Genomic DNA, 144,179 nt, shown 5'->3' with positions numbered 1-144,179 from the left:
AATGTACCTACTGGAGAATAATCTTTAATTAAACAAGCAAAATTATAAAATGAAAGTTATTACGTCGCCATACAGTAGACCTACAGTTCACGAAGGTTTTATTTTATGTGTAACATCTTAGCTCTCTGCATTATTGGTAAGAGTCGCACAGAACGGAAATGTGTAACCACGGTGCTGCCGTCTGTGGCCGATGGCGCGTACCAAAGTTCACAAAGCCAAAGTGAAACTTTGAAGTTTTAATTGTTTAGTGAATTGTAACAAGATTGGGAATATTTTAATCAAATTATTTGTCGAAAAATCAGGTCCAAAGCAAAGGTTAAGTTGGTTTTTTCCCCCTTCAAGTCTTTTTTCGCTTTTATCGGAAAGGTTTCACTGTATGCTAAAACAACGTAAGATAAGAGTCCAGAAATTCAGTTAAAAACACAATTTTGGTATATTTATCACGCTCGTGTCTGAGTTTTGTGTTATAGGTGTGTTTTCAACATGAGAACACATGAATCTGCTCGTTACCGAATTAGATGTTACACATCTTTGTCGTTTACTTAAACACTTGCTCATAATTATTATTTTTTGTTGTGAATACGTCTTTAAAATTACTTCCATAATGGAAGGCAATTCAAAAAACGAATGATAACAAAATCGGGGGATACAGTTTGGTGTTGCAGCTACATATCTATCATCTCCACCCAAAATTTAATTACACCACTGGATAGCTAAAGGATCAAATAATTCGTTACACTAAGTGAGGACTGTGACGCATCGCGCGCGGTGGAGGGGGAAGCGCCGCCATTTTGAGGTCATTTTGCTGAGTTTCGAGATGTCCATTTAGTAACACTGTTGACTCTGAGAAGCTACGACGTTCGTTTGAGCTTCAATCGTCAGCTCTCGTCAAAATCTATAAATTGCACATATAAAACATTATTGTAAAATAGTTACAGTGAATATATATGGTGTTAAAATAAAAGAAAATAGCGTATTTTATATTTTGTATAGAAAATATTACCTGTTACGTACACGTATTCACGTGTCCATGAAACAGCCACACCCCATTATTATTATTATTTTTTTTACACAGTACCCACCGCTTAGCCTGAAATCACTAGGCCTAAAACGATTCAGCTTAATTTTACGCTAGTGACTTGAGAACCCTCTGGGTGGAATTAAATAAGTTCTACCGCATGAATGGTTTGTGGTTTCCTCTCGAAAGGCTAGACCTCTTTCTTTTCTTTTCTTTTCTTTTCTTGTAGGCGTAGCGATTTCTCGCGGTTATCCGGGGGGAAAAATAACTGTAATTGGAGGCCAACTGTAGTTGCAGAGATACGAAAATGTCAGTCATTTACTCTAGCGTTACGATTTGACGCAAAATAATACCCTGGAATCACGAACTACTTTAATTAGGCCTGAAATTTCTAGGGAAGGTGACCGCTGTTTCCGCCAAAAAAAAAAAAAGATAAAAATGGTAAGGGGTTTTTTTTTGGGGGGGGGGGGGTGGGGGGTGGGGTTTGCATCTGCGGTCTCCAAGCCAAGGTCCGCGGGCCCCTTATGAGTAATTTCCCTGAACGGAACGGAAGTCGCACGGAACGGAAATGTGTGACCACGGCGCTGCCCTCTGTGGCGGATGGCGCGAACCAAAGTTCACAAAGACAAAGGGAAACTTTCAAGTGAAAACTGTTTAATGGATTTCAACAAGACGGGCAGTATTTTAATAAAATTTCTTGTCGAAAATCAGGTCCAAAGCCGGGGTGAAGTATTTTTTTCGAGTATTTTTTTTCTTTTTTCTTTTATCGAAATCGATTAATTATATAGTTTGAAATTTCATTCTGCAATTCGAATGATTAGATAGTCGTCTTTGATGCTCCTGCAGCGAATTCTAGCGGCGGTTCCGGAATTTTTTTTTTTTTTTGTAAATGTAACAAAAAATATTTATGTGAACGAACATATATTTTTATATTTATATGGAATCAAATGCACAACTACAAAATAGCTTCTTACCCGGTCCCAATACCGTCAATAGTTAAAGTTATTTGTAAATCGTACCCTGAATAGCTTTCCAGTAATAACTCCGCCCGTTAATAAGCATAATAGAACACAAACAACTTAAAAAGAATAACCGACATCAAAATACACAACAGTAACATGGTTCACTAAAAACAAAAAGTATTTTTTTATACATCAAATTAATACTTGAAGTATTTCCCCCCCTTTTATTGTAATTAGATACTTATTGTTTATTTAGTAATTATTAATTGTTTTATAATTTTGAAGTTGGTGCCAAGTATACAAATCCACTTTCGGCACAGCTTACAGACATATGAAAATTTGGAAGTAGGCCTACCTATTTATTAGGGAAATATTTTGGCAACTTCTATACAATTCTGGATCATTATTAAGAACTTAGTGTACATAACATATTTATGTTCTCCAATATCACAAAATGATCGAATAAATATTTGCTCATTTTCCATGCAGTGAAAATATTACGAATATTTCTTACACGGTTTATCCAGCATTGAATAGCTTAAAACGAATTTCATATTATGTATATCCCAAAAAAGGTAAAAAAATTTTTTATGTTTTTGACCTTCAAACACAATTTTTCATTACTTGCCATAATAACATGATGGTATTGCACCAAAGATTAATATAATATTAAGATGTTTTAAAATAAATTCATTCGAATTTGTTACTAAGAAAGTTTTGAATATTTTTTTTTAATTTCAACCCCTGTGTTAACGGTAATAATTCGTTAAATCAATATTGTTTCAGCCAAAGTTTTAGATGAAGTTTAGGCCTTACATAATAAATTATAACGGATATGATAGTATCTATATTAAAAAAAAGTGTTGATTACGATTGCTTACACACCTTGTTATTACCAACCTTGCAGTAATGGTTGATTAGATAATAATTTATTTTAACAGTAGTTTTATACAATCTTTAGAAAGTTACACAAAAATACGAATGGATTCGATAGCGTACTTGGTTGGGACGTTGTATTTAGTTTCTTATTTCACCCCGAGGTTTTTTCAACCCCTTGAAACAATGACGTTTCTTGGCTTCTGGGTTGTAGCCGCATTCAAAGCGAATAAATATCACCGACGTTTCGGCCAACGTTGCATCTGGGTAGTGTTACCTACCCTTATTATCAAAAATTGTTTCAGACAAAAGTATTAAATAAGAATTTTAAGATGTACAAACAATTAGAACGGATGCGATAGTGTGCCTACTAAGGGAGTTACAATTTTTTTTTTCGTTCAACCCCTATTTATTCCACCCCTTGCAGTCATGGTAGGTCGTGTAAAAAAAAAATTTTCTGACAAAAGCTGTAGACAATATTTGTTTGGTTTACAAACAATTAGAACAGATTTAATTGTGTGCATATTAAGGAAGTTATGAGTTTTTTTGTCTTTCAACCCCTGTTATTTTCCACCCCTTGCAGTAATGGTTGGCCATATAAAAAATTATTTCTTATGAAAGTTTTATATAGTATTTGTAGATTTTACAATAAAAAGGAATGGGGTTTAGGCCTATAGTGTACAAGATACGGATTTTATGAATTTCTTTTTAATATCCGTTCCCTTTTTTTCTAAACCTTTGCAGCAATGGTTCGTCTTATTAAAAATTGTTTAACTCAGAAGTTTTGAATAAAAATTATAATATGTGCAAATACTTTGAATGAATTCGAAGGTGTGTCTATACGAACAGAGTTATGATTTTTTTTTGTTCTCCAACCCTCGTTTTTTCCACCCCTTGCAGCTATGGTTGGTCGTATCAAAAATGTTTTAGACAAAAGTTTTTTGGTATTACTGCTAAGAGTTATAATATGTTCAAAAGATGTGTTATTCATCATATCATGGGAGTTATAGCGATTTTCATGTTTTTAAAAAACCCTCCATTTCTACCCCATTGGTCGGATATTGCCCATTAACGATATCGACCGAGATTTTCCATGTTTATATTTTATGTATTAGTTTAAAAGTGATTTGTGAAAAATTACGACAGTTACCGTTTCCAGAAAAATGTGATACATATAAATATATATCAACTTATTAGTCATCGGTGGGTTTAGGGTCTATTGGCCATAAAACGAAAAACGATACTATAAGACTTTTCCGGAATTTTCACAATGGTAACGGCTATACTAGGTAGTATTTCCTCAAAATCTAAGTATCTAAAAAAATATATATATATATCCCTTTCTGCACAGCTTACAGCGTACGTAGATTTTACTTATTTATTCTGGAAATATTTTGGAAACTTCTACAAACTTCTTGAACATTTTTATAACTTAATGTACATTACATATTTATGTTCTACAATATTAGATACAACATTATCGATAAAATATTGCTCGTTTTCTATACAGAGAAAATATTACGAATATTTTTAACTCAATGTATTCAGCATTAAATAGTTTAGAACGCATCATTGAATAGCTTCAAACAAATTTCATATTATATGACAACTAAGATAATTAATTAATTGTTTGACCTTTGAATATGTTGCATCCCTTGCACTAATTACGTTCTCGTATAAATTTTGCTTTACACTAAGTTTCAAGATAAAATTAAGATGGTTTCAAATAAATTTGATTCTAAGAAATTTTAATATATATTTTTTTTAAATTTCAACCCATGGTTTATGGTAATAATATTTGTTTCATCAAAAATGTTTCAGCCAAAGTTTTAGATGAAGTTTAGGATTCGTACAATATATTATAACGGATATAGTTTATCTATTAAAAATGATTTTTTTTTACTTTCAAATACCCCTTGCAGTAATGGTCGGGTAAACAAAAATTTATTTTAACTATAGTTTTAGACAATATTTAGACAGTTAAACAAAGATAATAATGGATTCGTTAGTGTACAGGGCAGGGAAGTTTGATTTATTTTCTCCTTCCAACCCCTCATTTTATCAACCCCTTGCAACAGTGGTTCATATTATCAAAAATTGTTTCAGACAAACGTTTTAGATAAAAATTATAACATTTATAAACAATTCCAACGGATTGGACCATGTACTTACTTAAGAAGTCATGTGTTTTGACTTCCAATCCCTTACGAACCCAGTTCTGCCCACATTAACAGGTCGTAACAATCCTTTGCCTCTAATTGAACTTTGGTTCGCGTCATCCACCGCAGATGGCAGCTCCGCCTATTGCACGGGTTTCCGTTTCCACGCGACTTAACGTTCCATTCACGAAAATTAACTCCCACCAAATGCCGTGTACCGACCCCTCCTGAGCAACCCTATACACCATAGATAAGAGAGGGGATAGATGGATATCTTCCATAGAGCAAATATTGACAGTGCTTACAGCGCTCCTGGTGGCTGTACCTCGAACTAAACAAAAAAAAAAAAAAACTACTATGGCGGGCAGTTCAAAATGCACTTTTGTGACTTGCATTCCAACTCCATCAATGAATTTGCTTAACTGTAAGAGCCAATGAGTAATTAAATTTTACAAACAATAAATTCCATTCACCGAGTATACACCATAAATGAATGTCCTGTTTGCAAATTTTAATAAACATTGGCATAAATTGTTAGAAGGAAAGTAACATAAAAAAAAAAAAACATTATGAGTTGAATTTCAAGCCTTAACATTGCATTTTGAACTGCCCACCACATGTGTGCATGTAAATTGTTAGTTGAGATAAAATATTGTAATAACTTTATTAAAACAAAAATAGGTATATATGATACTGGTGACTACAAAAACAAGCATTAAGATTGTACATTTGCAACAGCATAGAGCAAACATATTGCCAAATGTATAAAGCGGCAACTAGACAACTGTATACAATATAATTTATTTATTGGAATGTACATATAACTGGCAAAAAATGTTTCATCATTTATTGACATTGCAGAATAGTAAAACAGTTAGTACCTACACTATAAATGATATGATGTACTGTGCCATAAAAGCACAAATTATATCAAGAAACAGTGATTGTACTGAATTTTAATGTTTTATTTGTTATTTGGATATTGTTGCGCAAATAATGAGTAAAAAAAAATACGTGAGTTCCTACTGTTCATCCTTTTCCCCAGTTTGTTACGTCAGGTCAGTTACATTATAAATACTTTAAAACTAAACAACCGTTAAAATTAATTCATATTATTTTTAATGTCCGCTTAGTTTGAAAGAATGTATAATGTAACTGACCTGACCTAGTCGACCATTTTAATTAATTAGGCATTCACAAACACACGGCAAAATAAAAAATGGCTACGGTGGAATGATTGGACAGGTCTTGTATTGCGAAATAAGAATGGCGATATCTCCTAAAGTATTTGGAATTTCTTATCTCCGCCGGGTTTAATGAAATGAGGAAGTTAAAGAGCATATAATAAAAGTATTTTCGGATTTTTAATTTTTTTTTTCACAAATAACGCCCAACTACATATTTACTGGGAGGGTTTTCGAAAAACAGAAAAATTGCAATAACTCCCATAATATGATGAATATCACATCCGATGAACATATAATAAATTTTAGTGAAAACACAATTCTTTTTTGTCCAAACTAATTTTTTTATACAAACAACCATGATTGCTACGGGTAGAAAAACAGGGTTTCCCGGACCAAAAACATTCATAACTCCCTCATTAGGCAATCTATCAAAACCATTTAATTTTTATTATAATTTTTATCTGAAACTTTTATCATAAACAATTTTTGATAATTCGAAACATTGCAGAAAGGGGTTTAAAAAACTGGGTTTGAATATACATAAAAATTCGTAAGTTCAGAACTATGTAAGATTTTAAATACAATCTTATTTATTGTTAAACATTGAATTATTGTGTACAACTTTCGTCTGAAACAGTTTTTTTATACGACCAAATTTATTGCAAGGGGAGAAAAAAACAGGGGTTCGAAAACAAAAACATTCATAACTCCCTCATTAGGCACACTATCAAAACCGTTCGAACTATCTAAAACTGTTGCATGAAACAGTTTTTGATAATACGAACAATTGCTGAAAGGGGTTAAAAAACCATGCCGACATGAACGAATACATTTGTAGTAACAGAAACAGATAATACTAGGGCATAGCTTGATATTACTAACCTGGCAATAGGAGTGTTGGTACAGAATTGGCGTTAAGCCTCTTCGTCCCTGGGCTGAAGCAATCTGCACTGAAGTGACTGTTGCATATCCTGTAGACTTTGTAAATAATGCTCATTACTAATGAGAGCTAATTTCGGCGAAGCAATCACACGTTTCCAGTGCTGAAATCTTTCCACTTTCACAAACACGAGGAAAAATCTGTGACGGGTTTCAGTCCTGTATTGACAACCCGGGGCACAACAGTATTTCAGTGTAGCACATATTGACATTACGCAAGTACGACAAAAAAAAAAAACAAACTAAATATACTAAACTACACTGTCAACAGGAATAAGCTAAAACTAAACTGTGCACAGTTCATAAGCATTTAAGCGGGAAAAAAAAAATTGTCAAGTCAACGTAAACAAAACAAGACTACTAGCGCTCAGATGCACTCACGTGGGGGTACCTCGAACTAATTACACTTTGGGGAAAAATTAAAAAAGGAGGTGAGTTGGGTGGAAATGATTTTTTTGTTTTTGTTTTTTTTTTTCGCTCGGGGGGGGGGGGGAGTGGGAGTGGGTGGGGGGAGGAGAGAATCCGAAAGCACTCCACTTCTTTGGTCCGGGAGGGGGGGGGGAGGAGATGGGGTGTTGCACGCCTGCTTTGTACCTTCCGCGAGTCGGTTCCTGCGTCGATGAGGAGGGGAAGTTGCGGACCGCGGAAGGGGAGGGTGGTAGTAGGTGGTGGTAGGTGGTAGGAGGTAGGGGGTAGCTGGTAGGGGGTAGGGAGGAGCTGAAGACACCTCGTTAGCGGGTCTGGGACGGACACTCTGCCCCCTCCACCGCGACGCGGTGATCACAAGGCGGTCCCCTGGCGGCCGGGGGTCAAAGCGAAGCCGACAGCCCGCGTGGGAGGGGAGTTGGGGGAGAGGAAGGGGAAGGGGCTCTCTGTTGGGGGTGACGGTGGGTTGTGGGAGGGGCGCAGTGGGGTAGTGCGCGAAGGTGGGTGGGCCAGCACGCGATGCCACGCAGCAACTCGGCCAAGGAGCGGAGCATCAGTGTGATAAACAACGAGCGGGAAAAAACACTCCCCCCGTGTGGCCGCGTCAGGTTAATGTCCAACTCCGAAAAAAAGGGGGGGTTGTCCGTAAAGTCGGTTTACGGACAATAATTTTACGTGATAACGTCATAAGAAAACATTGATGAAAATTTGCATACTTTTAAATTTTATTTACAGTTTTTGTAAATTTAATTTAAATAATTTTTTTTTTAAAATATAATCACGAACAAGTAGTTAAAAAGACCGCCTTAACCTGTTTGATATTTAGAAGATTTTCTCGCACGGTGGTTGGCAGGTTCTTGCACGCTCGGCTCAGGCGGAACGCGACAATGAGTCATGCTTCTTTGTGCGTGCAGCCGGCGTTCATCGATTTATTAGACGTCCTCACGTCAAATTAAAAAATCCTGTTTTGAATCTGATTTTCAACGAGGAATTTTATTTGTTTAAAAAAATTCCGTTGAACGGTTAGTACTGTTCTGCAGATGGCAGCACTGTGGTTTTGCCACACTTGAAATTATTGCGTTCCGTTCACGGGAATCACTCCCGCCAAAAGCCGCGTGAATAGAGAGAGAGAGAGAGAGAGAGAGAGAGAGAGAGAGAGAGTATTTCTGGACCACACACGATCGTCCAGCTCTGCAGGGGAGGTCTGATGAGCTATCGCTCTACAGCCGAGAGAGCGGACTTTACGGGCGTAGCTTCCATGACAGCTTCGGCGCCCGCCTGTCATGTGGGGGGGGGGGGGGGGGGTGAGGGGCAGAAACACGGACCGGCGTTTGGCGTGGGCGGTGGATTAACGGGGTATTCTTTAGGCTCGGACTTGTCGCTCGATCATGCAACACCGCCGCAGGGGTGAACTGCAACCGTACCTGTAGCTGAATTTTTTTTTTGGGGTTCAATATTTTTGTGCTGTCATCATTTGTGGTTTTTTTTTTTATTCTCTCAGTCCATTTTTCTATGTTTTTCTTTGTTTGTAGACCATATTCCAGTTATGGAATATTATGTGGTGTTTATATCCTGTTGACAACAGCAATTTTTTTTTGCTTAATTTGTGTTTTTTTGTCTTTTGGGTATTTTTTTTTTAGTTTTCTTCTACAGAAAAAGTGCTTAGCTATGACGTATGTCCAAAAGCTTATATCTGGTCGTGCAACTGTACCGTCATCGCGGCCACTGCGGACCTAGAGGGTCCGAATGCCGGACCCGGGCATCGAAACAAGGGACCCCCGGGTGGAGTTCCCAGACCACCCACTCACCTCTGGTTGTGAAGATAGATACTAGGTTTTCAACGGTGATGTAAGTAACGGATGTTCGGTGACCTTGAGGTGTGTGTTGTGGGTCGGGCGGTTGCAGTCAGCGACTCGAACCCGTGACTGTGCCGAGGGGCGATTTTCAGGAGCACGGTTGGGAGTATATGTGCGCAAGTGTGATTATGGGTTCGTGGGTTCGAATCCCAGGGTGGAAAAAAAAAAGTTTACAGCGGAGATGTCTGTCCTGCGCTCTCTACTCCGGGTGTGTAGTAGCTTTGAATATATATACTGTATAGAAGTCGCCAGCCCAGGTTAAAATTTCTAATACGGTTTTGAGGTAGTTGGTTAATTCACCGCTGCAATCGCCACCATCTCTAGGGCATCGACTTGTGGTGGTCTCTAGCGGACAAGTGTCGAACTCTTCAAACACCCCTTCCCCCTCCCGTTGAACGACCTTGAGCTGCAGTGAATGATTGATGAGGAGTGCGGGGAATGACAGCGGGCGACAGAGCTGCGCTATAACGTGTAAATAACAACTAAGACGATACAGGGCGTTACGGCAGCGCACTGCAGCGGTGAAGTTCCCAAGCTGCTCATCATACGCTCCTGGAAAACGTAGAGTAAATCCTATCCACTCGCGACTTCTATACAGTATATATATTCAAAGGTAGTAGTGTAGGAAGTTGGCCCTCCTGTAGCCGCAACGCTACGCGAAGCGCGACGTTGTATTGGCCCGGGAAGGGGGGGGGAGGGGGGATATTGCGACGTCGGAAACGTGGTCACGTGCGCAACAGAAGCAAGGCGACCGGGCCTTTTTGAGAACTGGAAGCCTTCTTTTCACAGACGAGAGAGCCAAACGCCCGATCGTGCATCTTCGTTGTTTTTTTTTTTTTTTTTTGGTTCATTGCATATAAATATGGCGGTGTTGATAAAATGATACTAATAGTCAATTAGGTTAGGTTAGCTACATTATAATTACTTTAAAACATTGTGAACGGTTGATTTTGGTAAGGATAGCTACATTAAAGATACGGGGAAAAAAAAGCATGAACTTCGGGGAACTTCGGGTTTTGGCTCTCTCGTCTGTGAAAATAAGGCTTCCCCTTTGATAACGGCTGGTGATTTGTTTACAAACCCCGCCACCGACTGTCCTCACGGAGACGAATTACAGAATAAAACGTAACAGAAAAAAAAAAATTAGCCAGTCATGGGGACTGTCGACAGAAGTGAAAACTTAAAACTTTGTTTTTAAATGTGTAATGTGACATAATTTCTACGTCAAATGTACGTAAGAAAATGATTTTGGTATATTATATCAGTACGATATCAGCATGATATCATTTATTCTTACATCTTTTTTTAGTCACCACAGATGCCAGTGGTATGTAAAAAATTACTTAAAAATTCATAACCTAGCTATGACTTACCAGTGATGTCAGACCTAGATCATGTATTCACGCGGTCAAATTAACTTCACTTACTGCTACTACAGCATGTCGGTGATGCGAACTCACAAGTTTTTACCCATCCAAAAAAGAGTCCAACACGCACATGATACAGTCGAGTATATACAATGTATTAGTGTACGTATGCGTGTACATGTACACAGGCCGCTGAGATTCGCCAGTCTGGCGCAACACGTCACTAGCATGTCGGTGACGCGAACCCATAAGTTTTGCCCCCTACCAAAAATCGCTCAACGCTGCTAAAGAAGTTTTCACTTCAAAAAATCCACGTTAATTTCCTGATATATTTTGACTTGAATACGTCTTTAAAATTTTCTTCCACGGTGTGAGGAAAAAAAAAAAAAAAAACGAATGATAAACAAAAATCGGTGGGTTAAGTTTGGTGTTGCAATAAATAAGTAAGTTGAGATAGTTCCAATTTGTGAATTTTTTTTAAGTTACGATGTTTCCAATTTGTTTATTTCGGCTTTGCGTGTTTCTAAATTACCTACCACAGTTCTAAGTTGTGTGTTTCTTAGTTATGATCGCTCTAACTTATGACAGTTCTAAGTACAGTAAACTCCCTACTATTCGCGCATGCTACGATAGAATACAGCACATAAATAAATCTATATTTTATTACAAGTGAGCCAATTTGAACTCTATTGTGTGCAGTATACAGTAAAACGCCACAGGCCTTCTCGGAACTCAAGCAGTAGGCTGGCATGCGTTGCTATTTTTATCTCTGTCGCACTTTGTTTCTAGTCGTATGGTTGAGCACTTTTATGTTTACATTACTGAAATGTATTGTATGTTAATTATTCAGTAAAAAAAAACTAAAATTTTAGCATTGTTTAAAATTTTTTTCTGTTAATTGTAATTTTTACTGTTCATAAATTTTTAGATTTTTAAGTTGAAATTAATGTTTTCTTTCCCCCTCCCCCCAACATTTTCGGCTATTTTGCTGATTATCCGCGATTTTCACTATCCGCGGTGGCCCTGCCACTTAATTTCGCGGATAATCGGGAGTGTACTGTAGTGTGGTTTCATTCAGGAATTCTGAGTTTTAACTTTTCTAGTTTGTGACTTTCTAAGTTGTGTGTGTGTGTGGGGGGGGGGGGGGGGGCACTTGGGAACCACTGGGACACGCTGTATAAGGCTCAAAGATGCCGCGCTTCCGGGTGGAGTATTGGGGGGGGGGGGGAGGGGGGGAAGAAAATCCACGGGGGATCTCCGAACTGTTATTATTATTATCATCATCATTTTTTTTTCGTGCCTGCCCACCTCCTCTACCGCACAAAGCGTTGCCCGCTGGACTTCTTGTTAAAAGAGAGAAAGAGAACGAATGAATTGGACGAATCCTTCACATTTCCGGCCTCTCTCTAGAACGGTGGAAAGGGAATGAGAAAAAAAAAATCAACACACACATCCCACGCACGCCTGTTCGTTAAGAAGGCGGAAAAAAAAAGGGGGGGGGGGGGAATAGAAACGTCCCTAAAAGTGCCATAAATTTCTGGTTAATTTTCCACTCGACTTCCACGTCTTTTCTTTCTGTTATTTTTTCCCCGATGAGTGAGAGAGTAGGGTAGGGGGACAGGGGGTGATCGGTGCGACCCCCCTAGAAAGGTGGGGACCCCGTGTAAAGTATTCCGGGAACGGGCGCCATAATGGGGTTTACCTTTGTATCCGGGGCACCGTCTCGCACTTTGTTCTCCGCCGCGGAGGAAGAGGGGGATAGAGGGGGGGGGGGGGCCGGCCTAAAGAGGTGTTGCGAAACGCGGGGACGTTCTTTTGTTTCGGTCGAACCCGCGCTCGTTGGACGGCAAGAAACTGCCCCCGGCCGCGCGCCACTCTACCCGTTTCTTGCTCTGAGGAGAACCCAGGTCCACCAATCACCACAGTTCGACGAATGCATCAGTCGTCATCCCCCGCCTTGCCTGACATCTTCCTTGCCGGCGCCGGAAATGATTGCGTAGAAGAAAGGGGTAGCCTAAGATGTACATCAAGTTCTGTCCCTGCCCGAACACGCCCGAATATTCACCTTCGGCCAACCTCGGGTTTATTTTTATATATATTTATATTTCTCTGTTTATTTTAATGTAGCTATACTAACCTAACTAACCCGTACATAGTGTTTTAAAGTGTTTTAGTGTAGCTAACCTAACCGACCAATTTTTTTTTCAGAACCAACAATCATTGAAGTGGTTACTTCGTCAAAAAAAAAACTTTTTTTTTTTCTTTTCGATGTGTAACAACTGAGCTCTCGGTATTCGGCATTTGGCAGGAGTAATTTCGTGAAAGGAACGGAAATGTGTAACCACGGTGCTGCCATCTGTGGCGGATGGCGCGAAATAAATTTTCACGAAGCCAAAAAAGGGAACTTTATAGTATTAACGGTTTAATGAATTTTGACAAGATGGTCTGTATTTAAATAAAATTGTTTGTCGCCGATGAGGTACAAAACCGGGGTTTTAAGTATTGATTCAAGTTTTTCCACTTTTATCGGAGCCGTTTCATTATACAGTTTTTTTTTAAATTTCGTTCTGCGATGGAATGATTCTATAGTCGACGTAGCTGCACCGGCAGCGAATTCTAGCGGCGGGCGTGGAAAATACGTGTGATTTGCGTCCAGAAATTTTTAGTTGAAAACAGAATTTTCGTCATTATTTCAAAGAATCGTACGTTAAATTTCGTGTCCTGAGTTTCGTATCTTAAATAATGTATTCGCAACATTAGAACACATGAATATATACTCGTAACCGAGGTCAGACGAGTACTGAATCACTAGCTCACGATTGTTTTTTTTTTTTTCAATATAACTTTTTAAATGGCATATTTTATTATTTTGTTTTCATTGGGAACAACCTGAGTTTGTACAGGAACTTTAAGTTCCGTCTGCAGCGAAAATAATACCTATTGTTGGAAGCTCAATAACTAGAGAAGGGTTGGCAAGTGGGAAGAGGATGAGTATGAATGAAACGCCGTGATAAACAAAGGGGGGTGGGGGGGGGGGATTTCACAACCTGTAACATCGTCTGGGCGAGGGCTTGGGGCAGACGTGTGATGGCCGTTCTCGTTAACACTTTTTACCTCTTTACTGTCCGCCCCGCGTCTGAACCTTCTATGTACCTCTTCTTCATTCTTCACTTCTCGCGTCAGACAACAGACAGCCTTTACATCACGTCTCATTCTGCTGCATTCCCTCCTTTGCGGCCCCCCCCCCCCCCACTATCCACCACCCCTCCCACCAGTTTTCCACGCTGACTTCCGCACGCGGGCGTAACGACGCTTGTCGAATTGACGTCAAAATCACAAACAACCAAGGGCGCAACAACAGGGGGGGGCAAGGGTATTTTGCCCCCCCTCTGAAACTTTGAAGTGGGGGCAAAAGGGGGCAAAGAAAGAGCTGTGTAATCAATTTTTTGATAATAAAACTGCTTAAATAGCACCATTTTCCACCTTGAAATACAAATTTTCCCGGGGCCGGGGGAGCACCCCCCCACCCCCCGCTTCAATAGGGGGGGATCGATGATACTTTATAAAAAGGTATATTGCCCCCCCTTTGGTAATTTAGTTGTTGCGCCCCTGCAATCAACGACAGTACAGATTTGTTTCCGTTCATTGAATTTTTTTTTGTAAATGGAAGTTTATGTTTTGTGTTGTCCCAGTACCTCCAATAGTTAAAAGTTATTTGACTTGATGTAAGCTTTTGGACATACGCCATTGCTAAGCACATGTATGTCTGTAGAAGACAACTACAAAAAAAAAACACAAATGACAAAAACACAAACTAAGCAAAACATTGTTGTTGTTAGGAAAGAAACATTTCCTGACAACAACAATTTTTTGCTTAATTTGTGTTTTTGTCATTTCCTGACAACAGCAATTTTTTGCTTAATTTGTGTTTTTGTCATTTCCTGACAACAGCAATTTTTTGCTTAATTTGTGTTTTTGTCATTTGTGTTTTTTTGTAGTTTTCTTCTACAGACATACATGTGCTTAGCAATGGCGTTTGTCCAAAAGCTTACATCAAGTCATGCTCTCCCATTGCACAAATCTTTCAAAAATTATAAAAGTTATTTGTAAACCGTTCCCTGAATAGCTTTTCAGTATTAACTGCGCACTTTACTATCAAAATGAAACAAAATCAAGTCCCAATTTTTTTTTATTCTTCGATTATCTTTTCTGTGGTTTTTAAAACAACATTTATGCTTGAATAAAAAATTAATCCAAATATAAAAAAAATCATGCGCTGGTTTTTGGAAGAAATACTCAGTAAATTCAAAAAAAAATTTTTTTCGTACTTTTACAAGGATAGTCATTGGAAACACAGTTGCCAACGAAATCACTTGTAAAAAAATTGCAAGGTAAGGCTTTGTGCTATATGCAATTTTACAAAGCTATGCCTTGTAGTTGTACACGTAATGGGTTTTCCAGGGATTTTCCTTGTAAAAAAGTACAACACATTATTATCTCGAAAAACGTATTTGATGCATGCAAAAATAACCGTAGCCACGTGTGTTACAAAGGTACGATATCATTCTCTGTGGTTTTATAAACTGTTTCTTGGACTGGTTTTCCAAAGGAATCTTTTGTGAATGTACAGAAGAAGAAAAAATTTTTTTCTGCGTACGCAATCACCACGTCCTAAATGCGGTGAGCAGCAGGTACTAATTACCAAGGTCGACAAAGACAAGGCACGGAACTAAATAGCTCCCCTATGGAACCATCATAAATCTACTACAGGATACCCCGTGAGACTTTTTTTTTTCCTTCTACTTACACCACGCGTTAATTTCCGCGGTGGCATACACTGCAAAGAATTTGTTTCACCTTAAAGTCACAGACCAACACTGGTTGAAAAATATTCAGGGATTTAAAGGGTACTTTTAAGATTACTTAAATTACAAGAAATAATTTAATGGATTTTATCCATTTAAAGGCAAGTATTTATGGCAGTCCTAGCATGCACTGAAACCGTGGAATCTTGCGGTACGCAGTTTTTGATTAACCCGATCGTATGTAGTCTTCGACTTCAAACACTTTATTTTTAGTATATCGTTCCTTGAATCAATAAAAAATCATTGGTTTTTTTTAGCGTTTTGGGAAAACCTAGTTTTGTATTGATTTATGGATGAAAACACATATTAAAGCTTAAACCATAACTGTATACAACACGATTCCATGCTTTCGTTACATGCTAGGACTGACATAAAAATTTGCCTTTAAGTTATAAAAACTGTTAAATAAGTACTCGTTTATTAGAAAAAATAATTTTACAAACAATTAAGATTATTGTATTATGAATTTATTTTAAATTATATGTAAAAAGCACGAAATATTAGAATCCATATAATATAATATATTATCCCCTTGAAGTACTAACAAGACATTCAAAATCATTTAAGTCGACTTCAAAAACTTGTTTCGTCTACTTAAAACATATTTTTTAATCTACTTAAAAAACTGGTTTAGTTTACTTCAAAAAAATTGTTTAATCTACTTCAAAAAGACTAAAGTTTAAGCCTAATTTGAAAACTCGTTAAGTAAACTTTAAAAACTTAAGTCTACTTCAAAAACTTTTTTCAGTCTACTTTAAATCTTTGTTAAGTCTACATTAAAAAAAGTTGTTAAGTCTACTTCAAAAACCCCATTCACTTCCCCGTGTGTGTTTACCGTGTTCTCAACGGAACAAAGAACTAGGAAGATCGGAATGTGGCGTAACTTCTATGAGGATCTAGTTTTTTTTTTGAAATACGAAGAACCACGGATGTATTATCCCCTCGCTTGGTGAAGTGTTATCAATTTTATGAATGTATATTTCTGTAACGGGGTCGTTTCCCGGCGACATATTGGTGGTCCGTTTGGGGTTCGGACTTGTACATTTTTTTTGACGTGACAACGTTTAATAAATCGATGAACTCAGGCTGCATGCACGAAAAAGTGTCCCGTTACGCATGTTGTCCCGTTACGCTGTGTCCCGTTACGCACATTGAACGCATGCGCCGCATCTAACTCTCTTCCACTCGATTGGAACAACCATTGATTTGACCTTTTCGAGGCACATTAAACTTGAAACACTCCCATTCGTTTCATACTTTTCCTATCATCGTCCTATCCTTAACAGAATAACACAGATTGGAAGAAGTTAAATAGCAAACATGTATAAAAGTTATAGTTAAAATAATCTCTTCGTTAAAGTAATAAACATATTTGAATTAATGAGTGCAAATAAAAGTAAATTTATCGATTAAATTGTAGATTTCATTTCACTCCTTGTTTGTATCCATACAAAATAGTGATAATTCAATAAAAAGATTCAGTTTTATTCATAAAAGTATGCAATAATTTCATCAATGTTTTGTTATGACGTTGTCACGTTAAACTATCGTCCGTAAACCGAATTTACAGACAACCAATATTTTTTTGTAATTATTTTTATAGGTTCTCATTTATTTAAAGTACTTGTTATTTACGTAAGTTTGTAGTAATATATCTACTTAATAAAAACTCTTCGACACTGACGGACAACACACAGTCTAAACCGGTGGACCTAAAAATTTGAAATTTAGAGAAGGTATTCCTTGAGTGTCCTAGGGGCGGTCCAAGGTGGTGAAAAGGGACGATAAATTTTTTGTATGAAGCGAAAAAACTACTCAATGACACACCCAACACGAATTCTCAGGAACTTCAATACCTACAGACTTGAAATATGGCACGTATGTATATTCCTTTATTTTATACCTAGACATCCGCTAAGTATCAAGTAGATATGTGTCCTGCAGACGTGAAACTCGGCAGAAATGGCGGACTTTGGGCAGGAGGGGGGGTTATAGATCAAAATTTCCTGTCTTCCAAGCATATGTCCTGCAAACTTGACCTTATAAATGTAAAGCCCAGGCAGCTCTGGGTACTTCAGCTAATATATATATATGCGTATGTATATATATACACACACACTAGCATAAACTGGCAAACGTATTGCGAGTGTTATTTATTTACCTTTATACATATGTCTAAAATGGATGCTTTTTATGTAATCTATAATCTATGAAGCGTACTTACTAGCAAAATTCGAAAAAAAAAACAATTATTGATATTGATACGATTCTATTATTTATATTCGTATAAAATGATGATAAATCACATACTTTATTATTCATAATTTTCGTAAATGAAAAAAAAATTCCTTTACTATTTCAAACGCTATACCTATAAACGAACCAACTTAAAATAATTCCAACTAATTCTAATATCTAACGTAACGCAAGTGAATAGATACTTTTTTTTTTTCGAAAAAATTCTCAGTGTTCAAATGTATATGTATACCAATTGTAAAGGCGATCGGTTGAACGGATTAGAAGTTGATGTGCTACAGCGCCATCTAGCGGCGAGTTACAAAAAAAAGTGTATAGCATAAAAACCTTGTCCATAAAAAAAACCTTCGATGTGCCAACTTTCATGGCGGTCGATCAAACGGTGTCGGAGTATATCAGTCTTATATATACCAACATCATATTGTATATACCGGGTAATTATTAAGTCCGTGAAACATTTCAAAAAATCGGTAAAGTTGAAATAGCTAAGAATTATGTAACAAATTATTTACCACGTGAAAGAAAAACTCTGAAAGTTTTTTTTTTCTCACTAGTTATAAATGTTCTGTGTGTCCACCTTGCGTCACACGACACACGTCTAAAATAATGATAGTCCAATTCTGCACATACCCGACCCAGAATATCAGTAGTGATGGTAAGAGAAGCTGCTACGATGCGGTGTCTCAATTCGTCAAGATTCTGTGGTAGAGGTGGAACATAAACACTATTTTAGGTCGAAATAAATATGACAAATTTTGGGAGTAGATTATCTACTTCACTACAGTGTGAAAACTAGTTTGGAAAACTGCCGCAGTGTTGGTCACTAATAGAGCGTTGTTGGGACACACAAGGTGGGGGGAGAGAAGAAAGATAAAATAATGATAAAAAGGGCGCAACTCCGATACATTTTTTTTGTTTGAAATCATATCTTTTGTTAAAAATTATTAATATTATTATTCTGCCTTGAACTACAAGTGTTAACAATTTTTAACAAATGGTTATAGCTCAGTTCACAGGATTAAATCGCAGATTGGAAAATATTTATTGCTCCGCGATTTGTAGTGTCTGATCGACCATCGAGATAAAACATTAATTCATCCTGCTCTCCAGAAATGACGTATGTCTGTTACCCCACCCGCAAAAAAAAAACTGTAACCCCTCCAACCCCATTTGATCGTTTCTCTCTTGAAATATCCTACAGATTTGCGGCCGTTTATCGAGGCGCATCTTTGCTGACTTCGCTGGAAAAGTCCGTGAGTGTACCGTACTTGGATTCTGACGGTGTAGACTATTCATCTCCATTCCACGAAAAATAACAGCTTGTGGCTAAAAGTGTTACCCGCCATTGGAACTACACAGTCTTTAATGGAACCCTGCGTCTGGTGGGCTGCGTATGACACATGTTTCCCGTTGTGCCTGCGTTTGAACCGCCTTCAAATCCTCGGAACATCCAACTTCCCGAGTTTCACTTACTGGGCTCTTTCTGAGAACCTCCTGAGATTTTTTATTTTTCCCGTGCTGAAAAGATGAACTGTTAAGGTTATCTGTAAATGGAACAGAAATATTCACGCTAAAAAATTTACAGGTACATTCGTACATTAACGTAAAAAACAACTGTATTACTAAAAAAAATTGGTTGTCTGTAAAGACGGTTTACGGACGATAGTTTAAAGTGACAACGTCATAACAAAACATTGATGAAATGATTGCATACTTTTATGGATAAAATTGAATCATTTTTATTGAATTATCACTTTTTTGTATGGATACAAAGAAGGAGTGAAATGAAATATACAATTTAATTGATACATTTACTTTTATTTGCACTCATTAATTCAAATATGTTTATTACTTTAACGAAGAGATTATTTTAACTATAACTTTTATACATGTTTGCTATTTAACTTCTTCCAATATGTGTTATTCTGTTAAGGATAGGACGATGATAGGAAAAGTAGGAAACGAATGGGAGTGTTTTAAGTTTAATGTGCCTCGAAAAAGTCAAATCGATGGTTGTTCCAATTGAGTGGAAGAGAGATAGATGCGGAGCAAGCGTACAATGAGCGTAACGGGACACAGCGTAACGGGACAATGTGCGTAACGGGACACTTTTTCGTGCGTGCAACCGGCGTTCATCGATTTATTAGACGTTGTCACGTCAAAAAGAAATCGTGTCCGCGGTAATACTGCATTCGGATTCTTGCCCGGGCATTATTGCTGCTTTGTTACGTCTCAGTGTCTAGAATAGTTAAAGTTATTTGTAAATATCGTTCTCTGTATAGCTTTCCAGTATTAACTGCGCACATAAGAAAGGCAATAAAACCGAAATAAAGAGCAATTTATTGAATATTCGATTGTCTTTTCCATTATTTAAAAAAAAAAAAATAATGCTCAAATGGTACATAAATTCAAATATAAAATTACGCACCAGTTTTTGTAATTTCATACATACAAAAATAACCATAGGCATTTGTTGTAAAAGGTTAAAATATTTTTCGTGGCACCTGGTTTACAAAGGAATCTTTTGTAAAAAGTACAGAATTTTTTTTTTTTTCCCCTGTGTGTAGTTACAACCTCCAGTTAACTACTTCTTGGCTTCTGGGTACAGGACACGTCTCGTGATCGACGTTTCGGCATGTCACGTGGCAGCCATCTTCAAGGGCGGTTGACAACTGGAGGCCAGGTGTCCTGGCACAGTATTCGTACAGGGCCATTCACAGCAGAGTTGCGGGTGGCCATCACCGTTTGTTGGTCTGGCCAATCAGAATGCATGCGCTTTGTAGGTGCAGCAGGCTTGACTGTGGCTTATTCTTGCATGGTGACCGTTTAGAATTAAGGCCAAGCAATGAATTATCTCTGCCCATTTTCTCTGTCTGATATTTTTGGGATGTTTAATATTTTTAATTTTATTATTTCTATGGCTTCTTTGATTTCGGACTTGGACAACTTATCGATGTGCAACATCTCGGCTTTTGGCACTTGATAGACATGATTTCCGTGGAACATGGAACGGAAGTCGCACGGAAACGGAAACGTGTAACCAACGTGCTGCCATCTGTGGCGGATGGCGCGAAACAAAGTTCACAAAGCCAAAGGGAAACTTTAAAGTATCAACCCTTTCGATGAATTTTAACAAGACGGGCCAGTACTCAAATAAAAGACCTTGTCGAAAACCTTTGGGCAAAGTGGATTTCATGTCCTGCTTCATTCGTCAAAATGGACACACACTAGTCGTACAATGGACACACATTGGACTCGCATTCGACAAAATAGACACACCATTGGACACAACTCTCGTCAAAAAGGACACACGCCTCCAACAGTTTATTTTAATTTCATTAATTTAATTTAAATAATTTTATTAAAAAAAACTGTTGGAGGCGTGTGTCCTTTTTGACGAGAGTTGTGTCCAATGGTGTGTCTATTTTGTCGAATGCGAGTCCACTGTGTGTCCATTGTACGACTAGTGTGTGTCCATTTTGACGAATGAAGCAGGACATGAAATCCACTTTGTCCAAGTCCGAAATCAAAGAAGCCATAGAAATAATAAAATTAAAAATATTAAACATCCCAAAAATATCACACAGAGAAAATGGGCAGAGATAATCAATTGCTTGGCCTTAATTCTAAATGGTCACCATATTCCCCATACGTCCTTCCACCCACCACCACTCCACCAAAGTACGCCGCACTCTCGAACGCTGCACTTTTCCGTTACGCCCTGCGGGTCACCGGGCCACGACTCCACCCTGCCGCGGCTATGAAGAAGTTTCACTTCGAACGAAGTTTGCCCGATGCTCGTCGCGTCGCAATACGCCGTTGTTGAAACTCGCTTCAAAATTCAGTCCAACGGGGCCAAGACGACCATCTCCAATGACATAAAAGGGGGGGGGGGGGGGTGTTTGTCCACGCAGTGAAGCAGTACCAGTGAAGACAGACTAAGAACATTACAGGAACTTAGCTACACAAGGTCACAGAGATCTTTCTTTGTTGAAGGATAAATTGCAGGGCCGTATTTTACGCGCAGGCTATCTAGGCTGTAGCCTATGGGCCCGCACCACAAATGGGGGCCCATACCACACGACACGATGTGGATCTTCTTATATTCTTAAAATACGCGTCGACATAGTGTCCAGTTGTTTTGTGTGGAATAATTGCGCCGGACTAAAACTCTTCTGTGGAAAGCTGATATATGAGTTGTGTCAGCATTTAGAAATTTTTGATTATTTTCATTGGTTTTCTTTGGTGTCATTTAATTCCTTAACCTCTAAATACGGTTTGGTTAAATTGTCTAGTTTAATAATAAACTAATTTTTTTTTCAAAATAGAAAATTGATCAAAAATATGAGTTTTGTAGGTCAGTTAAAATAAACTACCCACCCAGACCCAGGCAAGATGCACCCACTCCACTGTTTCACTGGAAGGGGATACTCAATAATCCCCCCTTCCCCTTAGAGAGGGCCCACACCACAGACTCAGCCTAGAGGCCCACAGGCAGTAAATCCGGCCCTGGATGATTGTAATCCTTACGGCGGGATCACACTAAATGCACTTCCTCCCACATTCAGTCCTGCATGCCTCACGAAACAGAAGCAAAAGGAATTGTTGTTTTGCAAGAAGTCTGCATCTAATGCCGGTTTGCAACACACGTTAGCTGTAGGCACGTATTTTCGTACAAACTTGACATACATGTATATATGTACTAACGAAAGCATCAAACAATTGAACCAGTTAAATAAACAAAAAAACAAAACAACAAAAATTTAGAACGTTCAGATTTCTTTTCTCAAGCAAAATCATTACTTAATTTTCTGTGTGTTAACGCTGGATTTTCAAAATGGCTACTGTTCCCTGAGATCTCAGTGCGACAATTTTCTTTTAAAATTCAACTACAGGTACACTCCCGATTATCCGCGAAATTAAGTGGCAGGGCCACCGCGGATAGTGAAAATCGCGGATAATCAGCAAATGAGCCGAAGATGGGAAACAAAAAAGGAAAAACTATTTTCAACTTAAAAATCTAAACATTTATGTACAGTAAAAGTTAATTAACAGTAAAATATTATTTTTGATGCTGAAAATTTTATTATTTTACAGAATAATTAACATAACAGTAATGTAAACATAAAAGTGCTCAACCATACGACTAGAAACAAAGTGCGACAGAGACAAAATAGCAACGCATGCCAGCCTACTGCGTGTGTTCCGAGAAGGCCTGTGGCGTTTTACTGCATAATACTGCACACAATACACTCGTCAGTAGAGTTCAAATTTGCTCACTTGTAATAAAATACAGATTTATATATGTGCTGTATTTTTTTTCGACGCATGCGCGGATAATAGGGAGGTTACTGTACAAAGAAAAAATATATATCCTCGTAGGAAATGATGTATTGGGTGTATTGGACGTCCTTCACAAAAGACTGGCTAAGGTCCTGCCGTCTCCTCCTTCCACACGGAAGGACATGTCCCCTCGTCCTTACGAGTCGTGTGATCACCAGGTGTTCCCAGCCACCGAGAGGTTAATGAATAAAAAAAGAAGGATGTGGAGAGGGGGTGGGAGGGGGAAAGGAGATAACCAGGACTGTAATTCAGAAGCTGATTGCCTTGCCGAAAGGAATGCGTGCCCCTGGGGGCGGAATTCTCCATCCTTCCTGTTCCCAAGGACGCGGCCAGGATTTTGTGAAGCACAACCATTATATCATTTTCATGAGCAAGTTTTCTTTTATAGATGAATTTTAATGATTGTCACACTATAAAATCTCAGGGAATAGTGGACTTTTTAAGATTTTAAGAGACTTTTAATGATTCGATAGTCGACGTAGCTGCTCCGAAAACGAATTCTAGCGGAGGGAGCGGAAAATACGCGTGTCTCGCTTTAAGAAATGTAGTTGAAAACATTAACTCCGTATATTTATCAAGCTCGTATTTATTGACGTGACAACTTCTAATAAATCGATGAACGCCGGCTGCACTCACGAAAAAGTGTCCCTTTACGCACATGGTTCCGTTATGCTGTGTCCCGTTACGCTCATTGTACGCCTGCACCGCACCGACAGAAGTGAAAACTTAAAACTTTGTTTATAAATGTGTAATATGAAATAATTTCTACGTCAAATGTACGTAAGAAAATGAATCTGATTACTAGTATAATTTCAAGTATTTATTCTTTTATTATTAAAATAAGTAGTATCTGTTGGCGAGTGCAGTAATAATAGGTTATGTTAGATATTTGATTACAGTTTATTTATATGAAAACTTGTTCATAATTATATTTAAACTTTATAGCCAAACGCCAGTTTTTAAAATTAATTACAAGTCATCTACGCGTGAACTGTTTTGTCGACTGTTTATAAAGTGAAGTGAAAAGTTAATGTGGTTTTCATTGCTTATTACAACAACAATTTCAGCAATAAAGGTTAACTATTCTTGCATTTTAAAAATCGGATTACTAGTATAGTTACAATTATTTATTATATTATTATTAAAATAAAAATGTTTCAATTTTATTCATAAAAGTATGCAATCAATTCATCAATGTTTTGTTATGACGTTGTCACGTTAAACTATCGTCCGTAAACCGACTTTACAGACAACCAATTTTTTTTATAAAGTTTGCTTTCCAGGCGCTAAAAACCATTTAAATTATTATTGTTTTAATTATTCCTGTTAAGAAGACTTAAATACCAGACCTTAAGAACAGAATTGTACTGTATTAAATTTTCTAATGGTCTCAAAACTTTTGGTGGAACTTATATATTACGAGACGCAAAAAAAAAATATACCATCCTTGCGCCGGTAAAGTATGCAGGTGTCTGAACCTCTCTGGAAATGGGGGTAGTTCTACTTTAAGGAAAACTGGAACTGTGAAAAAATTTTTCGGCGAAATGGTAACACTGATATTTGATCACTGCAAACAAATATCGCAGTAGGTTGATAAAGGAAAGTCTGGCGGCGTGAGTTGCACCTAGCGTTGTAAATATCGTAGTGTTGTCAGTACAATATTTTTAAGTTCATATTTAATTTTAATTGCTATTTTTTATATATGTATAAATTCTAAGCATGAATACACTTTCAGAACTTTGGATTTATACGAAAAATACATAAAAGCATTATTTTCAGTGTATTTTTTTTTTTTGACGTGACAACGTCTAACATTAAAACGTACACAAATTTGAATTTCGCGCGCATGCTTACAGCTCACGCCGCTAGGAGCACTGTAGTAATGTGTCTCTCTTGCCTCGCCCGTGTTAGCAGGCCTGAGTTTCCTGTATTGTCCTCTGCAATATTTGCTACAAATTATTTGTGAACAGCTCTTAGTACCCGTCATTGACATCTAAGATTGAGGTTGTGTAACAAAGCTTCTCATTCATACATAATGATTCTTACAAAGGTAACATACCTAAAAAAAAATCATACACAAGACAGTAGTATAATTTTAAAAAAATATATGATACTAACGAAAAACCAAAATGTTAAAACCTATATCGTAGGCTTTTTTGTCTCTATTATCAATAAATACGTCTTGGCTTTTGTATTGAGACCCCTTCCAATGATGGCGTTACCGAAGTTTCGGCATGCTTTTTAGCAGCCATCTACAAGGGCGATCAAAAAAATCCATCATTTCCACTCATGTGGCTTTTAACTGCAACCTCTTTCCCCTTCCTTTCCCCAGGGGATACAACACAAAAACGTTAACTAACGTCCAATACGTTAAATGCATTAAAATTCAAAACAAAGTGTGTAACAAGCTGCAGAGTGAATAGGGGGACAAAGAATAACAGTGAGCAAAGTTAAGAGCATTCAGAGTGAAATAATCTGTTTTGACTTCTTACTGAATTTATTGACGTGTTTGGTCGTAGAAAAAAATTTTTACACCTGCGTGTACAGAAACCTTAAACCTACAAATACTAATGCTAAACTAGCGACCAAATCTACAGTCTCTGTTAGCTGTATGTTTCGGGTGTGCCACCAATTATTTATCACTATACTTGTGTGTGCGATCGCGTATCTGAACGAATCGTGAAAGAAAAGAAGGTGATGTGAAAGTTTATTGAAGATGGCACCAAAACTTAAAATTATTTGCGCAGATAGGTCCGGGATGCAAACTGAAATAATAGCTCGTAGTAAAACTGCAGTATTAATGCAACAAATATCGAAACAACAAAACAAATTTTCGCAACTGTTCTGGTAGTGCAAACCTAGTGTAGAGAGCCTGTTACTCCCCCCCCCCCACCACACGGCCCATCCCTCCCACTGCAGACACGCAGGTGGCTACCGGAGGGATTACACTGCACGCGCGCGCCGCTCGCAGTCCAGTGCGCGCGGGGCTAGATTACCCTGGGCGCGCACTCCCGCGCACTGCTTGCCTCGTGGTGCAGGCCTAGTGTATGAGAGCCTGTCACTCCCCCCACCCCCCTCCTCCACCCTCCCACTGCAGACACGCAGGTGGCTACCGGAGGGATTACACTGCACGCGCGCGCCGCTCGCAGTCCAAGGCTACGGCCACACGTGCGTGTTTTCACGCTGCTGTTACAGCGTGTTTTCACGCAGCGTGAGATCCTGAGCGACCGATGGCCACACGTGCGTGTTTTCACGCTGAAGCCTAGCGCGTGATTTCACGCAGAATGAATCCGCTACCCGGCCACATGTGAGCGTTGTATTGTGAACTGGCACCCATCTATGCTGTGCAGGCTTGATTATGAATTCACTAGCTGCCCGACCCGGCTTCGCACGGCTATACTAATGGAAAAAATTAAGCCACATCTCCCATTTACAGTAATGGTAAATAAAAAAAAATTCAGTGAAAATTTATTACAATGCTGTATATTGTACCGATGGTTTCCCGACTCGTGCACGCAACGTACAACTGATGTACCCGTACTTCGCTACGGCAGTCTACAGGCAGATCACTCTTGCGCCGCTCATAATACATGCCCCTCCTTGTGGGTACGCCACTGCCGCGCGATGCCCGTTGCCATGGAGACGCAGAAGGCATGAACAATGCATAATCCTGTTCTCATGAAGACAAAGTACCCACTGTTTCCTGGTTTTAACCACCCATGGGATCTAATTTTCGGAAAATGTCATCCTGCGTAACATAAGGAACATTACTGTGAAGTTTCAAGTCTGTAAAATATATATAGGCCTATACTTGAAAAAAGGGCAATTTTTGATATTTAAAGTACCCGCAAAATTTCAACGGTGATGAGGACTGCACTAACAATGAAATAGTCGTTGCCATAGAGACGAATGAAGCATCAACAAAGCAACAGCCATTGCCATGGTGATTTCCTACCAAAAACTGGAAATTTTGATATATTACGCCCCCGAAACTCCCCTGGGGATCGGATTTCCGCAGAATCCGTTCATAGTGAGCGTCTACATCACAAAATGAGTAACTAGGCTAAATTTCAAGTCAATCGGGTGTATAGTTTTAGAGATCTCGTGATGAGTGAGTCAGTGAGTGGTATTTCGCTTTTATATATATATATATATATATATATATATATATATATATATATATATATATATATATATATATATACACACACACACATATACAAGCCCTTGTCAGAATTGTAACGGGAGAGGAAAATTATTGATGGTCCGAAAAATGAAAATTAAGTAAAAATAATAAAAATAATTCTAGTAAAAGAAAAAAAAATTAAACACGGAGAGAGGAAAAAAAACAATATTTTAGGTTTGCGATTTAAATTGATAAAAAGTATTTAAATACTAATTGAACTCTTATTTATGAGGGTACTGATTGCTTCGTTGTTAATATCACACGGGTGTTTTTTACTTGTATGGGAAAATTAAGAATGATAAGGCATCTAGTGCGTGGCAACAATGTTAATAGGCAATAGGAAACAAACTACTAGCGCCTGCGCCATTGTCAACACACACTTCGTACGTGTACTGCATGTTGTATCTAACCCCCTCCAACGCATTTGATTCTAAATCGGACTTTTAGTAAGGATCCCTAATGTTATTGATAATATAATATAGTCTATAGCCTTCCTCGATTTACTATGCAACACTGAAAGAATTTTTCAAATCGGATCAGTGGTTCCTGAGATTAGCGCGTTCAAACAAACAAACAAACTCTTCAGCTTTATAATATTAGTATAGATTAAGCAAGAACGCTGCTGTGGTTTTAAGTGCTGTGCTGTTGTTTCGTAGGCGTCGTCGTCGGCGGAAGCATTCAAGAAAATACTGGGTCCATCCCATATTGAGTGGAACATCAACGAAAGGAAAATTTGTGCTCTTTCATAATAAACTAAAAGAAAATCCAGACAAGTTTTTTGAGTACTTCAGAATGTCCGTTAACTCATTTGAAATACTTTTGTCTATGGTGAAAGAAAATATATCAAAAAGTAACACAGAAATGAGAGAATGTGTTAGTGCTGAAGAATGTGGCGAAAAATGTTTATGAAATAACTAAACACTGTCTCTCTCTCTCTCTCTCTCTCTCTCTCTCTCTCTCTATATATATATATATATATATATATATATATATATATACATATATACATATATACACACACGCGCGCGCGCTTTTGAGTTGACCATGGTTTTAAGGTCTTGGGGTATGAAAAGAAAAACTACATGAACATTTTCCGGAAGTCGTAACATATCGACTACAATGGGTAGTATTTCAGAACAGAACGCGGCGAGAATTCCCGCACGTGTGGCCGGGCATCGACTGAAACGCTGCGTGAAATCACGCCAACGAATTGGCCGCGGTGCATTTTCTTGCGGGCGACCTTGAAGACGCGCCTTTCTGTCCTCTCCCCGGCAGGAATTCACGCTGCGTCTGGCCGGTCTCATTCTCCTTGCTGCGGTTCATATTTCTGGCGTGTTTTCACGCAGAATCTCTGCGTGAAAACACGCTCGTGTGGCCGTAGCCCAACGCGCGCGGGGCTAGATTACCCTGGACGCGCACTCCCGCGCACTGCTTGCCACGACATTGTGTCTCGTGTTGGAGGCGCGCGGAAACGTAACCACAAGTCGCGCTTTTCACACTAGTTCACAAAAAAACTAAAAATGAAGTAGTTGCGCGGGGCTGTGAAAAAAAACTGGCAAAATTGTTCTAGGATAGTTTCCCAGAAGAAAAAAAAAAGGTGCCGCGTGAAACAAAAGTTAATTCAATGCCTCGGTACTAGCGAACTGGAAAGGCAACTTCTTCCATTGGAAAAAAAAAAATGTACCGTCACCATCGATTGAGGTAGAAATACTGGGCGGATCTTACTTTTGGCAGCGGAGGAGTTGCAGCTCGTCGCTCTGGCGGTCTCGCGCAGCCTCTCCGCACCGGATGTTCCGGCGAACGAAGGCGTCGAGCGCCCCACTCTCCGACGTGTGCGCGCACCACCAGGTCTAGAAGCGGACTCTCTCTCCTGTGGCTCCGACGATCAGTTCCACACTCGGGCGCAGCGCATGCGCAGAAATCACCACTCGCTTTCCCCCCTCCCTCCCTCCCTCCCCGAAAAAACTGGGAAGCCTACAACTCACGTAGTTTCGGATTTTTTTTCCTAACCTAACTAAAACTAAGTGTATTTTGGAGGGGTCCGGGTTAGGGAGGGACCTAGGTGCGTCTCAGGCCGAAGCCTATACGCCTAGTCATGCTGGGATTAGCCATGCAGGGAGAGGGTCGCATGCATCGTGTGCTAGGAGGGGATTGGCCAGCCATGGCAGCGATTGGCGCCATGACTAACTCCCCTCACTCTTAAATCTAGACTATAACTAGAGATAGGTTGGGCCCAGGTAAAACCCTGCACAGACACAGGGAAAACCCTGGGCACATTCATGCGGGATGCAAATTGGCATGCATTACGTGTAGGAATTTACAGGAGACAGAGGATGGTCTGGATGAGGTAGTTTCGGTTCCCTGCAAGAATTCCCGAAGATTTCCGAAGTTTTGCGTTTTGGTATCAACGCCACTTCAGCCGCTAAATCAGAAGTTTCCAATGAAAAACAAGCATGTTGTGACTGACCTAACCTAACCTAACTCAACCCTTCGATTTTTTTTTTAATTTCAATTTTTGAGGAGAAATCCGAAGTTGCACGAACGTGGTAGGGAACCGAAACTACGTGAGTTGTAGGCTTCCCAAAAAAAAATACCGGAATCCTAATATGAGTCCCAGCACAGGACAGTGGCGGATCCAGAGGTTCACCTCGGAGGGGGCACTCTAGGATTTCAGAATAGCCAGAGAAAAAAATGTCTTAGAATTACTACATTTGTGTTTAATCCACTCACACTAACACATAACATCCAACCACCAGATTTTATGATTCTACAAGAAATTAATTAATTATATTAAAATATTTTATTGGTTTCAGAAACAATCATTTTTGTCTTCGGCAATATTAATGTAGCAATCGACTGGTTTTTCGGGGGGGGGGGGGGGGGGGGGCACTTACCCCTGGTGCCCCCCCCCCCCCCCCCCCTTGGATCCGCCACTGGCACAGGGTGGCAAACCCAAGCACACATTTCTCGTACACTTGTGGTACGCCGTTCCGGCGTTGGTGGCATCCCTACGGTATTTAATAAAATTATTAAAAAAAACAAAAAAAAAACGGGGTTGTCTGTAAAGTCGTTTTACGGACAATAATTTTACGTGATGACGTCATAAGAAAACATTGATGAAAAAATTGCGTACTTTTTTTAATTTTCAAATATTATTTACAGTTTTTTTGCAAATTTAATTTAAATAATTCGTTTAAATATAATCACGAACAAATTAGTTGAAAAGGCCCGCCTTAACCTGTTTGATATTATAGAAGATTTTTCTCGCACGGTATGGTTGACCGGTTCTTGCACGCTCGGCTCAGGCGGAACGTGACAATTTTTTCGTGCGTGCAGCCGGCGTTCGTCGATTTATAAGACGTTATCACGTCAAAAAAATTATAAAAATATTCCCGTATGCCCAATTATTATAAGAAAATAAAGTAAATTACTAAAAATACAATGTGCCAAAACTGTTAGACCTAGAAGTGAAAATATTAAATTAAAAAAATATATATTTAGTCAAAACACAAATCATGAGTCGTGTCATCCGCCGCAAAACCAGTGGCCAATAATTCGTTAAATGTATAAAAATCAAACAACATATAATATATATATATATATTTAGTTTTCCAGTATGCTTCAATATAATCATTGAAAACAACTGTTTCTTTTATATACAGCGCTGCACGATTTTTCAAGTTCTTGCATTTCAGAGAGACAGCAATAATCTTACGTGTAATCTGTTAGAAAATCCACCGGTGGTTAGGCCAACGGAAAATATTCAAAAAAAAACAAATATACGTACAGGACATTGTCTTATGTCATAATTTGGACGATCTGATTGGTACGATACATTTCGGGGCGTGCCATAATATAAAATTATGGTGAATTTTATGCAAACCATGCATACAATAATTATTGTACTCCTCCCTGTTCCCTGGTTCATGGAGGTATAGTTATATGGAGTGTATGTTATAAATTTGAAACCCCTCAGGTTCATGGAGGTTCATAAGAACCTCACCCGAAGAGTTCCGACGTTCTTCGGAGTTTCCCGTCTGCTCGTGAAAAAAAAAAAACCATATCGTAAGGATTTTTATGTTTTACGGCCATGGCGTATTTTAAAAAACGCTAACCTAACATTTTAGTAACGCTTACCTAAACTAACCTAACCTACTTAAAATTAACCTCACGGGAAAAAAAAATATTAATCTATAATTTATTACACTGACCTAACATAACCTAACTTTTTACTTCGAGAAACTTCGGAACTGTTCGGGTTGTGGTTGTGGCTTTCATCCCCGTGAACTGTAGGCTATCCTGTGCAAAAGGATATATAAGATTAGCTCCATTAAAAATACTTTAAAATATTGTGAAGGACGGTTTCGTTAGGTTAGTACAGCAACATTAAAAATACTGTACAATATTGAAAGTGTTTTTGATTTTAAATGAAGTGTTTTATTTTATGATTTGTCGCAAATTTTTTGGTGTAGATTGGCGGCACTTAAAAACCGCCAAATCTGTAGCTGTAGAGCACTTCGAGAAATTGGAGCACTTGGATATTTTGAAACTTTGGAGCTCTTTGAGCAATTGGAGCTTTGGAGGCAAAAGACTGTTGGAGTCATAGACTGATGGAACAATGACTATTAAACTATGCTGAAGATACTGCTATATCCGATACGATGGCGTGATCAGTATTTTTGTGCGTCAAGCGACCACACGTACTACCAAATAAGGTCCACACCAACTTTGTATGTAAATCGGAAAAAAAAAATTGCTAAAAATGATATGTTAAAATGTTTAACAATCTCCCGTCAGTTACGGGCAAAGGATCTACGAGCCTGCAAAATTCCCAAGTATCTACATCATCTCGAAGTGGGTTAGAATTTGCATGGACAAGTGAGTGAGTGAGTGAGTGAGTGAGTGAGTGAGTGAGTGAGTGAATGAGTCGTATTTGTGGCTGCATATATAATCATACATGTTCAGAGGTTGATTTAATTAAAAATTTTTTTTTACTGAACTAATAAAAGGATGGCGCAATTAAATTTGGAAATCCAATTAGCACATCTAACTTCCGCGTGCGTGTCAAATAAGATGATTCTACCTGCCCAACGAGTATGGAAAAAAAATATTATATTTACATGCTTCTTTTCTGACAGCTGGTTAATCAGGGCCCAGTCACGAAACAGAAAAAAAAGGGTGTTGTCTGTACAGTCGGTTTACGGACGATAATTTTACGTGATAAGTCATAAGAAAACATTGATGAAAAATTGCATACTTTTTAATTTTCAAATATTATTTTACAGTTTTTGCAAATTTAATTCAAATAATTTGTTTAAATATAATCACGAACAATTAGTTATAGAAATAAACTGAAATCAAATCAATGCCAAAAAATTATTAATTTGAAATGACGAAATTGGACAAATAAATTAATTTTTTTTTTAAATGGCTGCTTTTAGAAAGCCCGCCTTAACCTGTTTGATATTATAGAAGATTTTCTCGCACGGTGGTTGGCCGGTTTTTGCACGCTCGGCTCAGGCGGAACGTGACAATGAGTCAAGCTTTTTCGTGCGTGCAGCCGGCGTTCATCGATTTATAAGACGTTATCACGTCAAAACTTACTAACATACATGCGTGCATGATCTGGTGTTCATTCCTTGAAGCCTGGCTTAGATAATTGTGCTACGGAGGTGGTGAAAATAGCACGTACAGTAAAATTCTAACATTGATATGTTGTTAGAAACGTAAGAGGAGCGATTCTTGCATTGGTGTAACTTCGGACACAAGAACGATTTTTCTGTTCAGAAAAAAAAATGTTGTTTGTAAAGTCGGTTTACGGACGATAGTTTTAACGTGACGTCATAACAAAACATTGATGAAATGATTGCATACTTTTATGAATAAAATTGAATCATTTTTATTGAATTATCACTATTTTGTATGGATACAAAGAAGGAGTGAAATGAAATCTACAATTTAATTGATAAATTTACTTTTATTTGCACTCATTAATTCAAATATGTTTATTACTTTAACGAACTGATTATTTTAACTATAACTTTTATACATGTTTGCTATTTAACTTCTTCCAATCTGTGTTATTCTGTTAAGGATAGGACGATGATAGGAAAGGTAGGAAACGAATGGGAGTGTTTCAAGTTTAATGTGCCTCGAAAAAGTCAAATCGATGGTTGTTCCAATCGAGTGGAAAAGAGATAGATGCGGCGCAAGCGTACAATGAGCGCAACGGGACACAGCGCAACGGGACAATGTGCGTTACGGGACACTTTATCGTGCGTGCAGCCGGCGTTCATCGATTTAATTGACGTCACGTCAAAAATGAAACACCAACGTTGAAACCACGTTAAGTTACGTTTTTAAGTAGGTCCACATGGGAGCAAGTTAACAATGCGTACAGGGAAGTCCCCCCAGTGGCGGACATCTAAGGATTTTCAAAGAATTGTTCAGTAAATTTGAACAAGGTGGGCATTATTTCAATAAAATTCCTTGCCAAAAAATAGAGGTGCAAAGTTGGGGTATAGTATTTTTTTTCCGAAGTCTTTTTTTCGCTTTCATCGGAGCAGTTACAATTTACAGTTTAAAATTTCTGTCTGCGAATGGAATGGTTCGATAGTCGATGTAGCTTCTCAGGTAGCGAATTCTAGCGGCGGGTGTGGAAACTATGTGAGATATGCGTCCAGAAATGTGGTTTAAAACACAAATTTGCTTGTTTTATTTGATACGCTCGGCATTATTATGAAGGAATTTATATGTTAAAATTCTGTGTCCGAGGATTCATATTGTAAGTTTATCAGCAACGTGAGAACATGCGAATTGATCGTGACCGAGCATTGTTTATTGACGTGACAAAGTCTAATAAATCGATGAACGCCGGCTGCACGCACGAAAAAGGATGACTCATTGTCTCGTTACGCTCATTGTCCCGTTACGCTCATTGTCCCGTTAAGCTCATTGTACGCTTGCGCCGCATCTATCTCTCTTCCACTCGATTGGAACCACCATCGAATTGACTTTTTCGAGGCACATTTAACTTTAAACACTCCCATTCGTTTCCTACTTTTCCTATCATCGTCCTATCCTTAACAGAATAACACAGATTGGAAGAAGTTAATTAGCTAATATGTATAAAAGTTATAGTTAAAATAATCTGTTCGTTAAAGTAATAAACATATTTGAATTGAGTGCAAATAAAAGTAAATTTATCAATTAAATTGTAGATTTCATTTCACTCCTTCTTTGCATCCATACAAAATAGTGATAATTCAATAAAAATGATTCAATTTTACTCATAAAAGTATGCAATCATTTCATCAATGTTTTGTAATGACGTCACGTTGAACTAGCGTCCGTAAACCGACTTTACAGACAACCAATTTTTTTCTCTCTCTCTGCAAGGTTTTGTTTGTTCGCGTGCGCTGCCTACACTAGGCAGTCTCGGGGCTGTTGGAGATAGCTGGTTTATGTCCCGGCGCGCTCAATTATGAGTCGCGGGACAAGTGTATTTATATCGTACGAAGTAACCGAGCACCTGCGCTGCCCGAGGGCATTTTATCAGCAGAAGGAACGACAGAGAGAGAGAGAGAGAGAGAGAGAGAGAGAGAGAGAGAGAGAGAGAGAGAGAGAGAGAGATGACGTGACTATGCAAGAGAGACAGGCGGTGAGATCGCAGCGATGGTACGAAGTTAGAAGTACAGTAATAATGGTACGCGCGTACCGTAATTATGGCACGTCCGTACCTTTACACAGGTACGAGATATACCATTATAATGGTGAGCCCGAGCACGCTATTACCGAGTCCTTTTTGTGTTCCGTGTACCGCAATGAAGCGTTCGTGGTACGCAAATGCGACATCATTTTGACAAAAAAACAGTTCCTATTTTCAAAATGGCAAAGATTTTGGCCTTTACCGAAGCAGCCTCTTTGAGCAAATTAACCCTTCAATTTTTTGACTTGTAACATCTTAGCTTAGTATACGGCATTTGTGAGGAGTAAATTTCGTGAAAGTAACGAAAGTCGCATGGAACGGAAATGAGTTACCACGGTGCTGCCATCTGTAGTGGATGGCGCAAACCAAATTTCACAAAGCCAAAAGGAAAACTTTAATAGTATTAACTGTTTAACGAATATTAACCAGATGGGCAGGATTTTAAGTAAAATTCCTTGTAAAAAAAATCTGCTCCGAATCCGTGTTTTGAATTTTTTATAGTCTTTTTTTTCCGCTTTTATCGGAGACGTTTATTATATAGTTTAAAATTTCGGTCTCCTAGTCAAATGGTTCAATAATTGACGTAGCTCTGCTCCGACAGCGAATTCTAGCGACGGGTGCGGAAACTACGTGTGATTCGCGTAGAGAAGCCTAAAATGTACATCAAGTTCTGTCCCTGCTCGAACACACCCGAATATTCACCTTCGGCCAACCTCGGGATTTATTTTATTTTTGCGCAGGAAACAAAGCGATTCCTTCATAAGATAGATAAAATACCTCCGCTACAAACTCGCACTGGGTTCGCTTTTACACCGACAGACAAGGCGGCACAAGCCTTCGCGAATACCCTTGAATTAGCCTTTCAACCTAATATCGAACCCTGTGACCCGCAATTTAATGCCGGAATATACAGAGACCTTACAATTAAACTTAATCAGCCTTTAACTTCAAAACCTTACTTAACTCAATCTCAGGAAGTTAAACATGCTATCAGGCGTATGAAACCACGTAAGGCACCGGGAAACGATGGCATTCAGGCAGTAGTCCTTAAGAAACTGCCCGACGAAATTTTGGAATACCTAGCTCAATTAATAAATGGAATACTTAAACTACAGTATTTTCCATTGCAGTGGAAAGAAGCGAATGTGATAGTCTTTCATAAATCCGGAAAAGATAAGACACTGCCCCAAAATTATAGGCCCATTAGTCTGCTGAGTACATTGTCAAAAGTAGCCGAATGCATCATTCTGCAGCGACTAAATGCTCACATTAAAGTAAATAACGTACTGCCGGACGAACAATTTGGTTTTCGCAGCGCGCATTCAACAACTCATCAACTGGTCCGTATGACAGAACATATAATAACTGCGTTCAATCAGAATAGCTATAATCTCGCAGCGTTTTTGGACATAGAAAAAGCCTTTGATAGAGTACTTCATGAAGGCTTAATTTATAAATTATATAAAACTGGCTTCCCCGATTGTTATATTAAATTACTGGCCTCGTATTTAGAAAATCTATCGTTTAGAGTCACGACAGAAGGAGCACAGTCCGATTTAAAAATAATTAAAGCAGGAGTCCCACAAGGCAGAGCCTTGAGCTTAGAGGCTATACCGCGCTAGAAATACCATCGAGCGTCGCACTTATCATCCCGCCTCACTAACACACATACACCCCTGACGAGGCGGGACCCTTAAGGATCGCGGGCTTTCAATGCGGCGCTGCCATTGGTTGAATCTGCTTGGCAGGCGGAAGCCAGCCGCTTCGGAGATACCGGAAGTCAGCGGAAGTTTAACAGTCGAAGCCGCGGGGTTTTTAAAACGAGAACTTTCGAAAGGAGTAGGAAGAGGTGAGAGAACTGGAGGGGGGGGGGGGGAGGGTGTTAAATATAGAATTATTTTCCCCGGGAACCAGTTTGTTTAATTTTTTTTTATGCTTTAATAAATTTTGTGTTGCAGGTTTCGATGCATGTTCTAGTAAGAAATTTTTGAGTTAATTTCAGTTAAAAATTTTTATCAGAAAAGTTTGATTAAAAAAAAAAAAATCGTCAGAACCAAACACAAAATACAAATGAAGAGTTCCGGCAGTGTTTGTGAAACTACGTAGTTTACACGCAACTTATTAATTCCTAATGCAAAACTGTGAAATATGTATTGTGTCTCACACAAAAATCTCTCAACTGTGAACTGCATCCAGGTCATTGCATCGCTCACAGCAGCCAACTTAAAATCCATCGCCTCTAACATTGGCATCTGCAGCTGTACTTTATCGCCTGTAACTGAAGGTTGCAGCTGGGCTTCATCGCTTGGTGTAGATGCATTTAAAAACATAATAAACAATAATTATTATAGTTTTTTTGTCAGCTAAAGTGAGGTACAATATTATAATTACATAATACTACAAATTTTTATTTTATTCTAAACTTAAAAACGTGTGTACTTTGTAACGAATTTCCCGACTGGACATAATTTATTCAGACGTAATTCACAAAAAGCGTGATTTTGCTACTTAAAATGTGAAAACTAGTGATAGAATAAATTTCCTTTGTGATAAAAATTGTTACTAGAATATCTAAGTTAATACAGTTGTTTCGGAAGAAAAGTTTGATTTGCATTCCACTTTGGCCACCAGATATGGGGCTTTTGTAATTCTCGGGGTGAAGGATAGGTACTGGTCTCCAGGCTTCTACGCCCATTCGTATAACGCGCTGTGAAAACAAGCGAGTAAATAAAAATAATAGTGCACAGTGGACACGCAGTGCTGTTGAATGGGAAGCCTAAGATGTCCATCAAGTTCTGTCCCTGCCCGATTACACCCGAACAATTCACCTTCGGCCAACCTCGGGTTTATTTTTATATATTAATATTTCTCTGTTTATTTTAATGCAGCTATACTAAACTAACTAACCGCCCATAGTGTTTTAAAGTGTTTAATGTAGCTAACCTAACCGACCACTTTTAACATTTGAATTCATTTTTCCTGTGCCAAAAATAAAACAAAATCCCGAAGTTGGCCGAAGGTGAATTGTTCGGATGTAATCGGGAATGGCAGAACTTAATGTAGGTACATCTTAGGTCTCCCGCTGTTGAACACTGTGGCAATTTTTCCTATTCACAGTCACTGTCCGAAATATCAGACTTGAGGCGGTCCAGATTCCATCATCCCCCCCCCCCCCCAACCAAGTGGACCACACATCGCCGTGGAACTTGTGGGTTTTCTCGGAGTTCTCCCATTTACCAACCAACCAGTTCTTTTCCGCCGTCAACTCCACGACTTGGTTTAGTTGTTCCATTACCTGTCTCGTAAAGGTCTACGCTAAAACTGAATACAGTAGGCCACAATCTTGAAGACTAGTGCCGAGTTCAGTTTTGTTACATTCTGTCCATAAAATGATGTCCTAGTTATGAATTTCATTAGTATCAACTGTAAGCGTTATATCGTGTCGGTTCAAGGTCACCATTAAAGAGTATCTTAAAACAGCGCTTGCGCGAGTACCGCTTTGTGGTTTTTTCGCTTGCAGCGCCACCCACGCAAAATGGCGACTCCTGGGCGAAATAAGCGGAGGGTGAACCTTTATACTTTATTTGGCTACAGGATGGAGCCCCTCCCCATTGGAATATCTTTGTACGATAGTGGTTCTAACGTCCAAGTCCCTGACCGTTGGATTGGTCGTAATGGTCGAGACGACAGAGCTTCTTTTTCGCTGGCCTTCAAGTTCGTTCAACATAACGCCTCGGGGCTTTATAAAAGAGAAGGCCGCTAAATAATGGTTTGCCAGAGTTAAGAAGACAGAATTGAAGAGGCTATTGATTCCATTTACTCCGGACTTGTTAACCAAAGTGTGGGTAGAATTAAGACTTTAGGTCAGATGTGTGCCGTATAACTAAAAGTTCACATATTGATCATCAGTAAGAAAAACTAAGTTAGTCATAATTCAATTTGATGTATGATTTGTTTAAAAATGTATAATGGATCCAGTAGTTTTTCTCTATTTCCAGGCACCTACGTGAGATTTTTCAAAAAAAAATTTTTTTCGTTACTTGCTCAAAGAATTTAATTAGTTACAGTATTCGAAAACTCCTACGTAATTCCCATTTTCTGAAAAAAATGTTTTAGTGCGTTAAAACAATATGCAACGTCAGCTATTTTGTATTTTACGTACTGCGCAAGGAAAAAGCGAGGTTTATTTCTGCCAAATCGGAAACAAAAGAACATTAAAGCAAGCGCGTTCAGCCATTACTTGCACACTATCAGTCTTTTTTATTAAAAAGTTATGAAGGATTCTCAGTCAAATTTAAGGACTTATAATGGCCTTTATTCAATTAAAAAGAAATCAAGGACTTAAAAGATATTAAGGAGGCGCACGAACCCTGTATGTATATTTAAAAACCTGACCTTGCATTATTTCCCTGACTATATTCCCCGATTTTGCCAGTCGTTTAAAATTACCTGACCCAGTTTTTCTTTTTGCTTAACACCCCTTTAGGCAACCACCTTAGATTGTTAATATTACAACATAAGAAAATGTCTTTAACTGTAATAGTGTTGATAGTTATTCTTAACTTCAGTCTTCACATACTGTTTGTTAATTTTTTGTTGCAACGTTACTACTACAATTAAAAAAAAAGAATATAAAATTATAATAGAAATAAAAAAACCAGAACTTATCATAAAACTGATTTATTTTTCTCCTTCAACATAATACTTTTCTTCTTTAAAAATTCTATACAATTTTATATATACACACTGTACAAAACTTTCTCTTAAAAACTATTTATGACTTGTCTTTTAATGGTACATTTGTAAGGTTTAATTTATACAATATTCACAAACAATAAAAAATAAATATAGAATTATTCCTTAGCCAGGTACATATAATTACATAATAATACAAAGTGACAATGACTGCACATAAAACATGATTAAAAAACATAATACTAAGCGTAAATTTTGATTTTTTGTTTAAATATTAGCAGTACACAGTTATTTCTCACATAAAATTAATTAAAATGGTGCAACAACATTAAAAAACATTAAAAAAACATGTTATATCCAACCGACTTTTTTCATTAAGCTGACTCCGCTCTTACTTCAGCAAATTAAAGTTCTTAACTTTTAAATTGGCATAATTAGTAAGAATACAAAAATAAAGTAATAATACAACGTAAAAATCCTTTAACTGATTCACACTGATAATATTTGAAGAATTTTTCAAAACAGATTTTAAAAATTTATACTTTTTAAATATTTTAACTTTTCACAAAGGTTTTTAAAATCACTTGCACAGGACACATACATCGTGATTATTTTTGGCGTCTTCTGGGCACATTTATGTCGTAAAAAGTTGATTTTACGTTAACTCGGTACAAAAAACGTCATACACCGCCAATGGTTGGGAAGGGCTAACACACACACTAACCCTCATTGAACACGCACAAACCGTGTGCTGTAAAAAAAAGGCAGATGCAACGAACGGAGATTGTGTTTTAAACACGTTGAAATTATTTATAAAAAGTAAAATTTTTCAAAAACCTTAAGTGTGATTTTAGTATCAGGCAACATTACCTTCGTCAAAATTCCACGCGTGAAGCATTTTTTTTGTAAGATAAGTACAGATTGCTACCCAAAAACTAGGTTACATTTAAATCAAATTATTTTTTTTCAGGCAGACCACGTCGTCACTCACATGCAAGGTTGGCCAACGTGACTGGAAGCTTGGGTTGAAACCAACAACACAGATCAGATCAAAGTAGAGATACTTCAAGGACACGGCAACATGCTCGATAGTAATACTTTAACACCGAACCCATACCGGTTTTCTATTCCGAGGAAATTAAAACGCTTTAGCCGGCTGCGTGGGAGCAAAAGCGCACATGTCGTTCGCCAACGCTACATGCTTATCTCCTCGCATCTGCGGGTCCCACGAAATTTTAAGGCCATTAGAATAGGTAATTTTATTATCACTTACGTTTAAAAAAAAAAACTCCCTAAAATGTTATAAATAGCTCATAAATCATAGATAATTTTTTATAGTTTTTGATAAAAAATTTATTGATACTCAAATGAAAAATTTTTACAAAAAGTTTAGGTTCTTGAAAAATCTTTAAACAGAAAAAAAAATTCATACTTTTTGTAGTAATTTTACATGTTTGAAGGTTCGGAAAAATTGAATGTTTTAAAAAAACCTGCTAAAGAATATGTTTTTTTTGTTTAAAATATTTATTAGTTAAAGCTGTGTAAATGAATAGCAGGTCAGAATCTACTAATGGTCTCAAACTTTCAGTGGAGTCCGTACTTTCACAAACTATCAAAAACGGACAACCACTTTTATAAAAAAAATACATAAAAAGAGTTCACTAAGATTTCTTTCTTAAAATAGGAGGATGGAAAACCATTATCTTTCGGCATCTCATTAACAAGTAAATATAAATTATTTAAAAAATCAGTTTATTTTACTTTGTTAAAATAAAAATGTCAGGTTACATGTTGTGATAGTTTCTCTCCTAGGATCAAATGCTGCTGAACTGGACCCCGAAATAATGTTGAGTGTTTTTTTATAACAACTACATAGTTCAATATTTTTTTTTAGCTCACCTGTATGTTTACCCTGGATAAAAATTATAGACTCCTGATAAGTTAATAATGAGTTTCATGGTTTTTTTTCCCTCGCACATTACTTGGATCTGTTTCATTAATTATTCATGAACAGTGGGGAAATTTTCCCACATACCAATCTGGTTAAGCATCGAATTAAGGCTCTTGGGTGGTGAAACGTTACGCTTTTAAAAGATTTACAATTTTTTTTTTTTAATTCTTAAATATAGCCTCTTCTGCTCTACGATCGAAGTACACGAGTCCACACAACACAAAAAAAAAAGATTAAAAAAACGACAGCAGCGCTGTTTTCAGTGAACATTCGAGCTGTAAAGCTGTCTGCTGGTTCTCCCTCCCCACACGGAGTTCACACTAGGTTCCGGAAAGTTCCCAAAGGCTCCCGAAGGTGCCGGAAGATTCCCGAAGGCGCTGGAAGGCTACCGAAGGCGTCGGAAGGCTCCCGAAGGCGCCGGAAGGCTCCCCAAGGCGCTGGAAGGCTACCGAAGACGTCGGAAGACTCCCGAAGGCGCTGGAAGGCTACCGAAGACGTCGGAAGACTCCCGAAGGCGCCGGATAGCTCCCGAAGGCACCGGAAGGCTCCCGAAGACTCCCGAAGGCGCCGGAAGGTTCCCGAAGACTCCCGAAGACACCGGAAGGCTCCCGAAGACTCCCGTGAAGTCGCCGGAAGGCTCCCGAAGACTCCCGAAGGCGCCGGAAGGCTCCCGAAGACTCCCGAAGGCGCCGGAAGGCTCCCGAAGACTCCCGAAGGCGCCGGAAGACTCCCGAAGTCGCCGGAAGGCTCCCGAAGACTCCCGAAGGCTCCCGAAGACTCCCGAAGGCGCCGGAAGACTCCCGAAGGCGCCGGAAGACTCCCGAAGACTCCCAAAGGCGTCGGAAAGCTCCCGAAGGCGCCGGAAGGTTCCCGAAGGTGCCGAAAGGCAGAGAGCTTGCTCCGGGTCGGAACACTACCGACAGCCGCACCCGAGGACGGACATGTCGTTGTAGTTCTTGAGCACCACCTTGTCCGACTCGTCCACGTAGAGCATGGATATGGCCACGAGCTCCGTCGGCACGCAGCACGCCTTGGGCGCCAGGTTGGGGTTCATGGAGTTGACCAGAGTCTGCACGATGGCGTGGTTGGTGGAGTTGAGGTGCTGCGCCAGCGGGAAGGGGCAGTCGCCGTGGCAGAAGTAGGCGTCGTAGCCGGGCGGCGCGACGATCCAGTCGTTCCAGCCCACGTCGGCGAAGTCGACGTAGAGCGGGTGTCGGCGGCAGGCGTCGCGGGAGTGCGGCTTGCGGGACAGCGCCTCTCGTCGCCGGCGCCTCGTCCGGGAGGCGAGGTCCTCGGCGGGGCGGGTCCCGTCGTCGGTGAAGGTCAGCAGCAGGGGCTCCCCGGCCCCTGCCCCTGAGGAGGAGGGGTCCCTGCGCAGGCGCACGCGGGTTTCCTCGGAGGGACGCAAGCCCGTCGCGGCGTCCACCACCTCCACCAGCAGCCCGTGGTTGTCGGCGGGCGACCGCAGCCAGCGCTCGACGGCGGGCAGCACGTCGAGCGAGACGCCGCCCCCAGCCGCCGTCGCCGCCACGTCGACTAGCCGCAGGAGCGGCGCGCGCCTGCCCCGCAGCCCCGGCCGCACGATGTCGTGCACCAGCACGCGCTGCCGCCTCGTCGACGTCGACGTCGACGAAGTCGACGGCGGCAGCCTCAGCTCGGCCGCCTGGAGTCGCTCGCCCCCGGGTATCGCCGCGACGTCGAAGGACAGCCGGAAGCGGTGGCTGGTCGGGAACGCCTCGTCCGCTTTGCTCTCTGTAAACACAGGGGGCGGCGCCCGTTTGAGTACCAGCGTCTTCAGGTACCACCCAGAACACTGACTCCACAACAATCATCTCTCGATGCGCACTACCATGTCACCACTTCACTACTTCAGCAAACAGAACTCTCTCGTACATTCGAGGTGAATTCCTTCGTTAAAAAAATTGGTTGTCTGTAAACTTCTTCCAATCTGTGTTATTCTGTTAAGGATAGGACGATGATAAAAAAAGTAGGAAACGAATGGGAGTGTTTCAAGTTTAATGTGCCTCGAAAAAGTAAAATCGATGGTTGTTCCAATCGAGTGGAAGAGAGATAGATGCGGCGCAAGCGTACAATGGGCGTAACGGGATAATGAGCGTAACGGGACAGTGAGCGTAACGGGACAGTGAGTGTAACGGGACAATGGGTGTAACGGGACAATGAGCGTAACGGGACAATGTGCGTAACAGGACAATGGGCGTAACGGGACAATGTGCGTAACGGGACAATGGGCGTAACGGGACAATGGGTGTTCCGGGACAGTTTTTCGAGCGTGCAGCTGGTGTTCATCGATTTATTAGACGTTGTCACGTCAAAAATTCCGCGAAATTTACTGCAAAGCCACTGAAGAGCCTCTTCAAAGAGCAAATTCTAAATCCCGAGAACACATTTTTATTTTGTCACGTTCTACTAATAATATGATTGAAGGCAATGTTAAATCTGTACTTCATATAATTCAGCTGATTTAGGCTGGTTCTGTGTGTTTTTTGAGTTTTATTTTTTTCATATCTTACTTTGCATTCTTGAATATTTTTTCCCCCATGAGAAACAGGGAAAAACTACAATAGCGTATGTAAAAAAAAAAGTGTTAAAAATCAAATTTCTCCATTGCATGAATCATTTAAAGACTTGAGAGTCTTCCAGTGCTCGCCAGGGATGTAACATACCCGGAATCTTAACGAAACCACCAATAATGAGTCCCATAAGACTAACATTGTCCCAGCTTCCCCCATTTAACGCAACTGACATTCCTTTATGGATATACTGTATTTAAAGACGGGCTTCAACGCAAAATGTCTATACCACATGAACTCATGCTTTACTAAATGCTAAGGGTGACAAAATATTTTGAGTTCATAAAACTAATAAGTATTTGTTCAAAAAAAAAGGTTAAGAACATTTAAATATGGTTGTATTATGCAAAACTACGAAGTATTAGTAGTACAATATTTTTTAGAATATGGCGACGGGATATCCAAGGTCACACTTCGACTCGGTGCTCATAAATGAGCCAAATCCCGGAGAGTTGGGGGATCAAACCCACGACCCACGTCGCATGAGCGTTATTAACCACGTGACCCACCGAAGCAAGGACAGCCTACAATGCACAAGGATGAAGGTCATAGCTGCAACCGAACATTCTCGAAGTAAAAGGTTATGTAAAGTTCGGTCAGTCGCATGCGTGGCATCTCTCTGGTATGTTGCGGACGGTACAGAGAACTCGGCCGGCACGTGGCGGCGTACTGCTCAGGTTTCACCCCGCCATGCTGCAGGGATAGGCGGGTCGCGCCGGTTGGATCACGCCTGCGCATGTCGCCACACACGGCTTGGGGCAGACGACAACATAGCGGGGTTAGGTTTTTTCCGGGAAGGCAAGTTAATTTACCGTAACTAAGATTAAAGGTTGTTACGTTAACGGTATTTAAGATAAAATATTACCGTAAAATAAATAAATCCTGGCAATATAGTAGTGTTTTTCCCACGAGAGATTGGCAAACATCTGAAGCAGTCAACTACATGTAAAATACTGCTTGTCAGCAATTACATTCGCACTACGTGTACAACGGCCATCAATGTTCAAAGGCTGTTTCAATTGGCAACCTGTAAACGTATTCAGAAGAAAAAAATAAAATCATCCGTGCGTGAAAGTTTTTTAAAAGCTTTCACAAAACGAATTTATTAAATAAAACACAAACACGCGAAATTAAATTATTTTCAATGCGCCAGTTTAACCATCACCCGAAATTTTTTTTTTCCGAATCTTGTTTCAATAAAATCGCGCCCGCAACGCGAAAGAAAAAAAATGTAATTGAAAAGTCTGGCACAACATTTCCTGACGTCACATATGTATCGAATGCGACTGGCTAGAACAATGATATTTTTGTTACGTCGCGCTATTGAGATTCCAGTGTTACTTAAAAGACATTTCCACGCACCCAACTGGAACACAATAACCTTGAAGACGAAACAAGTAAGTGTGCGTATTGCAAGCTGGAGGTAATGATGGGCAGACATCTTAAAGACGTCTAAATCACCTGTGTCGAAAACCAGACCTTCCCAGGCAAGGAGATAAAATTCAAGAGCTACCATCAGTGAAATTAACTACGTGCGAACCTCAAAATGGCCGTTACTTTATCAGGATCTTTGGAAGCCACAAGCAGCACTCTTTGGAACGAAATAGAAAAATAATATATTAGAAAATACAGCTACCTTCAAACACAGGCTGAAAAAAAAAATCTTAAAAACCTACTTAGCATGCTCTCACTTCTAGATTTACCGAGAATGAATCCCTGTATGAAACCGGTTTAACAGTGACGTTGTATAAGTTTTTTTTGTTTGGAATATATGAAGTTTAACTTAAGTTGTTTAAACTTTTAGCTAGCGCTTCAGTTTGGTTTCCAGCTTATTACTTTTTTTATCTTACAATTTATATAGTTTAAATAATACAGACTGGGAAAAAAAAAAAAAAACGAGAATAGATAACAAGGACTCTAATCCCGGTGTAAGCAGCTAAAGAAGGATCAGGTTTCTCCATATTGCAATTAAAAATATTTTGATACAGCTTGCGATAAAGTTTCCGTGCTAATTTTTTTGTTTGTTTTCGGTTTGCCATGGCATATGGCTTGGCTTGAGCTACTTGTTTAAGTCAAAAATCATGCTTCCTTTAAGTACAGGCTGAAAAAACATATTTGTAACAACTGCTTACCATGACCACTTCGCCGCTACCCTATTGCTTGAATCTGTGTGTGAATGTGCGAGTGACTGGTTTTAATGTAGCAGCACCTATTTTTTGATACTATTTGCTGTATGTTTAATCACTTTCCTTTTTATGTATGTCTATGCATAATTTTTAATTACTTTAAATTAGTTACCTATAGTTGAATCTTTTGTAATAGTTAATATTTGAACATCAAGTTGAAATTTTTAATTTGTTCTCTTAATATTTAGTCAACATATGCTTATGTCATGCTTAATTTTTAATATTCCACTATTTGATGTAATTGCAGAAAAGCGATTAAGTGTAGGAAAAGGCGTACCGCCTTAACTTCGCCACCAATAAAGACGATAAATAAATAAATAAAATAATAAATTATGAAGCATGGTGCAAGGGATAAAAATAAATATCATCATCTTGGAGCGGAGTGTACGCGCATTTCCAGCCAATGGTGGGAATTCTCCCGAAGAGGCGACAGTGTTCGTAGGAATGCAGAACTGCTACGGGATGCGAACACAAGAGATTGTTAAGATGATGTGAACCTCTTGTTTCGAGGGACATTTCTGTCACATTCCAAAGAGGCTTACGTTTCCCTTCCCCCACTACAACTTCCCCCTCCCCCCCCCCTAAACCAAAACCTTCCGTGCAACGAAAACCAAACACTATGACCAACTTTTACCGCTAACTATCAGTCGCGGCATTTCTCTCGACGATTGTTATTTCCTGTACCAACGAGACGCTACAGTGCCCTTCTATAAATTAGTCTGTCCTCCCTCGATTTATTTATTGCCTAAAGTGGCGAAGTTATCGAACACACAAAATACTTCAAGAAATTGTCTTAAATATATGCCCCCTTTTGCATGTTTGAACCTTATCACCTTACAATTGAAATTATTCACGCAAACTTAGGCTATACTTTTAGACTTTCAAAATGGCGTAGTTACAATAATATTATAAAAACTTTATTAGGACACACTAACATTTAATTAAGCCGATCCCACAGTATGGCAGTGATACCGATCATGAAATGTTATAAAAGTAGCTAGACGGTTACTGTGCATGTTCCAATCAATGTCTCCATGAAACTTATGTTCATTGTTAGTTTACGGTTTAAGGAAAACTAACTTCGTGGATACATCTAGTACATTCAGGGTTACGTCAAGCTTGGAATGCATTACAGTCATTACACTACAAATAGTGTATGCTTCAGTTCGGTCAATTAATTTAGCATACAGACTTTGGTCTAAAGTTAAATATCTTACAATTATTAGGTTAAATATCTTACAATTATTCGGTTAAATATCTTACAAACATTTGGTCTCAATATAGTAAATACCTAAAATTATTATGGCTTAAATTCTTGATTTAAAATAATAAATAATAAAACAATTTTGACTCCAAAATACACTGTAAAAATTTGAAAAGTTTTCCCAAAAGATTTATGAATTATAAACAAAAAATTAAGACGAGGGCTAAACACAAATGATTTAATCAATGTGGTAAAGGTGGTGGTGGTGGAGGTGAAAGTGGTGGTGGTTGGAGGTGAAGGTGGTGGTGGTGGTTGGAGGTGGAGGTGAAGGTGGTGGTGGTTGGAGGTGAAGGTGGTGGTGGTGGTTGGAGGTGAAGGAGGTGGAGGTGGTGGTGGAGGTGAAGGTGGTGCTGGAGGTGAAGGAGGTGGAGGTGGTGCTGGAGGTGAAGGTGGTGGTGGAGGTGAAGGTGGTGGTGGAGGTGAAGGTGGTGGTGGAGGTGAAGGTGGTGGTGGTTGGAGGTGAAGGTGGTGGTGGTTGGAGGTGAAGGTGGTGGTGGTTGGAGGTGAAGGTGGTTGAAGGTGAAGGAGGTGGAGGTGGTGTTTGGAGGTGAAGGTGGTGGAGGTGAAGGTGGTGGTGGTGGAGGTGAAGGTGGTGGTGGAGGTGAAGGTGGTGGTGGTTGGAGGTGAAGGTGGTGGTGGAGGTGAAGGTGGTGGTGGGTGGAGGTGAAGGTGGTGGTGGTTGGAGGTGAAGGTGGTGGTGGAGGTGAAGGTGGTGGTGGAGGTGAAGGTGGTGGTGGTTGGAGGTGAAGGTGGTGGTGGAGGTGAAGGTGGTGGTGGTTGGAGGTGAAGGTGGTGGTGGTTGGAGGTGAAGGTGGTTGAAGGTGAAGGAGGTGGAGGTGGTGTTTGGAGGTGGAGGTGGTGTTTGGAGGTGAAGGTGGTGGAGGTGAAGGTGGTGGTGGTGGTGGAGGTGAAGGTGAAGGTGGTGGTGGTGGTGGTGGTGGAGGTGAAGGTGGTGGTGGTGGAGGTGAAGGTGGTGGTGGTTGGAGGTGAAGGTGGTGGTGGTGGAGGTGAAGGTGGTGGTGGTTGGAGGTGAAGGTGGTGGTGGTTGGAGGTGAAAGTGGTGGTGGTTGGAGGTGAAGGTGGTGGTGGTTGGAGGTGAAGGTGGTGGTGGTGGTTGGAGGTGAAGGTGGTGGTGGTTGGAGGTGAAAGTGGTGGTGGTTGGAGGTGAAGGTGGTGGTGGTTGGAGGTGAAGGTGGTTGGAGGTGAAGGAGGTGGAGGTGGTGGTGGAGGTGAAGGTGGAGGTGGTGGTGGAGGTGAAGGTGGTGGTGGAGGTGAAGGTGGTGGTGGTTGGAGGTGAAGGTGGTGGTGGTTGGAGGTGAAGGTGGTTGAAGGTGAAGGAGGTGGAGGTGGTGTTTGGAGGTGAAGTTTGGAGGTGAAGGTGGTGGTGGTGGAGGTGAAGGTGGTGGTGGTGGAGGTGAAGGTGGTGGTGGAGGTGAAGGTGGTGGTGGTGGAGGTGAAGGTGGTGGTGGAGGTGAAGGTGGTGGTGGTGGTGGAGGTGAAGGTGGTGGTGGTGGTGGAGGTGAAGGTGGTGGTGGTGGAGGTGAAGGTGGTGGTGGTGGTGGAGGTGAAGGTGGTGGTGGTGGTGGAGGTGAAGGTGGTGGTGGTGGTGGTGGTGGTGGAGGTGAAGGTGGTGGTGGTGGTGGTGGAGGTGAAGGTGGTGGTGGTTGGAGGTGAAGGTGGTGGTGGTTGGAGGTGAAGGTGGTGGTGGTTGGAGGTGAAGGTGGTGGTGGTTGGAGGTGAAGGTGGTGGTGGTTGGAGGTGAAGGTGGTGGTGGTTGGAGGTGAAGGAGGTGGTGGTTGGAGGTGAAGGAGGTGGAGGTGGTGTTTGGAGGTGAAGAAGGTGGAGGTGAAGGAGGTGGATGTGGTGAAGGAGGTGGAGGTGGTGGTGGTGGTGGTGGTGGTGGTGGTGGTGGTGGTGGTGGTGGTGGTGGTGGTGGTGGTGAAGATGGTAGAGGTGGTCATGGTAGTAGGCGGCGGCGACGCACCTCGGTGCGTGAAGCTGCGCACGGTGTTGGCGGCGCGCGTGTGGCGGCCCGGCAGGGGCAGCGCCGTGGTGCCCAGCCGCAGGCCGGTCTGGCGGCGGTACAGCTCCAGCATCTCGGGCGGGACCACCACCTTGGAGCGGTCGACGCGCGGCCGCCGCCGCAGCCCCAGCAGCGACAACAGGCTGTCCTCGGCGCCGCCGTCCGCCGAGGCCCGGGGCAGGGCGAGTGTCGCGAGCACGGGGAGGACCATCAGCAGCCCGCGCATTGTCGGTCACACTCCTGCAACCGGCACACGGGCACCCACTGCAGTCGGCAACACACTCCCTCCAACATTGACCACCACGTGGCAACAAACTCCCTCGATCTCATTCACCGCTTCAACCCACATGACAACACGTCCAACATCGACCATCACGTGGCAACACACTCCCTCGATCTCATTCACCGCTTCAACCCACATGACAACACGTCCAACATCGTCAACTACATGACAAACACTTCCTCGAACGTCATTCACTGCTTCAAACCACAAAGCAACAACTCCAGCATCGACCATCACGTGGCATCACACTCCCTCAATGTCTTTCACTGCTTCAAACCACAAGGCAACTCTCCGACATGGACTATCACGTGGCAACACACTTCCTCAAACGTCATTCACTGCTTCAAACCACAAGGCAACACATCAAACATCGATCATTAAATGACAAACACTTCCTCGAAATCATTCACTGCCTTATCCACATGGCAACACTCCAACATCGTCTACTACATGACAAAACACTTCCTCGAAATCATTCACTGCGTTATCCACATGGCAACACTCCAACATCGTCAACTACATGACAAACACTTCCTCGAAATCATTCACTGCGTTATCCACATGGCAACACTCCAACATCGTCTACTACATGACAAAACACTTCCTCGAAATCATTCACTGCGTTATCCACATGGCAACACTCCAACATCGTCAACTACATGACAAACACTTCCTCGAAATCATTCACTGCCTTATCCACATGGAAACACCTCCAACATCGACCATTACATGACAAACACTTCCTCGAACGCCATTCACCGCTTCAAACCACATGACAACACATCCAACATCGACCATCACGTGGCAACACAATTCCTCGATGTCATTCACCGCTTCAAACCACAAGTCAAAAATCCGACATCGACCATCGCGTGGAAACACACATCCTCGAAATCATTCACTGCTTCAACCCACGTGGAAATACCTCCACCGTCAATTACATGTCAAACACTTCCTCGAACGTCATTCACTGCTTTAAACCACAAGGCAACACCTACAACATCGACCAATACACGACAAAACATATCCTCAAACGTCATTCACCACTTTAAAACAACAAAGGAAACACATCCAACGACGTGACTAAACGCCCTCCCTCGATGTCATTCACTGCTTCAACCCACACAACAAAAAATTTCAACATCAATCTATAATGTATCTCTACCACAACTACGTGTTTTAACACACAGGATCATTCACCATGTCACATCCTTTCAAGTAAATTTATTTTCATGGGTATAAAAAAGTCTTCGTAATAATCATAATTTGCACGATTTTTTACAACCATGTTATTTCACTTAGTGAAAACCTGCTGGAAATATTTGTGGCAAAACAACAAATGCAAGGATAGTTAAAATTTAAAAAAACTTGTCAAATAAAACTTTTGACAAAACAAATATAAACTTGGCGTTAGAGACCAAGCCTTGAGTAAAATTAGATATATTTCGTTATAAAAGCTGAACTTTGTGAGACACTAGACAATAGAGTAAATTCTAAATGTTTCTACGCTGACAGAGGCTAGTTTTATCAATAAATAAATTCATTTAATGCGGTAGTTTGCCTAGTTCATAAATTATTCGCGATTACATTTTTTTTTTAATTTCTACGCAATCAAGATTATTAATTCACAATAGCAAACACACAGAATTTTTTTTTAACAAGCAGCTAGCTGTCTGGCTGAGCAAAATACTATTACATTTTCATTAAAGGTAGCGTCACAAACGCCTCTTAAGGCCTTTCACAAAACGCTGCATCAGCGATTCTGTATCTTTGAAATATTTCGTCAGATCGACAAAAATAAATCATTTGAGCGAGTCTTTCAGTTCTCGTCAATGATGTGCAACATCTAACTTCGGTAACGAGAAAGTCATTAAGTGAATAGAAAATACACTTAAAATACCGAACTCGGACCGAAATTTAACTTAGAATTCTTTCAAATAAAGCCGAGCGTCATAAATATACTAAAACTATTTTTTTTTTAACTAAATTTCTGGACGCTAATCACACTTAAGTTTCCGCGCCCGCCGATAGAATTCGTTGCTGGATCATTTACGCCAACTATCAATCATTCCACTTGAAGACAGAAATTTTAAACTCATGTTAATAAAACAACTCCGATGAAAGCGAAAAAGATTTGAAAAAAAAAAAAAAAAAACGAAATCCCGGTTTTGGACCTGATTGTCGACAGGGAAATTATAGTACTGTAAGTCTTGTTAAAATATATTTAACAGTTAATACCAATTAAGCTTCCAATTGGCTTTGTGAAATTTGGTTCTCACCATCCGCCACTGATGGCAGCACCGTGGTTACACATTTCCGTTACATGAAAACTTCCGTTCCATTCGCGAAATTACTCTTATAAAATGCCGTACACACCGCGAGTTAATCGAATATGTTAAAAGATAGAGAATTACTGACATTTTAACATGCACTTCTCAACCATCCTTTCTGCTGAACTGTACTCGAAGGAATTTTTGGAACAGTAGCGATGCATCTTTAGCCAAAAATAACCAAAACGCAGGATAATGTTCCTCGGGTTGTGAAAGTGGTAAAGACAGCGTGAACGACCTTTTTGCTAAGGAATGTTACCACAAACCACACACACCAGATGACGCCGTAGCGATAAAAGAAAGGCAGTTGTAATTTCGCTGCGGCTGAACGTGGGAAGAAGTATATAGGTACTTTTAACGCGGGAAAGATATTTCTAAAATTAAAGATAAAGCGGGATTTTCGATTTGAGAAACTGCCTTTAACCTACTTTAACGGGAACTTTTTTTGGTAAATTATTTAGATTCTTTAATTCGGGTTTTAGTCCAATTTTAAAAATTTATATCAGTATTCAGCTATGGTTGTATATTTATAAATAATTTTATAGATGTTTATTAAAAGGTTTTGAAACTTTGAATACCTACTTTTAAATTGTTGAGAGAATCATGATTCCCCCCCCCCCCCCCCCCCGGGTCAAAAATGTAGTAATAATACCTTTAAAATTGTGTTTATAAAACCGAAATCCACCCAGCATCACATGGAATAAAATTACATTATTGATATGGCATCATAGATAGTTTTGAGTAATGCTTTAACACTGTACGTGTACACTGTTCATAAAATGTACTTAGTCACATTATCTTAATGAAAAGTTATGTAAAATATGAATGGTTCATAAATGTTTTAACTTTAGGGAGAACAGCGTCATCTTGCTCGCAAGTGGCTCAAAGAAACGCCAAATAAAGGACACAGGATAAGAAATCGGTCGTTGCCTATAGAAATCAACAGTCCTGGCATTTTATTGGAGCAATTAAAAAAAAAGACATCGAAAAACGAAAATTAAATTATTGATTCGTGTTTCAAACCACTGTACTCCCGAATATAATATCTCTAAACTGGAGTGTGTGTGTGTATGTGTGCGTGTGTGTGTATATAAATTAAAGATTAGGCGGCTTTTTTTTACATCACACACCGAAAAATATACCGCCACAATGAAATATCAAATTTCAGTTGCTCCCATTTTTTACCCAAGTGATAAGTTACCTTGCAAAACGTTATTTTAGCAGAACCAAATAAAATTGTAATTTGTTAAGTGTTTCTTTTTTTTTCAAGTGCTAAAAAACAACTGTCAAGTTATATTTTAAGGTTATACTAGCTTAATGACCCAGCGTTGCCCGGGCTAAACCACCCTTGGGAGCCGTTTATCGTTAAAAAAAATCATTTCTTAGCGGATGCTTACGTAGCGAAAGGAATTCACGTACCAAATTTAAAGTCTGTAGGTATTATAGCTCCCGAGAATTCGTTGTGAGTGCGTCAGTGAGTGGTATTTCGCTTTTATACATCACTACTGCTATTATACATGCCAAAATGTGCATCTGGATGCCCTCAAATCATGCAGCCACGTAGCACAGGATCAACAGGATTTTTCTATTTTATTTATTTATTTATTTATTATAATTATTTGAGTGCCTACCAACAGTCAGAGCCTTTAACAGGTGGGCACTTAACAAATATTACAAAAAAATAACAACAACCTACACAAAAAACAATAATAACACAACAATAAAATGGGACAACACAAACATAAACACATGACAAAAGACACTTAAAAAAATATAATAACTAAATTTGTCAATTTTAAATTAATTCATTATCAATGAAATAACAATAATACATTATTTACATCAGAAATTATCTTAACTGCAAGAAAATTAAGAATTCAAAATGTCTTTCCTTGAGATTTTTTCCCTTTTGAAAGGGCCTAAATCTTTCAAAATATCATTACAATTATCAGTACACCGTTTTGATGGACCATTTTTTATGTGATCCGTTCGAAAAGGTCGCATTGATCTATGATTGAATGAAGGAACTCGAAGACCAATTTTGTTAAATATTTCAGTGCTGTGATAGGCTAAACATTTATAAAACAATTTATTAAATTATATTATTTTTTGCAAATAGATAGTTTATGGGCCATATAGTGACGTAAGACTACATAAATTTACGACATCCCATCCCTAAGGGAGTGAATACAGTATTATAATAGAAAATAATAAACGGTAGGTCAGCAGACACACAAACAGGGAGAGTGCGTCATTTCCTATATGTCAGTCACACGGTCATATGGTAAGGTATTAACAACTTCCTATCCTTCTACTTGGCGAAACCCATCCGCTTGGTGGTGCTCGAACCAAATGGCGATTTGATAATGTTTTAGTTTAAAACTCGTCAATAGATGGCGCTGCATACCTGCCAACTTTGGCCAGTCCAAAAGCGGGAGGTTTTTGCTAAATATGTATTGTACGGATTAGCGCCAAAAAAAATCGTACAAATATGTAATAACTTTCATTAAATGCTCTTTTACGTTCTCTTTTCAAAACCACCTGCGGAGATTAAAAATTCCAATTACTTTTGGAGATATCGCCGTTCTTATTTTGCAATACAAGCCCTATGTAATCATTCAACAGACGCCATTTTATATTTTGCCGTGTGTGCGTGAATGCATAAATAACAGAAATTTTCCATTAGGTAAGGTTAGTTACATGATAAATACTTCAAAATAAACGGAAATCAAAAATAATATCAATTAATTTTACTTGTATAGTTTTAAGTATTTATAATGTAACTGACCTGACCTAACAAAACGGGACAAAGGTAGATTAGGTCAGGTCAGCTACAGTATAAATACTTTGAAACTGAACGGACATTAAAAATAATAAAAATTAATTTTAATGGTTGTTTAGTTTTAAAGTATTTATAATGTAGCTGACCTGACCTAACAAACCGGGAAAAAGGATGAACAGTAGGAACTCACGTAATTTTCTTTTACGTGATGTAGTCGTTCAACTACGTCGCGAAAAAAAAAAATCATACTTGTAAACAAGCAACAATGGGAACGCGGGAAGCCTACGATTCACTCATCCTTCTGGACATACCCGAATACTCACGTTGGCAAGCCTTCTTTCAACAGACGAGAGGCAAACGCCCGATCGTGCATCTTCGGTTTTTTTTGTTTTGTTTATTGTAAATAAATATGCAACTCATGAAAACTAATGGTCAATTAGGTTATGTTAGCTACATTATAAATACTTGAAAACATTGTGAATGGTTGATTTGGTTAGGATAGCTACATTAAAAATACTGTGAAATCATGTAAACGGTTTCCTAGCGCTGGATAGCTACATATTAAAAAGTTATTGGCCAAGCAACCATAAAATGATTTTACAGTTTTTTTAATGTAGCTATACTTACCTAATATAACCAACCATCCACAATGTTTTAAAGTATTTTTAATTACTTCATGCTAATTTTAAGAAAAGAAGGCTTGCCAACGTGAGTATTCGGGTATGTCCAGAAGGACGTGTGAATCGTAGGCTTCCCGCTGAGGGACGCATCAGTGCACAGCATGAAAATTAAAAAATTCCATATCTCCTAAAGTATTTGGAATTTCTGATCTCCGCCGGGTTTACTGAAAAGAGGAAGTTAAAGAGCACAGAATAAAGGTATTTTCGGATTTTTTAATTTTTTTTTTAAAAAAATCGCCAAAAAATTAATATTAAAAAATTCCATATCTCCAAAAGTAATTGGAATTTTTTATCTCCGCAGGCGGTTCTGAAAAGAGGACGTAGGATAGCATATAATTAAAGTTATTTCATATTTGTACGATGTTTTTTGGCGCTAATCCGTACAATACATATTTACCAGGTTTTTTAGTGGAGTAAATATTTGTTCCCCCCGGGTAATTTTTTTTGTAAATTTTGAAATATTTTTTAAAGAGTAAACTAGCATGATCAGCACAAGCAATGGGCAAATTGTGTTCTAAAATAAAATACGTTAACAAACACTCTGCTTTTGTCACACTATCTTCTTTCCGACTTCTTTCACGAAAAACGTCTAATTTCTGATTTGATGCTATATGCATTTATTGACGGCATGTTTATTCGTATTTATATGCTTCACAATGTCGCCCTTTCCGGCATGCGAGACGGTAAAATCACAACGACACAAAGAACAAAATGCAGCATGTTCACCTTTCCTCGATTGCAAAATGCTCAGAAATTCGTCACTAAATGTCTTCTTGTATACAGCAAGATACTTCCACTGTAGACTTACTTAGCGCCATTTCTATTAAATCACTATTGCGGAGTAGGCCTACAACTAAACAACGCGTACAAAATACTCATCACGTAACTGCTTCCACAAAATAATATTTTTATGAATACACCGTTGAATAAATTCGAAGACTGTACTATAATGTATAATGCTACCTCTACACTTCGTCTGTGAGCACAGACGCGAACAAAGTCGAATTTGTTCAGGGACGAACAAACAATTCACACATAGCCGGCTGACAATCCGAAGCGAATTTGGGCACGAATGAAAACAGTGGTATCATAAACTCATTATTAATCCAGTCCGTCTTTATTTCAAACCAACACCGCCGAAAACACAGTTTACAAAGTTGACAAAACACGCCATCTTGGAAAACAAATGAAACCTTTTTCTGGTTGGCTAACAAACACCAATGACGTACGTATACCAAAACAGCTCCGATAATTAGCGTAAATAAACTACGTTTCTTTCTTAGATGTACGCTTAACCAAGAGTTTTAGCCGACAATTGTGGGCATTTAGGCTATTAAAATAATTACATGTTATGGTACGAACCGTAGTTACTATACGATTGTACGGAAAAATGGTACAAACATTAATTCTATAAATTTATTGCATTAAAAACTTTAAGAGAAACAGAACCAAAAAACGGGAGATTTGAATGACAAATCGGGAGGGCGGGAGAAAGGGTATAAAATCGGGAGTCTCCCGCCTAAAGCGGGAGGGTTGGCAGGTATGGCGCTGCCTTGAATTTGTAACGCGCTTTATCGTTTAGTGAGCGTCCTTTCCTTCACGTCTTCCCTAGGGGGTTACCTTGCCTTCACACAAATAAGCTGAAGATTAACGTCCCAGTTTTGCTGAAGCGTAGGGGAAAAAAAAAAGACGAAAGAAAGCTATCCAAAGAAAGAAATATGGAAGAACGTGGGGGGGGGGGGGGAAGGGGTGTGTCTTCTCTACTGTTGGTTATCATCTAAACCCATCTCGTCTAAAGAGTGCCCCAAGAGGGCTATGGTCAGTTAGCAGGTAGCCCATTACGAAGGGTCCAAGCTGCTATCACCGTGAACAATCCCTCCCCGAACATTTATGCCTGGCAAGCACAGAAAGAAGCACGGCACAAGACATTTATGTCCGATAGCAGTTGACTTCCATGCATTTTGCACACAGGCAAAGCACACAGAATCAAGCTATCAGGATCAAGAATGAGGATACCACAGGAAACTTACTCTAACTGTTCAGTGAATTGTAACCAGATGAGCAGTATTTGAAATAATATTCCTTGTCGAAAATCAGGTCCAAAGTAGGGTTTCGTATTTTTTTGTTGCTATTATGGGAGCCGTTTCATTACAGTTTAAAATTTCGCTATGGAAATCGAATGATTCGATAGTCTGCGTAGCTGCTCCGGCAATTCGCGTCAAGAAATGTAGTTGTAAACACAAATATTCTTATATTTATCATACTCAGATTTATCTTAAAAAATTGGTTGGCTGTAAAGTCGGTTTACGGACGATAGTTTAACGTGACAACGTCATAACAAAACATTGATGAAATGATTGCATACTTTTATGAATAAAATTGAATCGTTTTTATTGAATTATCACTATTTTGTATGGATACAAAGTAGCAGTGAAATGAAATCTACAATTTAATTAATAAATTTACTTTTATTTGCACTCATTAATTCAAATATGTTTATTACTTTAACGAAGAGATTATTTTAACTATGACATTTATACATCTTTGCTATTTAACTTCTTCCAATCTGTGTTACTCTGTTAAGGACAGGACGATGATAGGAAAAGTAGGAAACGAATGGGAGTGTTTCAAGTTTAATGTGCCTCCAAAAAGTAAAATCGATGGTTGTTCCAATCGAGTGGAAGAGATAGATGCGGCGCAAGCGTACAATGAGCGTAACGGGACACTTTTTTCGTGCGTGCAGCCGGCGTTCATCGATTAGACGTTGTCCCGTCAAAAGAAATTCTGTATTGAATAATGTGTCCAAGTTACATATACCTATGTAAGTGTGTGTGTGTGTGTGTATGTAGCAGGAGAATACAGGAATTTGATCGTTACAGAGGTTAGATGTTACCTATGGCGAGTACTGAACAACCATTTTTTTGTCTACTACATCTTCCAATTCGAACATGGGACTGATATTTCAGAACTTCGGAGGTTTAAGTTTTTTCACCGTGGGAAATACTTTCGTGACAACGTTCGTGGCGTGCAGAAAACAGAAGAGTTCTTTGTGAACACAAAAGAAAGAAAAGGAAAAAAAAAACGTGCCACGGTAAGAATGAGAAGAGAAAAAGGACGAATTTTTGACGTAAACGAGTTACAGTCTCGAAAGAACATGGGAAGCGGTCACAACGCTAATTCTTGCCACAAAGATTTTCTTTTCGGAACGGGCAGTTCCAGGCGCAAAGGCGCCTAGGAACCGGTTGGGGGGGGGGACATGGCTGACAAGGAATCCTGTGTTCGAACCCCGCGTAAAGCAATTAGCTTGTACGCCGACGAGAATAAGGGAAAATAAAGACGTAAAAAAAATCACAGAGCATCAGTAAACTCTCAAGTACAAATCTTACACACACTCATGCCATTTTTTTTTTTTACATATATTTCGAAAATTTTATAAGCATTTCATGTATAAACTGAACCTTTAAAATTTAGTTTTTTTTTTTCAAAATGGAATGTCATATAGTTTAAGCTAACGAGTTTTTGTTAATTCCTTCCCAGCAAAAAAAAAAAAATGTTTTCTAACAAACGTTTTCTAACCCCAATGAAAATTTCTTTTCACATCTGGATATACCAATGAAATATCCATCAGATGAAAGAGTTTTAGTAAAAAAAATTACGATTTGTTATGCTTTTTTTTTAAAACAGTAAATTTGCCACTTATTTTACAATTTAAATTTTCAAATTTATTAACTGACTAGAAAACTCAAAACTGCCCGAGAAAAAAAAAATTACGAGCAAATATATTCTAATAGAACTTTTTTTGTTTGTTTCGAAATTTAAGTACATTTCGTTGGTTCAAACAAACAAAAATTCAAATTTTTTGGTGCCTAGCTTTATCATGATACTCAGATTATATTTAATATTATTTTTTGTATTAAATATAATAACTCGACTCAATTTACTCAGTTCTCAAAAGTACTATCGGAAACACAAAAGAAAAACTGAAACCCGAGAGTTAAAAGATTCTCGTGTAGAAACCTGACGTCAAGTTAGTCCGACGTTTAAGTGTATATGTAATACATACAGTACCAACATTATGAAAGTGAAAAATTTCTTCTCTATTCTAAATATACAGATTTATGTTGGAAAATATACCCCCAATTCTTGAGAATTTCAAGTTAATCATATTTGATACCATATATATCTAATTTAACATTTATCTATAGTTACATATTTGTAGTCGTAGCTTTTGCCGATAGGTTATATTTCACACTCACCTGTGTTATTAGCATAGAGCTGTCCGGTATTAGATATTCTCAAGTGTATTTAATAGCAGGCTATCGATGGTCTAATGCCATTCCTGTTCTGACAATACAACAGTGAACTTAATTGTTTACGGTAAATTTTATAAAATAAAAATCATTACTGCATCATAACTGTTCCAGAGAGACAACCTGAAGCGCATAAAATGCACCGAATTTGAAAAAAAAAAATTGTAGGAAATAAATACAAAATTATCCTACCATACCTGGGTTGGGCTGGGTTATTTTCAGTTAGGTTATTACAAACTTTTTAAACAGAATTATAGCTAGGTTTTTAAAAAATGAAAAAAAAAACAACAAATAAATAACATTTTCCCTAGAATTACCACATTATATATATTTGTCACACTGGACATTATTTTAAAGAATTATACGTTATTTTTCGTGTCCGAAGTTCGTCTATTAAAATTATTTGCAACATGAATACGAGACATGAATTTTCTCGTTACAGAGGTTACACGTTTACACATCTCTGGCCAGTACTGAAAAATAATCTGCTCACATTTTTCACTGAATCCAACAGTTTGTAAGCAGAGTGTTTTATACAAATAAATAACTCCTGTTCTGCCATGTCTATAAACAACTTCACGTTAGTGAACAAACATCGTGCGACATTCATGCATTTAATCATTGCAATTAGTTTCAATTAAAGAACACTTATTTCGATATAAATGAGTTCTTTTGATGCTGTTTGTTGTTTTTTTTACTTCATTTTATTTATTTTATTACATTTGGGTACAAATCATTTTATTTCTATTGCATCGAGTGATTTGGTTTGATGTACTAGGTTTCCGACTCATTTCCGTATATGTGGATTTATTTCAGTTCCACTTGCATCGTTTAAGATTATTTCGGTTATTTCACATTAATATGTTCAAGTAGATAACATTTCCACACATTTCAGTCCTTTCCTTTGATTTATTTCGTTACAATTCATGCATTTAATCACAGCCGGTGACATTTTACGACAGCTGTCAAATTCGAGACACAATGTCACGTGACGCAGACGGCCATTTCTTGTCTCAGCATCTCCGATATGTGTTGCGAGATACCGTAATGACATTCGTTGACACAGAGTTGCCCAGCCTGGCGCCGGAAGTGCATCTCGGCGTGTCCGAAGTTTCAACTGTTTTTACTAGAGCTGTAGCAAACAGCATGTATTCGGTACTGAGTAACGGGTGCGCGAACCAGTAACGAGTAACGAAACGTTACACACGGCTGCATTTCGTCACTCGCATTTTTCGTATGTTTCACGCATGCGCGCGCATATTCCATGAATTTACGTAACAAAGAACGATGTTTGTTTATTAAGTAAAGTATAATTTGTAAATTCGTCGTCCAAGTTTTTTACTGTTTATTAAATGTATTGTGTGTGTAGACAATGTTTGAGATTGGAACAGAAACAACGTAAGAAAGTATTTTTTACAAATGAGAAATATGTATGTTTTTGTTCTTATTTTAAAAGAGATGATATAATATAGCCGCTCTAATGAGATTTAATTGTTTCTTGGTGAACAAAAACTGTTAATTATCAAATATTGTTAATTGTTTATATTCTATTTATTATTATTTACGCAACGTCATACTGTACGCGTATGCAATACGACTCGATTCGTTGCTGCAACATAACATAGCATGTTATGCGGTATCAGAAGTAACGAGTAACGTAACGATGCGATAGTAACGAGTATTAATTGTTATAGTAACGAATACATACGGGTACGCTTTTTTTCGTTACTTTTACACCTCTAGTTTTTACCGGAAACTACTCTGAACGTGTTCGTAAGCAGTTACAGCCGAAAAAAAAAATCTTGCCACGCAAGATGCTAACTTTAGTTACAAAACCATTAAACGTAATGGCTCTTATATTTGCGTGCACGTATTAAGGTACCTACCAACTTTCGTTACAAAACCTGCAAATATATGCAAATGTAATGGCCGTCTTACGTTTGCGTGCAAGTAATGACAAGAAGATTTCAATGTTTAACTAGCTAGCACCAGGCATGCGTAATAATGCCTCAATACATTTTTGTAATATTGTTTGAACTATGTAAACATATAAAAATCATATCTCTCTCTAATTATCTTATGTAAAATCATATATCTCTCTAATTATCTTAAGTATATCTATCTACATATATATCTAACCCTGTCTATCTACAGCTCTCTCTATATATATATACTCTATATGCTTATATATAGATATAACTATAGCAATGAAAATATTTAAAAAATATATATTTTTATCTATCTTTTTTACCTGTCACAGGTGTGCCACAGGTGTATATATATAAAAAAAAAACACGCGCGTATCCGAATGCAACGTCGTCAACATTTCCAAGCAATCGGTTTAGAACTTTCCGAGATTTAATATAGCCATGTGTTGTACAAAGTTACAATATCTTGGCAAACTGGGTTCTACAAAGGTGATCTCTTGTAAAAAGTACATACGTAAATATATATATATATTTTTTTTTTTTGTTCTGTGCACGCGCCTTTTAATTCCGCGCTAACCGCGACACATGCAACGAAGCTTTCTGGGAACTCACCGCTGTCATGGCCTGAACGCACCTTCATCCCTCCAGTCGGGTCGCGAGCCACGCGCGTGTTTCTTTCTGTCCGCGCGGCATCACGCACAGACGCACAGAGGCACAGACACAGGCACAGAGTCACAGACACACGCTCTCTTTCCCTTCCCCCCCCCCCCCCCCTTCTACACTGTTCGCAACCGACCGACCAACAGACCGCGCGGGTCGAAAGGAAACTGGTCAAACCCGGGCGCTTTGCACGTGGAACCCGCCGTTCGGTTGTTTTTTTTATTTTTTTATTTTACAAAAAAAAAAAAAGCGCGCGCGTATAGGTGAAGGGTCTGGGACCGGACGGGACAGTGAAGAGGTAGGAGAGAGGGGGGAAGAGTACCCCCGGGAGAAGCTAGAGAAAGAGAAGAGGAGGAGGACCGACTACCCAGTCAAGAGCGGCTCTTGAAAAATCTCTCCCCTCTCCCGCCTTATCACTCCTCCACCAACCCCTCCACCAACTTCTCTTAAACGTCCGTTACCTGACGCTCCGGTTTTCACTCCGCGCGCATCGGACACGTGCGTGCGTGGTCCACCCTACACTCGAATGAGGGAGGGAGGGAGGGAGGGAGGGAGGGAGCACTACAGATTGCCGCTCCAAGGGTGGAGTGTTTAGGGCACTAGCCCCGACGACTAAGGGATGTTTTCCTCCCCCCCAAAGGCTAAGAGCACTCCATTCCGCCAAAGTATTTTTTTCCCCTAACCTAAGTTAAAACTAAGTGTGTAAGGGAGGGGTTTAGGTAGGGAAGACTAAGTGCGTCTCAGGGCAAGCCCTATACGCTCTAAACATGCGGGTTTTTAACCATACAGAAAAGGTCACGTGCATCATGTGCTAGGAGGGGATTGGCCAGCCATGGCAGACGTTTTCGCCATGACTGACTCCCCTCACTCTTAATTCTAGACTAAAACTAGATAAGTTGGGCCCAGGTAAAACCTCCATAGACAGAGGGAAAACCCTGGGCACATACATGCGGGATGCAAATGTCATGCATTAATACAAGCAGGTGGATTACAGGAATAGAAGGATGGTCCTGGAAGAAGAGTGGGGCGTGGTAGAAGTTCTACTATGCAAGGGGTGGGGCACTTGGACTTTTAGTCCGCATTGGTTTGGTCAGGTCTGGTCTTTTGGGGGCGGCTTATGCCGTTTCCCGTCGTGCTGCCAGTTAGCACTCATTGTGGCTGTGTAATATGATCGTGTAGGCCGGGCGGGGAATAGGTATATTTCGTTCCAGCTAAAGAGGCCCTCACACTGGCAAAAATTTCGTTCAATATTTTGCGCAAAATTACTGAACTCATTGTTGTACAACAATATTGAATTGTCTGGACCCCTCACACTACGCAAAAATATTGCGCAATATTTTGTCAGTCCCCCCCCTCACACGGCATTCTCGTGCTAGAAAATATTGACGGGTCCGCAAAACTTTCCTAAACTTTCAGAAAACTTTTGAACACTCCACAAAATATTGAACACCCCTTTTTTTTTTGCGCAATATATTTCCTCACACACACAATATTTTTTGTACAAACACGACACCTTCAAAATATTGAGTAAAATTTTTGCCAGTGTGAAGGCCCCTTAACAAACACGATTCAAAATCCTCAAAAATTTTTCGACGTGAATACGTCTTTAAAATTGCTTCCGTAGTAATTATCTTTCGTTCTCTTCTGTTTTTGGAAAACTATTGTGTTTGTTTCGTCTTTTCGTTTTGCTGTGTTTTTGTCTCGTTTCAACTGTTGTGCTGAATTTTTTTAGGTTCAATATTTTTGTGCTGTCATCATTTGTGGTTTTTTTTCGTTCTTTTAGTCCATTTTTTTTTTCGTTTTTCTTTGTTTGTTGACCATATTCCTGTTATGGAATATTATGTGGTGTTTATATCCTGTTGACAACAGCATTTTTTTTGCTTAATTTGTGTTTTTGTCTTTTGTGTTTTTTGTAGTTTTCTTCTACAGACATACATGTGCTTAGCAATGGCGTATGTCCAAAAGCTTACATCAAGTCATGCTTCCATAGCGGGAGGCAATAAAAAAAACGAATGATGACAAAATCGGGGGATACAGTTTGGTGTTGCAGCTACATATCTATCATATCCATCCTAAATTTAATTACACCACTGGATAGCTAAAGGATCAAAGAATTCGTCACGCTAAGTGAGGACTGTGACGCATCGCGCGCGGTGCAAGGGGAAGCGCCGCCATTTTGAGGACTATTTGCATGCGTTTAGAGATTTCCATTTAGTATAACTTTTGACTCGGAGAAGCTACGACGTTCGTTTGGGTTTCAATCGTCAGCTCTTGTCAAAATATATCGATTGCACATATAAAACATCAGTGTAAAATAGTTACAGTGACCATATACACATCTTTCCTGAAACAGAAGAATGGAAATAGTTGCTATCATAAAACATGGAAACCCGAAGGACTTAGTGTTCAAACATGATTATAACATACATAAAATAGCGTATTTTATATTTTGTATGGAAAATATTGCCTGTTACGTACACGTATTCACGTACAACACACGGCCGTGTCCATTTCACAGCCAATTTTTTTTTAAAATTATGTATGTATCTTTCCCAAAGGCTAACCAAGCCATTATACTTTGATATATTTTTGGTGTTACGACAATTTTTTTTTATAATACTGAAATTTACGTGAAAAACGTTTCTTTCATTAAAAATTACCAAACCATTATACTTTAATATATTTTGGGTGTTACGACAATTTTTTTTATAATACTGAAATTTACGTGCAAAACGTTTCTTTCATTAAAAATAATTGTAGTCTCTGACAAATTTAACGCCAGTTTTGCAACTGCATCGTTCTTTTGTAAGATAGCTCCTTAAGAAATCTTCCTAGAGAAGCTTCTGAGACTAACAATAACCACACACAAACACTCCGCCCCCCCCCCCCCTTTTTTTGGGAATTTTCTTTAACTAAAACAGTGGTTAAATGTAGACTATTCTAGACATGACCAATTTGAACAGGTTTTTCAAGCACTTTAAAAAGATGTAGGTATCTCCCACGCTGAATACAGAAAGCAGACCTGCCAACATTCAAATTTAAAAAATCATGAGGTCCTCGATAAAAATTTTCAGGCCCATAAATACAGGTTATATATAAAAAACAACCAATGTGAATCTTTAAATTTAAGTGACATACCTGTACATATGTTACATGGTCTCTGCTTCAAAATTTATTTCAACAAATTATAGGTTGCAGATTTAAATTTAGTTGAACATAATTTAGCGCTCTCGTGTAGTGATCATGCAGGGCCGCAACTAAAAAAGATGATGTAAAATAACATTCTGCTCGTGTAACACTATTATCACTGTTTACAGCAAAATTAATTTTTTTATTGGAAGCAATACACTTCACGTGTTAGTTGCGTTTTTTTGTAGCGTCATGTTTCACAATGTCTCCTCTTCCACTATGCGAGATGGAAAAATCAGCACGGCACACGCTACAAAACACAAAATTGCTTCCTTTACGTGACTCGAGTATTGATGGAAACTCGTTACTGTAAGCTTTCGTAAAACTTGTTTTGTAACTTTTACAAACAAAATCTTGGGGCCCCAAAAAATCGTGAGGAAACACTATTTTGGCGTGAGGGCGTGAGATGGACCTTAAAATCGTGAGCCTCACACCAAAATCGTGAGAGTTGGCAGGTCTGAGAAAGGAATTGGATGACTGTGACGTCAACTGTAAGTTGTACCAAAAAATGTATAATTTTTTTTGTTAAAGTGTTCAACTTAGTAGTTAATTTAATGGCAGTGAACTTAAAATGGCGATTGAGTGGATAAATACCACTCTAAGTTTGTCTAAGGAATTTTTTTAATCATCCAGCAGGAGGGGCAAATACATTTTTAAGTCTTTTCACTACTTTATTGGTTTTAATAGCAGTTAAGTGATTTTCCTTTAAATTTATTCCAACCTCTCTTGATTTTATCGTCAGTTCACCAATTTTCTCACCGGGAATTTGATAATATTTATTAAACATCTGTTGGATAAATTTTTAGGCGAAACGTAAAATTCAAGATGTCTATCGTGATAAATTTAGATAAAAAACCAACAAAAAAAAAAGACCAAAGATGGCGTCTGCAATAAGAGCCTCAACTTTCCTCGTAGTCCAGTGTGCTCAAGAAATAAGGAAGTGATAGCTTCGAGGTCTCGGTAAGTGGAGAGCCGTTTTCTCAAGGAACTGCTGACTTCCCCCCCTCGCCCAAAAACCTGAACACTCTTACAACCTCGTTTCCACCACATGTCTCTATCCACGAAGGCCTTGTTGTGTGTATGAGCCTAAGGTCGGGTTTAAAAAACTGTGCAAGAACGCAAAAAAAGTTTCAAAAATACCCGTCTAAAAAAGTACGCAAAGACGCAAAAACGCAAAACAAGTATCGGGGAACTTTCAACCCATTGCACTTCAGCCTTCTATATTTGGAAGTAAAGTGTTCCAAAAACTGTTACAAACGTAGATTTCATGTGCGTAGAAAGCTACGATTTGATAATCACACGCCATCTCATTTTTACTTTCTGAACTCTACGCACAGAAAAAGCTTGCGACTCTTTGAAATCTAACTTATGAATTTTAGAAGTTTTCGTGAGAAAAATAAACATAAGCAGCCTGGAGAAAAATTTGATTCCAAGGCCGGTATTACAAGACACAAAAATAAGGATTTAGGTGTTGAACATGCTACACCTGTAACCTAACCGTATTTCTAGTGCACGATAGAACACGGCCAGTCCCTTGTTTTTAGGGAATTTATTTTGGTGTCCTGTCCGTTGCCGTTCTGTTGCCCAAATTCCGCGCATGCGCAGAGCTCACTTTTGAGTTGAATTCGTCCAGATGGCAGACCCGCGTCTGGCGCCATTAACTCGTATATAGTCACTTTCGTGATCGGGGGACGTACCAAGAGTGTTGGTGTGCTGAATGAAACTTTATGATAGCCAAACTATCCTGGAATAATCTGTGTACACTTTATTGGTCATAAGAAATAATAGCAACTTAAAAAAAAAATGTTTGTCTGTAAAGTCGGTTTACGGACGATAGTTTAACGTGACGTCATAACAAAACATTGATGAAATGATTGCATACTTTTATAAATAAAATTGAATCATTTTTATTGAATTATCACTATTTTGTATGGATACAAAGAAGGAGTGAAATGAAATCCACAATTTAATTGATAAATTTACTTTTATTTGCACTTATTAATTCAAATATGTTTATTACTTTAACGAAGAGATTATTTTAACTATAACTTTTATACATGTATGCTATATAACTTCTTCCAATCTGTGTTATTCTGTTAAGGATAGGACGATGATAGGAAAAGTAGTGAAACAAATGGGAGGGAGTGTTTCAAGTTTAATGTGCCTCGAAAAAGTCAAAATCGATGGTTGTTCCAATCGAGTGGAAGAGAGAGAGATGCGGCGCAAGCGTACAATGAGCGTAACGGGACACCACGTAACGGGACACTGTGCGCAACGGGACACTTTTTCGTGCGTGCAGCCGGCGTTCGTCGATTTATTAGACCTTGTCACGTCAAAAGTACTCGAGAAATTTATACAGGCGGTTCTATTTTTGTGCAATGGTGCTGCAATCTAGTATTTTTTTTTGCCGTAACAATTGTATCCATGGCTGTGAAACTTCCACTAGAATGCGTTGAAACCAGTTTGTAGCCTCGCGCAGGGTACAGTTATTTAAATTGTTGCCTATCTGTAACCTTATAGGGATTCTGTTTGGAACATGTTCTGGAATACGGCCCGCAAGTTAGGTTACGGTCGCGTCCTAACAAAGTACTTATTTCCTACCTTACCCGACCGTCTTGGAATACAGTTACAAGTTTTAAGACATGTTACATGTAGCAGAGTATCACCAAAACATTGTCAGAAAATGTTGTACAAGGCTGGGAAATCCTTTTAACTCCCAAACTTGGCTTGGGAAATCACTATGACTGCATAAATGTTAAAAAAATTTAAATTTATGATGTAAATATTGACACGGTTCGCAGTAGCACTAACGTGATATACAAACATTATATATATTTAATGTACTTGTGAGTGGTTAGTTAATGCGATACATTATTTCCATACACTTAACCACATTTGCAAATCATTTACCAATGGAGTAGCTAGCTCTTCAGAGTAAAACAACAACTTATAAACTGAGTCTCCGATAAAATAAGCTATGCGATTGAAACCAAATAAAGCGCTATATAAATGTTGAAAAAACAGAAATTTTACATTATATAATACCTACAACAAAAACCTAATTGACATATCACTAAATGAAGTGTATGGAAGGGCGTTTTCCGTTCAAAACAGAAAAAAAATAGGGGGAGTAGGTTTTTGGAATGCAACTAAATGTTTGAACATAAAAACATTTCATTCATATGTAACTTAAAATCTAAGCATATGCATACAACTGGAATGTTAGCGGTGTAATTTCAGTAGCTGCCAACTAAGGTAAAGGATAGTATCTGTTGCTTTAATACCATTCACTTTGAGGGTGCCTCCCATTTCAGGTCATGATTTAATATTTGCGTTAATGAAAGAGAAACTTGTGAACTTTTTAAAATGGTTCAATCTCCAATTTTCCGTCTGCATAATTAGCTGCCAAGGTTAGATTTGTACTATATTTAAATACATAAAAATACTGAAACTTTTTAAGGTTCAAAGGCAATGGTACTGACTAATGCATTATAAGAGTTATAAATACTTTTTTCTTCTTCACACATTTAAGAATTATTAAATGCCATTTAAAACTAAACAAAAAAATTTCCATTTGATTGTCCTTAATTTGCAGACCATCAATAAACGTTAAAAAATTTAAATTGGGCCAACTAAACCGCGAAAAAAAGTTCGCGATGTAATTTTTTTTTTTTCAATTTCACTGAAAAAAATAAAGTCTACATGTTTACCAAGCGTTCCACTTCGATACAAAATAAATGTCGTAAAAAATGCGGTGCAGTCCATTTACAATGCAGTTTCGTTCACTCTACGGCGGTAGGTAGGTAGTGTACGGGACAGAGAAGGAGGAAAGGGGTATAATCTAGAAGGGAAACTGGGGAAAGAAGTAGGGGGGGGGGAAGGAAGAAGGGGGGGGGGATGCTAGATGGGCAGGCCCACCCACGTGATCTCAGGAGGGAAAAACCCCTCCCCAGACTGCGGGGCGCTACAGCCGCATCCTCCGGGATGCTGGGACGATCTCCGATATCTCGGGCGAAGGCCATTTCTCTCCCCTCCTCCTCTCCAACCAGCTCGTTCGTGGAGATGCTACGCTGTTACAAATCGCAAGTTTTTACCGGGACGTACTCTGGGTCCCTGACTAGGCTCAGTTTACAACTTTTGAGATTTATTTAAAAATTTCCATTACAGAAAGAATTATGAAGGTTGGGTCTCACACGCAATGGTGATATCTTATTTTTACATTTTCTGGTCATTACTATTATTCAAGGGCTATTACAGTAATCTTTTCACGACACCCCCACGGTTTTTATTGTTGTCAGAATTATTTCCAACAGATATTACACTTAATAAAAATGACAGTACAATAAATACTAGTGGTATCGCGTTAAGATTTCAGAAATAACCATTAAAATAATAGTAACGAAAAAAAATATTAAAAAAAAACATCTTGGCATATATGAGCCATTGCACATTATCTATGGTAATTTAGTTTCTCAGCGAGACATACTATAGCAGGTGTTTTCCCAGGCATTATTATGTATGGCTAATTTTGTTGCTTAGCACTACGTAGCATAATGGTATATTCAGAGCGATGTAACTTATATAAAAGGTATATTCAGAGCGATGTAATTTATATAAAAGGTATATTCAGAGCGATGTAACTTATATAAAATTTAACTTAACAGTTTTGAACGTTGTGTCACTTGCACCGCAGAGACACCAAAGACACACCAGAGACCCGACAGAGAGACACACAACAGAGAAACCGAGACACCAGACACACAAGAGACCCAACAGAGACCCAACAGAGACCCAACAGAGACCCAACTGAGACCCAACTGAGAAACAACTGAGAAACAACTGAGAAACAACTGAGAAACAACTGAGAAACAACTGAGAAACAACTGAGAAACAACTGAGAAACAACTGAGAAACAACTGAGAAACAACTGAGAAATCAGAGACACAATAGAGACACAACAGAGACACAACAGAGACACAACAGAGACACAACAGAGACACAACAGAGACACAACAGAGAAACAACAGAGAAACAACAGAGAAACAACAGAGAAACAACTGAGAAATCAGAGACACAATAGAGACACAATAGAGACAATAGAGACACAACAGACACACCAGAGACCCAAAAGAGACCCAAAAGAGAGACACACAACAGAGAGATACACAACAGAGAGACACACAACAGAGAGACACACAACAGAGAAATAACAGACACACTAGAGACACACTAGAGACACACCAGAGACAAACGAGACACACCAGACACACAACAGAGACAAACGAGACACACCAGACACACAACAGACACACACAGACACACCACAGAGACACAACACACACACCAGAGACACAAATGAGACACCTACGAAGTACCCACCAAGCCCCGTCAACTTGGGCCGCACAGTTTACCCACCCCTGTTACGATGGAACGACGGAATGAAGAGTGAGAGGGGGGGGGGAATTGAGATGGAGGCACGCAGTCTACCTCTCATGGACGACCTCTGACCTTCCATCCCTCCCCCTCCCCCCCTTCTTCACGAACCACTCTTCCACAACCTCGTAGCCGCGGGCCCAACAAAAGATTCATCGGTCAAAACATGTATATTATTATTTACTGTTACCTCGAGGAGAGAAAGAGAAAGAAAATAGACAAGAGTCCTCTTACAATACCAGGAAAGCAAGGGTGGGGAACCGCCCGTCTTGATATATATTTTACATTTTTTTTTTTTTTTAAATATATATTTAAGTGTTGATCTGTGCGGATGGGGCGTGCGAACAAGCGAAGGGGGAGCCTTTCAAGAGTCTATTCAATTGCTTGAAAAGATGATAGCAAATTAATAGAAGGAGTTTTTGAAAAGGAGGGGTGAGTCGGGACCAGATCAAAAAAAACCTGCCGGGCTTAAAAAAGGGCCTCGAGACTTTCAAAAGGAAAAAAAAAAAAAACGGGAAAGGGGGGAGTTACAAACAATGAAGGTATTTTCGAGCGCAGCCTAGAGATCTTGTTTTTATTTCCGTCCAAAAAAGAATCTTACACACTGCTTCAGTTTGATTTCACAAGCTGTTTGGGTCCAGACAAAAAAAATGCGTAACATCTAACTTCGGTAACGAGAAAATATGTGTTATGTTGCAAATACACTTAAAATACGAAATTGACACGAAATTTAACGTAATATTTAAAAAAAAAAAAAAAAAGACCGAACATAACATACGCAAATTTTGTTTTAAGCTACAGTCCTTGACGCGAATAACACGTAGTTTCCGAACCCGCCGCTAGAATTCGCTGCCGGAACAGCTACGTCGACTATCGAATCATTCGTTATTGCAGAGAGAAATTTTTAAACTTGAAAAAATACTGAACCCCAACTTTGGACCTTGTTTTTTTTTTTTAAAGTAATTTTATTAAAATGCTATCCATCTTGATTAACATTCACTCTAAACAGTTAAAACTACAATTCTTCCCTTTGGCTTTGTGAACTTCGGTTCCCAACGTTCACCACAAAGGACAACCTTGGCTAAATATTTTTCGTTCCATGCGACATGTTCTAGCCACGAAATCACTCCTACTAAATGTCGTATACCGAGAGGTAAGACATAAATTTAAAAAAACTCAGAGTCAAAAGTTACCCTAAATGGAAATCTCGAAACGCAGCAAAATGACCTCAAAATGGCGGCGCTTCCCCCTCCACCGCGCGCGATGCGTCACAGTCCTCACTTAGCGTGACGAATTATTTTATAGTGCAGCTATCCAGTGGTGAAATTAAATTTAGGATGGAGATGGTAGTTATGTAGCTGCAACACCAAACTGTATCCACCCGAATTTGTTATTCGTTTTTTTTTTAATTGCCTCCCACTTATGGGAGCAATTTTTAAAGACGTATTCACGTCTAAAACTTTATTTCGTGTTTTTAGAAACTGAGTTACGTTACCTGCGCCTAATATGGCTTACCTAAGTTATATTTCACCTAACTCACTGCAGATCACATGACTGACGGACGAACGAGGTGGATGGATCGTCGTCGAGTCAAGCTCATGGCTTTGAATATATATACTGTATAGAAGTCGCCAGCCCAGGTTAAAATTTCTAATACGGTTTTGAGGTAGTTGGTTAATTCACCGCCGCAATCGCCACCATCTCTAGGGCATCGACTTGTGGTGGTCGCAAGCGGACAAGTGTCGAACTCTTCAAACACCCCTTCCCCCTCCCGTTGAACGACGTTGAGCTGCAGTGAATGATGGATGAGGGGTGCGGGGTATGACAGCAGGCGACAGTGCTGCGCTCTAACGTGTAAATAACAACTAAGACGATACAGGGCGTTACGACAGCGCACTGCAGCGGTGAAGTTCCCAAGCTGCTCATCATATGTACGCTTCTGAAAAACGTAGAGTAAATCCTATCCACTCGCGACTTCTATACAGTATATATATTCAAAGCTCATGGGGGAGAAACTCTAATTACCGAGACTGAGACCTAGTTTTTTTTGAAGTAGTTATGGGCCCGTCCGCTAGATAGTAGTTCTCATAATATATTGCTGACATTAACTACATTAATTTATTAGAAGTAATGTTTAAGCTATTATCAGGCAAACAAATCAGTGAAAAATCACTCTATTGAGGTAGCCACTAATTTTGTGGTGTGTAATACAATGAGTTTGTGCACCTCCTACTCTTTTATTTATTACATGACGGTTTATTAAAAAAACAGCATTAAGTATTTTCGCATCGATTAAATTAGTTTTGCGACGTCAAGGAAATAACTTAATATAACCAAAAAAACGCATTAACTAAAAAAAAAATTTTTTATGAGAACCTCTATTCCGATTTTTTATTTGCTGGTAGTTACGGCACCCGCCCAACAGATAGCGACACGTGTCGCGCGAAACGTGGTTTCAGTTTCCACTGTAAGAGCTTTGAATATATATACTGTATAGAAGTCGCCAGCCCAGGTTAAAATTTCTAATACGGTTTTGAGGTAGTTGGTTAATTCACCACCGCAATCGCCACCATCTCTAGGGCATCGACTTGTGGTGGTCCCTAGCGGGCAAGTGTCGAACTCTTCAAACACCCCTTCCCCCTCCTGTTGAACGAACTTGAGCTGCAGTGAATGATATAAGGGGGGTGCGGGGAATGACAGCGGGCGACAGTGCTGCGCCCTAACGGGTAAATAACAACTAAGACGATACAGGGCGTTACGGCAGCGCACTGCAGCGGTGAAGTTCCCAAGCTGCTCATCATACGGTTCTGAAAAACGTAGAGTAAATCCTATCCACTCGCGACTTCTATACAGTATATATATTCAAAGGTAAGAGTCGCACTTGTTTATTTCCCTCCTTGTTCTGTGGTCCAGCTTCAGTGAAAGTGGTCTCGCTGCAACCGGCCAAGAGTGAATGTTCCTTGACTGTAGCCCGGCCTTCAGATGACCATCTAACTCACGCTGAGGTCAAACGGGGCAATGATTTTCGTTTTTATCAAAATTCTGGCCAGTGAACAGGTGCCATTTTAAGACACAGGTATCTTACTTAAAAAGAGGGGGTTGTCTGTAAAGTCGGTTTACGAACGATAGTTTAACGTGACAACGTCATAACAAAACATTGATGAAATTATTGCATACTTTATGAATAAAATTGAATCATTTTTATTTTAATAATAAAAGAATAAATACTTGAAATGATACTAGTTATCGGATTTTTAAAATGCAAGAATAATTAACCTTTATTGCCGAAATTGTTGTTGTAATAAGCAATGAAAACCACATAAACTTTTCACTTCACTTTATAAACAGTCGAGTGGAAGAGAGATAGATGCGGCGCAAGCGTACAATGAGCGCAACGGGACACATCGTAACGGGACAATGTGCGTAATGGGACACTTTCGTGCGTGCAGCCGGCGTTCATCGATTTATTAGACGTCACGTCAAAATAGCAACTGAAAACTTCCAACTTTCTCGGGATAAAAAAAAAATAAAAATTTTATTACAGAACAAATTTGTCTTATCACGTTAGTAAAATAACTCCTAAATTACTATAAAGATACGCATTGCGTAGTAATTGTAGGTATTAAGAAAAAATAATGATGTTCCTAATTTTTAGGTTATACTGCTACAAAGACTCAGTTTTCTTCGTTATTCAAACTATATCTCTATATGAGATTAATATATTTTATACTCACTTTTTATTGCAGAGTAATCGTATACTTAAGATTTAAAAGCGCAATAAGTTATACTAATAGGAACAGATATAGTGTTATCGTTAACACGTCACGTGATCATGTCGATGACGACTTACGTGAATTTACTCCCTATCCGAACCTTCCCGTAGATGTTTTCACTTCGAAAAAAAAAAAAAATAACGACACGAAAACTGTAGCCTGCGCGTTGATCCCGGATGCGTGGAATTTTTGTGGTAAAGTCATCAAATGTGTAATAATTTCAAACGTTACCTGAGATTCCTCCTCCCATTAAAAACTTCTTTTTTTCTTTTTCTTTCCTTCTTTCGAGGAAGAGAGAGACGGGTGAAGGAGCATGCGTTGGAAGAGGTGGAAAGAATTCCGGAGGGGGTGGGTAGGGAGGAGGAGTAGGGAAGAGGTTATAAGGGTAACAGAGTGGTCAGGAGTGGTTTCGGAAGGCAGGTTGGCTGTTGGAAAAGGGTGGTGGTGTGTGGGGTTTTAAGGGGGGGGGGGGGAGGTGGGGGGGAAGATGAGCACACACGCACACCTGTGCGCCGCGCACCTGTGCCGCTATTCAAAAACCCTCATCAACAATTGTTGGTTAGGATGGAGCCGGGGGGGGGGGGGTAAGGGGGTAGAGATGAGAAGCCACCCCCCTCCCCCCCCCCCTTGGTAGCTGCAGGACCTGTTTCCATCATCGAGTTTCATCTTTCTCCCCTCTCCCACTAAACCCGTCTCTTCCCTCCCCCTTTCCTTTTCGATAAGCCCATGTTACGATCCGAAATAAAAACGCACACACGAAAGCCAACCGATGGCAAAAAAGGTAACAAAAGATCGCCCCGCCCCGTGAGACTACGTCGCAAAGAGACGATCAAAATTTATTGTCCCCCTTTTTAAATCCTTCGCAAAACTGATTTCACAACTATTTTCAGGATCATTTCAATTACTTTCTCAAACGTTTTTTTTATTTAGTATCTCAGGGTCAGTTTAAATACAGATTTCGACGTCGGTAAAATTCGACTCGTCAAAACGTAAGTTTGAGATTATGTACACATGGTCTAAATACCTTTATTTTAATGCCGGTTATGCGCCTTTAAACAAAGAGCCATGGAAAACTGGTGGGGAAAACAAAGTTCAACAACCAGCAAAAAACTTAGCGCTGAAGTTACAAGGAATGTCATGGAAGCTTGTCTATTCTTCATAGCAAGTAATTTTTTTTAAGAATTTAAACAAATGATAGCATTAGTTTATAGAGATACGCATTATTTTTGCTAACCAATGTATAAACAGAGCTATTTCACATTTTTTTAAAATTCATTCACTTTATCGAATAAGGCCGGTACTCCAAGAGATAAAAATAAGGATAAAGGTATGCAATATGCTACACCTGTACACTAACAGAATTCCTAGCCCGCAGCAGGAAACGGGGCATCCCTTTATTTAGGAAACGGATTTTGGTGTCTTCTTCGTTGCCGATCTGTTGTCAAAATTCCGTCGCGCTCACAAAATCACTCCACCAAATTCCGTATACAGAGAGCTAAGACTCTAAACATTAACAATCACCTATCTGTCTGTGTCGGTGATGAGTTTTTGTCCTGGCTAGGGATGGAAAAAATATATATTGATATTTTGTTCCAATAATATCGAATTTGAATAAAATATTTTGTTATAGTAAAATAATTTTTGCAGAAAAATAGTAAAAGAATTAAAGCTTGGATAAGTGAAAAATAAATTCTTCCTAGTTTGACAAAACATAGGAATATATTTATACTCTTACCAGCAAGTCAAATACAACTGCGCAATTTTTCAATTTTTTATTATTCATTAGTAGTTTTTCTACTTTTTTAACATCTTAATATGTCTATAACAATAACAATCCATAAATATTACTTTAAAATTAAAAATTAAAATAAGGCAGGAGAAATAATATCGATACACAAATTAAAAAAAAATATATATATTCTCTTTTACTGGAAAGAGCTAAACTTGTATTAGGTAATTCCTTTTTATTAGCTTTGATATGATGCTTAAATGATGATCATTATATTAAGTAAAGCATAGTTAAAACGATCGCATATTGAAATAGAACGATATATCGATATGTTATTTGTATCGATATGTAATTCAAGATATAATTATATCGAAATATCGATATATATTGAAAAGCGTTGAAATGTTATCGCTAGACACTCCCGACCGCTGAACGTTTGTGCTGCCGCAGCGAAGCGGCGTGGTCGCGAATTCGACGCGGAGACTTCAACGCTTGTGTAGCGCAGTAGCCACCTCTACGGGCAGGTCAACGGCGAATGTTGGTAAAAGGGGGGGGGGGGGGGGGGGGGGGGGTCGCACGCGTTCCTATACTACCGCATGTTGAAAAAAACGCACGTGTCGCGAAATGTTTCGGAAGCACTGCGCTCAATAACTCCTAAACTTCTATACAATTTATGACTATTAAAAAAACCTTTGGCAAAAAAAATAGAAAAAAAAAGTGTTGGCATGTAATTATATAATATTATTACGGCTTATTTTATTTTCCATATCTGAACATTTTTTTAATATAAATGTACCTCTGCTAAATTATAATAAGCTGTATATATATATATATATATATATATATATATATATATATATATATAAATTTTTTTTTTAAGTTTGGCCTAAGTTTTTATTATAACATAGTTCAGATAATTTATATAATTTTAGTGTTTAGTTATTTGTCTTGTGATTCATTTTAGTAAGCGTTATTTTAAATCGTGTGTGTGTTTTAAACACGTTTTAACAAGACATATATTATACGTATGACATGGCTATAATGTCAAAGAGTAACATACCTTTGGCAACGCATCAAAAACATTTTCACATACTAATGGTAAATATGAATGTAGTTCAGACCGAACGTCTGGCGAGCTGGTCTCAGCTGTCCGATGGAAACTTCCGTTGCTACGGAACCAAAAAAGTTGTCCACTCGGCGCGGCCCGTTCTGAAAACATTTTAAGTCGTCGAAACTTCGCTGCGGCGTTCATCCACACGGCCGACATATTTCGAACGGGTATAGCATCGAGAAGAATGGCCGCGCCCAACGCCCCGCGGGTGCGCATTCCCTCCCCCTGCACACCCTTCCGTACCCCTTACCAGTCGCTTTACTTGTCACGAGCTATATAGCTCTTGAGACTTCTGACCCGCATTACACCAGAAAAAAAATTGGTTGTCTGTAAAGTCGGTTTACGGACGATGGTTTAACGTGACGTCATATCAAAACATTGATGAAATGATTGCATACTTTTATGAATAAAATTGAATAATTTATATTGAATTATCACTATTTTGTATGGATACAAAGGAGTGAAGAAAAATTACAATTTAATTGATGAATTTACTTTTATTTGCACTCATTATTTTAAATATGTTTATTACTTTAACGAAGAGATTATTTTAACTATATATTTTATAGTTTGTTTGCTGTTTAACTTATTCCAATATGTGTTATTCTGTTAAGGATAGGACGATGATAGGAAAAGTAGGAAACGAATGGGAGTGTTTCAAGTTTAATGTGCCTCGAAAAAGTCAAATCGATGGTTGTTCCAATCGAGTGGAAGAGAGATAGATGCGGCGCAAGCGTACAATGAGCGTAACGGGACACGGCATAACGGGACAATGTGCGTAACGTGATACTTTTTCGTGCGTGCAGCCGGCGTTCATCGATTTATTAGACGTTGTCCCGTCAGAAAAATGGGGTGTGGCTATGTCATGGACACGACCGTGTGTTGTACGTGAATACGTGTACGTAGCAGGTAATATTTTCTATACAAAATATAAAATACGCTATTATTTATTTTAACACCTATATAATCAATTAACTATTCTACACTAATGTTTTATATATGCAATCGTAAGATTTTGAAGAGAGCTGACGATTGAAACCCAAACGAACGTCGTAGCTTCTCCGAGTCAAAAGTTATACTAAATGGAAATCTCGAAACGCATGCAAATTGTCCTCAAAATGGCGGCGCTTCTTCCTTCCACCGCGTGCGATGCGTCACAGTCCCTCACTTAGCGTAACGAATTATTTGACCCTTTAGCTATCCAGTGGTGTAATTAAATTTAGGATGAGGATGGTAGATATGTAGCTGCAACACCAAACTGTATCCCCCCTATTTTAACATTATTTTTCTTTTAATTGCCTCCCACTGTGGAAGCAATTTTAAAGACGTATTCACGTAAAAAAACTAAATAATATTGCAGCACCGTTGTTACACGTTTCCGTTCCAAAAGACTTCCGTTCCACTTACTACCGCTAAATGCCTCATACCGAGAGCTAAGATGTTAAAAAACACACACACACACACACACACACACATTATATATATATATATATATATATATTTATGGCAATCTTCCGTGCTACCATGAATGTGGCACGCTGCTAAAGAAAATATGTCCGACTACACACGGTCTGACAGACGCGAATGTGGCAGTGGGCAGTCTCTCTTCATCTCGGACATTCCAAGTGAAAGCGAGAGAAGTTGGGGGGGGGGGGGGGGGAAGTGTGTTGTTTACGTCGAAAGGCCCGGGCCGGCTTGGCATAGGTTACCTTGGGGTAGTGGGGGGTCCCAGGACCCCTCTGACAAGATAGTTGTGGGGGGGGGGGGGGGGGGGCGGCAGGGTAGAACTAGGAAAAATAAAGACAGCTCAGAACACGAGAAACCACTTTGACCGTCTTCAACCAAAACTGACGATGCGCGCCCCGGAAAGCTTCCTTCACTTCTGCGCGCAGTGAACATTCTACCCACACTTTTCGAAACTACAAATACAGGCCCGTAATACAAAATACCATTTACACAAATTATAATGGGCCTCAGCTATTTGGTCCTGACCTCGAAAGAATAAATAAGCCTTGTGGAGAAAAATGAGAAAAGCATAAATTTAAATCATTATGGCAACTAACGGGAAAAGTTTATTTACTGTACTTACACCATACAAAACAACATTTCAGTATTTTGCTTAAAAAATTAAATACTATCACCTTTACCTTTGAACGTAGCCAATAAAATTAATATTGAGAGACAAGAGTTTTTTGGAATAATTTGGTCACGTTTTTTTTAATGTTTCCAAACTAATTTGTATTACCTGGGAGGGGGGGGGGGGGGGAGAAATTTAATTTTTTTAAAAATATGCGAGATGTATGTATGTTTAAATAAAGAGCATTTTGATAACTATATATTCACTCACGCCCACAATATACTCTCGCACAAGGAAACTGTAACTTACTATAAGCAAACAAATTTTCAAGATTTTTTTTCCTATAAAATAAGTGGTACAGAATGTTTAAAAAAAAAAAACGGCTTTGAATTTATATTTAGTGATAATATTAACATTCTCCACCATGTTTATAAATAGTTGTTTCAATTAATATAGTGTGCCCAGTAATTGTAAATGTTGATGTATCGGGGTATCGATAAGTAAATATCGATAATTGGTATTGGAACCACCCAAGAGTAATTCACTTGATCGTTCTCCAACACGTATAAAAAAGGTTATGTGTGTGTAAATATTCATGTACGTAGCATAGTTTTTTTTTTTTTAAAGTTTAATTAAGGTTGCTGGTCGATTTGTTGAGTTTCTGAAAGTATCAACTTGGGCAAATCTAATTTCCTGTAGACCTACATTTCCTGCAATTAAATTGTTTTTCAAACTCTATTTAATGGAATTTATTTCTGGTCTATGCTATTAACATTTATTTTTCAATATAAGGCAGAATGCTCTCTATACTTTTATTCCCTAATAACAGGAGCAAGCGTGCAAAATGTACAGGCCACATTTTAAAATCATTTTGTAAGAATATTACAATCAGCCATGTAACTTGTCTTAAATTTACCAGTTCTCAATAAACATTATGATTTTATAAATACATTGAAATCAAAGTTCAAGTGTTTTGGGAAAACCTGGTGTTTAATGACTTATTAAAGATACACTATAAATAAATTGTTTCAAGACAGAGTCTACATAGGAACTGTTAATCCACAACTGTACACCACATGATTTTCAGATTATTGTAGGTACAATTAAATATATGTATTTTAAAAAAAATAATAAGACTTGTTTAGTAGAAAAGAAAATATCATGAACAATTTTATATATTTAAATTTTCATTACCAAAAACATAAAATATTAGAAGCAAAATAATGATACTACCTAAACAGAAATAATATTTTCTGTACTTTTACAGAAGAATTCTTTGGAAACCAGCTGCCAACAAATAGTATGCAAGACTACAAGAAAGACTGTAACTCAACAATACTGCTATGGTTACTTTTGCATTTATGAAAGACGTTTTCCGAAATAATGCCGTTTATTTCGTATGAAAATTGCACCGTAATTTTATATTTTAAATTGCTGTTTCATTTAAGCAAAAATACAACATTCAATACATATATGTACTTTTATTTTGTTTTATTGTGCTATTTAAATTAGGGCAGTTGATACAGGATAGCTATTCAGGGAAAGGTTTACTGGAGGTGCTCCGACAACACAGTAGTGTAAATTCCCGGTTAACCCAGTATTACCGCCAACAAAACAAAAAACAAAAATTGAGACAGTGCACTGGCTATTTGGGAATCATGTTGTCACCACTAAGCTACTTCACCGGCCTACGTAAGGCGCGCGAGGGTTTTGATTAACGGCCGCCATCACAAGAGGAGGAAGTTTAATCCAGTGGTTGGCATCCATGTCCACATCCATCACTCCACTTCGCGTCTCTGTCCTACCCCCCACCCCCCTCCTTTTTTTTCCACCACCAGCCTTTTACACTCCCTTTTACTGGTCGTGATAGACCTAAGGTTCAGTGGGTAGAAAACAATCGGACACATCACGTCAGCTAACGAGGAGTGGGGGGGGGGGGGAACCATAAATTCATCCGTCATGACAGCGTGTTTGGAGAAGCACGAATCCAAACCAAGAGCCTTAGGTATATGTTATATTAGTGTTTGAAAGTGTGGTGGCATTATTTTTCAGAACGTCTCCTGCGCCATGGTATAATTTAATGAATTAGACAGCAGTCAAGGAACGGAAATGTGCAACCCACGGTGCTGCCATCTGTGGCGGGTGGCACAGAGCAAAGTTCACAAAGACAAAGGGAAACATATTTTTATTAGTTAATGAATTTTTTTTCAAGATAGGCAGTTTTCAATAACATTCCTGGTCGAAAATCATGATTTTGTTGTTTTTTTTTACCTTCAAGTTTTTTGTTTTTACAGAAGCAGTTTCATTATATAGTTGAAAATTTCGATCTGCTAATCAAATGATTCAATAGTCCATGTAGTTGCTCAGGAAGAGAATTCTAGCGGCTGATGATGAAACTACGTGAGATTCGAATCCAGAAATGTAGTTCAAAATTTAACGTAGAATAACGAGCGTAGTAAATATATACGGAAATTTTGTTTTCGTGCCAGAGTTTCGCATCAGTGTATTAGCAACATGAGATCTCATGAATTTGATCGTTACCGAGGTTAGATGTTACACATCTCTAGCGAGAACTGAAAGACTCACACTTATACTTATACTGCTGAGAGTCCACTTACGTATGAAACTAATATTGTTTTGAAAATTAATAACAAAAATATAATTCATTACCATTGGACCTAAGTGGGGTAATGTGAAGTAATAGCTCCCCAACCCATTTTTCAGATGCATGTTCAAATGCAATGGTGTTAGTTTTGCGATAAAAAAAAACAAATATTTTTTTTATTTGTAAACAAATTTTGGTTCGTTTAATAGATAATGTGAACTCGAGCAGATAGCGTTTTCATGGTTAGAAAAACGGATAAGCTACTTTTCGGCATATTTAAAATTAATCCAACGCGGATTAAGGTTTAGAAAAAAAAAATTGGACGATAGTTTAACGTGACAACGTCATAACAAAACATTGATGAAATTATTGCATATTTTATGAATAAAATTGAATCATTTTTATTGAATTATCACTATTTTGTATGGATACAATGGAAGAGTGAAATGAAATCTACTTTTATTTGCACTCATTAATTCAAATATGTTTATTACTTTAACGAAGAGATTATTTTAACTATAACTTTGATACATGTTTGTTATTTAACTTCTTCCAATCTGTGTTATTCTGTTACGGATAGGATGATGATAGGAAAAGTAGGAAACGAATGGGAGTGTTTCAAGTTTAATGCGCCTCGAAAAAGTCAAATCGATGGTTGTTCCAACCGAGTGGAAGAAGAGATAGATGCGGAGCTAGCGTACAATGAGCGTAACGGGACAATGTGCGTAACGGGACACCTTTTTCGTGCGTGCAGCCGGCGTTCATCGATTTATTAGACGTTGTCACGTCAAAAAACACTACGTTTAACTGCGGACGGTGGGTTTCTCGTAATGCTCCTGGCGAGCGAGTCCATAAGGAAGATTCTTTTTTTTTACGATCCGGTCCTGGCTTTGATACGCGCCGGCGGGGCGCATTGCTCGTAAGAGGGCTGCTGCTACGTCTTAATTAAAACTTTACGGTACGGCAGGATTTCTTTTTTCTTTTCGTCGCGCCACCTGGGCTTTTGAAAAAGGGGAGCGGGGATAGGACGTAACTTAAGACGACACAACCAATAGAACGCGTTTTCCCGCGGAAAACGGGGGGGACCAATGATTCGACTGGCCAAGGCCTCGTTAGCAGGCCGAGTTGAGTACAGTCAGCGCCGCGTAAAATTTCTGGAACGCCGAGTTCCTAAAAAAAGACAGTACCAGATGTTGAAAACATTAACCTACACTGCATGCATTAGAAAAACGTTGGTTGTCTGTAAAGTCGGTTTACGGACGATAGTTTAACGTGACAACGTCATTACAAAACATTGATGAAATAATTGCATACTTGTATGAATAAAATTGAATCATTTTTATTTTAATAATTAAAGAATAAATACTTGAAATTATACTAGTTATCGGATTTTAAAAAATGCAAGAATAATTAACCTTTATTGCCGAAATTGTTGTTGTAATAAGCAATGAAAACCACATTAACTTTTTACTTCACTTTATAAACAGTCGAGTGGAAGAGAGATAAATGCGGAGCAAGCGTACAATGAGCGTAACGGGACACTTTTTCGTGCGTGCCGGCGTTCATCGATTTATTATAAATTGTCACGTCAAAAAAATAATGGGGCTTTACTGTATCATGGACACGGCCGTGTGTTGTACGTGAATATGTGTACGTAAATGCTAATATTTTCTATACAAAATATAAAAAAGGCTATTTTATGTATGTTATAATCATGTTCGAACACTAAGAAGTCCTTCGGGTTTCCACGTTTTGTTTACGATAGCAACTATTTCCGACCGTCGGGTTCAGGGAAATAAATCAAGTAAACAAAAAATTACCGTGTTATAACTTTATTAATTACAGGTCTGTGATACGAAAAGTAAGACGGAAATGACATACAGGATACATTGACATTTCTGGTAAACGTTTAATGAATACAGATATTACCTAACGTTATGCAATCGATAGATTTCGACGAGAGCTGGCGATTGAAACTCAAACGAACGTCGTAGCTTCTCCGAGTCAAAAGTTATACTAAATGTAAATCTCGAAACGCAGCAAAAAATGACCTCAAAATGGCGGTACTTCCCCCTCCGCCGCGAGCGATGCGTCACAGTCTTCAATTAGCGTAACGAATTTTTTGATCCTTTAGCTATCCAGTGGTGTAATTAAATTTTGGATGGAGATGATAGATATGTAGCTGCACCACCAAACTGTATCCACCTGATTTTGTTATCATTCGGTTTTTTTTAATTGCCTCCCACTATGGAAGCAATTTTTTAAGACGTGTTCACGTAAAAAAGAGTAAATAATATTTGAGATGGATTTCCGGTGCTCGCCATGGATGTGAAATATATAAATCTTGGAACGGAGCAAAATCGCGAGTTCTCGTGTTACAAATAAACTTGTGATATGAAACTCGCGACACGAGATTCAACGTGGAAATCTTTATAAAGTGATGCCGAGATGTGATAAATAAACGCAAATGGTGTTTCTAAAACTAAATTTCACGCGTAGTTTTCGCACCCGCCGTTATATTTAGTTGCCGGAGCAGCTACGTCGACTATTGAATCGTTTGATTTGCAGACCGTGAACGGCGAAAGAAAATTTAAAAAATACTAAACCTCGACATTGGACCTGATCTTCGACAAAAAAATTGGTTGTCTGTAAAGTTGGTTTACGGACGATAGTTTAACGTAACAACGTCATAACAAAACATTGATGAAATGATTCAATTTTATTCATAAAAGTATGGAATCATTTTTATTTTAATAATACAAGAATAAATACTTGGAATTATACTAGTAATCAGATTTTTAAAATGCAAGAATAATTAATCTTTATTGCCGAAATTGTTGTTGTAATAAGCAATGAAAACCACATTAACTTTTCACTTCACTTTATAAACAGTCGACGAAACAGTTCACGTGTAGATGACTTGTAATTAATTTTAAAAACTGGCGTTTAGCTGCAAGTTTAAATATAATTATGAACAAGTTTTCATATAAATAAACTGTAATCAAACATATATCAATTATATGAATCACCATAATTTTTAGTCAATTGTAACATAACCTATTATTACTGCACTCGCCGACAGCGTAACGGAACACAGCGTAACGGAAAAATGAGCGTAACAGGACACAGCGTAACGGAACAATGTGCGTAACAGGACACTTTTTCGTGCGTTCAGCCGGCGTTCATCGATTTATTAGACGTTGTCACGTCAAAATATATTAAAAAAGGCCTACAGCTCATATAGTAAAAATTCACTAACAGTTAATGTTTTAAGTTTTCCTTTGGTTTTATTATCTTTGGTTCGTGCCATCAGCCGCAGATGGCAGCACAGTGGTTGCTCACTTCCGTTTCATGCGACTTACATTCACGTAATTTCTCCCACAAAATGCCGTATACCCAGAGATAAGATGTTACACACCAATATTGACATAATGCACACGACCATGCCTGGTTTGAAACCGGTCGGATCTTAAATAAATAATGTCAAAACTCTTTTGCCCAAAGACGCATGCTCTATGTTACTGTTAATTTTCGGTCTCAAGCTTTTTTTTTTAAAAATTTCATTTACTATGTAATCATCTGAGGGCTTTACCTGTACATTCACCACAAAAAGGCGCGCACGCACCATGCAACGGAGTTATTTGAATTTTTGTTAAAATTTTACTGAATTTTGCCGTATTTTTAATGTAATTCCGTGCTATTTCTATTAATTATTTGCACGAAAAATTGTAGTTAGTTTTATTATATTACGGCCAGTGAGTTAACTTCTAACGCGCGTACATAAGTACACGCATTCAATTTTTTTTTTTTTTGCGGAGTTGCTTAGTTTGGACACCCCTAACCCGTTTTATGGTAATCCGGCCCAGAAATTCAATCCGCAGCCGCCGGCGAGAGAGAAAGAGAGAGAGAAGGAGACACGAAAGGAAGAGAGAAAGAAAGATATGGCGGAGGAAAGCGACCAATAAAAAAATAACAAAACTCGTTCTCAACCGCTGCTTTAAATAGTTCCTCCCCCCCACCCCCCTCCCACCATAATCTCGTGCACTACCTTGGAAACATTAGCCAATGGGGGGGGGGGGGGGGGGGGGGGGGAGGTCGCAATACCTGATCGGCCGGTTGCCATTTTGAGTTTCACGTATCGCCAATAATTGGCGCGACAGCCCAGCGGGCTGATTACGAACACCATCGACGACTAGCGTTATTCTTCACGCGGTAACGAAACACGTATCGCATTTGGTGATTACGACCCACCTTGCGATATGCGTTTCGTTATTTTCCACGGTAACGCTAACCTGCGATACGAATCCATGACGTCAGAGGACAAGCAACAATTGAACAATTAATATGTTCGTCGAACAGACTATTTTGTAAGTGAATCATGAATACTTAGTGTTACTGAGAACAAAATAATCTTTTTTAATGCACTAATTTCTTAAATAAAGTATTTAAAGCTTTTTTGCTGCCTTTTTCGTAGAAGTTTAAATTAAAAATGCAGTTAAAGATTTCGCATCGTCATTGTGGCTAACTGCGTCTTGCCATGTAAACATAAACATCGAACGAGAAGCATGTTTAAACTTCAATAGAATGAAAATGAGACCACTCTACAAGTTACAAAATTAAAGGAACAACTAATTACCACGAACCCGTGTCTGTTTTTATTTTACCTATTATTGATATGATATGAAGAATGGAATTTAACAAATATTTAGTCAAGTTTGGTGTGCTTGTGTAAAATCATAACCTTATACTTCAAAGTTATACATATATGTGGTTATTAGCATACCTAATAAAAACAACACTTTTTAACATATTTCCAGCGGTGAGCTTTCTAGTTTATGTAATCTAATCAGTTAAAATTTTATAAATATATTTTAATACTCATGTGCTTTCGTGGATTTTATATACAAGTGTTTTGAAACAATGTTTCCAAGATATTAGTACCATTCGTAAATAAAAATAATTTTGCTAATATTTATATCATAGGTCACTCAAACATTTTTTACTCCCTTCGTACACTTGGTAAAGTTTAATTACAGTAAATTATTTAAATTTGTGGTTTTCTTGATTAGAGTGCACATGCCGCTATTAAAGAGGACACTGTGTTGAATATTTGTGTTCTCAGTTAAAATAAGCCTTAGAGTGGCACTGGTAAAGTTACTGCTGCCCAACAGAAATCATGGTGTGGTTTATTAAGAGCCACAGAGAGTTTGCAGCCAATTTTTCTTCAAATAATGAATGTGAAGCTTGCATGTATCTGTGGATTTAACTGGCAAAGAGGCTTAACAAACGTTTAGGGACATTAAAAACCATTAACATTGGCAAAATATTAGTTTTCTTATTATTTTTTTCTTTAGTGAATATAGCGTTACAATTTTTATGTAAGCAGCAGCCTTCAATTACAATGGAGAAGATATGGGCTACTTTTTGTATTTTCATTTTTTGAAGTCTGTTTTAAACTCTTCAGTGTGTTAGGTTGCATATTCTAAGGATAAAATTAGGCCCATAATGTTTCAATTTAAAAAGATTGACATTTTAAACAGTTATTATGGAACAGTTCTTGAAAATTTTCAGTGTAAGAACAGTATTTTTTTATAATCTGAGGATATGAAAGTTCATTGCTATGTTTTTTTAATTGCTGTTTAATTTAATCTCACCAATGACTTAAACAAGTGAAACTAAGTACTGAGTAATTAGAGTAAGTACTGAGTAAACAAATTTGTTTTCAAGATGGCATTCAAGTTGGTTAATGATCCAACATGTATGTAAATTATTAATATGCTGCAATTATTTTAAAAACTGTCTTGAAATATTTAATAATTTTAATTCTCCGCCCCCCCTTTTCCCATTAAGATAAATTAATAGATTACTTTTTCTCAGCAAGTTTAGAAATTGATGGTTTAAGTAATATGTAAAATAATATTCAGTTTGAACAATTTCTGATGTACATGCATACCAATTATTTAATCCATTTTTTTTTAAATTCAGTAATGGATCAACATGATATATGCTGTAATAAAAAGAGCAGCTTAAGCAATAGCTGCTAAGATAACAGCTGGCAATATTATCCAAGTTATATTTCTGAGCAGCCTTGACCAGAGAATTATCCAAATCTTCGGTACAGCATCATCATTGGGAATGATGTAGATTCTAGAAGGTGGTATTGTCCCTCAACCTCTGGTAGACATTATATTGTGGTAGTCATGCATTTTGTTTATCCTATACTTTTCCAAATATTTATTTGAAAATTAAATATATATTTTTTTCAATACTGGTATGCTTCCAATTTGGTTTGAGATTGGTGTAGTGGGTTTAAAATAAGAGTGGTGAAAATTAAGTAGTTAAGATACCTGAAAGTTGACAGAGATAAATTGGAGGTGTGCTACATTTAAAATGAAACACAAAAAAATGACTTGCATGAACATGGAAGTGTTAATAGTTCATATTAAAAAAAATTAAAATTGAAGTTGTTCTACTCAGAAGTGTATGCAGAATTTTGTTATGAGGGAGGAAGGGGGATGGGGAGGAGGAAAGTGGTATAGAAGCACTTAGCCTGCTGTTGGCTTTATTTTTTTTTGGGGGGGGGGGGAATATAGATTTTTCTTTTAGGATTTTGGGGGAGGCATATATTCCTCTTGCCCCTACATATACCCCTGGTAGGTTCATTATTAAAACAAGACCTCTTACAATCCTTGTGTTTTCATAAGATAGCCAAGAAACCTAAGAGTTTTTTTATGCATATTTGTTATAATAGCCATCAGTCACAATCAGTTACATATTAATTTACTGTATTAGTCTTTTATTTAAGTTAAATTTTACTTAATATAGTTAAATAAGCTGTTCAAAGGCTTCATCACATATTTTAAGAAACATTTGATTTGATCTCTAAATACTATCTCAAAAATTGCTTATTTTAATATTCACACACATCTAAGCACAGATTTAATGGTTATTGGTTATTCTGATGATAAATAGAAAGATAAGAACAGTGAGTGATGATAACAATTCATAAGATGCAGAGTGTTGACTGGGGAGGTGCAAGGAATGGAGCTGTACCAAACTTTATCGCAAGATGAATCATACTAAGTCAATATTTGTTCCTGAATTATCTAACTAAATGCAATGTGTGCCATTTAATTTGTTTGTACTTGTCTCGGTCTCAATAAACATACCTACATTGATTCTAAACTTACAATAATAAAAATTAGTTCAAAATATTTTTTTTATATTCATCCACATGAAACAATGTCTATACTGTATACAAATGGGCTCACTGGCAACAACTAGCAGTTGTACCTGCTGGAACTTGCATTGATAGTCAGCTAGCCTAATGAAATTCTTCCATGTTATATCTTGTTTACACCACAAAAAAAGTAAAGAATGGTTATATACAAGCATTGTGAAATCTTTGACTGGAAAAACCTTGATAATACTTTTAGTCAGCATACTTTATAGAATGTGTGCTTTGTTATTAGCACCTCCTTTATTATAACTGCCTCTATAATACCTAGTGTAACCTATACAATTCATACTGGTAATGATTAATAGTACAATTTAAAAATAATAAAAAAAAAGAGCAGCATTCAAGAAAGATAGCTGGCAGCTGATAAACAACATTCAAGAAAGACAGCTGGCAGCTGATGAGAAGCATTGGGAATATGTGCTTCTGAAATGGTAACAAGCAATTTGATTAAAAATACATCAAATAACTTAAAGAAAAGTTAAAAGGCATGCTGGAAGCATGTGCTAAAATTGCCAATTATGAGAAAATATTGTGTTAAGAAATCATTTTTTGTATCCTTACAGACATGTGCATTGATTTTTTTTATTGGACAGGCTATTAATAGTTAATATTAATAATTGTTTAATTATAACCATCCATGGAAATAATTGAGCTATTAAATAATACACTCTTTGTAAATATTTTTCGTTTAAAACCAAAACAAAGTCTGAAATTGCAAAATTTTTAAATAAAAAACCTGTAAACATGAAGCAGCACATGTATGTATGAGATTTACTTTAAATAACAACCTATCATTAAATGATTCATAGTATCTATTTTTTACACACAAAAAAAAACAATGGTTCAAAAAAGCCACTGCCAACTCTCTCAGGACAATGAGATCATCTGCTGAAACCAGAAAACAAAACGTTAACATGTGTTTAATATAATATCCAAGTTATACTCAAAAGTAACATGGAAATGAGTGAACACTATTTTCATTTCACAATTTCTTTAATAAATGCAACAAACTTGATAACAAAGTATTTATTAAATTGCATAGCTTGTTTCTTCATGTTTCTTCATTTTCTAAGGTTTTCCAACAGCTATGAGGGTGCAATCTGGCAATTCTAAGGGATTTTGATGGTTTCTTAACAATCTTCTCTGCCTTCTCCTCCAGTTCGATATTTAGCAGAAAGGCAGCAAAGGCCATTGTGTAGAACCTGAAATATTTTCAAACATTAACTAAATTAGTGTAATATAGTTTGGTAGGCTACTAATTGTTAACAAGAGGGCCTGATTAATAGAAATAATTTTTAATATGGTATTATTGAGCTAATATTCCTCGATGTAATGCATAACTGCATTCATTTTTCTTTAATTTCTAAAAACAATTTTAACTTTTTGACTTCTTTTCCAACAATTCTCCATGAGTGTGTTGTAATTCTTCAAGCAGTTAAACTAGAAATATGCCATTTTAATAGCTTGTTAGGTTAGGTAAATCAAAAAATTTAATACATGAGAATGATTGGTTGGCTTAAGTAAGCTACATTAAAAATACTGTGTGATTTTGTGAACTGTTTCTTAAGTTATGTTACCAACAAAAATAATAGGTATAAACTGTAGTGTGGTTGGTTAGGTTAGAGTTAGCTGTGTTACAATATATAATTCTTAAAAACTGTTAAAATGAGTTCACAGTATATTTAATATAACTACCATAACCTAATAAACTGTCTACACTACTTTCAAGAACTGTATTTGTAGTTAACCTAATCAAACCAGCCATTCCCACCATTAAGTTTGTTAGATGAATTAAAAATAACAAAAAAATAGTGTGGATCTGTGTGAATGGTTAGTTAAGATAGGTTAGTTACATTAATTGTACTACAAAATATGTGTGGATGGTTGGTTAGGTGAGGTAAGCTTAATTTTCTATTAGTAAAACAATGTTACAGTATTGATAGCCTATGTTAATTATTGGAATCAATGTCTGAAAACTAATAAATAAATTTAAAAAAAAAACATATGGAAAAGTAGCTTTTCACCAGATTTACCTCATTATACAATATTTAAAATGCAGCTAACCTAACCAAATGTAGACATGAATAGATTTGCAGTATTTGAAGTGTAGCTAACCACACATAACCAACAATTAAAACAGTAAACAACTTGAAATATCTCAACAGAAATAAGTATCAAGGTTAATAATAGGAACTCAAAATTACCGTTTTCATAAACGTATTTTTATAATAAAGCCTCGCCTCCCCTACATAAAAGCTCGAAATGTTATTTAATAGAATCATCCTGCTTAAGGAGGGGAATTCCTAAATAAATTATTCATCAAGTTATTTGTTTTATGATCAGCCCCACTTGTTAACAATTACCAATGTTAACACACTTAGGTAATAGAGCCAATATGTAAATGAATGAGCACAAATTAAAAATTTCTTGCACAATTGAACACACAAGGAGGCCGGAAATAGCTTTCTGAAACTAAATAGAGAAATATACCATTTACTGTCTGAAGTCTACAAGCGCACAGATTAAACAAAAATGCATGTTGAGCCGTTCGTAGGCAACGGTTGAGCAAATACCCAAACACAAAATATGCATAAGCAGCCTATTTGAACTATTTATAGCTATGTTATGTTCATGATGTGCGTGTAAATAATATCGCTCTTTAGGTTAGGATTAAGTAATTTGATAAGCTATGACACGGCATTTATTTATTCTTCTTACCTACTTTGATCGTATTTAAACCACTTCATAATTATTCCACACAAACTATGCATTGAAAACAATGATTTCATGGTATAATTAATAAACAGAAATAGCATGTTAAAAATAATGTTCGCGTGTTAAATATACACACGCTAACCTAAAACAATTGTTTTCGTTTAACTTCATCGCTTTACATCGTACTCGACTATATTTAAAACAATAATGTGCGATTATAATGCCGTTTTTAGGACGGGAGGACATTATTTTTAAGAGTAATTATATCACTTACCTCACAATCGCTTCGTATCACCACTTGAAATGCCCGTGATATATAACGTAGCTCCGGTGCGATAAATATCACTTGAAAAGTGTGCTCGTAATCAAAGTTTGCGATATATACCGCCACAACGTCATCAATATTCGAAGTTTAACGAAACACGATGTGTTCGAAATCACGTTGCTGGTTCCTGCGATATTCTTCGCAAACCTTCGTTATTTATCGCAACTTATAACGCAAAGTGTGTGCTCGTAATCAGCCCGCAGGTCTCTCGGAAAATACACCCCCCCCCCCCCCCCCGAACCCACCCCCAATCCTCTGAGTTTCTCTCGGCATCCGAGGCATCCGAGATTCCAGTCACATCCGCCGTGAATCCGTGAATCCGCGAAATATTTTTCATCACTCGGTACACGGCATTTGGCGGGTGTAATTCCCGTCAACGGAACGTGAGGTCAACGGAACGTGAGGTCGCACGGAACGGAAATGTGTAACAGACGGTGCTGCCATCTGTGGCGGATGGCGCGAACCAAAGTTCACAAAGCCCAAGGGAAACTATTGTACTAACTGTTCCGTGGATTTTAAAATTTAGGTCCAAAACCGCGGTTTAGTAATTTTCTTCAAGATTTTTTTTTTTTTTTTTTTTTTTTTTAAGATATAATTGGAGTGGTTTAATTACCTAGTTTAACCTTTAGGTTTGCTTAACAAATTATTTAACAGTCGACGTAGGCGCTCCGTCTGTGATTCGCGTCAAGAAATTTAGTTTTTTAAACAATTTGCGTAAATACATAACGCTCGGCAATATTTTAAAGAATCATACGTTAAATATTTCGTGTCCCGAGTTTCATGTGTGTATTTGCAACGTGAGAACACGCGAATTTGCTTGTTACCGAGGTTATATGTTGCACGTCTCTGACGAGTACTGAAAGACTCGGTCACATACACCCCCCCCCCCCCCCCCCCCCCCTTTTGAAGTGGAGCGTCTTTACAGCCGGCAGGGTCAAGTCAACGTTATGACTTGAGAAAGTAACAAAAATAAATAAAAATTAGTTTTTGTAAAGTCAGTTTACGGACGATACTTTAACGTGACAAAGTCATAACAAAACATTGATGAAATGATTGCATACTTTTATGAATAAAATTGAATTTTTTTTTTTAATATTGAATTATCACTATTTTGTTTGGACACAAAAGGAGTGAAATGAAATCTACAATTTAATTGATAAATTTACTTTTACTTGCACTCATTAATTCAAATATGTTTATTACTTTAACGAAGAGATTATTTTAACTATAACTTTTATACATGTTTGCTATTTAACTTCTTCCAATCTGTGTTATTCTGTTAAGGATAGGACGATGAATAGGAAAAGTAGGAAACGAATGGGAGTGTTTCAAGTTTAATGTGCCTCGAAAAAGGTCAAATCGATGGTTGTTCCGATCGAGTGGAAGAGAGATAGATGCGGCGCAAGCGTACAATGAGCGTAACGGGACAATGTGCGTTACGGGACACTTTTTAGTGCGTGCAGCCGGCGTTCATCGATTTATTAGACGTTGTCACGTCAAAATGCAACGCTCAGGAGTAGGGCGTTCGATGGCGATTAAAGTAGTGTGTGTCTGACGACGGTAAGATCCTTTCGCAAGTTTTTCGTCGCCATGTGTTAGGAAAATATGTGAACCTCCAATGAGTGGTTATATTTTATAGTTCAAGTGGATTATTGAAGTGTGAAGTTTCGCTTCTAAAAGCGCGGCGGCCATGAACCAATTATTTAAAGATACTAAAGTTCTCTTAGCACACAAAAAAAAAAAAATCATCTGAAATCTCTTCCACGAAAGCAATTATTTAAATTAACGGTGGAAAAAAAAATTAAATTTTCTAGGAATCATCTTCATCGTGGCAGCGACTATTTGCAGTTTCCCGGAAACCCTGCAACAACAAGACTTTAATTGACCACGGTCCGCTAGAATGCATGATTTATGCTGGTCACAACGTGACCTCCTTTTGACGACGTCAGATGCATCATCGCCGCTTACTACAGGTCATGAACCACCTCCTCTCTCTCTCTCTATCTCTCTCTCTATCTCTCTCTCTATCTCTCTCTCTATCTCTCTCTCTATCTCTCTCTCTCCCCCCCCCCCCCCCCAATTACTTTTCTAATATAATCCGGACTAATCTTGCGGGCAGCAAAATGGAAATGCACATAAAGGAATGTCCCGGTTATAAATTTATAATGGTATATCATCTATAAGCGTTGTATGTGTGTTGGTTCAAGGTCACGATTAAAGAGCCAACTTCCAACAGCTTTAGATACCTAAGCTCATGCTCAAAGCCAAAGGGAAGCATTGTAGTATAAACTGTTTAATGAATTTTTAGATAAGCAGTATTTTAATAGAATTCCATGTCGGAAATCGGGTACAAAGCCGGGTTTTAGTATCTTTTTTTTTCTTAGTATTTTATCTTTCATCGGGGCTGTCTCATTATATAGTTTAAAATCTCGATCTGCAAGTGGAATGATTCAATAGCCGACGAAAATGCCCCAGCAACGAATTCTAGCTGTGGGTGCGGAAACTACGTGTGATTTCCCGTCAAGATATGTAGTTGAAAAACACCATTTTGGGTACATTTATCTCACTCGAAATTATTTCAAAGAATTCTACGTTAAATTTTCGTGTGGTATTGTAAGTAAGTAAGTATTGTTTTGTATTGTAAGTGTGTTTGCAACATGAGAACAGATAAAGTTTTTTCGTTACCGAGGTTGTTGTTTTCTCGCTTGCAGCGCCACCTGTGCAGAAATAGCAATTAACTAGAGGGCTAACCTGCAAAACTCTATTTGGCAACAAGGTTGGAGACCACCTCCTTTGGAATCTCTTTGTAAGAGACTGGTTGAACGTCGAAGTCCCTGACCAATGGATCGGTCGGGGCATGTGTCGTCTTGCCTAAAGGCGTTTTGCCTAATTTTAGGCAAAATGCCGTTAGGCAAAACGCCGTTAGGAAAATCGCCGATAGGAAAATCGCCGTTAGGCAAAACGCCGTTGGCCAAATATGAGTTATGCAAAACGCCGTTAGGCATAACAGCGTTAGGGAAAACGCCGTTAGGCTAATCGCCATTAGGCAATTCGCCGTTAGGCAAAACGCTTTTTCCTCTTTCAGGCAATTCGACGTTAGGCGAAACGCCTTTAGGCGAAATGACTTTAGGCGAAATGACTTTAGGCGAAATGACTTTAGGCGAAATGACTAGGCGAAATGACTTTAGGCGAAATGACTTTAGGCGAAATAACTTTAGGCGAAATGACTTTAGGCAAATCGCCTGTTACTCGATCGGTTGTAATGGTCGAGACAAGTTCTTTTCTCTGGCCTCCACGTTTACCTGGCAACGCCATGAGATTATTTCCCCCTACTTTTTTTTTTTTTTCCTTATAAAATATCGTGTTTACGATCCGCCGCTACCCAATGATTTGCCAGAGTTGAGACACAGACGTGAAGAGGCTATTTTCTTCCGTCACTACGAATGTGTTAACCAAATGTCTGATCAGTAGTTGTGTTTTCGGATTTAGTTTCCGAACAGTATTTTTGACGTGACAGCGTCTAATAAATCGATGAACGCTGGCTGCACGCACGAAAAAGGTTGACTCATTGTCCCGTTACGCTCATTGTACGCTTGCGCCGTATCTTTCTCTCTTCCACTCGATTGAAACAACCATCGATTTGACTTTTTCGAGGCACATTTAACTTGAAACACTCCCATTCGTTTCCTACTTTTCCTATCATCGCCCTATCCTTAAAAGAATAACACAGATCGGAAGAAGTTAAATAGCAAACATGTATAAAAGTTATAGTTAAAATAATCTCTTCGTTAAAGTAATAAACATATTTGAATTAATGAGTGCAAATAAAAGTAGATTTCATTTCACTCCTCCATTGTATCCATACAAAATAGTGATAATTCAATAAAAAATGATTCATTTTTATTCATAAAAGTATGCAATCATTTCATCAATGTTTTGTTATGACGTTGTCACGTTAAAATATCGTCCGTAAACCGACTTTACAGACAACCATTTTTTTTGGAGACAATGGCTGAAACGCGTGATTTCAGAATATTTAGGTATGAAACTTCCTGTAGAGATTCTTCAGAGCACTCAGGGGACCTGCAATGAAACCATCATAGGTGAGCGAAAACATGTTACATGTTAATAGTAGAAAGGCAGTAGGTAACTGCTCCCTGATGATGGCGACTGCAATGACGACCGAAACATCGGTGAATTATTCGCCCAAGTACACGCCTACAACCCAGAAGCCAAGCTACTTCAGACAATGGCCGTGAAAGCCTTCGAACATTATGTTAATAGTAGGGTGGGGAGAGTTTTTTTTTTTTTTGGTGTGACCATGGGTTCAATGAACACACACCAACTTAATCCTTACGATTGGTGTAAAAACCCTAGATAAAGTGGTTACGAAAACAGCGTATCTCGCTGAGAATCGTGATCATACTTGGGAGGAAAATAAAAGCGTAACGTTGCCATTCTGCGACATCTCGACGATGAACGACTCTAGGAAATACATTCTGGAAACGCCATGTACAATTTATTTTTACATTAATCTTTTTATTTAGAAAAGTCCATAGTCGCAAAGGCCTGTTATCTGTGTATTTCTGTCCGTCGGGAGTTTTTTTTTTTTTTACTAACAAGCTGCGATTCACCAAACTAAACTAAATGGTCACGCGGAAATAAATGTTTGCGTAAAAATAAAGTTGGTTATTAATAATTGGATGATAGTTACTAGGTGTATAAATTTAGCTCAAGATCACGTGCTGAGGGTTATCTAGGGTTATCATTTAACGACTTATCACTCTTTGTACCGTTCGTTTCATAAATGTGCATCTTTCAGTTGGATACCCCCCCTTACCATAAGTACTCTAGATCGTCCGGGTTTTTCGCTGTGTCGATTAGTGAACGTACGATTACATCGATACTCTGAAGTAAATTGTTCCATCTTTTTTATAAAAAAAAAAAACACCAAGTGAACATGTTTTTCAGTACTTTCCAATGACAGACCTGCCAACATTCAAATTAAAAAAATCATGAGGTCCTCGATAAAAACTTTCAGGCCCATAAATACAGGTTAGATATAAAAAACAACAAACGAGAATCTTTAAATTTAAGTGACATACCTGTAGGTACATATGTTACATGGTCTCTGCTTCAAAATTTATTTCAACAAATTATAGGTTGCAGATTTAATTTAGTTGAACATAATTTAGCGCTGTTGTGTAGTGATCATGAAGGGCCGCAACTAAAAAAGATGTAAAATAACATTCTGCTCGTGTAACACTATTATCACTGTTTACAGCAAAATTAATATTTTTATTGGAAGCATACACTTCACGTGTTAGTTGTGTTTTTTTGTAGTGACATGTTTCACAATGTCTCCTCTTCCACTATGCGAGATAGAAAAATCAGCACGGCACACGCTACAAAACGCAAAATTGCTTCCTTTATGTGACTCGAGTATTGATATAAACTCGTTACTGTAAGCTTTCGTAAAACTTGTTTTGTAACTTGTTTTGTAACTTTTACAAACAAAATCTTGGGGCCCCGAAAAATCGTGAGGAAACACTATTTTGGCGTGAGGGCGTGAGATGGACCTTAAAATCGTGAGCCTCACACCAAAATCGTGAGAGTTGGCAGGTCTGCACTACGTACAATGCTTACTATCAAAATTTTACAACTGGGACATTTCTGTATTAGTGGAAATAAGCCTTGTTGAATTTTGGTATGTACTGTTACGTTCGGCTGGGTGACAGGTTTTTTCTTTATGCCGGACGTCGTTGTGTTGGCAACACTGTGGAAGGTCGGTGAGAAAAAATAAAAATGACCACGTGGTTTTTTGGACGCTCGGGTCTTTTGGGCGTACGTGCGTCAGGGCAACTTGTAACAAGCCGGGGGGGGGGGGGCTGCATTTTCTTGGAATGCGTCCCCCAGTTTTCCTCCTACCCCTTCTTTTCACTAACCCCGGCCGCGCCGGGCTTTTATCTGCATTTCGGAGTAACGGTATGGACAAGACGAGAGAAACTGTTGGTTACTTGACCAAGGAGGGGGAGGGGGAAGTCAGTTTACCTGGTAGGTAAAACCGCACGTCCACTTTGGAGCCAGCATTCCTTTCTTCAACTGTCAGCAGCCCGAAGATCACCGGAAACCCCTGTGTCTCTCTTTGTACACCAGAGGCAGCTAATCGGCTCTAGGGGAATGGATACCTTCGGCTACCGCTTTTAGGGGATTTATAGCATTCCCCCCAAGGCACTTGGGACTCGTAGGCAGAGTGTTAGCAAGACGTCACTGCAGATGGGAGTAAATTATCTGGAAGAAAAAAAAAATACAGGCCGAATCTGGATTCCACTAAAAAAAATTGGTTTTCTGTAAAGTCGGGTTACGGACGATAGTTTAACCTGACGTCATAACAAAACATTGATAAAATGATTGCATACTTTTATGAATAAAATTGAATCATTTTTATTGAATTATCACTATTTTGTATGGATACAAAGGAGTGAAATGAAATCTACAATTTAATTCATAAATTTACGTTTATTTGCACTCATTAATTAAAATATATTCATTACTTTAACGAAGAGATTATTTTAAAAATAACTTTTATACATGTTTTCTATTTAACTTCTTCCAATCTGTATTATTCTGTTAAGGATAGGACGATGATAGGAAAAGTAGGAAACGAATGGGAGTGTTTCAAGTCTAATGTGCCTCGAAAAAGTCAAATCGGTGGTTGTTCCAATCGAGTGGAAGAGAGATAGATGCGGCGCAAGCGTACAATGAGCGTAACGGGACAATGTGCGTAACGGGGCACTTTTTCGTGCGTGCAGGCGGCGTTCATAGATTTATTAGACGTTGTCACGTCAAAAAAAAAATATCTGCTGCAGATTCATCACGACCGAAATAACAATAAAACATGTTTATGACTTAAAAGTGCTTCACAATTTTTGGAATAAGCCTTTTGTAGATGGGGCTGAACATTTTTTTATTGTAAACTAGCTGAAGTATCCCGGCGTTTGCCCGGGGTTAAAAACAAATATATATATATCATAATATTAAGGGCCATCACTACCAAGTTTCAAATATGTAGGAGACACTTGAAAAAATGGGACATACTGATTTTTAAAAGTCCCGTTGATTGCACGATTTCGGTGCATAATGGCTACGCGTCAGCAAAACAGGGATGCCAATCTTCAGCTTTTATTTTGTGGGAAGGCAGGTAACCCCTAGGCAAAACGTGACGAACGCACCAAACGATAGCGCGTTGCAAATTCAAGGCAACTAAAAACCGTTATTAGCTCCTTTGGTTCGCTAGCAGCCGCGAGCTCCACTAAGCGGATGGGTTTCGCCAAGGAGAAGGATGGGAAGTTGCCAGATTTTTACCATGTGGTTGGGTGGCATATTTACAACACTTAACATGATAATTCCGCGGGTTGCCCAATGCATGAATCTGGGCGTGATTGCGTTTAAGCTAAAGTTATGAACTTGTAATGCAATTTTTTTTTTTTTACCTTTAGGTTGGCAACGTACGATGTTTTACCTTAAATTCAAATGCAGCGGGTGTATCCCGAAATTAATTTAGAGTAACTACATGCATTATTTTTTTGATTAGTTTGTAAACTTTTTAACATTTAAATAGTGATATTTTTCAGCACATTTGCCTTTTTTTACAGTAAACTTTGTTAAATTATTTTAAGTATTTTTATTTTTTTTTTCACGTCGTTACACAATCTAAATTTTTTCACTCATAAACGCAAACTTGTGTGTGAGTGCTGCGTTACACGTGCCGTATTTAAACGTTACTTAACATATTATAAAAAGAGAAATATTTAAAAAAAATATACATATTACAATAAAATTTAACCAAACGCTTCGCCATTTTAAAAGCAAATTTAAAAAAAAAAAGGCCCAAGTAAAGTTCAAGCAAGATGAAATATTAAATTGATTCAACAATAACTAATGCACTGTAATTACCTAATTAAGGAGTCCGCCTAGTGTGTGTTAGCGAGCCGGGATGATAAGCGTGACTCTCGCTGGTATTTCTAGCGCGGTACTTTTGGCCATTTTCTTTTCTAAAAACCCAGTTCAAAAACTTAAAATCCGGAAACAAAACCACTTGTCGGCACTCGGCGAACTCTTCAAATGCTTTTTCCGTAAACAGACCCACCCCACTTCCGATATCTTGAGCAGTTTGTAAATCGCGTTGTTTTTCCTGAAGCTCTGCGCACCGTGTGTGTGCCCGGGTAGGCGGGGGCTCTTAACACACACACACACACACACACACACACACACACAAAACGTTAAGGGGGTGCCTCCCATTTTAGGTCATGATATTACATTTATATTAATCACTGATCAACTTTTAAACTTTTTCAATTGTTTAACTTTCACGGAATGAAAAATATATACAGCGCATACTTTTTTTTGCATAATTAGCTCCTAAAGTTACATTTCGAACGTTTTTTGGTTGTACAAATAATAAGAATTTAATTTATTTTGGAACTGAAATTTTTTAGGTTTTAACTGAAATGCCACTGGCTACTTCATGATATGGTTTGTGTTTTTATCACAAAAACTCACTTCATGTTTCTTGGCTGTCAAAATAGTAACAATTTTGAGAATTTTGAAATGCCAGGTAAAATTAATTATTAGTTTCTGAAAGAAATTAAAACCATTTCTTGAAGTAGCCAGTGACATTGCAGTTAAACATAAATAGTTTCAGTTCTGCAATAAATTAAATTCTCCTTATTTGTACAACCCAAAAACGTTGAAAATGTAACTTTGGCAGCTAATTTTGCAAAAAGTATGCGCTGTGTATATTTTTCATTTCGTGAATGTTAAACAATTTTGAAAAAGTCTACAAGTTTATCTGTAATTACTGTAAATACAAAATCTTGCCCTGAAATGGGAGGCACCCCCTTAAATAACCATGTTGGCGTCCGTAGTTCCATGCGCACAAAATAACAGCTTCTTTGTAGCACAGTGCAGATGAATGTTCATTCCCACGCGACCTCTTAGGGACACAGCTGATTGGTCCGACCTTGGAGCGGTTATCTCGAGCCATCGCGGAAAAAGCAAGGCTAGTTAGTCCTTCACCTTAATTCAAGGGGCCGATTCTCTCTCGTTCTCCCTCAGCAGAGCCCCAAAGAAAACATTTCCTACACCACTTTCTGAACACGCTTTTTTAAAACACGTCACAACAGCTGAACGCGTCAAATAGGTGTTTTCAATGTCATCTCTCTCTTCTAGAATTTTTTTTTTTTTTTTTTGCCTTTCGTTAATCCACGAGATGAAAATGAGTATGCTTGCGCTTGTAAAATCGTAACTGTGAAACCAGAATAAAAAGGTAAAAACAAACACCCGCCCTCCCCTTCTGTGGCCTTCTGGGAATCTAAGAGATTTCCGCCCCTAATCGCAGCTGTTCGCTGATACCTTTGAATATATATATACTGTATATATATATTCAAAGCTGATACAGAGAACCCGTATGCCAGGACCAGGACATTGAACCCTAAATCTTACATTTCTGAAAAAAGAAAACATGTAAAGGGAAATTCGTTGTTATCAAAATGAAATTTAGGGGCGGAAACCCGAATCGCATTTCTGCAAGATTGTGAGGGAAACTTGGCTTCTGGGTTGTAGCCGTTCCTCCGGGTATGCGAAATAACGTAACTACCGTAACAGATAATGGATAAGACGTTACGCGAGTTAGGTTTTGGTTGGATTAGTATAAAAAAAAACAGGTTGTCTGCAAAGTCGGTTTACGGACGATAGTTTAACGTGACAACGTCATAACAAAACATTGATGAAATGATTGCACACTTTTATGAATAAAATTGAATCATTTTTAATGAAATATCACTATTTTGTATGGATACAAAGAAGGAGTGAAATGAAATCTACAATTTCATTGATAAATTTACTTTTATTTGCACTCATTAATTCGAATATGTTTATTACTTAAACGAAAAGACTTTTTTAACTATAACTTTTATACATGTTTGCTATTTAACTTCTTCCAATCTGTGTTATTCTGTTAAGGATAGGACGACGATAGGAAAAGTAGGAAACGAATGGGAGTGTTTCAAGTTTAATGTGCCTTGAAAAAGTCAAATCGATGGTTGTTCCAATCGAGTGGAAAAGAGATAGATGCGGCGCAAGCGTACAATGAGCGTAACGGGACAAAGCGTAACGGGACAATGTGCGTATCGGGACACTTTTTCATGCGTGCAGCCGGCGTTCATCGATTTATTAGACGTCACGTCAAAAAATAATATTTTAGTACTTATGTTTGATTCAAGTTAAAAAAAAAACCTCGGCGTGGTTGTCTATTTCAGGCAGTATCTTGCAAAATAATTAATTGAAATGCTTTTGTTATTGGTATTTACCGACTGCTACAAAAAAAATAGTTTCTCATGTAAAAAAAATTAACAAGTGTGTAGCACTGATTTATTTACCTTCTTTCAGAATGACCAATAATATCTACTTGTAATAAAAGTCTATATGCACTATTGTATTGTATTATAAAAAAGTATGGTACGCAAAATAAGATTATTTTATGTTAACAAGCCAGTCAGGTAGCATCAATCTGGAAACAGTGATCATCATTTATTTACTCTGCACTCTAGAGTGAGTGTTGACACCATAACCAAGAGCAATATCGTCTTTAGAGACGTATTAAGGATACCACAATATTTATTTATTTATTTATTTATCTATCGTCTTTATTGGTGGCGAAGTTAAGTAATAGGCCAAAACTAAGAAGGGGGTTTGCTAACATAGTGTGCGCGTGGAGTCTACGCTTATTATTATTAATTATTATTATTATGTATCAGAAACAGAATTCCTATTGGCTGAGGTAGCAGATATATATATATGTGCAAATGTGCAAATATGCTGCATCATTTCTACATCTACCCTGCCGTCTCTTCTTCTAACGGTTCCCCCCCACTACGTACCTATTCCCCTCACGTGATAGGAATTTTTGTAACGCTCGAAAATTGTAGCTTCCCCCCCCCCCCCCCCCCCCCAACTCCTCAGCAAAGAAGTTAAAACTTCAATATTGGAAAATTTGCGATGTTGCATTTAATGGTTTGTAACATTTTATGTTAGGGGGGTTGGGTGTAGGTAATGTATGAATTTTGATTTACGCAGTTGGGTCCCTACTGTTACGGGAAGCCTAAGATGTACATCAAGTTCTGTCCCTGCCCGAACACGCCCGAATATTCACCTTCGGCCAACCTCGGGTTTATTAATATATAATTATATTTCACTGTTTATTTTAATGTAGCTATACTAACCGAACTAACCGTCCATAGTGTTTTAAAGTGTTTTCATGCAGCTAACCTAACCGACCACTTTTAATATTTTAAATCATTTTTCCTGCTCAAAAATAAAACAAATCCCGAAGTTGGTCGAAGGTGAATATTCGGGCGTGTTCGGGCAGGGACAGAACTTGATGTACATCTTATGCTTCTCTACTATTTTGTCAGCAGCCTGCCTCGTGTATTCGATCCCTAGCTTCGTCCGTCATGCTGTGGAATGTTGTGAAGTGACTAGCCACCGCAGTGACGTTTCAACCCCTTTCCCAGAACAACCCCCTCCCACCCCCCCTTCACACTTCAAAGTCCTTAACCTATTGTTAATCTCCTCTCTTCGCACATCCAAAACCATCCTCTGACGCACGAGCGAGCGACAGTAATTTCGTCACGTCTCATCCAAGGGGGTGAAAGAGGAACCTAACATTCACAGACACAGACACCGCCCCCCCCCCCTAAAAAAAACAAACAACTTCAGTTCGAAAGTCAGCGCATCTTCGGAGCCGCTGTAAATGTTTCATTAAGTTAGATTAGGTGCGTTACAAACCCTCAAAATTCTCGCAGAATATGTTTTTTGTTACCAAGGAGGGTAGCTTTTAGCACGTCAAGATGGGTTATGTTAAGGTCAGTTACATGAATCTGAAAAATCATTTTAAATTATTCATTATTCAAATAAAAATTAATTCCCCACCGGTAGGTCCTACGATATAACAAACGCGGCTACAACCCAGAAGCCATTTTTGCCAAGCAACTTCATGAATAGTTAAAAAAATGAGAATCATTACAAAAAAAAAAAAGTAAGAATCCAAAATGGCAGGGGTTTAACAATCCTTAACCGATATTCGATATTCTCTTATCTTCTTGCTTAGGTTATATTCTTCCCTCGCAACTTCTGCGCCATGTTATAGTATTTCCTATCGCTCCACCTGTGAAGTATCACGATTTTTGTATTTTTTTTTCTTCCGATGTGGCGACCGCAGCTTCAGCTGGTAAGCTCGCCAAGTGTGATTCCCCCCCTCGGACGACCGGTAGCCCCGCGCGCATGTGACGGGAGTTGTCATAACCTGTTGGGTCAGATTCTTGGGGCCGGACTGGTTCCGCGCGCCGGGCCGTGTGAGAATACCATGTGTCCGTCCGCGAGGCGATATTCCCTCCCCGGGCGCTGGGCGCGTCCTCTGCGTCAACTGCCGTGACAGACGCAACTGCCGCGACAGATAATTCGAAGTGACGCAACTGCAGTGACAGATGATGCAAAGTGACGCAACTGCAGTGACAGATGATGCAAAGTGACGCAACTGCCGCGACAGATGATGCAAAGTGACGCAACTGCCGCGACAGATAATGCAAAGTGACGCAACTGCCGCGACAGATAATGCAAAGTGACGCAACTGCCGCGACAGATAATGCAAAGTGACGCAACTGCCGTGACAGATAATGCAAAGTGACGCAACTGCCGTGACAGATAATGCAAAGTGACGCAACTGCCGTGACAGATAATGCGATGTGAACGCAACTGCCGTGACAGATAATGCGATGTGAACGCAACTGCCGTGACAGATAATGTAAAGTGACGCAACTGCAATGACAGATAATGCTAAGTGACGCAACTGCCGTGACAGATAATGCTAAGTGACGCAACTGCCGTGACAGATAATGCAAAGTGACGCAACTGCCGTGACAGATAATGCAAAATGACGCAACTGCCGTGACAGATAATGCAAAATGACGCAACTGGAATATTGACGGGAGATGCAAAGTGACGCAACTGGGTTATTGACGGGAGATGCAAAACAACGCAACTGGATTGACAGGAGATGCAAAAAAAAACGCAAATGGGTTGACAGAAGATGCAATAAAACGCATTTGACAGGATGCATGAGATAGGAGACGCAAAAAGTCGCAGGTGACGACATATGCAACGAAAAATTTCACAAGCCGAAAGATGCAAAAAGACGGTTGCGGTAAAAGGCGACGAAAAAGGACTAACTGGGCGACACGCAACAGCTAGTAGGTAATATGTTAATTCATTTTTAGTTTTTCGTTTGTAATGTTTAAATTTCGTTTCTGAACATTTAACCAGCTCTCAAAAGTTTTCTTTTCCAGAATGTTACCTATTTGATTTTCAACTCCATATTTGCTATGTTAAATTGTTTACACAGTGAAATTGTATAGTTCACTATTGTGCTGAAACTGAACCAGATTTAAAAGATTTTCATGGACACACCGACATTGCTGGTTGTGACTGTATATCACAGTAAAACTGACTGTGCCTGATGACGGGTACAGATGTAAGTTCCCGAAACGTCGCAACCGTGTCTTATAAATAAGGCCTACTGTGTTCGATTGTTTTCGTGTTTTCCAGAATATTTGTTTAGTTTAATCGTCGCTGTTTTGTCCCAACGTCGTTTGTTTTTGGTGTTCTTGTTAACGAATGTTCTGTTGTCAGCTCACTTTGTGCTGTGTTTTTTTTTTTTCCCCGGCTAGTTCCTCCCCGGGAATTCTCTTTGTGATGTCCTGTGTGTTTGTAACTTCTTACATCTGCCGATTTCAGCTGGTTTTCTGTGCGTTTGTGTATTCATATTTCTTGTTCATTCTTATGGTTCCTCTGAAACCATTCAAAGAATCAAGTCAAAATAACTTGACTGATTCAGAACAGAAAATCCTGCAGTGGAAAAAAAAAGAGATGATAGTTTCATTCTAACAGTTTGTGCAACAGACACACGCTAAGCTAGTGGTACATTCGGGTAAAAAACTTTCTAGCCGACTAAAGTCGGTGTCACGTGACTTTCCTCAAATTTGACATTTCTGTTGTTCTGCAAACAGTGTTCGTCATCTTCATCTGCCGATTCACAAGTCACATTTAAGAAATGGGTTCCCGAATTGTACTTATTTTGGGAAAAGTCAAATTCGAGACAGGATACACGGCACAGGCCATATTAGCAAAGCAATCTCGTCCAGTGTAATTGAGCCTTTACTGGTTCACGCACCCTTTTTTTTTTTCCTTCCTCAAGAATTTCAGCTGCTACAGCACAGACTGGCCAACGGTACAAACGTTGCTCAACGCATCAGGCACAGATAGTTAAGATCTACGGAACCAAGTCGCTAGTTCAATCTTCGGGATAATTGCAGTTGAGTGGCGCGGGGAATAGCTATTGCCTTGAAGCGCCTGCAGAGAGAAAGAGATAGACAATCTGATTGCGCTCTGCCGTATCGCATTCTAGTCAACAAAAAAAAAAAAGAAGTATCCCAAATTATTTCGCTTCCGTCATTTCAGGTTTTCCATCACGATTTTCAAATAAATTCACACTTATTATCGTTAATATATACTACTAGCTGGAGCCCATAGCTTCGATACGGCAGAAGGAAGAATACTCTCTCGCCATATCATCCATCGCCCCGGCCCTCCACTGACGTTGGAAAAAAAAGTCGTTGCCGTGGGATCCGCAGAAGGCATCAACGATGCAAAAGCCCGTTGCCATGGAGACGAAGAAAGCGTCAACAATACCACGGTGAAATTCCATCAAGAATAATCAAATTCTGTTCCAAGCCGTGGTTTTCTCGAAAAATATTACCGAGACAAGTGACCTATCTAGTGTTTCGGAGGTCAAGTGTGCAAAAAATCCATCGCAGCCGGAAGAATGGTTTATGAACGCATACGAAACAAACATTAATATATATATATATATATATATATATATACATTAACTATCGTTCACTCGTAAACCTGTTTTTTATACAGTGAATTAAGTTTTTTGTTAATAATGTTCGCAGGCTTTCACGGCCATTGTCTGAAGTAGCTTGGCTTCTGGATTGTAGGCGTGTCCTTGGCGAATAATTCACCGAAATTTTGGTCGACATTGCAGTCAACATCATCAGGGAGTAGTTACCTACCTGGTACGACTTACAACCCAGAAGCCAAAACTGCTCTCTGATGATGGCGACTGCAATGTCGACCGAAACGTCGGTGGTGAATTATTCACCACGGAAGCGGCTACAACCCAGATGCCAAGCTACTTAAGTATTTGTTAAATGGTTTTTCAGAAATGTAAAGGGCAATTCGTTTTTTTATCAAAATGACCATGAATTGAGGATATCATGTCGTATGCATTATTGAATTAACCATGCTACGCAGCCTCTGCCTAAAACAGTTTTCTAAAACGTTTCTGACTTCGCGCATGCGCAGATAAAAAACATTTGTTTTCTGCGCGAAATTGTGCTGTTACTTCTGCGTTTGCTTTTTCATGAAGTTTAATTTATCTCAGTATTGTGCTATAAAAATGTCAGGTCGACGGAAAAGTTAATTGAAAGATTACGAAAATAGTCATGTTCATGGAATAAATCCATGGTAGAATATAGAAGGCAGTATACTGCAGGAGTCCACTACATTAACACGGCCACTTCCAGCAAACACTCCGGAACAGAATGATAAGACAAGAGGAAAATGGCGGCAAAGACATCCTATTCAACTATCAAGTAGCCACGTGATCACAAGTGACGCCGGGGGGGAGGAAATTTATTTTATTGGAGGGAGTTGAGGAAATAAACGGGGGGGGGGGGGGGGGGGGGGAGGAAGAATAGCGTGTTTGCTCTGGCCATAAAAACATTTTCGAGAATTTTACTAACAAACATAATTCTTTCCGAGTTATCGTTCATCGATAAATAAAATCCCTGTAATTTGTTTATGATTTTCTCAATAATTTGTAGCCTGCACTTTTAAAAAAATAAAACAATTTATGAGGTAAATGTGTCATAAAAAAAAATCAAAACCACCTCACTGCGCACAAATTAATCACATTTTTTTCTCCATTTTTTTTAAATTTCTAAAACTTGTAAATATTTCGCGCTGAAATATCACAGATGTGCAAACAACGTTATACTTATTCTAGAAAGATTTATTTTTGACGTGACAACGTCTAATAATACGATGAACGCCGGCTGCACGCACGAAAATGTCCCGTTACGCTCATTGTACGCTTGCGCCGCATCTATCTCTCTTCCAATCGATAGGAACAACCATCGATTTGACATTTTCGAGGCACATTACACTTGAAACACTCCCATTAGTTTCCTACATTTCCTATCATCGTCCTATCCTTAACAGAATAACACAGATTGGAAGAAGTTAAATAGCAAACATGTATAAAAGTTATAGTTTAAATAATCTGTTCGTTAAAGTAATAAACAAATTTGAATTAATGAGTGCAAATAAAATAAAATTTATCAATGAAATTGTAGATTTCATTTCACTCCTCCTTTGTATCCACACAAAATAGTGATAATTCAATAAAAATGATTAAATTTTGTTCATAAAAGTATGTAATTATCATTTCATCAATGTTTTGTTATGACGTTGTCACGTTAAAATATCGTCCGTAAACCGACTTTACAGACAACTTTTTTTTTTTTTTTGCGTAGCTTCCATTACGTCACACCCGGCAAGCTATTGCGACTCAAGCATGAAAGAGCTCCTACCTCCCTCCTTTCCCCCCCCCCCCCCCCCTCTCCTCGCTACATGGTAAACGTTTGGTGAGGCGCGCTCCCAACAAGGCGTTATCTGGTTCAGCCTGCCCTCACAGGCTTCCTACTTCCGGCCGTCGCGTCGCCCCGAAAGGCGTAATAAGGTCAGATAACGTCGACAAGGATGCGCAAGTCTCCACGGCGTAAGTCAAACAAGGTCTCCCCCCCCCCCCTCCCCCCGACTCTCACGAATGACGCCGTAAACAGAGAGACGGGAGCGCGCGCAAACAAGAGACTGTGTGTCTCAAGGAACTTTGCAGTCGCCATCATCATCATCATCATCATCATCATCAGGTAACTGCTACCCTGATGATGTGCTACTGCAATCGTCGACCGAAACGTCGGTGAATCATTCGCCAAGGCCGCGGCTACAACCCAGAAGCCAAGCTACTCCAGACAAAAGGCCGCTGAAAGCCTGCGGACATTATTACGGTAAAATTTGTTTTTAAGCACTAGATTTTTATCTAGTGTTCTGGTTGAGTAGTTTGTCCTGTGCACAGACGAGAAGACTGCGCGCCAGTCCAGAGGAGACACCGCGCTAGAAGCACCAGAGAGCGTAGCACCTATAATCCCGCCTTGCTAACACTGGTACACCCCTAGGGAGGCGGAATTACACTAGCCCCATCACCTTCGTCCGTCATCAGTCACACGAATCCAGCCAAGTTATTCACAACTTCCATCAGTCCGTCAGAATATTTTCTCGAATACGTGAGGCACAAACAATCCATGTATTTCTCTCGGGATGTCGCTTCCTATTTATGTTGTGTTCGCGTACGTATTGTATTAGCATTTCGTCGGAAAAATTCACGAGTTTTAAGAACCGCAAAGGTTACTATACAAAACACCACAGGCCTGTATTCTGGTAACTGATACTACCGTGGCCAAAACCATGGACATTATCTGTCCGTTCGTCAAAAGTTAAAGGCTGTCAAGTTTTCGACTGACGGACAAAGACGGACGGACAAAGACGGACAACGACGGGCTACTGTAATTCCGCATTTACTTTTTTTTTGATTCGTCACAAATATTTCTAAAATACCTATGTCCACCGTGCAATCAATATAACGGGTTTGAAAAGCCGAGCAAGTGATAGTTAATGAGACTCAAAACATCCAATATATAACACTATGCGAATAAATGTAGAAAATCGAACAAATGCATTGAAGTCACCGATTTGAAATTTCAGAATCAGCCACTCGTTAAAAGCATTAATGGAAAAAACGAAGAAATACATTGCGTGCGAGACAAATGATACATTACTTTTGTTTTACATTGAACATAAAATTTCGCATTTTTTGTCGGAAAATTAAATTTAACCACTATTATGGCTATTGCTGATAATTTATAGATTGTTATTTGACGATTCAGAACATCAAAGGCCAAATTATATTTCAATCCCAGCATGAATTGAGAGCACGAAAACGTCTCAAACTCAATTTTAAATTAACCGTTTGTACGTAGCCTTTGATGTGAAACTTTTTAAATATTATTTATAATTGAACAAAAATTAAAATTTCCAATTTACTGGAAAACTAACATTTGTATTTATTTACGAATAATATCCTCTAAATAAGTATATTTGCGTCAAAGGGCTAACAAAAAAAAATTCAAGTTTAAAACTGTATAGTCCACATTGTTCATTCTATGATTAAAACAGTGAAATAAACTAGCCTTTAAGTTTATGAAAACCATCACCATTTATAAAATTAATAAAAACATTAATAAACCATTACTTGTAGTAGTATTATAAATGTTATTTACCATCGTGAGAAAAAACATGAACATACAGAAGGCTAATAATTTAGGAGACATTAGTCCCTTACCTGGCAAGAAATTCAGCCGTCGGGTGTTTGAAATAACGTTTCTGTATAGCGACTCCCTCAAGAAGAAAAAAAACGTGACTATTCTAGAACACTGTATAATGCCATTTTACGTTACGTCACCAAGATGGCGTCGCTTACGTCATTACCACCCCTACTTTCTTTCCGGGAAAAGTGCGGGAATATGGGTGTTTTTGGCGGGAAACGTTTTATTCGCTTTTGTCGTTTTATTAGAATTATTTTTCGGTATAGTTAACTTGAATATCATCTGTATTACGATATCAACAGCATTATTTCCTCGAAATTTAGGATTTATTTTTACCAATTAAATACCGGTATTGTCATTATGATCATAAATTTCACATTTTTACCGTAATTAATTACTGATACCGCTAAACAGAGAAGACCTATACTCACTACTTCACGATACCCTAAGCCTGGGCTTTTAAGTACGCATGAATGCAGCACGATATAAACGCAAGAAAACCTTACATCCTGAAACTATAAAACTGTAGTAAATAATTTTTCATCACGATTTTGTTATCCTTTTCCCCCCACGAAAACATGTTATAATGCTTTAATGATTTGACTTAAGTGTTATTTGCTTGCACTGTATGTTATGTTTTGATAAACGAAAACGTGAGTGTAATAATCTAAGCCTTTCTATAAACAACTTCTGCAGCTTTCAAAGTTTTCGGGAAACTTCCTATACATACGGAACGTGGAAAATCAAGCAGAAATTCATTTGCCCGATTCTTTTTATTTTATTTTTGCAACACGCTTAATTTATTAAATTGGTATTTGAAAACTTAAGTTATTTAACGTTTGGCGGGTTAATTTCTAGAGTTACGGATTTTTTTTGTGAAGAAAAAATACAAAATAAATGTAAGTATTTCAACAAGACCTTACTCTAACGGATTCTGAGAAACTCAAGTTAACATTAGTGCCATGTTAACTTCGCGTGTGTGTACGCATTTTTGATACTACTTATCAAGTGTGGTATTTCATTAATTAAAATAGTTTCGTCCGGTACGTAACGGGTTATTTCGTTGATCTAGGTAGCATGTGCGGTAACAAGGTCGTTGTGCTTGCAAACGATACTGACAGGGACCTTAAAATCAGAACCTGTCGAATTATATGGGAAGATACTTGCTGCAGAACCAATATTTTTTCTAGTTTTTTATTATTATTTATTTCACCCCACATTCACAGCAAAAATATTGAAATATATATATATTCACTTGAAACTGAAAACAAATTAGGGTGGAAAACAAAATTTCGCCCCTGCCGCAACTTACAGACTTAACACTTTTTTTTTTTTTTAACAGCCGCCATATTCCTAAGTATTTCTGGGGAACAGTATCAAGTTGCAGCTAGTATACATAGTAGAGCGACACCAACAGAATTGGGGATATCTCGTCGAAAAAACAGACTCGACTACGCTATTAAAGCACAACACAAATTTACACCACTATATTTATATTACAAGGTAATCTTTACAATAATTTTACACGAACGCTTAACCCAAAAATACAATTTTTTTTTCTCTCTCTGGGCGGCAGAGTTATCGCTCAGTGGAACGTAAAATGGTTAATTATATGTGAAATTCTTGGAAATATATGAATGCGCATAGGCAGTCATTAGAAATTAAAACAAGGAGCTGGATGATTATATTTTCGAGCGTTGCCTTTTTTTTTATAGCGTGGTGTCCTTTCAGAAGACTACTCCTAAATATGAAGTCCATTAGCTGAAGAAGTGTAGGATGTAAAATTTGACAGAGGGTAAATTTTTTTTATCCAGCTAAGCCGGGAATAAAACAGTTACGACGCCCCCTTCCGTCGAACACGTGACTTGCGGCCAATAAGATGGCCAGAAAAATTTCATCCGGCCGACAGAATTGTGGTAACTTCATACTTTTTGACAAAACGGACAGACGAAATTATTACATCCAAATCCCAGCTAGGTTTCTGAGAGTCAAACAGGTGTTAAAGTTTTGTTTAGTTGTTTAGCTGCTTCCGTAAGTCTGAACTTATTTTTTTTTTTTTTTTAAATATGAATATTCGAATCACAGAAGTGTAATTCACGGTACCTCTGAAAATGATTTAATAAAAATCAGAGTAAAAAAAATGAAGTTAAATGAGATAGTAAATGGCTTACATGATTTATAAATATTCTACGTAATTACACAATATAATTTTTCTCCAAAATTTAAGTTCTCAACAGGTGGCAACGTTAGAATGTGAAAATATGACGGACGCAGTATTGTAAATCTCTCGGCGGCTGACGTGACGTGACGAGAACAAGACTATCATAATTCCGGCTTTACCGTGCGAAGTTTTGAAATGCTAATTTATGAAACCATATGTTTGAATTGATATTGGCAATTTTTTTATTGAGTGAAAAAAAAAAATTACAGGTAATCAAAACACTTTTTAGTATTAGTTTTGGCCTCAGTATGTCCGTAAAAAAAACATGTGAAATATCTTCCAAAAGTATGATTTTTCGAACATTTTCGCGGGTTTTTTTTTTTCTTTTTGATCAGTACGATGGATTATAAGAGATTGGCAATAATTATGGTTTTGTCTCAAATGTCAATTATTAAAAGTATTATTTCTTTGCCTCTTACGCATTTATCAATGATTATTAAGATCAACAAAAGTCCCCGAATAATAGTAGTGACAAGAAAATTGACTTAAAATTGACCTCGAGATCCAATACCATCCTGTATAAAGATGTCGCAACACAAACTTGCAAAAAAAAAATCCCAGACTTTTTGTAATTAACCAATTTTACTACTTTCTGAAAGAAATGAAAAAGTCAATCCAGCTTTTAACACCCCCCCCCCCCTTCGCAAATCCTCCAGCCATAGCTCGCCTACTTCAAACAGAAAATAGCATACATCGTATAGTATAAGCATGCAATATAACACACACACACACACACACAGATATATTTTCGCGAAAGGTTTTCCCGAGGAACATCATCTCTGCTTCGTGATTGGTCAACTTTTTCATAAAATGTCCAGAGCGGTCCGGGAAAATAATGGAAAAGTTAGTCCTGCAAACGACCAACAGTTACAAGAGAGAGAAAAATATAACTTGTCGCGAGCATGCGTTATTGCAGTATAATGGGTGTTCTGATTGGAGATTGAAGGCAAATTTTCACCCCTCGAATTACTGTCAATGGGTAATTTCCGTGACTCTTCCAATATGTCCAGAACCCACAGGTCAAAGATATTTAGAAAAAAATGTCAGTCTGTCTTTAAGTACTCGCAAAGATGTGTGTAACATCTAACTTCAGTTAACGAGCAAAATTAAGATGTGCCTCCCCTGTTTGCAAACGCACTTGTAATACGAAACTTGACGACGAAAAATTTTAACGTATAATTTAAAAAAAAAAAAAAAAAAAAAAACAATGCTGGGCGTGAATCAGTGGCGGATCCAGGATTTTGGTTCGGGAGGGGCTTGACCCAGCTGAGGCTATCAAGGCAAACACTAAAACAACAGTGGACCCAGATATGCTTTTGGAGGGGGAGGGGGGGGGGCTTGAGCCCCTTAGCCCCCCCCCCTTCCCCCCTCCTTCTGGATCAGCTACTGGGCCGTGATAAATTAAACGCGAATTGGCGTTTCCAAAAAAAAAAAAAAAAAAGCGCGAATCTCAAGTTAAGTTTCCGCACCCGCTGCTATAATTCACTGCTCGGAGCAGCTGCGTCGAACATCGGAAATCATTTCCACTTGCAGAGCAAAAAAAAATTAAAAAAAAAAAAACTTAAAAATAATAAAATTGTATTTACCTTTCAGTGCCGGTCCTGGGGACGAGAAGTGTCCGGAGTTTTTAGCGACCATCACCGCTGCCTCCGGGATTTTGGAACGACGACACTTTCCGAAGAACAACACAAAAAAAAAAAAAAAAAACTCCGGGGTTCCGGAGCTTCCCCCCACCCCCGTGTGTGCGTATCGTCACTTTTATCCTCGGCGGAGGTAAAAAAAAAAAAAAAAAATAACGGTTGATAATTGGAACGAACTTTTTGGCGGGCGCGCGACGCGGGACAGAAGTCTGGTTCTGACGGGGGATTCCGCGTCGGAAGAAGAGAGAGGCACACACACACACACGCACGCCCTTCCTTTTTTCTCTCAAACCGAACCCTGCGTGCACTTTTTTTTTTTTTTCACGAGACGTTCAGGGAGCAAAAGAGCAGACGAGTGGTTTCGCCTCGAACGCGCGTCCGTTCGGTTCGGACTTGTCCGCTACACTGGCGTGACGTCGCAACTGGGGATCTCACCAGACAGCGAGGAGTCTACTGCTCTGAGCGAGCTCCTTGGTACGGGGGGGGGGGGGGAGGCAGTCATTAGCCGGAGGAGGGGAGGGGAAAAAGGGGAAGAGAGAAGGGGAGGGGGGCAGCGATTGGTAGAACAGAAGGGGGTGGTGGGAGACTTACTACGCGCAGATCACAGTTAACAACATCTCAACTCTCTCGTTATTTTTTTTTTTATATACGTACTCGCTTATTTTGGTAAATATCTGACGTCACGGCTTTTCCGCCGAAGTGAAGATAAAAATTTACGCAAAAAAAAAAAAAAAAAAAAAGTTTAGCTTGAAAATACGCGTTTTTCTATACTAGTTACTGAGAAATCGACAGCTCACATTTTAGTGTCGGTTTGTGTTTTAGTCAAAATAATTCGAATGGTCGATTAGGTAATGTTCGCTACATTAAAAAAAAAAAATACTCAAAAAACCTTTTTTGGACTGTTGGTCAGGTCAGTAAAGCTACATTAAAAAACAACTAATTTTTTTAAAGTCACTATACTATACTAAACCAACCAACCGTCCACAATATTTTTAAGTATTTTTTTACGTCGCTGACGTAAACTATGAATCGTTCGTTACTACGTGATTCAAATCACTACCTACTTTAAATTTTAATTCAATGACATTAAGACAAAAAACCATCAAACAGAAAATATAAACATTAATATTTCCCTACAACTGCAATACACCGTCAAAGTAACTACTTTTATTGTAAAACAATACCTTCGTTGACTAAAGATCTAAAAAATAATTACAGTAACCCGTATGGGTAAACGATAAATGGCGGCGGCACTGTCCATGTAAATGTATTGCAATTCAAGTTGAAAGTGTGATTTTCACTATTACGTATTTATTAACGCTCTTTTCGAGGTAAATGCAGAAACGTATCTAGTGTTGGGAAATTACATTTTCGTAATTTTTATTTGAAATTTGCGGATAAGCCACGACGTAAAATATTTGCCATTTATTTATTTACTTAATGACGAGATTATGGCTTTTAGCCTTCTCTTACACATAACCGTAGTACTACACACCTACACAATGATAACATTTCATAAACTTATAATACTAAACTGGCTTAAGAACTAAAAGGCAAACATTTGCTCTATACTAAAGAACATATTTAACACCAAAAGTTAATAACACTGAAAATTAAAAGAACTCAAAATACTCTGATAAATGATCACGATACTAAGTTACATACGCAATACATGTTAGGATTCACCTTTCATTTTCATTCACCCTTCGTCTTAAAATTCATACATTTTTTATTATTTTATTCATATATAAATAACGGTACTATTAATATACCTCGGTTTTCAGGACTTTGGGAAAACTAAATTTTTATTTATTAAAAAAAAAAGATCCTTTATATAGTTACGCTCATCACTGACAATGATCGCGTACAGCTGTAGGCTACATAATGTTCAGTGCTCTTTGCTAACCTGTTCCTCCTAGCATTGCTGCCAATTCCGTGGCGCAAAGATAATTTTTTGACTACATCTTGGTGTTGGGTAAGCCATTTTCCTCCACATCGGGGTGTTACGTATCTTAAATGTTATGATTCTGTGTGTTAGTTAATTTGTATAATTCTTTGTGTGAATGATTATGTGTTTTACCATAATTTTTACATATGTATGCCCATTAATCTTCCCTTATGCCGTTCTGTGTTTGAATGATGAATGTCATAAGGTAGATGAACGGTCTTTCCTTTATTGTTATCATATTTGTATGCAATTAAATATGAAATACGTATTTTATTTTGCAATTTATCTTCACACGACCAATTGTATGTGACTCACGATCAGAGTTGCAAGTCAAATGAAAGTGTATATTAAAGAAAAATTGATAAGATTAAAAAATGCTTCATACAAATAAAAACACACACACACACATATATATATATATATATATATATGTGTGTGTGTGCTTTGAAATCATATACCTTTTTTAGTAAATGATATTGAATACTGGTCCATATAATTAATTAACAACTAATCATTGTGAATATTAGTGATATAAATTGTGTTTATAAATTTTTTCAAGTGTATTTATATACTTAAGTGAGGTTATGTTCCCGTAAGTATTATTTATTTGCATAAAAGATATAAATTATTACATTAGTATTTAAATTGAGTGTGTTTATTGATTTTAATTAATGATTAAAATTTATCTTGATTATTTAACTATTAAATAATTAACTTTATACACGGATTTATATTAATATTTAATATTGTATACTCAATTTTTTTTTTAATTTGATATAATTTAAATTTCACCAACCGTATTTATAATATCATACCATCACACCAGTCCTTTATTATTTTATTTTTATTAATTATTTGTATGCATAATTACAATGTTCTATTTTTTATTTTTTATTCGGAGCGTAAAAGCCATGAAGCAAGAAATGACGTACCCACAAGGAGAAGTAGAGGTGGACAAAGTAGCGTAGCAGTCGTTCACTGACATATCATAATAAGAAAAATATAATGAACATTTGGAATATTCATTTATTTTCATTATTAATTAAATTGTATCTCAATTATTTTACTAAATCAAACAATGAATTTTATACACGTGTTCATATTTATTAATCCTATGTATAATAATTACGTTCATCACTGACTCACCCTGACACTGTGACACCAAAGATATGTGTATACTTGAGAGACAAGCATACCACGTATCACAAATATTACCCTATTCCATAGACATGAGTATAAAATAGAAAATGGAAGTGTAACACTAGAGTACCATTTGAAATAGGCTAAAACTACATAAGTGGAACGCGTCATAATTATTAAATTAAAATGTTTGTTAAATTTATAATTATTTAATGGGTGCCTTAGGAACCTTACAAATAAATATGCTTATTCTTATTCAAAAGGTGTATATCTCAAAAGTTTTAGCTCCATATACGAAAAACGGTGAAAATTTTACCCTTTTTCGGAATCCTAAGTTTGCGTCACTGGGAATCATTTTTATATTATGAATTTTGTACCTATGCCCGTTCGAAAAAATTTGTTTTCATTTTTTAAATATATTTATATCTTGGAATTTTATATTTTTATTTTAAAAATCTTTGGTATTTTTATCTTTTATGTACAAATGTTTGTACGCCCAAAAGTTATATTGGTAGATTTGCTTTTTTGTATTAACTAACTTCTGAATTTTTATGATATATATTATTTTTTCTATTAGACAATCGGACTTCTTTCTACAACACATAATTTTTCCAAGTCAATCGAAGAGGTGGAGCATAGTTAAAAAAAATTTAAAACAATTTTTGCACCTTTTTTTAAATTTGATTAAGTTTTCTTACAATATAATTACATATTCAATCAATTTTTTGTGCTGTCATTTACATTACTGGCCGATGAAGATTTTCACTGCATCCCTTAATCATCGTCGCTACATCATTGATGATGGCAGTTGAATTCTTCTTTGCGAACAATATACTCAGAATCGCAGCTGGTCGTAAAATCTTGGGCAAATATCTTCCATGTTCCAGGTAATATATGACTGCAGCTATGTGAGAACAGAAACCGACAGTCCTCTTCCCATTGGAGCATTCACAATAATATCTTGTGATTCCTTTTGTGCCAATACTGTGAGGGATATATTCAACGAAGCAGCGATAAACCATCCTGTATATGGTGTCAAAACGTTCGATTTATCTTTGACGAATTGTATATTTACGTTCCCAGCTTCGTCAATCATTTCTGAAAGATTGTGAAAACTGGCATGACCCGGTGCACAGAATTTTTAGCTCTCTCACGGTCATTTCCGGAAAATCTAGCAGATCCTCCGGTGAAATACTTTGAAAAGGTCTTTTCTTACGAAGCCATCCTTTCTCTTCGACCTCAATCGCTGACGTATTTTCGACACTGTTTTGAATTTTAATTCTCTCTAAGACTTTATCTGCACATTCTGCATCTGATGTTAAACGCTTTCAAAACTTATTGTGCAGAAATGATGCAATTCTAAAGTAACTACTTACTTTTGGAAGCATTTTATTACCTAATTTTTTTATCAAGGAGTTTATATTCCTGTTTGATTATACCATCAACAGATTCAACTGACCAACGGATTTTTGTCACGAAACGCAACTTATTCAATTGTCATAGAAAAGCTTTGCGTAAAGCTTTTTGCTTTTGTGGTAAAGTTTTCGTTAAAACTGACAGGCAAGTCTACTGCTCTCGATAATAACTGTACGGAAAATTTTTTGTAGCTGTCATGCCATCCAAAACAAAAAGAATGTGCAAAAAAATTGTATTTTAATTTTTGTTTAACTATGCTCCACCTCTTCGATCGACTTGGAAAAATTATTAGTTTGTAGAAAGAAGTAAGATTGTCTAATTAAAAAACAAAAACTGGTAATTGTATCTCGTGAGCGAGTGACCGAAAAAATATCATGAAAACTAAAACAATTTTTTTTTCGGGTGGTTACGTTCGTGGGATTAGATTCTTGATCTTTTCTGTGAATCGCCTTGAATATATTTACATTTATATTTTTCATAAAACTCGGTTCAGTAGATCCTGAGAAAAAAAAAATTAACCAAAAATACTAGTGGTATTTTTTATCTTTGGTCCTAGTGCAACTACATGGTTGAAATTTTGGGTGATTTGGTAACCCGTCAGACGCAACTTTTAACCAAAATTCGGAAAGAATGTGCGTGGGGGGCCGCTCACCCCTAATTAGCCGGTTATGGCCTTTTGGTGATTTGGGCTCCAGATGTCTTAGGCTTAACTGCTATTTGGCTACGGGACTCGGCGGCTATGAAGCTGCGAGACTACAGGACTACCGAAATGGTTTCTGAACTAGTACAACCATTTGACGGTAGGTGGCCAGAGAATCGCTTCAAGAAAATGCGCGTCGTTTCACATAGTTCAGCAGCAGTTCCGCGTGGTTTTCGGATTACGAGTGCGCACGCATCGACAGAACTGAAACGAACCGAATCAAATACAAACAGCGGCATTCAAGTTCGTGTGTGGTATCAACAACAGGTGGCGCGCGAGTCATTTTTAACAAATGTGTGCATTTCATATAGTTCATGCCACATCACGAACCCATTTTTCTTCTTCAAGGTTTAAAAAAAATCCTAATTTTTTAATTGATTTATGAACATGATATACTACAACAGTATTCGAAGACGAAGGCTACATATGAACGGTTAATTTAAAGAAAGAAAAAAAAAAACATGATTTCAGGCTTGTACTGACATAAAAATTTGTCTATTAAATTAATTAAAAAATCTATATATATATTAAACGAGGACTTGAAAAAATTATTATTTTTTTATATTATTTGATACTGTTTTTTGTTTCCCATCTTCATTGGCCGAAGATGGTACTACCCATCCGCCAATCCCGAGATGGTCTATCCGTTGATTCATGGCGATTTTATGTTTTCGAAATTGTGCGTTGGGTACGGTTGTGACAAATTATGTAGGTACGGTTGTGACATATATTTTTTCGTATTTTTTTATTTTAGATGCCCAGAAAATGAAGAAAAAAAGAAATGTTTGAAGGCTAAGCAGGTAAAGAAAATTCTAACTGAACTAAAACGAAATAACGAAGGGAAAGGAAAAGGAAAAAAACCAATGCCAAGAAAAGAAAGACTTCACAATCGCCATCCGATGAAGAAGACTATTTCTGTCTAGTTTGTGTAGGCGCACATTCTGAAAGTAGGGCTGTCGAAAAATGGATCAAGTGTCAAGTAACTCGTGGACTCTGGTCCCACGTAGAGTGCGCAGGTAATAGTCACCATTACATTTGTCGCAACTGTGATGATGAACCTGACTAGATTTCGGTATAGAAACTTTTATTATTTTATTTTATTATTATTTTAAACTATAATTATTATTTAAATATTAGTAGAACTTTTTACGGTCACCTACAGTAAATTTAAGTTTAGTTAACGTTCTGACTGATTCTAAGAAGACTGTTAAAATATTAGTTGTTACAGTGCCTTATTAATTATAAGAACAAAAGTGATGTCAGTTTTTAGTTCACTTGCTATATGAATGTTAACTTTGTTTAGAAGAAGTTAATGTTTTGTTATGGCACATATTTCTAACAATAAAAGTAACTAAGTATAAACCATTTTGCTGTATGTTTATGCCTGTCACTACCGACCCCAACCACTGTCACAACCGTCCTTGGGGTGTGGTCGGTTGTGACACTTTCCTTTTTTTTAAATTTCTTCCTATGGCTAATACAGCGTATTTAAGGACAATATATTAATTTTTTTTTACGTAGACAAATAAACAAATTACAATTCATGTTACTTTTTTTCCCCCCAGCTAACTGATAAATTAACAGTATTACTGGCGAACAAACCAAAATTGTCACAACTGTACCCAGTCTACTCTACCCTTTCCGATTTCTTGAAATGTTTCGGTTTTAATGCAAATATGCACTGGGAAGGTGTACACATGATAGGTACCTGTATTTTCAGGTTAAATTACATTCATAAAAGAGTATGGTTAAGAAATAACCACGCAGTTATAACGTAGCACGCGACTGTATAAAATAGGGCCCGTGTTTGATCCTGGATCCAGGACCCGTAGTAGAATGTCGGGGGGGCCCGTGGTGTTAGCGCAAGGTCGGTCCGGTGTCTAGTGTGCACGAGTCTGATGCGGAGGTCGAGAGGCGTCCAGTGTAACCTCCTCCGCTGTGGAACTCTGCTGGCCAGCTGCTCGAGAGCCGCCGCGGGTTCTTGTTTGGGAAGCCTAAGATGTACATTTTTTTTTGCCTAACCTAACTAAAACTAAGTGTATTTTGGAGGGGTCCGGGTTAGGGAGTGACCTAGGTGCGTCTCAGGCCAAAGCCTATACGCCTAGTCATGCTGGGATTAGCCATGCAGGGAGAGGGTCGCATGCATCATGTGCTAGGAGGGGATTGGCCAGCCATGGCAGCGATTGGCGCCATGACTAACTCCCCTCACTCTTAAATCTAGACTATAACTAGAGATAGGTTGGGCCCAGGTGAAACCCTGCATAGACACAGGGAAAACCCTGGGCACATTCATGCGGGATGCAAATTGGCATGCATTACATGTAGGAGTTTACAGGAGACAGAGGATGGTCTGGATGAAGTGTTGGACAGAGTAGAAAAGAGTCTACCATGCGGGGGTTGGGCACTTGGACTCGTGGTCCGCTTTTCCAGTTTTCCAGTACTGGATTTAGTGACCAGGGACGCAAGCGCCCCTGGTGGTGAGTGGTTGCACTGACCACTCACTCCGCCGCCAGTCAGCACTAAGATGTACATCAAGTTCTGTCCCTGCCCGAACACGCCCGAATATTCATTCACCTTCGGTCAACCTCGGGTTCATTTATATATATTTATATTTATCTACCAAAATGCAAATAGGTCTTGACTTAATTCACCTGTAACTTTATACACCGACAGTTCCTCTATATTTAACTAGTAGTATAGTAGTATATGTTAGAGATTTGTAAATTAGTAATAAGTCCTAGATACTAAGTAATAGTCATAAAAAATATATATTTCTAAAATAATAATTTAAAAAAAACTTAAAAAAAATAAACAATAATAAAAATAATATTTATAGTTATAATTTTAGTTTTATCTTAAGCACTGCACGTCCATCCCTGAGTTGGGTGTTCGCATATTTCGTATTATATTTATCTGTTTATTTTAATGTAGCTATACTAACCTAACTAACCGTCCATAGTGTTTTAAAGCGTTTTAACGTAGCTAACCTAACCGACCACTTTTGATATTTGATTTCATTTTTTCCGCGCAAAAATAAAACAAATCCCGAGGTTGTCCGAAGGTGAATATTCGGGCGTGTTCGGGCAGGGAGAGAGCTTGATGTACATCTTAGGTCTCCGTTCTTTGTTTTGCCACTCGGAGCACATATCGACTCCTGGAGACCACGTCCGTTATCATACAACGACGGCGAACTCAACTAAATTATGGTCGGCCCCGCGCTTAGCAACCACGAATTGGAATAACCTATCTAAAAAAAAAACACCTCGCGTCTTTACAACCTCCCTCCCCACCAACCTTCTCTTATTCTTCGCCTAAACCCTTCTTTTCCGCAATAGAATACTTCTCTCGCCATTTAAGGCACCTGTTTCCTAGAAACACCCCACCCCCTTCTTCCCTTTTTTTTTTCGTCCTTACACAACACTTTTTGACGTGACAACGTCTAATAAATCGATGAACGCCGGCTGCAGGCACGAATAAGTGTCCCATAACTCACATTGTCCCGTTACGCTGTGTCCCGTTACGCTAATAGTACGCTTTCGCCGCATCTATCTCTCTTCCATTCGATTGGAACAACCATAGATTTTACTTTTTCGAGGCACATTAAATTTGAAACACTCCCATTCGTTTCCTACATTTCCTATCATCGTCCTATCCTTAACAGAATAACACAGATTGTAAGAAGTTAAATAGCAAACATGTATAAAAGTTATAGTTAAAATTATGTCTTCGTTAAAGTAATAAACATATTTGAATTAATGAGTGTAAATAAAAGTAAATTTATCAATTAAATTGTAGATTTCATTTCACTCCTTTGTATCCATACAAAATAGTGATAATTCAATAAAAATGATTCAATTTTATTCATAAAAAGTATGCAATTATTTCATCAATGTTTTGTTATGACGTTGTCACGTTAAACTATCGTCCGTAAACCGACTTTACAGACAACCAATTTTTTTTTTTTTTTTTTTAACCGTCGGATGCTCGGAGTAATTTGACTTTCTAAGTGACTGTAAACATGCGGGCTGTCGCCAGAAGGCTATCTCTCTTTTTGTCACATATTTCAATTAATCCGGTTGAAGGGCAAAATACGTGCTTTGGTGGAGAGAAGGCTTTGATGGGGGGGGAGGGGGGGGGGGAGGAAGGGAATTTCGTGTAATGGTTCCGGAAGATAAATTACTTTTTTTTTTTCCGTCGCGAGCCCTCAGGCCCGGTGGAGAATATCTCGTTCCGAAACTACGGAACCCGTTAATTCCCTGACACCGCCTTCGTCGCGCTCATTACGCGGGTAGAAAAACTAGAAAGCACGAAATTGAAAAGGAAAAAAAAAAAAAAAAAAAAAAAAACATATCTCTCGTTAAAAAAAAAAATGTCTTTTTTCTGTACTGCCCGGGCACACATAAGGTGCGCAGAGCTTCAGGAAAAACAACGCGATTTGATAACTACTCAAGATATCCGAGTGGGGTCAGCTTACGAAAAAGCATTGAAGAGTTCGCTGGTGGCCGAAAAAGTACTTTTTGATTTTTGGATTAAGTTGTTAAAATGTATTTTTAGAAGAGTTAAAACAGCTAAAACGCGAGTTTTCAGAGCAATTTTTAGGCGTAAAACAACCGGTACAGATTCTTGGAAGCACTTGAGGTACTTGCATCACACCTTTAACTTCAGTACTCCGCAGTGTAATGTTACGGTCACCGCTCAAATTTCACAGTTATCCTGTGCTAACGAGAAGACTGCGCGCCAGTTCAGAGCCTTGCGCTTAGAGGCGATACAGCGCTAAAAGCACCGGCGAGCGTCGCTCTTATCATCCCGCCTCACTAACACACATACACTCCTGAAGAGGCGGGCTCCTTAAAATTGGTAACGAGCATATATTTACGTGTTCACATGTTGCACATACGCTTATGGTACGAATCTCTGTTGACACGAAATTTAACGTGTAATTTTTAAAAATAATCCAGAGCGTGATAAAGAAAAAATTTCTGTTTTCAGCAACTTTTTTTCTGGACGCGAATCGCACGTAGTTTCCGCACCCGCCGCTAGAATTCGATTCCGGAAAAACAGCTAAGTTGACTATCGAATCTTTCTACATATTTGCAGAATGAAACTGCTCCGATAAAGCTCAATATACTCGAATGTGTACAAGAAACCCGGCTTTGACCATGATTTTCAACAAGGAATTTTATTAAAAAAAAATACTGCACTTCTTTTTTTAAATATTCATTAAAATGTTAAAACTATAAAGTTCCCCTTTGGCTTTGCGAACTTTAGTTCTCGCCATTCGCCACAGATGTCATCTCCGTGGGTTCACATTTTCGTTCAGTTCACGAAATTACTCATAAAAAATGTCTTATACCGAGAGCTAAGATGTTACACATATATTTATAAACTCTGTCATGTAACTTGCCTAGGAATCGACATTCCTATATAAAAAAAAAGAGTAGCTACTATTGGCTAACGTATTCTTCTTCGTAAACTTCAATGTGAGTAAAGTCCCAGTCACAATGTCAGATATTTTTTCCAAATATATTTGACAATAAATTTGGAAAGGAAGTATTGGATGGAAAATGGCTCCCAATTTTCTTCATCAAATAAATCTGGACAAGCAACCTCAAATATGTTTTAAAGCATGACACGCTGTCAAGGTTTTTTTTTTTTTTTTTTTGGTCTGAGAAATCTCTAACTTCTCAATTTTTTTCTCAAATTGAAATTAAATAAGGCATCGCATACTGGACGGTTGTTTTAAAACTTGTTTGGTGTTTGCGTTTACAATCTTTTTAACATTAATAAATTTTAATTGCAATAATATTATTTGCATTATGAAATAAATTATATTTTTTTAAGTTATAGAAACATAATTTCATTTTTACGCATATAATGTTTTCGCATACGACATTCGTTATTAACATTTTAGTTACTTAATTTTTTTTTAACTCTTTAATCAGCTGTGTGCTTTTCGCCATTTTAAATTGAACCGATTGCAGTTCCGTTTTTCGCTAGGCACGATTTTGATTCACCGATCGCGTCCAACATCCAAAATTATTTTAGTCACCGTCCTATGCGCAAAATATTTGATCGCAACTCAAGCCATCCAACTTGCCAATAAACAAGGCCGCGCTAGTGACGTAATAACCCTCCAACTTCATTTGGCATAACATATTTGAAGTAGTTGGAAGCGAACATTTCACAAGAGTTACAGGGCCTTACCCAAAAATCGCACGATGCTTTGCAAGTGGTTGTTGACAAATGGGTACCATTTGTGGCACTTTTGAGAACACTCAAATTTGGGATGAGTTATATTGATACATACTACGTATTGCCTATGGTTGTTCTCTGTGCTGACAACAATTCTGTTTGAAGTCACCATCCAACACTTACGGGAGTGGTCTTCGGGCACGAAGTCCAAGGCCGAATTTTAATGCAACTTTTTAGCAAAAAAAATTTTTTGGGACACTTTTCTGACTCAAAAAGGGCAGAGAATAGATATTTGGCCAAATAGATATAAAGAGAGAAAAAGTGAGTAATATTTATTTTTCAATTAATCAATATTGAATTATCAATAATTGATATCCTGAGCAGTTATTTTGAAGTCTCTAATAATTATGTTAATTAATGTTTATTAATTAATATTTATTTTAATCAAATTTCTAGTAAATACAAAAAGAAAAAAAAACCGCGCTGTCTTGTCTTGCTTCTAAGCACTGTGTAAAATTGCATTTCAATATTTTAAGTGGTTTAGCAATAATAAATTGTTTCATGATTTGGTTAGGTTAGTGACATTAAAAATACTATAGATTTGTTAAACGTTCAGTTAGCTTATGTTAGTTACGTTAAAAATATTTTAAACAACATGTGAAAGGTTTGCTTAACTACGTTTCATATTTTAGTTACCATAAAGCTACAATATGAACATTAGTATAAATATCGAAGAAATAAATTTAAAAAATTCAACTGATATTTTGGTTATAATGTTTTCATTGCGAATTATTAAATACTTTGTTTGAATCCTATTAATACTAATAGGTTTAAAAAAAAAAATAGTCTCTCTTTCTCTCTACTGTTTTACCCGTTGCGATATACTTACTACGGGTCGAAGTTTGAATTGCTAAAGAAGTTTGTTTCACTTCTATCACATATTCCGAGTTAAACGCGCTCATTTTTTTTATCATAGTAGGCTCTCAAACATTTGCGGTAGATATTTTGAAATAAGGTTCAGTTTTGTGTGCTTGTGGCTGAAAAAAAAAAGTTTCCTAATTAAATAAATATATTCGTTACGTTGAAGATAGAATAGCCCGCGTATTTTAGTGGAAAAAAAAATCTTCCACAGAAGCACCACTTTCATTGCACAAGAAAGATCATTAGCCTATTTTATTGCAGAAATTTACTTGACTTACTGCGTAAATATGTTATAACATTTACACCACTTATTGTCTAAAGTGCTTCACAAGACGTATTTCACTACTTTGAAGTATTGAGTAAACAATTCTTTTTTTTTGCAAATGATATGGAACGTATTTAAAATGGAATACTGCGCGTCTGTATGACATTTGATTAACAAAAAAAAACTTAAACTGTCGTAAAATAATTTCATTAAAATGAATCGGGGCAACACCTTTATTTTCCAAACTTTTTTATTCCTTTCTGATCTGTTCTTAACGTCAATCATTTCAAAGAAATAATTTTACGGCAGCGACAAGTTTTGTAACGGTTGTAAATTTTTTTGGTCTAGTTAAGACTTTAACCGGAAGCATAGGTTTTATGTACATATTTTATATAAAGTCTTGTTACAAACTAATTTTTTTTTTTTTTCGTGATAATACTGCAACCGATGGGTTGGTCGGTCGGTCGAATACTGACTCACCTTGTAAAATGTCGTCGGTTCAGACGGGTATCGAACTGGAAGGTCAAGTGACGGTCTTCTAGGAAAGGCCTTGTCCCTGGAGTAGGACGTAAGTGCGAGGCGACAAACAGGGAAAAAAATGTGTCGCTCCGGAATGCGTGAACACTCTTGCCGCCGCCCGCCCCCCCCCCCCCCCCCCCCCCCTCAACAACCACCCTGCTATTCGCGGGGAATAGTTTCTATCCCCTCCTCATGCCGAGGTCGTCGCTGCAAGGCTCGGTTACACTAGGCCCCGACCATCACTTCACAGACGAGAGAGCCACACCCGAAGTTCCCCGAAGTTCACGCTCGCTTCCCCCCCCCCCCTCCCCCCCCCCCAGTTCTATATCATTGTATAAACCGGTGTGGCATTAAATTTTGCGGTCGATAAGGATAGGTTAGCTACATTAAAAACACTTTAAAAAACATTGTGGATAGTTGGTTGTATTAGGGTAAGTATATAGCTACATTAAAAATACTGTTAAAATCATTTTGTGGTTGCTTAGCAAATAACTTTTTAAATATGTAGCTTATCCAGGGCTAGGAAACCGTTTACATTGATTTCACAGTATGTATCTTTAATGTAGCTATCCTAACCAAATCAACCGTCCAAAATGTTTTTTAAAGTATTTATAACGATGCTAACCTAACCTAATTGACCATTAGTTATCATGAGTTGTCCAAAATAAACATTCACGGACACACGGCGAACGGCGTACAAATAAATACCGTTAACTTGTTTATGGTCTTTCCTTTTATCAACACCGCCATATTTATTTACAATGAACCAAAAAAAAAAAAAAAAAAAAAAACCGAAGATGCACGATCGGGCGTTTGGCTAGCTCTCGTCTGTGAAAATAAGGCTTCCCGTCGAAAAGTTAGACCTTGGTAAGGATTTTGACGGACAGGACGCATGGAAAAAATTTCCGGGCAATCTGATTGGCGCAGCAGGTCACGTGATTGACGGGACGGAATGGGTGTGACCTTTGAATATATATATATACTGTATAGAAGTCGCGAGTGGATAGGATTTACTCTACGTTTTTCAGAAGCGTATGAAGAGCAGCTTGGGAACTTCACCGCTGCAGTGCGCTGCCGTAACGCCCTGTATCGTCTTAGTTGTTATTTACACGTTAGAGCGCAGCACTTTCGCCCGCTGTCATTCCCCGCACCCCCCACCCATCATTCACTGCAGCTCAAGTTCGTTCAACAGGAGGGGGAAGGGGTGTTTGAAGAGTTCGACACTTCTCCGCTAGGGACCACCACAAGTCGATGCCCTAGAGATGGTGGCGATTGCGGCGGTGAATTAACCAACTACCTCAAAACCGTATAAGAAATTTTAACCTGGGCTGGGGACTTCTATACAGTATATATATTCAAAGGTGTGACAGAGGAGTCTCCGAGGCGGGGCGCGTGCGCAATGGAACACACCTGATAGAATGTGAAACAATCTCGCCTCGGCTTTATGCGCGCGGGTGGGGGGGGGGGGGGGGGGGGGGCTACCGTCGCCGACATCCCAAGGTCGACGCTCGTATAAAATAAAAAAAAAAAAAAATGCGCGCGGCGCAATGCACCACGGGATGTTTGTTTACCGCGGCGACGGGTGGCTCGCTCAACGGGGAGGAAAAAAAAAGGCGGGCGAGTATAAGACTTGGACGCGAACCAACACTTCTGAGAAAGAGCTGTGTTTACCAAACGCTGTTTGCGTTGCGTGGAGGAATTTTCATTAAAAATCCCCCCTTCCCCTCCCCCACCTATCTTCTTTTCCCCAGCTTGTGCTCCCCCCCCCCCCCCAACTCACACACACACACATCTTGACGATATATAATCAAGTAGATAACATTTCCACACATTTCACTCCTTTCCTTTAATTTATTTCGTCACAACTCATGCATGTAATCATTGAAATTCGTTTCTATTAAAGTACTCTTATTTCGTTATAAAATGGTTCTTTTTTGATGCATTTTGATGTTTTTTTTTTATTTTACTTTAAATTACTTTTTTTTAAGTACATTTTGGGTACAAATCATTTTATTTCAATTGCATCAAGTGATTTTGTTTGTTGTATTAGGTTTCCGACTCATTTCGGTATATGTGGATTCATTTCATTTCCATTGGTATCTTTGTAAGATTATTACACATCTTGACGAGCTCATCTGTGTCGACGCACACACAAGAGCATAGTTTCAGTTGGTAACACTTCCCCCCCTCACCACTTTTATTTTGGCCGGGGTGATGACGTAATCAGAGCGTAACGAGTAGCTTTGAATATATATACTGTATAGAAGTCGCCAGCCCAGGTTAAAATTTCTAATACGGTTTTGAGGTAGTTGGTTAATTCACCGCCGCAATCGCCACCATCTCTAGGGCATCGACTTGTGGTATTATAGTCCACGGAATTGGGTGTTCGTTCTGAAGTTGAAGTCAAACCGGTTAGCAATTTGATAGCAGAATAGTTCGTAGCTGTATACGAGCAAGAAACTAAATTTCTATGAATTTGTTTGAAAAAAAAAAAGAACTTGAAAAGAAACTGGCTGGGGGAAAATCGCAAATTTACCACCATGTGGTGAATATTGCCAAACACACGTAATACCAACACACGTGCAAGATATTACCAAAAATTGTATTGCTATGCTGATAGGATAGGGTGGTGAAGGGTCATTATCATTTTGGCTTAAAGTATTGACATGACAAATATTGTACACATCAACTCCCTTATGTACTTTTTACCTCCATGCAAAAAATATAATAAAAAAAGACATGGTTGAGTGGTCACTCGTGCGTTAGAAGTAAAATTTGACAGACAGGAGGGGAAAGGAAATTTTTTAGAGTACTCTGTTTAGGATATCAATAATCAATAATTATTGAACAATCAGCAATGATTAATTAACAATAAATATTACTCACTGTTGAAATACTCACACCTTATGATAAACCGTGCGTGTTACTGTTTCTTCAAACAATTCTGCCATTCGGAACACGCCAAATATTTGAACGAAATATGAAATACATAACCGGTAGCGCTATCTATGCGGGAAATGCAGGGAGTGTCTCAACAGCGCTCTCAACGCTGCTGGTTGAACAAGGAGGAATGTGAGCTCGCTGATAGCAGATATAAAATTAAAGGCACTCACAGCTGACTGTATAGGATACCAAATTTCTATTTTCTGAAACAAGCGCATGCGCACACTGTTTCTTACTTCCGTTCATCTATCTCTCTCGGTTCTATTTATTTTTTTTTTTGGGGGGGGGGGGATGAATCATCGCACAAAGAGAAGAACGAAAACGAGCCCGGCAACATATATAACATATTGCTCTCTTTATTTATCTTTGGCCAAGTACCTATTATCTGTCATTTTCGCATCAGAGACGTTTAACAACGATGTTCCATGAAAACGTTTCAATAAAATTCGGCCTTGAAATTTTACTCTCATCGCACCCAAAGAAGTTTCACTTCAAATATTGATATTCTCCTCAGTTATAATTAAAAACAAGTTGTAACAAGTGAGAAGATAAAAAAAAAACATTAGAATTGCGGTTAAATAGCAGACATATACAAAATACGTACTGAATTCATGTAGGTTCTATTTTAACTGAACGTAAGTATTAAAGAGATTTTAGTCGTTGAAACCCTACTCTGTTTCCGAATTCGCCTGAAGTATACTCGTATGCTCATACGTACTTGTTCCCGCAAATGACGTCACGATGGCTATCCGAACTGGAAGAGAAACACTCAGTTACGCAAGTGTACTAATCTGTGCATTTCTCACATACATTCAGGTAGATAAACAACGCCATTCTTAAAATAAAATTAAAAAAAAAAAAATTTCGGTTTATTATATATAACAGAAAATGTTGTAATAAAAATACTGGTAATTTTTTTTTTCACTCGGTATTTTACTGGGATTAACATCGAATGAAAAAATAATTCAAACATGTTATTAAGTAAGTTTCAACCAAAAAAAAAAACAGGCACATTATAGAGCGTCTGTCACTTAATTTCGTGTGTCAGTAATATTTCAAACAATATTTGTTGTGTTACATATTAGCTCTCTGTACACGCCATTTGGTATGAGTAATTTTGTGAATGTAACGGAAGTAGCGTGGAACGGAAATGTGTGACCACGGTGGAGCCATCTGTGGTTGATGGCGCGAACCAAAGTTCACAAAGCCAAAGGTTAAACTTTATAGATTTAACCGTTTAGGGAATTTTAAAAAGATGGTCCGTATTTTAATGAAATTCTTTGTCGGAAAAATCACGTCCAAAGCCAAGGTTCATTATTTTTCAAAGTATTTTTCGCTTTCATCAGCGCCGTTTTCATTATATAGTTTAAAAATTCGCCGTGCCAATCGAATGATTCGATATTCAACAAAGCTGCTCCGGCAAGGAATTTTAGCGTCAGTTGCGGAAAGTATGTGTAATTCAAAATATATATATAAAAAAAGTTTTCGAAAACAAAATTTGCGTATATATAATTATCACGCTCGGCATTATTTTGACGAACTCTACGCTAAATTTCGTGTCCTAGTTTCTTGTTATACTCAAGTGTATTTGCAACGTGAGAAAACACTTGTATTTGCTCGTTACCGAGGTTAGACGTTCCACATTACTGGCGACTACTGAAAAACTCGCTCACGTGGTTTTTTTGACGTGACGTCTAATAAATCGATGAACGCCGGCTGCACGCACGAAAAAGGATGACTCATTGTCCCGTTACGATTTGTCCCGTTACGCTCATTGTACGCTTGCGCCGCATCTATCTCTCTTCCACTCGATTGGAACAACCATCCATTTGACTTTTTCGAGGCACATTAAACTTGAAACACTCCCATTCGTTTCCTACTTTAAGTTAAATAGCAAACATGTATAAAAGTTATAGTTAAAATAATCTGTTCGTTAAAGTAATAATAATATTTGAATTAATGAGTGCAAATAAAAGTAAATTAATCAATTAAATTGTAGATTTCATTTCACTCCTTCTTTGTATCCAAACAAAATAGTGATAATTCAATAAAAATTATTCAATTTTATTCATAAAAGTATGCAATCATTTCATCAATGTTTTGTTATGACGTTGTCACGTTAAACTATCGTCCGTAAACCGACTTTACAGACAACCAATTTTTTCCGTGTTCCCATTCGACCGCTAGCGCATGCGTAGGAGTGGCGTCGCCGCTGACGCACTCTCCTCCTCCGCGTACATATTTCCCCCTATTAGATCGGAATTTTCGTAACGCTAAAAAAATTGCAGCAAAGATACTTCACTTAAAAAAAAAATATTATTTTTTTTCAACATCTTGTTAAGCTAACTATTGTTACACAAATAGACCAACAATTATATCAGTTCTATCTGCTCTGGTAGACTCGCCAACCGGACAAGTGAAGCATACGAGGTCGGAAGTAAATTAAACTGTAATGGCAGGATGATTTCAGACACGGTATTGGTAATGATTCCGTGCGTCTTCGGGTCAAGTAATTCGCGTGGGCCGTAATTTCATTCGGCGAAGCTGACTTTCGAAATCTTTTTCTTCTTTTTCTTCTTTCCCTCCTTCCTTCCCCTTTCCACGACCGTTGTGATGGAAAAAAAAAAGGCAGGTACCATTCTGCGGTGGATACTGGTCCTCCATCGTTGCGCTATCACCCAGTTGCTGGTTTCCCGCCAACGCTTTCGTCGTAATCAAGCGCGGTGTTGCCAGACTTCCGATGGATTTTCTGGCGCTCGTGTCAAAAAAATTGCTTCATGAGTTGTACACGAGGTGCCACTCTGGGAGCTAGGTAGTAGAGGGGTGGGAGGTGACAGAAAAAGTCGCCCATCAGAACAGGAGCGCAATCCTCCAATGGCTGTCAAGCCCAGAATCTCGTCCAACCAAACAACGTGGACAGTTCTGTGAATGGTTACTTAAACGGGGAAAGTTGATTTAAGATAATTTTTTTTTAATGTGTGAACAAACTTACATCTTGGCATACGGCAATTAATTTTTTACGTGACAACGTTTAATAACTCGATGAACGCCGGCTGCACGCACGAAAAAGGATGACTCATTGTCCCGTTACGCACATTGTCCCGTTAGGCACATTGTCCCGTTAGGCTCATTGTACGCTTGCGCCGCATCTATCTCTCTTCCACTCGATTGGAACAACCATCGATTTGACTTTTTCGAGGCACGTTAAACTTGAAACACACCCATTCGTTTCCTACTTTTCCTATCATCGTCCTATCCTTAACAGAATAACACAGATTGGAAGAAGATAAATAGCAAACATGTAGCCTATAAAAGTTATAGTTAAAATAATCTCTTCGTTTAAGTAATAAACATATTTGAATTAATGAGTGAAAATAAAAAAAAATTTATCAATTAAATTGTAGATTTAATTTCACTCATTCTTTGTATCTATACAAAATAGTGATAATTCAATAAAAATTATTCAATTTCATTCATAAAAGTATGCAATCATTTCATCAATGTTTTGTTATGACGTTGTCACGTTAAACTATCGTCCGTAAACCGACTTTACAGACAACCGATTTTTTTTTTTAGGAAGTCGATGAACGGAAATGCGTCACAAAGATGGCGGACCCGCGTGTAGCAACAGAAACACGCATATAGTCACATTCACAAACTTATTGGTGTGCCAAATGAAACTTTATGATGGCGAAACTACCCTGTAATATATTCGTTAACTAAAAAAAGTCATAGTAAAAAAATTATTTAACAAGTTTTAAAATATCCTAATGAAACTGACATTACCGTCATTATAATACATGTTCTACTTCTAAATTTCCAAGATGCTTAGTAGAGCATGCGGTAGTGCGCGCGATTAGTAACCTCAAGGGGCATTGTAGGAACATCATCACTGGAATTATTTTATTTCATAACATAGTAATAATGTTGAATCAGCTCAGTAAGAATAAGAATGGTTTTAAGAAAGTATTTACAGATTGGTTGAAATCGTTCCAGTAAAAACAAATAAACAAACATATACACGTAGTGTTGGAACTTAATGTTTTAAAATGTTTCAGGATTTTATTTTAGTCGTGCCATAGAATTATAAATTCTAACATGTGCGGAAATCGTACAACCGTTTAGTGAATTTTAAAAATATGGGCTGTATTTTTAATAAATTACCATGTCTGAAAATCAGGACCACAGCAGTATTTTATCGGAGCTGTTTCTAGTAGTTAAACATTTCCTGTTGTTTCGTGCTGCTATCTGCGTTTGATGGTGGCAAGCCACGTTTACGATTCAGGCAGCGAATTATAGCGGCGGGCGCATAAAATATGTTAGTGATTCGCACCCAGAAAATTTGGTATTAGAAAACGACTATTTTATTTATCAGATTAGGTACTTATTACGCTCGGCATTATTTTAAAGAATTCTATGGTAAAATTTTGTGTCCGAGTTTCGTATTATAAGTTTATTTGCAACATGAACAACATGATAACAGGTGATTGTGCTCAGGTTAAATGTTTACGCATCACTGGCGCGTATTGAAATTCTCGCTCATATACGTATATATATTATATATATATATATATATATATATATATATATATGGAAATACGTCATTGATAATTACAATGAATGTCGTAAGAAACCTAAAAAGTTGACAAAAAAGAATATGTTAAAACACACAGAAAACAAATCAAAATCAGCACAGGGAATTCCATGGTTCAGCAAAAAAAAAAGCATTACAACACAGACAGACGCAGTGAACTGATATTGACGAGACAGTTGCAACAAGAACAGATAAGCAAAGACAAAAACGACTTTTAACAACACAGCGACAAATAGACGAACCCAACGATTTTACCAAACAGATAAATGTGGACAAAATAACGATAGCACAGAGACGCACAGGTGAACCTAGCGATGTGACAAAACAGACTTTTCAGACATCACAACGACGACAACACATAATTTCCATTTGGTAAAAAAAAAATATTCAGACAAAAACCGAGGATCAATATCAGATCCTTGCTGGGTTGTTTCTTGCTCCGCGTTCACTCCAGATGATTAACACGTGGATCATAGGTCCCCCCCGCTCTCAATCGCTGACTCGTCGTAGAACCAGAACGGGTCTCCATCAGCTAGCACAAACACACGATGTTCGTAAGGGCTGTGCTGTGCTCTCTTGTAGCTGGGACGCACGCCACGGGCCTACGTGCGTAGAGGCCACAATCGCGTGACACATGGTTCGAGATTACATCCTACGTCCTGCTGATGTTTGCAAGGCGCGCAACAAGAGCGTTACATTCTGTCCCCTGGGGGAGTGGGGTGGTTTCTCGATTATTCTATCGTAAGCTTTCGATGTCCATTCCGACATACCTACTGCTGGCTCACCGATAATCGGTTTCACCGAAAAGTGTTTGAAAATTCCGTTTCAAGTGCTCTGTCGGTACGAGGGTCCGCTCTTTCGGCAATGTTCGGGTCTAACGATTCCCCCACCCCTTCTTATCTGCCTCCTCCTCCCGGGCGCAGGGATGCCAACTTGGGGTTTTTCCCCCCAAATTTAGGGGGAACCAAGATGTAATGGTTTTTTTTTAGGGGGATTTTTTTTAGCGGGTACATTATTTAAGAAATTTTTTGAGGGTGTGAAATTAAAGTGTATATCTTGAAAACAAATTGAAAAACTGAACAGCAACACAAGTGGCACTGGTGGTTGAATTTCGCACTACGACCAACAACAACTTGCTGGTCAAGATAATTCCGTTTTTACTTTTACCGTTCAACGTTTTCACGTTGTATGTTGTCTGGTTGAGGTTGTGTTCGTTAGTTTTTTGTGTACTCGCGAGTTTTATTGAAAAAAAAAAAAATATCAGCAAAAATTTAGGAAATGTTTGGAGACCTATTCAGAACTTCAAGTTTAGTAAACATGTATTCTTTAAACTGAAATTAAATTCGTAAATTGTATACAATTTTACATACTGAATGTTATTTTTCAAAATTATCATGCTCTGTTTGGGGAGAAATATAAGGAAATGTAAGGTTGAATGAAGAATTTTTAGGGGTTTTTAATCTAAATCTAGGGGGATTTGAAGTTGGTCCTAGGGGGACCATTCTGTAGGAGTTGGCATCACTGTCCGGGCGCTCCAGACAAACAACATGGCGGCACTAAAAAGCCGTTACATCTTCATAAAGTATCACCAAATCGTAGCTATTTATTGAAACCCTGCGTTGCGAAACGGTAAGATACTGTAAAAAATAAAGTGGAACAACATATATTAAGAATAATTCCGTGTCACAAATGAAAGAAACATTTAATTTTCGTTTAGCACGAAACTAGGGAAATTTAGAGTGAAGTTTTCCCACTGTAGGCCGATAAATTATTCTATTATTCACAGGTGTTACATTTGGGATATAGGAAAAATTGTAGTTGTCGCACGAAAAAAAAAAAATGTGTGCAGTTCACACAATGAACATCTTGCAAGATTAAAAGTTACATAATTCTTTATTATCCTTTCATGTCTGAATGTTATTAAAATATAACAGTGTTTTGACGGCTACTAGGCGAATTCATGCATTCAGCATTGAAATACTTAAGGTATTAGGTTTTTTTTTTTAAGTTAAAAAAATTACCGGTTACAATTATTCTCAGTTCTTTTCTGCACTTTATATAATTGTATATTATAGTACTGAAAAGTATATCGACTAATTAAGCTCAGTCGGACAACCTCCGTAGCGTAATTGTATGCACACTGACTTACGGTGCGAGGGATTCTAGGTTCGAGTCCCGGGCAAGGCATGGGTTTAGATTTTAAACGTTTAAAATTGTCACCGATTTGTCAAAATCAATACAACTATCACACTAAACACTCGAACTATAAGAAATAATACGTAAATAAAGGGTGGATTGTTGGCTTGTTTGGTGATGAATATAACCAGTCTGCCAAACATGTTAAAATTTAAAAAAACAAGATAAGATGATTGCAGCACATGCTAAACTGTTGCGTGAGATTGTTTCGGGTTCGATTCTCCAACAAAGTGGATTTTTTTTCCAAAAAAATTATTTGAATACTTATTTTCATTCACAAAAATAAAAACGAAAAAAAAAATCGGTGGATATTTATTTAACAGACAACTATAACCTTACTTTATCAGTGCAATCTCACGTAATCTCGCATAACAAAATAAACTCTAAATTTATGAATTATATGAAGTATTTTGGGCATAGTTTAAAACAATAAAATATTTTAAAATGTAACTCTTGAAATTTATTAATTAAAATATTAAATTCGAAAATAATAATGAGTATGCTGATAAATATAGGCAAGAAAAGGCGAAAACTTAAAAATTCTAGGTATCTTAAAATAAGTTGAAGTCTTTAATTGATGGAACAGAAATGAAACCTACTTAATTTTGAAAAAAAAAAAAAAGGTTTAAGGGTAGATCTGAACTCACAAAACTTTTTCGTTGTGGTAGAACGCCATAATCCAACCCACTCTGCCACTTATTCCTTAGATAACAGAATGAGAAAACTATAGTTAATATATGTAGCCTAGTCGTTTATATTGGAATCAATTATGGGGACCTAGACAGAAATTCGTAAGGGTATTTAAATTTGCTTTAAGAATAATGCAAGTAGTGTCTAAACAGTGAATGAGTGAATGTCCAGCTTATACGCAACTGTTGCCACCGCGCTTCCAAGCCGCCATGCAGGGCCGGATTCAGAGGTCTGGAGGCCTCGGGGCAACAGAGGAGCGGAGGCCCCCTGGCCCCAAATTATTTTACAAATAAAATGAACAATTTTTTTCAGTCGAGTTTTCCAATAAATGATTTATTGTGAAATCAAGTAGATTCTCTTAGTATTTAAAAAAAAACATACATAAATATAATCGGAGACAAGAATTATATGAAATTAAATTTTAGTGTTAATGAATATTTCTGTTAATATTTAACAATAATATATAATCATGTATGTACAAAGTACTGTAGGTAAAGGCAAAACAGCGAAAAAAGAATATCAAAGGGTTTGTGGGGCCCCTCCGTTTGTGGAGGCCCCGGGGCTTTCGCCCCGGTTGCCCTATCCTAAATCCGGCTCTGCCGCCATTTTTGAAAGCGAGTAGCCGACTGTGAAGTCAAAGTCAAGTTCCGAGAACCCAGTAGCAGTCGAATTCTCCCGATCGGCGGTCACCGAGAATCGAGATGCCTTACGTGATTTAGACTATCGAGCATGTGAAATCTTCCGATAATCGTCATTCTACGATCGGGAACTCCTTTCCAAAAGAACTTATAATAAACCCCCTGCTTCCTAAAGGACTGTCAATGTTGCATGTGCAATAGACTGGAGAGCCAAAGAGCCTCGGCGGCCATCTTGAATTATGTCATTTTAAGCGGCCATTTTGATTACCTTGACCCCTTTGGCGGCCAGCTCGTATTATGCCATCTTGTTTTCCGCCATTTTTTTTCTAGAAAATGCAGTCATCTACTCAAACATTTTGTTTTAAAGAATTTCCCGCCCTTTTTTGTAATCGAACGCCTCATTCCTGTTCGTTGGCCGTTTCGTTACGATGACGTTGCCATATAGTTTTCGTCTGCCAGAGGCAGCCATCTTGAATTCGTCTGCTGGAGACCGCCATCTTGATTTCATCTGATGGATGTCGCCATCTTTGTTTCTGGTGTCGGTTCTTAAAAGTGCATCAGTGTCGTTCTTCCTCATCCATGTAAGGTCGAGATTCTATTTCCTACCAGAGTTGTTTATGAACCCTATAAACCAAAAATATAAACAATTTTTTTTTTCAAATTCTATAATTTTTCAAAAAATCTTAGCCATTTTGTTCATGTTGTCGATTGCGAAGACTATTTTGTTTCTTAAAGACATAAGAATTTATTATATATGTTATATCTATATATGGGAAATGGGAACTACTATACTGTTTTGAGAACTGTCAAATTTCAGACAAGTTGCATGACAAAGTCTTTTAGATACTTAAAATTTAAACAATAAAACGGGAGATGCACTGTGTTAAGCGTATCAGGATGTTTATGAAAAAAAATTATACCGCGATTAGGTTCAAGGCGACTTGACACCGGAATTTAATCCTCGCAACCTTGGCAACACTGCAACCCGGGTCCCATACCTGCGGGCAACGTTCCTTCGTCTCCATTTTTCACACTTCGCCTGCGGGCGACCAAGCGTGGGAAAGCCTGCGTTTCGCCGCCGGACAACCATTTTAAACCACCATCACATCCTTAAAAACCAAAAAAACCAAACAAAAAAGTGGAAATGAATTGGACCAGATGCACCCACGCCAAAGAGAGATTCCTGTAATTTTGTAGCGACTTCGGCAGTCGTCCTTCGTTTCGCGGTCTCTCGCGTTTCCCGACCCCCAGTGGTAGGGTGGGGGGGGGGGGGTGTTTTGCCCCTGAAAACAACTCTCGCCCCACTTTCAGGAAGTTTAAGATGAGGGGGGAAGGGGGCAACGGGCAATTTTCGAAGGTCTCTCGGCCCCCCCCCCTCCCCCCTCTTTTTCGAATTCCGGTGCGCGCCACTGCATTCCACCCACTTGTAAGGTTAGGTACCCCCACCCCACCTTCGTCCTATAGCGCGAAGACAGCTACCTGGTATGCGAAGGTACAGTCTGTCCCGCGTAACTTTGTCCCAAACGTGATATGGCTTTCAAAAGTGGTGATGGGTAAAAATCCCCCAATTTTTCTCGTATCCCAGGTCCAAAAGGTCAAAAATTAAAATAACGCACAAGAAATGAACAATATCAACTATGGTCGTCAACCCTTTAAAAATTTTGTTTCACCAAAATAAGTATCCATAATCAATACATATTGTAACTTTATTTATATAATTACACGTTAAAGATACAATAACTAGGGTATTGGTAGCAGGAAGAAGAAAAAAAACTGACCCAGTAAACTTCAGAAATTTTCAGTGTTGAATTTTTAATTTACTTCATTCACTCCGTCTTTTTTTTGCTTCGAATGTATGTTTCCTCGAATCCTTCGAATACCAAGGATTCCACGGTATTTGAGAATTTCATTGATCCATCACTAGTCAAAAGGGTGAAAGTAATCAACATTGGACTAGCCAATGATTAACATGCCCAGGCTCGCAGCACAATGTGTCGGGCATACATGGCCGCGGTGGCTGGGGCAACCTGGGTGCTGCGGCCATATAATTATGTTCTTTCAACATATTTGGCTGGCTGGCAGCCTGGCGGGAAACGACGAAAGTCGCCCCCTAAAAACCAGTCATGCCCAAACCCCCAAATGCGGACAAAAATGTCCAAGTGCCCGCCCTTTCTTAGTAGATATTTTCTACTCTTCCAACTCTTCTTCCTGAGCCATCCTTCTATTCCCGTAGCCAACCCGCATGTAATTAATGCATGGAATTTTGCATCTCGCATGTAAGTGCCCAGGGTTTTCCCCTGTGTCTATGGAGGTTTTACCTGGGCCCAACTTAACTAGTTTTTAACCTAGAATAGTCAGTGAGGGGAGTTAGTCATGGCGCCAATCGCTGCCATGGCTGGCCAATCCCCCTCCTAGCACACGATGCATGCTCCCTCTCCCGCATGGCTTAAACCCTGCATGATTAGAGCGTATAGGCTTCGGCCTGAGACGCACTTAGAGTCTATCCCTAACCCAGACCCCTCCCAAATACACTTAGTTTTAATTCAGGTTAGGAAAAAAATGACTACTCAAAAGTAGTACGTGCCAGCGTGAACCATTTCCTACAACTGTCGTTTGAAAATCACCACACGCAGTTTGGCAGAAAAAAAAAAAAGGTTGTGGCTGTGTCATGGACACGGCCGTGTGTTGTACGAGAATACGTGTACGTAACAGGTAATATTTTCTATACAAAATATAAAATACGCTTTTATATATATATATATATATATATATATATATATATATATGTTATAATCACGCTTCAACACTATAAATTCCTTCGGGTTTCAAAGTTTTGTTTATGATAGCAACTATTTACGTTCGTCGGTTTCAGGAAAGAAATCAAGTAAACAAATAATTACCGTGTTATAACTTTATTAATTATAGGTATGTGATACGGAAAGAACGACAAAAATGGCATACAAAATAGCTACATTGATATTTCTGGCAAACGTTGAATCAATACAGGTATTACCTAACGTTATGCAATCCATATATATTTTGAAGAGAGCTGACGATTGAAACTCAAACGAATGTCGTAGATTCTCTGAGTCAAAAGTTATACTAAATGGAAATCTCGAAACGCAGCAAAATAACCTCAAAATGGCGGAGCTTCCCCCTCCACCGCGCGCGATGCGTCACAGTCCTCACTTAGCGTAACGAATCCATTGATCCTTCAGCTATCCAGTGGTGTAATTAAATTTTGGATGGAGATGATAGATATGTAGCTGCAACACCAAACTGTATCCCCCGATTTTGTTATCATTCTTTTTTTTTTTTTAATTTCCTCCCACTATGGAAGCAATTTTAAAGACGTGTTCACTTCAAAACAGTGGCAGAAGTGATGCATAAAGACCACTGGTACAGATTTCGAGAACTGTCAAATTGGAGACAAAGTTTCCTTTCTTAAACTGTTCAATACTCCGAGTGTTTTTATATATACATATATATATATATACATATATACATATACATACATATATGTATATTTACATATCTGTATATATACATATATATATATATACATATATGTATATATACATATATGTATGTATATATACATATATACATACATATATATGTATGTATATATACATATATGTATATGTATATATATATTTTAATCCCTCTTCCCACTTATTGCCTCTAAATCCTAGGAATTCTGAATATTCCTCACTAGTTTGAAATAAAACAGGAACAATCGATACTGAGTGCGACTTTCGTTTTTTATTATTCTTGTTTCCAAGATCCCGACCCGTCCGTTTGGTAACCCTGAGTACAGAAAACAATGTAACTCACTCCGCCCATCTATAAACTCTAGGCTCGCTCTGAATCTTTACTGTTTCTGCAGCACACAGCATTTGCCCTATCGCGACTTGTTGACAATTTGTTGTTATTTTACTTCAAAGCGAACTTGTTTTTCCCGCATGTTTACAGTCGAGATTAAATTCGCGCAGTTTTTATCTTATCCTTGGCCCTGTTGCTGAGTGTGTTACGGAGGTTACGTCGAACACCGGAACGACACCTCTTTTTATCTCTCTCTCTCTATTCCCTGGTGGCATGATTCACACACGCTTCGTACGAGCTTTGAATATATATACTGTATAGAAGTCGCGAGTGGATAGGATTTACTCTACGTTTTTCAGAAGCGTATGATGAGCAGCTTGGGAACTTCACCGCTGCAGTGCGCTGCCGTAACGCCCTGTATCGTCTTAGTTGTTATTTACACGTTAGAGCGCAGCACTGTCGCCCGCTGTCATTCCCCACACCCCCCATCCATCATCCACTGCAGCTCAAATTCGTTCAACGGGAGGGGGAAGGGGTGTCTGAAGAGTTCGACACTCTTCCGCTAGGGACCACCACAAATCGATGCCCTAGAGATGGTGGCGATTGCGGCGGTGAATTAACCAACTACCTCAAAACCGTATTAGAAATTTTAACCTGGGCTGGCGACTGCTATACAGTAT

The 144,179-nt window shown here is 38.2% G+C and overlaps 1 protein-coding gene across 2 annotated transcripts; it reads right to left on the bottom strand.

Annotated features, from left to right (window-relative positions):
• Window positions 1-39,812: 39,812 nt before the first annotated feature.
• LOC134541130 (protein decapentaplegic) lies at window positions 39,813-128,671 on the bottom strand. Of its 2 annotated transcripts, none has more exons than XM_063384318.1 (3): window positions 128,575-128,671; window positions 49,820-50,098; window positions 39,813-43,546 (listed from the first exon to the last, which is right to left on the bottom strand). In XM_063384318.1, exons 2-3 carry the CDS (start codon window positions 50,082-50,084, stop codon window positions 42,708-42,710), a joined length of 1,104 nt encoding a protein of 367 aa, XP_063240388.1. In that variant the 5' UTR covers window positions 50,085-50,098; window positions 128,575-128,671; the 3' UTR covers window positions 39,813-42,707. The 2 variants fall into 2 exon arrangements, with proteins under 2 accessions (XP_063240388.1, XP_063240387.1); XM_063384317.1 differs by lacking the exon at window positions 128,575-128,671 and adding an exon at window positions 115,459-115,946.
• Between the last annotated feature and the right edge of the window lie 15,508 nt (window positions 128,672-144,179).

Source organism: Bacillus rossius, chromosome 18 (genome assembly GCF_032445375.1).
Source record: "Bacillus rossius redtenbacheri isolate Brsri chromosome 18, Brsri_v3, whole genome shotgun sequence".
Lineage (NCBI taxonomy): Eukaryota > Metazoa > Arthropoda > Insecta > Phasmatodea > Bacillidae > Bacillus > Bacillus rossius.
This window is presented reverse-complemented; position numbering and strand designations above follow the sequence as displayed.

Coding starts and splice junctions, on each gene's coding strand:
- LOC134541130 (XM_063384318.1), bottom strand. CDS start 50,084: ATGCGCGGGCTGCTGATGGTCCTCCCCGTGCTCGCGACACTCGCCCTG. Junction 43,547..49,819: donor GCGCAGCTTCACGCACCGAG/GTGCGTCGCCGC, acceptor CTGTGTTTACAG/AGAGCAAAGCGGACGAGGCG.